Here is a 111,402-nt window from a genome sequence, read left to right on the forward strand (position 1 = left end):
GCCAAAAGGACAATGATCCAAAACAAACATCAAAATTAACACAAAAATGTGTCACTGAGCACAAAACCAAGCTTCATCCCAGCTGACCCGAACCCTATAAAAGATGAGTGGGGTAAACCGAAGAGAAGAAGCACCAACATGGAGCTGGGAATCTGAGGGATCTGTAGAGATTGTGCATGGAGGAATGGTCTCTGATCACCTGTCAGGTGTTCTCCAAACTCATCAGGCATTATAGGAGAAGGTTGAAAAAGTATTGAATAAAAGGGTATGATTAATTGTGAACGATGTGTAGAGAAAAACATTTATTTCATAATGAGATTTTCCCCCCATTTAAAATTCTTATTCTCCAATGATAATTTTTTTTTTAAATAAAAGATCAAAAGGATTAACAGTGCAGATTTATTTTCACAGCCTTCTTTGATCATATTTACCAAAGGTGTGAATAATTTTGAGCACAAATCTGCAAGATGTTTATCATGTTTTATTTAGTACTGCCCAATAAAATTTACCCTCTTCAAAAACAAACATACCATTAGATTTAGTTTAACATACTTGCAGGACTTTTAGGTATCAGACATAAATGTTAAACGAAAAGGAGGACTAAGAATACAGTATCTATATTCACATGACTTACATCTGGCTACGCATTTGTCCAAAATTGTTTTTCTATACGAAAAGGAAATTGATAGCACATATACTGATAGCATCTCATTTGAACTCTGTACCAGCATGATCTTGTGGCCTTGGTTGTTATTCCAGAAAATGGTTGAAAACTGCTAACAAGTGGAAATGTTTGCAACAAAAAACGTCCTGAAAGTAAAGTTAAGTTTATTATAAAAATAGTGGGAGGAGTAAGATGATCTTATGCCTGGTGTTCATGATTTCCATCTGACATATAGCTCTTAAATTTCATTTAGGCAGTTTGAATATGTGCATATTCAAATTTGGCAAGCAGCACTATGGTTACAAAACATAACTATGTTAGGCATAGTTGGTATGCCATATATTTTATTACATTTGAGGGGAAGATTATGAGTAAATATTAATGACTTGTATTACAGTTTTTCCCTCACTGACAGGTACAGTGGGTACGGAAAGTATTCAGACCCCCTTAAATTTTTCACTCTTTGTTATATTGCAGCCATTTGCTAAAATCATTTAAGTTCATTTTTTTCCTCATTAATGTACACACAGCACCCCATATTGACAGAAAAACACAGAATTGTTGACATTTTTGCAGATTTATTAAAAAAGAAAAACTGAAATATCACATGGTCCTAAGTATTCAGACCCTTTGCTGTGACACTCATATATTTAACTCAGGTGCTGTCCATTTCTTCTGATCATCCTTGAGATGGTTCTACACCTTCATTTGAGTCCAGCTGTGTTTGATTATACTGATTGGACTTGATTAGGAAAGCCACACACCTGTCTATATAAGACCTTACAGCTCACAGTGCATGTCAGAGCAAATGAGAATCATGAGGTCAAAGGAACTGCCTGAAGAGCTCAGAGACAGAATTGTGGCAAGGCACAGATCTGGCCAAGGTTACAAAAAAATTCTGCTGCACTTAAGGTTCCTAAGAGCACAGTGGCCTCCATAATCCTTAAATGGAAGACGTTTGGGACGACCAGAACCCTTCCTAGAGCTGGCCGTCCGGCCAAACTGAGCTATCGGGGGAGAAGAGCCTTGGTGAGAGAGGTAAAGAAGAACCCAAAGATCACTGTGGCTGAGCTCCAGAGATGCAGTCGGGAGATGGGAGAAAGTTGTAGAAAGTCAACCATCACTGCAGCCCTCCACCAGTCGAGGCTTTATGGCAGAGTGGCCCGACGGAAGCCTCTCCTCAGTGCAAGACACATGAAAAACACCTGAAGGACTCCAAGATGGTGAGAAATAAGATTCTCTGGTCTGATGAGACCAAGATAGAACTTTTTGGCCTTAATTCTAAGCGGTATGTGTGGAGAAAACCAGGCACTGCTCATCACCTGTCCAATACAGTCCCAACAGTGAAGCATGGTGGTGGCAGCATCATGCTGTGGGGGTGTTTTTCAGCTGCAGGGACAGGACGACTGGTTGCAATCGAGGGAAAGATGAATGCGGCCAAGTACAGGGATATCCTGGACAAAAACCTTCTCCAGAGCGCTCAGGACCTCAGACTGGGCCAAAGGATTACCTTCCAACAAGACAATGACCCTAAGCACACAGCTAAAATAACGAAGGAGTGGCTTCACAACAACTCCATGACTGTTCTTGAATGGCCCAGCCAGAGCCCTGACTTAAACCCAATTGAGCATCTCTGGAGAGACCTAAAAATGGCTGTCCACCAACGTTTACCATCCAACCTGACAGAACTGGAGAGGATCTGCAAGGAGGAATGGCAGAGGATCCCCAAATCCAGGTGTGAAAAACTTGTTGCATCTTTCCCAAAAAGACTCATGGCTGTATTAGATCAAAAGGGTGCTTCTACTAAATACTGAGCAAAGGGTCTTAATACTTAGGACCATGTGATACTTCAGTTTTTCTTTTTTAATAAATCTGCAAAAATGTCAACAATTCTGTGTTTTTCTGTCAATATGGGGTGCTGTGTGTACATTAATGAGGGAAAAAAATGAACTTAAATGATTTTAGCAAATGGCTGCAATATAACAAAGAGTGAAAAATGTAAGGGGGTCTGAATACTTTCCGTACCCACTGTATATAGACACTAAATATCAAGGTCACCAAAGGCTGTCAAATATTACTTTACTTGCATTTTAAGAATGAGTTTGTGCTTAACGTTATGTAAATTGATATATTTAAAGGCTGTGACCACTATTCTTAAAGTACAGTATATTTTGCACTTCTACAATACACACAAACGTGTTTTAATCTGTTTGTCAGCCGCCTCATGGGAGAACGCTTCTGGTATGTCGATTAACGGACTGATTCGGAACGATGTTGCGCAATAAATAACGTTACTGGAAATGGAAATGATGGGAAAGCATATTCATAAAATATCCTCCTGTATCCTGTTTAGCTAACGTGTTACTGTTGTAAAATATTCCTCTTCATTCTAAAACACTGATCAAATTTAGGAAGACTAATCATTATAAATAGTGTCCTTGAATCTGACCTAAGTTCTGGATATAGAAAGCGAAACCTGACGTGTTTTTCGTTGGAAACCGGATATCTGTAGGTGGTTCTTAAATCGCTGGTGTATAGTGAGTTTTCTCAAAGCTCTGTCTATCAGTCTAGACGACACATTACAGTTGCAGGAAAATAAGAACTGGCAGGATGGCTTTCTATCAACAACAGCCATTTTATAACCCGGTAAGTGACTAGTTATGGAAAATAATCAAATTTGCATTTCTTACTTCTCTTTTTTTGAGTTATAACACTATTTCAATTTACTGTTATTTTTCATGCACAAAAACATTTTGGCTGCGAACGCTATGCAACAAAAGAGACCGGGGCAAATTGTAACACTTTTTTTTACTATAGGTCTTAGGCTGGGGTTTACTTCTTCTTCTTTCTTTTTTCGTTTTTGTTTTTGTAAGTCAATTGATGTATACACATACGCTTTAAAATTTTGGCTGGTAAATATATAATTTAACATTTTCACCGTTGTTGCACAGGAAAACGGTTCAGTTTAGCAATAGCGGGGCATGTTGTCACAAGGGGTCCGTGCACTTTTGCGTCCAGATTACTTCCTTTTTCTAATACGGAACATGCGGTTTCTTTTTTTTTAACTGATTCTTACACTAATGAATATTAGCTCATCAGGGCATATCCAGACAGGGTACGTGAGTAACTGCCTACTTACCTGTGCTATTACTATTTACATCGACACAGAGAGTCCCATTCAGTGGTCCAATCCAAGGAGGCTTGCAGGACGGGAAGAGTATTATCTTAAGTGGACGGGTTTTACCAGGGGCTAACAGGTGAGGAAAAATGTTTAATGGTAGATTTCAAGGACTTGAAAGAGCTTATTCCCAGCCTGTAGCAAAGTTTTATTATAGATATTACATACATAAAGCATATGTGTCTGTCTCAATTCTTTATTGTTTTGTAGTGCAGGTTGATCATGATTTCACTTTTTTAACTTTAGTTAGTGTGTAATGTTGCTGTTTGAGCATAAACTACATCTGCAAAGTTACGACGCTCAAAGTTCAATGCAAAGGGAGATATTTTCTTTTAAAGAATTCTCGGTGCAAGAATACTAATATGCATTAATTCATGCAGATAATCATGTGTTTATGTATGACTCATGAAGGACTAAACCATTAATGATTACTGCATCAGCAACTAATAAAGAGTCTATATGAATAATAGATTAAGTAATATATGAATTGTTATTAATTAAATGTTTCATGATGTATTCCTTCCTTAATAACATGTTTTATTAACTAATAGTGTAAGTTACCACAATGGTTTGAAGCCATGTGCTTCAACTTCCAGTTGTCTGCTTAAATTAATCATTAACTAATGATTTGCAGATGTATCATTATGTTATGACTTTACTTGTTGAGGCACATGACTATTACCTAATTGTTGAGTAATATGTCATTATGCTTTTGGCATCTACACTAAGCCATGGATTTCAATTTCCAACCATCTACAACTGTACCAGATGAACTGCTGCATCCTGAACCTTGTTGTTCATGGCACAGGAATGTGTCAGGTTAAGCTTGAGGTCAAGGATTCAAAGGCGGAACACTGAGAACATGTGGCCGGGCACTGCTATTTCGTAACACCGTGTCAAGACCAGACAAAGAGAATAAAACCCATTACAATCAGAGATAGTGATGCTACACTGGATGGGGCATGACACAACACACAACGTCACTTCTGTTATGAAGGACAAATGGACTTGCAATGGTCTGTCATGTCCAGTGTAGACAGCTGTTGTCCCAGTCCCACTTTATATTAAGTGGCCTTAACAACTACGAACTTACATGGCAAATTAAGCATTTGATACAATGCACTAACTCTGTAACTACATGTATTTACATTGTACTTACATTTAAAGTACCGGCATGATCTATCTGTACTTACAGTAGTGTACTTACATTTGTAATGTAAGTACACTACTCTGCAGTTTCTGTGAATTTTTTTTTTTTTTTTTTTTTTGCAGTTTTATGTTTTTACACGTGTAAAGCATTATTGTTCATGCCTACCGCAGTGTGCTTAAATATGAGTATGAGGGTGGATACTTATTATTCAGACTATTTCATAGTCAAGCTATGGATGGAACAAATGTTTGCAAAATACACCAGAATACACCAATGTATATTCAGTCGTCTCGTTTAGCACATTATGGCTCCCCAGGATTCACTAAGTTTGATTTTATTTTATTGTGCAACTCGCATACTGTAAAAGACAACATGCAAATACCATCTTAGAAAAAGGGTTTACACACCTTACAAGGTCTCATTTGTTAGCATTATAGTTAATGCATTAGGTAACACGAACTAACAATGAACAATATATTTGTGTTGATACCCTAGGAACTAATGTGCACTAACACTGAAAATACACAAAATTGTATTACATGAAGAATAAAATTATGGTATTCTTATTTAAACTTGTTAATAATGCAGGTCCATGCAAATAAAAACAACATGTGCAGTTAAGAATCTTTTTTTTTTTTTTTTTTTTTTTTTTTTTTTTTTGTACTGAAAAATTTCAGGTGAACAGGAATAATCTATTTTTGAAAATTTTACAACACAACAAAATTTGACTACTTTAATTTTGAGAAAAATTGTCTTAAAAAAAAAAAAAAAAAGGTCACACAAAATTTCACTTACAACACATATTCCACACTTTATTTTAAGTGGTCAGTTTTTGTGTATTTTCAGTGGAAGTACACATTAGTTCCTGGGTATCAACACATGTTCCAGACCCTTTTCTGGTAACACTTTACAATAAGGTTTCATTTGTTAACTCCTTGGTATTTGCACGTTGTCTTTTACAGTATGCGAGTTGCACAATAAAATAAAATCAAACTTAGTGAATCCTGGGGAGCCATAATGTGCTAAACGAGACGACTGAATATACATTGGTGTATTCTGGTGTATTTTGCAAACATCTGTTCCATCCATAGCTTGACTATGAAATAGTCTGAATAATAAGTATCCACCCTCATACTCATATTTAAGTAATGAACAATAATGCTTTACACGTGTAAAAACATAAAACTGTAGTTACAATATTGCAATTATGGTGTGTACTTACAAACGTGTACTTACAAATGACACTACTGTACAAATGACACTTACAAATACACTACTGTAACTACAGATAGATCATGCCGGTACTTTAAATGTAAGTACAATGTAAATACATGTAGTTACAGAGTTAGTGCATTGTATCAAATGCTTAATTTGCCATGTAAGTTCGTAGTTGTTAAGGCCACTTAATATAAAGTGGGACCATAAAATATGTTATTAAGGAATTAATACATTATGACACATTTAATTAATAACAATTCATATATTACTTAATCTATTAATCATATAGACTCTTTATTACTTGCTGATGCAGTAATCATTAATTAATGGTTTAGTTCTTCATGAGTCATACATTAACACATGATTATCTGTACATTAGTTAAGGATGAATTAATGCATATTAGTGCACCAGTATTGTAAAGTGTTACTGAATTCTCTGTTTAAGGACTACAACAAACAGCTGGTAGGGACTACAACGAGCTTCTTCTTAGGTTGGTGACATCACTAAGCCTAAAATTTACATAAATCCTGCACCCGAGAACACGCAACAAAGGGGGCGGGGCCATGTTGGGCTGCTTTAGAGAAGAGGAAGAGTTGTTGCCGTCATTTTACACCGGACTGCTTCACAAACGAGGGTCAATTCAACGCTGGATTTGCACAAAAGATGAACATGACGGCACATGCTAGTTCATGAGTTGAATCAACTCCACAGCAACTACATAAATGTATCCACTAACCATTCAGAAACGTCTAAAAGTTGTAACTTCTTCCTGAGTCTCTCCATCAGTGTCGACTCCGGTTTGAACAATGTAACGCCCGTTTCACACATACTCCGTCTGCAGTGCGTATTTTCCGTGCCTATGTTAACGGATTAGAGCATTCACACTGCACACGGATGCGGTCCGGCAGTGCATTCCAGTTGCGGTGCGTATACAGCAGCGATTGTTTCCGCACCGAGTCTATTTTTGCTGTGCTGCACCACGCTGAATTAAAGCGACAGCATGTTGTTCGCATTAAAATGAACATGTATTGATGCGAAAATCTAGTAATTTCAGCATTCATGCATATAATTTAAAGTCTACTCTGTTGTCTCGGGTAAAGCAAGTAAAAACGACAACTTACCTCACATTGGAGGTGGAAAAACAAATGTTCTTTATGACAATCTTCATTTTGGCTGCGTGAGATTCTCCAGCTTTGTTGTTGTTGAGCAACCGAAGCGTGAGCTGTTAAAGCTCCGCCCTCTTCTGAAAAGGGGGCGGGAGCAGCAGCTCATTTGCATTTAAAGGGACACACACAAAAACGCCGTGTTTTGGCTCACACCCAAATAGGGGCAAATTTGACAAGCTATAATAAATGATCTGTGGGGTATTTTGAGCTCAAACTTCAGACACATTCTGGAGACACCAGAGACTTTTATTACATCTTGTGAAATGCGCATTATAGGTCCCCTTTAAGTTTAATTTAATTTTAGAGGCAACCGCTGTGACGTGTGAGCAGGGACAAGGCAGAGCGAGAATCCAAATGCATAACGAAAACAAACACAGATAATCCAAAAACAAGAGTAATCCACAGAGAGCAGGCAGGAGAGAAACGGCAGGAACACACATACAGGAGCAACGACCGACAAACAACAAATGAAGCACAGAGGTTTAAATAGACAGGTTAACAAGGGGCTGAGGGACAGGTGTTGGTGATTAGTGTCATGGGAACTAATGATGGTAATGGTAAGAGATACAGACCCTCTCATCTCCCCATAATAATATGATCTCTGATACAAGGCAAAACAGGAACCAAACACAGGAAGTGAACACAGAAATAATGGGGATTAGGAATAACCATCAACATAAAAGTCCTTACAAAACACAAAACCAGGATTGTGACACAACCACAGACAATTAACATGATGTGTGGAAATGATGAGAAGAGTGTTATGCAAGCAAAGCAATATGCTGACAAATTTATATATATATTTTTTGTTGTTGTTGTTTAACTTACACTGCAAAAGTGCACAGTGGCTGGTTGCATAAACTGCTTAGACTAGTCTTAAAATGTAGTCATTGATTTATTTTTTCTTCAAGACTGGTCCTAACTTTTTAAAGTCAGTTGCATAAAAAGGTACATCAGTCTAATTTGATTCAGAAAAGTAAGATTGATTACCTCTTAGCTAACTGTTAGTTGGTCAAACTAGTTTAACCTAATGGCTAAGGTTATGCACTTGGCCCCTGGTGTCATTTCCTTGAAGAAGGGATGTCAAATTCACTGTCCTGCAACAGAGTTTAGCTCCAACCCTAGTTAAACACATCTAAACCAGCTAATCAAGGTCTTCATGATTACTAGAAACTTCCACGCAGGTGTTTTGGAGCTGGTTGGAGCTACACTCTGCAGGACGGTGGCCCTCCAGGAGCGGTGTTTGACACATCTGCCTTGAAGCTATTTTAGAACTTTAAGATGATACAATAAAGTCTTTGCAAACAATTTATGATCACACTTTCCTTGTTAAAGCTCTTATCTCCCCAGTTTCTCTCAATCCTCGTTTTTGTTCGGTGTCCTGCAGATTTCATGTGAACCTTCAGTGTGGTTCTCATTCCGATGCTGATGTTGCTCTGCACTTTAACCCTCGCTGGGAGAGCACTGGGTATGTAGTGAACAACACCTACCAGAACAGGAACTGGGGCTCAGAGGAACGCAAGTATGAATCTCCCTTCCCTCAAGGCCAAACATTCACCCTCCAGATCCTTGTCGCCCACGACAAATACAAGGTACACTATCATTCACTCTCAGATTTGCAGTTTCTGAATAGCATTAGTCCTCATGTCATCTTTCTTTCATTTTTAATTAGCAGAATGATAAATTATTAATTATTAGAGAGGCATTTCACCTCCTTTCCTTTATGACTTTCATGATGGTTCTCTCTAGATATCTACTAATGGGAGACACTTCGTGGACTATAAACACCGTATTCCCTTCACTCGGGTGGACACTATCTCAGTGGAGGGGATGGTGGAGCTGAATTCTGTTGCATTCCAGAATCCAGCGGTGAGAACAAAAGAAAATCCCACGCTGCCATTGCAGAACTTACCCTGAACTAACTTCCCTTTTCTGAGCCATTTTTGCAATTACTTTTAACTGGCATCATTGTGATTTGCAATGGCGTGACCACAAATGTAGGTCATCACATTAACGGAAAAAATAAACTATAGATATAGTTTAGGGACGGTTAGTAAGAGTCATTTTAAAAGAAATTAATACTTTTATTCAGCAAGGATGCATTAAATTGACAATAAAGACATTTATATGTTACAAAAGATTTTATATTTTAACTTTGTAATCAAATCAGCACAGCTGTTTTCAACTGATAATAATAACAAAAAATGTTTCAGCATCTCGTTCAATCCCACAATGCACCACAATAATGAGTGTACACCAATGTACACTCAACAGCTAGACTAGAGAATACCCATAAAGCACTGTGAGAGTCGCGCGCTGAATGAATGAATTGATTATTAAATTGTTTAAAGGGGTCATGAATTGAGAAATCAACTTTTCCTTGAGCTTTTGATATATAAGTGGTCATCGTACTGTAAGAATATCCTGTAAGTTTCAGAACTGAAAACTTCTTTATTAGACAATAAAAGCTTTTATTGACACCAGGCCCGGCAAACGACTGATCTTGGAATGTCATAGATAGGTGAAAAGCCACCTCTGCACAAGAAATCAGCGCCTACTTCATCATTACAATGTTAGCTCCGCCCACTGAGGTATTAGTGAGATGAGGAGAGAAGAGCGATACAGGACTAAAATAACATTACCTTTCAAAGGATCCTAATGCTAGGAAAATGTTTTTTTTCAACAATGTGAATGTCTCAGTTAAGCTTTATTTATTTGTATTTGGTATTTCAATGTGGATTCTTTGGTAAATCAATCACATTTCGGCGCAGGCTTTGCAAACAGACTTTTACGATATGGACTCGACAGTAATGCAGCAACATGTTAATTCTAATGCCTGATCTGATATTAATGATTCATGTACAGTCAGATGCTCTATGTGTCAGTAAATCAAACCAGTGACTAAACGCTCAACTTCATGTTGTTTCTCTTAGTAGGATGAAAATAATCTGTTATTTAAACGGTGATTAAATTATAGAAAGCGATCAAAGAACGCTCCCTTTACAATCGCTGGAGCTGTCAATCAAACAGTTTATCAGTGACTGAGTTCTGGACTCGCCCCAAAACTCCCGTTTTATTCAACAAATCTTAGTTACATCAAGTTGCACTGTTAGTTATGATGAAAGCATTCGTTAGTGTGCAGAAATTGAGTTGCAATGATGAGATCATGCACTCAATAATGCCATAGATTTAAGTGTAATGCTTTATTCAACACTTTTTACGATTAGTTAACCTTGAGAGCTGTAATAATACAAATGTGTTAAAGTTTTCAAGAGAGTAATGCATAGCTATTTCATATTGTAAAGATGTTAGCCAATCACAGCAGTGGGCGTTTACACTGAAGTCTCACAGCAGACACGCCCCTTAAGCGTTTAAATCAGAGGACTAAAATCAGGGTAGGAAAAATGCCTTTTATTTCTAAATTGACAATTTTTTGTAAAAAGCATACTAACATTATAAGTGCACCCCAGGAAACAACACAGTTCATGACCCCTTTAATTAAGGTTTATACATGCTAGTTTCCATGACACAGTTCAAGATAAATCTTTTCATTACTACTGGAGCTGCCAATTCGCTAAGTTTCAAATGATTATTAAACAGAAAGCACAAACTGTACAAAAGCTCAGTGTCCAGGTAAAAACGCTGTATTATGCTGTTTTATGCCAGGCCAGTAGTTGTCACTTTGTAATTGTAACGCGTTGGTGTTGGAGAGAAACGCGGACGACAAAGGAATGGAAAATCAAGATAAACTTTAATCAATCCAGAATAAGATTGCTGTAGCTCACTAGAATAATAACTCAAATGCAACCACATATGCATCGACAATAATGGACAAATGAACTAGGGAAACTCTTAAATACAAGGATCAAACAAAAGGAACTAGACGAACACAGGTGAACAGAATCTATTAATCAATGATTAATCATAGCAATCAAAAGGGAACTAATATGAACAGGCAAATGGGAACAGAGAGAAAACTAAACTAAAACAGAACATACATGTTAAAGTAATATTGCAAATAAAAATTTTTTTTTTCTTTGCAGCCTTATTTACCCCCACAACCAGCCTTTCCAGTAAGTACTATAACCCTGTACCTGTGAAACACAGAAGCTCAGAGAATACTGTATTGTCCCCATGTAGATAAAACACAAACATAGCTTTGCGTTAACCATTAAATGCACTTTGCATATTATCTTTCCAGGGTTATGTACAACCACAAGTAGGATTTCAGGTGGGAGGAAAATGTTTAAACACGTATTTATACATCAAAGTCAGTAAGAAAGACAATACTTTAGTCTTCCTGTCATAAACTATCGTTCCTCTCATTTACAGCCTCAGTATGCTGCACCTCCAGGATCTGCGGTAAGTGGTCATGAAATATGTCATGTGACAACTTTATGGTGGTCAGTAGAGTTCAAAGTTTCTTGCTTTTGAGGGTTATATCGGTGTGTCTTTAATGGTTCATTTGATGCTCTACAAAACCACAAAATGATTTTATAACCATTATAAGACCTGCAACAGAATATAAATGAAAGGTTAAAAGAAAACTGCTACTGAAAAAAACTACTAGAAAGACAATAAACTTGTTTTTCCACATTTGATGTGGCATGTGTTAGGGTTAATCTGTAAACTTTGGCTCCAGAAAGAGATTGTATCTAAATCACCTCTGCTTAATGATAGTTCGTGTTTCTGTTAATTGACCATGTTAGCATTTCTAAAACATAATTTTCAAGATTTATCTGGAGTTTGCAGTGCTTGTATTTGTGATTCTGATAATAATGAATAATAACAATGAATAGTTTTTATTTATTTTAAGTCGTATCGATGATCTGTGTTGTTAGTGCTCACTAAGGTGCTGTTTTGATCAAGCGATGAAATATGAGATCACATGTTTTTTGTTTTTGTTTTTTGTTTGGGTTGTCCTGTATAGGGAAATGATACTAATAAAACACTTTTTATCTCCCCACAGTTTCCTGCATACCCATCTGCACCAGCTTATGTAAGATCAGCTCTCACCTCATTTGGCTTTCACCTCAAAAAACAACAAAAAAAAAACAATAAAAAAAACAACAACTTGCCATCAAATTCTCACATTTTTCTGAATTTCACATCAAAAAGAAGATCTCTGTTTTCAGTGTTTTGAACTTAAATATTTTTTAATTCATAAAAAGTGTTTTGTTTTGCGGCTATCTGCCAAGCTAACAGTTCTTTCTGTGTTTTCACTGTTATACAGTAGGGGTCGCTATTGCGCCTCTTCTGAAAGAGTAGAAAATCTCCAGATCAAACGTTTGTTGTTGTTGTTCTTTAAAAGCAGAGCAGAGGCTCTGAGGCCTGTTGCATGAAGCTAGTTGTACAAACTCTGAGTTTCAGAGTAGGTTTGGAGTTGACAAATCAAATCCAACCTGGTTTAGATCAGGCTCAACGGGCTCACAACGCTCTATAAACATCCTCTGTCAACTCAGGTTTAATCCAAAGTTTGTGATTAACTCTGAAGCGCGTGCACCTGAACATGGAGAGCATCTGTTTGATTCACTTCTCACAAGAAAGCCACACAATTCACTTCTCTTCTGAAGATTAAAGGGTTAGTTCACCCAAAAATGAAAATTCAGTCATTAATTACTCACCCTCATGTCATTTCACACCCGTAAGACCTTCATTCATCAGAACACGAATTAAGATATTTTTGATGAAATCAACACTTTCAAGGTCCAGAAAGGTACTAAAGACATCGTTAAAACAGTCACGTGACTGCAGTGGTTCAACCTTAATTTTATGGAGCACTGAGAATACTTGTGCGCAAAAACAAAACAAAAATAAGGACTTTATTCAGCAATCTCTCTTCCCTGTCATTATCCTTACAAAGGTGACGCAGTAAGTACAGTGAAGGCTTCTGTGTTCACGTCCGAATGCCGACTCAGTATTGGCCAAAGCTGATCACGTGATCAGCACGACGCATGCGTGTGATGCTGAAGCAGGAGCCGGACAATAATGAGTCGTTCTGATGTAGAACCTGGAAGCGCTGGACGTAAACAACGTATGAGAATGACACAGAAGAGAAGAGATTGTTGAATAAAGTCGTTATTTTTATTTTGTTTTTTTGCACAAAAAGTATTCTCGTCTCTTCATAACATTAAGGTTGAACCACTGCAGTCACATGGACTATTTTAACGATGTCTTTAGTACCTTTCTGGATCTTGAAAGTTTTGTTTATATTGCTGTCTATGGACGAGTCATATAGCCTCTTGGATTTCATCAAAAATATCTTAATTTGTGTTCCGAAGATGAACGAAGGTCTTACGGGTGACATGACAGTTTTCATTTTTGGGTGAACTAACCCTTTAATTCTAGTTAATGTTCTATGCTATTTTACACCTATACACATCTCTTTATTTTGACCCACATTTAGACCGTCCCATACAAATCTGTCATCAATGGTGGACTTCACGCTGGAAAAAACATTGTCATCCACGGAGTGGTCAACCATAATGCTCAGAGGTTAGACATCTGATGGCACAGACCGTTATTTTAATAATATTATTATTGTAAGATATTATAAGTCCTCTGATCTTCCTTCCTGCTTCAGAATAGCGTTTAACCTGCGCTACAGAAGTGGGATCGCATTTCACTACAATCCTCGTTTCGATGAGAATGTGGTTGTGCGCAACACCAATCAGATGGAGAGGTGGGGATCGGAGGAACGGTCTGGAGGCATGCCGTTTCAAAGAGGACAACCATTTCAGGTAGGCAAACTTACATCCTTGAGGATTTTGTTATATTATTGCTGTTAGTGTTAAGAGCTTTCATTTTACTCACGAGTTTTGTATGTGTGTTGCAGGTCACCATCTCTTGCAATCCCCACCATTACAATGTGTTTGTCAATGGCAAACAAGTACACACGTACAAACATCGCTACACAAACCTGAGCGACATTGATATTTTGGAGGTTAGCGGAGATCTGCAGCTGACTTTAGTGCAGGCCTAACAGGGACCTGTGCCATTTAGATCATAAATCAAGACAAGACAAGAGAAAGCATTGCTAAATGTTTAAGAGGAGTATTGCAGCTGTGAACAGCACTGTGACTTTGCTATTTTGAATAAATATAAAATGTTTTTTTTTTTATTATTTCTTCTGTATTATGCATGTTATGTAGGCTATATAGAAGACTTATACAGTAATTGCCTGTCTCTATAGAAACTTTCATCGCTCTTACTGCATGTTTAAAATAATAAACTACTAATAAACCACAGATAAACAGCAGATTATATATGAGTATACTTAATGTATCCATCAAAAATTCATCCTAACCTTTTTTATATTTATTCAAAATAGCGTTGTTAGTGTTTCCCCATTAACAAGCTTTTTATTATTATTAAGTAGCCTAAACTTCTTTTTGTTAATTGTGATTTATTACTTAAATTGTCCAGGTATATTCACCCTGGCTCTTTCTAAAGATGTAGGCCCTATGTAGCTTGCTTTGGCTTATATGTGGCTAATGCGTGGCCAAAATTGAATTGTGGGGCCACATTTTGTAATGTCAAAATGCTTAAAAATGAAGTTAATGAAGTTTTTAATCAAACAGGATGTAATAAATACAAATATGTGTCCTGTCTCTGTTAACATTATATCTACATTTAACTCAAGGTGGCAGTAGAGATCCATAAGATGATCACTTTGGCCTTTTACTGTGAACTTTAATATCTATCAACCACTATTTTCATGATTAAAAACAAAGTTGTTTTTCAAATATGTTTTCTTGTCGTCCATATTTTGTTTATATATTTATTTATAGGCCTGTTTTAATTTAACTACCACAGATGTAGGCTACAGTCACATTTTATATTCATTTGTACAAGTGTAGAACTACCAATAGTTCTAGGCAGTTATTTTCTTTTTCTCAGTTAATTTGCTAATTATTATGAGTATGAAAAATCTACACATCGAATAGTAAATAATAGTCCGGGAGTTTCTGTTTTGTGAGATGATGAAGGGTTTTATTTAGTTCACTTTTATTTTAATGACAAATGTTGAGTGCATTATGAGCGCGAGAGCACATCCATGTGATGCAGTGGTTTTCAACCTTTTAGGACATGACTTTCTTCTTTCTGACAAACAGTTTCGGAGATATTTTAATAAATATCCTGACGCATCCGAGCTTTATAATGGCAGTGAACGAGTATGAGTGAAAGAAAGTGTTTCCATCCACATCCATCCATCATAAACATGTACTCCACACGTATTCAACTCCTCCACGCCTTCTGTTTCAAGTTACGAAGAAAGTGTTTACTTTCGTCACGTCAGTTACACTTTTTCCATAAGTTGAATAGGAAAGGCGTAGGACGTAGCGTAAGCTTCTTTTTGAACTGCAAGAGTTTTACACTTTCTTCGTACGTTGAATACGGAAGGCAGTCTGGCGGAAGCTAGATATTTGACTTCATAACTTGTTAAATATGGATATTTTTTTACACAAATGCATCACTTCACTTCAGAAGGCCTTTATTAACCCCTGGAGCCGTGTGGAGTACGTTTATGATGGATGGATGTGGATGGAAGCACTTTCTTCAGCTCATACTCGTTCACTGCCATTATAAAGCTCGGATGATTCAGGATATTTATTAAAATATCTCAGATTGTGTTCATCAGAAAGAATAAAGTCATATACACCTAGGATGGCTTGAGGGTGAGTAAAGCTTGGGCTAATTTTCATTTGAAAGTGAACCAATCCTTTAATATGCTGCATTTAGTGTGCAAAACCCGACGCAACCGCCAGCTTGAGGATACAACAAAGTGACCTCTGCAGATCAATTTGTTCTTTGTGTCAAAAGTAACGCAGGAGTTTTGAAGTATGTCAGAAACAGAACGAAGCATCAGTTTACTGTCGGGGATTTTGCATGTTGCATCGCGCCGCTTGCGTCAGGTGTAGACAGGGTATTAAAAACTGAAACATTAAATATATAAACAGCTTACTGACTTACTGACAGCTGGGCTTGTTTTTATTTTTTTTTCATTTGTTTAACCTTAATTCTTATCATCTATATTATTCTTGATTTTTACAAGCCACAGTCTTGTTTTTACTGGTTTTGCTCTAATCCAGTTGCGCCAAACCTGCTTTAACCATAGCCAATGATTAGCTGGGAGAATATTGCCCCCTCTAGTGGATAACTAAAGATTTGCTAGTAAAATCTCACATTTAAAGCTGTTTCACTGGAGAATTTCACTTTCACTTCTGAATTAACAGGTGCTCGCGCCCCCCTAGAGTTCCTAAAGAGTATATTATATTGAAGAACGAGGGAGTTAAAACAAGTCCTGTTTCAACTTGAATACGCTCCAAAAACGTCTCCACTGAACACCTGTGTTTGGATTTCGAAATCGTTTTTGAAGCGCATCCAAATTTTTTAAATGCATTCTTCAATATTATGCCGTGGCACTATAACAAACTAACAGACTAAAATGACAGAGGACCATGTTTAAAATAAACCCACTCGTTTTAGTTGTACAAATAGGCAATAGAATATGCAAAGCAGCTGCAAATAGGAACGTTTTTTTTATTTTTATTATTATTATTTATTTAACAAACGTTCCCAGAACATTTTTATGTGACAGCCTTATATGTTTTCTAATTGTAGTTCGCAGACAAAGTTTGCAGAATGTTAAAGAGAGGTTTTGGTTTGACAACAATCACTGAAATTAGTGCAGTGCAGCTGTAGGTTTAATGAAATGTGCAAAATAAGGATCACGATGAATGTATTGAGTTTGCTGCCTAAAAGAACTGTAAGGATCAGATAAAAGTTAAAATGGAAAAATGGTGGAGAAAAAGAGCCGTCTCCTCTAAACTCCTCTAAACTCTTGGAAACATAAGATCTGGACAATTTTCAGTGCAGGGATAGATGAATGATCCAGATAATCTAACACGTAATGGATGAAATCAATCTTACAGATTTAGACTGATTATTGATGCAACATTGCAGCTTATTGGTTACAGACATGTTCCTGAAATTTAATGTTACGAGAACATTAGGAGAACATTCTTATACTTGTCATGCACAAACTCTTCAAGGCTTTATTTTGCAAATGCTCTCCAAACCAAAACTAAGAAGATTCCCGAAATCCAATAAACTAAATATTGTTTACTGAGATGACAATTTGTAGTCCTTTTCAGAACATTCAAGACGGCTCTTTTAAGAGTTTTAGACTGAATCTTATTTTCATGGTTCTCGGGTCTACTGTTATATTTAAGGTTCCATAATTTGTCTCTGGACTAAATGCCTTGGTTTGCATTTTAGCTGTTTGGCAGACGATGTGTTTAGGAAATTTCTATCTATTCAGAAACAGATATTCCACTGTATCCTTTAGATATCCACCAATGCCCTGTTTGTGGCTGCATGCTCTGGTCATATATTTCCACAATTTGTTATGTTACAGCCTTATTCCAAAAGGGATTAAATTCATTATTTTCCTCAAAATTCTACAAACAATACCCCATAATGACAACGTGAAAGAAGTTTGTTTGAAATCTTTGCAAATTTATTAAAAATAAAAAATGAAAAAAATCACATGTACATAAGTATTCACAGCTTTTGCCATGACACTCAAAATTGAGCTCAGGTGCTCCTGTTTCCACTGATCATCCTTGGAAGAAGTTTGGAACCACCAGGACTCTTCCTAGAGCGGGTCGCCCAGCCAAACTGAGTGATCGGGGGAGAAGGGCCTTAGTCAGGGAGGTGAGTCACTCTGACAGAGCTCCAGCGTTTCTCTGTGAACAGAGGAGAACCTTCCAGAAGAACAACCATCTCTGCAGCACTCCACCAATCAGGCCTGTATGGTAGAGTGGCCAGACAGAACCCCATGCTGGCTTTTTGCGGGCACAGTGGGCTAGGGCCAGCCCACACCAAACCTAAACAGGCCCAGTGTGGGCTTGTCCAGGCGAGGCCACAGCTTTGGACTCACCGCGGGCTCTCTATGAGCAGTCCACACTAGCGAACTGCCCACATTAAGCCCATGATGGCCCAGTGTGGGCCAGCCTGTTTGGGCCCATGCAGGTTTTGTTTAGGCAGCCCACTTTCGTTTCCCATGCTCTGTTTGGCTGTATTTTTATACACTATTTTCTGTTTTCTTAAATGACATACAAATTGTTTGTCAGTGTGACCATTTATAGTACACCCTAGGATTAGGAAAGTCAAATCTAGTCTAAACCATAAGATACTCACCCGCCAGCAGGTTGAAGTTCTTCAGGAATGACGTAGAAGACTACCTTGTGGTTGTTCTTTGTCGAGGCTCAGTTTGTAGTTATAAGTAAAGTCTCACGGAAGGCAAATGCAACAATAAAATCTCTCTTTTATTGATTACAATACAAAACAGTTAATGCAAAATAAAACTTAAATCAACTTAAGCTAAAAAGCTCTATATCCTAGCTTTACCCAGCAATATTGGAGATGCTGTTAAGCGCCCCTCATTAGGGTATCAGATGTCCTTCTACGCTTAATGCAGGCAGCATCTGAGGAGGCCTTTTACTCCTCAAACTTTTATACTAATTTTTGGGACATTCCAACTTCATATTACTCATCAGTTGATCAATGCCTATGATCCAATCTTCCTGCTGTAGGCGTATCAGTCTCTGTATCTCTTGCTTACTAAGCCGGATGTCCTTCCTTTGTCGCCTATGCTGTCGTCTTCTTCTAGCACTCTTCCTCTTCTTCACTGAAGTCTTCATCTGGCTCACCTCCACTTGAGGTTGCAACACACTCTTTTCATCCTCATGTGCCTTCTTGTTAAACTTTCAGGTTGGTTAATCAGTTCATGAACTTCAACTTTCACAACTTCTACACATTTCATCTTATCTCTATTACACCAGAATGCAACATCATTCTGAGCTGCAGTTTACACAACATTAGCATTTTTTGCAAGCATACACTACCGGTCAAAAGTTTGGAAACATTACTATTCTTAATGTTTTTGAAGGAAGTCTCTTATGCTCATTAAGGCTGCATTTATTTCATAATAAATACAGAAAAAACAATAATATTGTGAAATATTATTACAATTTAAAATTATGGTTTTCTATTTTAATATGCTTTAAAATATAATTTATTTCTGTGATCAAAACTGAATTGTCAGCATCATTACTCCAGTCTTCAGTGTCACACTAGTGCAAGAAAGAAAGAGGTATGGGGCCCTCATCGGCAGCAGTAAGGCCGGGTGACAGCGGTGGAGATGGGGAGCCATTTACCACTGAGCAGTTGAGGCAACAGCAGGTGAACGATCGAGTGCTGGCGGAGGTGAGGGGCTGGCTGGAGGCTCAAGCACGTCCAGACTGGCCAGCCGTGTCTTCCCAGGGGTCTGAGATCAAGACGCTTTATTCAGTGGGGCAGCCTGGAGCTCCACGATGGCGTGATCTACAGGCGGTGGCAGGCCCCGGGCAGGGGAATCGACCGTCTGCAACTCCTGGTTCCCCACGCTTTGCGGACTGAGGTCCTCCATTGGGTTCATGGGGCAGCTGGAGCCGGTCACTTCGGAAACTCGAAGACAGTGCGGCGGCTGCGGCAGCGGTTCTACTGGCCTGGATGTCAGCAGGATGCAGAGCTGCACGTTCACTGCTGCGATGTTTGCACGGAGCAGAAGGGACCCAGCCAACGCTCTCAGGCGCCGTTGCAGCAGTACCTAGTCGGGGCGCCTCCGACACGGTGGACTTGGTGTTCGGGTCACCCCCTGAGCCGGAGATTGTTGGTGGACTTGAACTGGAGTACTTCAGGCGATTGAAGGAGCGCCTGAGCACGGTTCATCAACTGGCCAGGGATGCTCTAGAGGATGCTGGAGCCCGCCAGAAGTGGGCATATGACACTCGGGCTCACGGGCCTACCCTTGGGCCAGGAGATAAGAGTGTGGGTGTTCTGCCCCCAGAGGAAGCGGGGGTTGTCACCCAAACTGACTCATCATTGGCAGGGACCCGGGGAGATTCTGGACAACATTTCTGAGGTAGTCTTCCGGGTCCGAATGCCTGGACGGGGTCGACGGGTGGTGCTACATAAGGATCGGTTGGCACCGTACCACCCGCTGGCCCCAGAGCAAGAGAATGGTGGGAGCCCGAGAGGCTCCCCAGAATCCACTCCCAGTGCCGAAACGGACAATGACGGACTCAGGGCTGAGCCTGGTGCTGGGGTAGAACACCAGGGAGGCCGAAGCGTGTTCGATGTCGGCCAGGACATTTGTTGGATTTTGTTGTGGGGGACTAGGGTTGTGGGGACACTAACCCTCTTGGAGGCTATTGTAATGACCCGGCATTCAACACCAGCAGCTGGTTGCATTATGGGTATTTGTTTGTTTTGAGTTGATTTATGCGTTATTTAAGCAAGATGGTTGGGTTTTTGCTTTAGCAAAGTTATGTGTGTTTGTTTAAGTTAGTTTGGGTGGGTTTGGTTCATTTACCACCTGGTTATATAAAAAGTGTGGCTCTCACCGTCATGGAGAGAGATGTGTACGGGAAGGACTTGGCAATCTGGCCTTGCCTGTGTAGTTTTTATTCTGTGTTCAGAATAAAGTGGAGAAAAGACAGTACTGCCTCCTGCTGTTTTGTTCTGCCTATAGAGACACTCATGGTCATGCAGTGTATGGGACACGAGTGCTCGTACTAGTAATTAGCATAGTACAAGTATACTAGCTTAGTATAGCTCCGGTTAGCCCCACGCTCTACTAAAGAACTGCCAGTTATTACAATATTAATGTTTTAAATCGCCAAATAAACTTGACTGGCTCTGTGACTGGCACTCAGTTGACCCTTCGCAAAGACCTGGCCCCCTTATAGTTACTTTGTCTGACAAGCAGGGGCGCCGCTAAGGGGAGTTAGGACGATTCTAAGGGCCCACGCACTTTTGGGGCCCCCAGAGATCGGTTTTATTAGTAGTAACAGTCGGTGCTCGAAGTGCTTCTCGCGCACCGGCACTTCTCACATGTAGCTGGTACTCTGAGCGCCCACACACCGAAATGTAGAATCAGATGATTAATTAATTGTATCGCGCGTTCGGAGCTTTTATAAGCTGTACGAACTGAACGGATCAATTGTCTGCATAATATGACTGTGACTGAAGCCCAGTTGTCTAATTTTGCATGAGTGGCGCGCGAATCACCGTAAGCGTGTTCACCGTAAGCGTGTTCACCAACGCGCTCCAAAAGTGTTCATATTTGCATGAGCCCTTCCTATGCGACGCTGATGATAAAATGTGCAACCCATTTGAATTCTATTGAGGATAGTAAAACGCTACGGAGAAAGTCGAACATGATGTAAAACAGCCACTAAAATGACTGATGAGAGGAGGGGAAAACATCATCCTGCAAGCTTTTTAAACTTCTCATGATGACCACATTTACTAGAATTTATTCTATTGTATTTATTGTGGCAAATTTTGACTAGTTGTAGAATTTATAATAGATATTAAAGGAATAGATTTTTCACTAAAGATTTATATTACAACTGTGGCATGTTGTAGCTATAGTTTCTAACTGTTGATTTTTTATAACAAATGCTATAAAAAGAAAGAAAGAAAAAATTGTCTTACCTGTAATTATATCCTTATTGTAACAAATGCTATAGTTAACAATTACAAGAACTATGTTACTTTTAAGGCCGAGTACAAGTTAGAAAGAGCTTTAAAATATGGACCTTCTTGAATTTTTGACTAAACAGTTGGTTTTAAGAATGTATGAATATGAATATTTGATTACTGTAGGCTACTGTATTTTTCTATTACATTTCCATTTGCATAATAAATCATCTGCTAGTGCTAGCTACAGCCATGGGAGGTCTCTGACTAAATACTGATACCTAGTGGTCAAAAGCAATAGCAAACACAATAGGTCATTATTATTAAATTGCAGACAAAGATTTTGGATAGCTAGGTTGACTTGTTTGTTTGGTGTGGAATGGGTGTGGTAGGGGCCCCAACCTCATATTCTTTCATAGGGCCCAAAATTGCTAGCGGCGCCCCTGCTGACAAGCCATGGCGCTTTCAAGCCACACATCATGTTCTCACTGGGTTTCCATCCAAACGTAAAGTGAATCTTTTCAAAGTTTGCAAAAAAAAAAAAAAAAAAACACACACAAATGCCCTTCAAGTTGTTCAATCAGATGACTGTGGTATTGGTAACTTAGTAACCAACATTAAATAAAACACAATCAGTGGAAACAGCCGATTAGTCATGTGGGTTTAATGTTCCCTACGTCAGAATTTATTCGGCAAATGCATTTCCAACTCCCATTAGGCCGTGTTTCCACCAAAGCATTTTTTTCCTGCGGCTAGTGTACTTTTTCAATTGTTTTCAATGGGAGCGCCGTGTTTTTTAAATGCCAGGAGTGTAACAAGCCACTGAGCGTCTTTTTCATGCTCAAACGCTGAGCACTCTGTTTTTTTTTTACCGGTCGCCTCGAGTTGAAGAATGTTCAACTTTGAGTAAAACGCTGCGCTCACCACTGTCACTTTTTAGCCAGCTGTCCAATCAGAGTGGAGGAGGAGCGGGACAAATACAACACCAACCAACTGCCATATTCTGCTTGTACAGCGTCAACAGATAACAACAACAAGCAATAATAACGAAACAAAGTAATTTAAAACAAGAAGAAGAGACACGGTCACTTTATATGATGAACTGATTTTATTCACATATAAACACTGATCAGCGAACATAAACATAAGCTAGACTGAACTTGCTTGACGCGCGAGAACAAACCTCTTCCAGAAACTCAAACGTGCTGCGCAACACACGAGAATAAACCCCACTGGTTCTTGCACATCAAGCAAGCATGCTTGAGCTTCCTTTTACCATAACTGATGTGTGCATTAATGAATATTTATATTTGAATAAAAGCCTAAATTAAACTATATGTTAATAAAAGCCTAAATTAAATCTTTTCAGCATACAAAGCAATCATGTTGAAGCGTAAGTTGGAAAGGCAGTCTATGGAAGGACAGGAAATTGATGTTCACCCTTTATACAAATATTAATAAAAATGTGTTAAAGATTTTGTGAGCATATTGTGTAGTTATGCTTTCAATCAATTTTTTTAATTTGTGATAAGGCAATGAAACGTGCCAAATTGTGCGGACATCATTTTTGGCCAGGCTGTCATACAAAGAAATTATGAACACATGTAAAAACAAGAGAGAACAAATGAAATGTTAATAACTGATTATGTTGTAGTCAATGTATGTTTTTTCCTGTGAGCATTTTTTTTTCTTTTTTTGCATAGTAAAATAAAATCTGTAGCTGTAGTGCCTTTTTTTTTTGCCAAATAATTTTGTCATTTAAAAAACTTAACCAAGTTTAGTGTTTTGTTCTTCCCTCATATTTAACATATATATATATCAAATATTTTACTCATTTTTTTGATGGTTTAAGCAAACTTGTAGTGTCATTAAAAACAAATATCCCTGCTTACTGTGCACTGATGAGTCATCACTGGATCGCTGCTGCATTTTTCCAGTTGCCAAAAAATGGCATTAATACTTTAATTTGTGCAGTTAGAAATTTCTTACAATGTCAGTTACAAAAACAATACCTTGAGGATCAAGCCTGTTTTGTTTTATCAACTCCCTGTCATCATACTGTATAATATACATAATATACATTATATCTTCATTGGAATGTGTGGTCTCCTCCTCTCTGCTGTCATCTTGTTTGACTTTCTTCTTTCAGATGAATACAATTGGAGTTATATTAAATAATGTCCAGCTTCCTAGCTTAGCTTTATAATGGCAGTGAATAGAGGATGAGATTTTGAAGCCCAAAAATGTGCATCCATCCAAGTGCAATTTTTGAAGTTATTTAAAGACGCTGGATCTTGACATTAAACAAAGGTTGGGTTTTCACTTTCAACCGAATTTTGACATCTGAGCAACATTTGAGTCCACATCCAGTGCTCAGTGGGAAGCTTCCTGCTAAAAACTTTATGAGAATGTTAGGAGATAATGTTCTAACAATGTTATCACTAAACATTTATAGAATGTATTAGAGAATGTTAACCTACCTTTTAGCATAACATTCTAAGAACAGAATGCCGCTGAAAACATTCTCAGAACATAAAAGATTTTTAGCTGGGCCAGATAGAATAGAATATTGTTTTGCAACAATGCTGTTTTTTGGTTAAGTATGTGTAAAAAGCTGACAGAAGTGACTGACAAACAAACAGAAGAAAACTAGTCAGGCACGTCTGGTTGGAAGTTTGTATTCAGTGCCGCTCATGTGTACCTTGAGCACTATATTTTCATAACCTAATGTTATTTAAAGAATTATTGAAGAGTAAGGCAAAGTTCAAATTCATTCCACTATATGTTGAGACACAAAGAAACGAAGTGTTGTGCCACACAGGATTCCTGTCTCATTCCACCCTGAAGGTCTATGTGGCTGCCATTGCGGTTCCACTGAAACTATTTCAGAGGCTCCCGGGGCATATGGCTTCCGCAGCGGCTGTCATACCGCTCGGGTTTATGAGACCGCTTCAGCACTGGCTTCATGGCCTCGTCCTAAGATGGGCATGGCAACACGGCATGCACCGAATGACCATCACTTTGGCCTGCCGCCAAATCTTCACCCCGTGGTTGGACCTCTCATTTCTATGTTTCCAGGCATGTTGTTGTCTCAACAGACGCCTCTGCCACAGGCTGGGGTGCCATGTGCAACGGACATGCTGCGTCAGAATCCTGGACAGGACCCCGACTTCAGTGGCATGTCAATTGCCTCGAGTTGCTAGCAGTACGGCTTGCTCTGCACCGCTTCAGCTAATTTGGGAACGCTTCGGAGACACTTAGGTCGAACTGTTTGCCTCTCCAGACACTTCCCACTGCCAGTTGTTTTACTCCCTAACCGAGGGCACCCTCGGCACGGATGCTCTGGCACACAGCTGGCCGAGGGGCCTACGCAAGTAGGCATTTCCCCCAGTAAGTCTTCTCCCATAGACATTGTGCAAGATCAGGGAGGATAAAGAGCAGGTCCTCATGGTTGCGCCCTATTGGCCTGGCCAGACCTGATTCTCCGAACTTGTACTCCTTGCAACAGCCCTTCCCTGGCCAATTCCTCTGAGGAAGGACCTCCTTTCTCAGAGAGGGGGCACCCTTTGGCACCTGTGTCCCGATCTTTTGGGGGCAGGGGGGCAGGGGGGCAGGTTGCATGTGTGGGTCCTGGATGGGACACGGAAGGTTTAGGTACCTTGCCACCTCAGGTGGTAGCTACCATCACTTCGGCTAGATCCTCGTCTACCAGGCAGGCCTACGTTTTAAGGTGGAACCTCTTTGTCACTTGGTGTTCTTCTCGTCAGGAAGACCCCTGGAAATGCCTGATCGGGTCGGTGCTCTACTTCCTTCAAGAAGGGTTGGAATGAAGGCTGTCTCCTTCCACCCTGAAGGTCTATGTGGTTGCCATTGCGTCTCACCACAATCCTGTCGACGGTAAGTCTCTTGGGAAGCACAACCTGATCATCAGGTTCCTGAGAGGGGCCAGGAGGCTCAATCCGCTTCACCCTCAACAAGTTCCCTCTTGGGACCTCACAGTTGTGTTATCCTCTGCAGAAAGCTCCCTTCGAGCCTTTGCTCTCAGTTAAGCTAAAATTTTCATCTTTAAAAACTGTGCTCCTGATGGCTTTGGCCTCGGTTAAGAGGGTCAGGGACCTGCAGGCATTTTCAGTTGACGAAGTGTGCCTGGAATTCGGTCCTGCCAACTCTCTCGTTATCTTGAGACCCCGGCCTGGATACGTGCCCAAAGTTCCCACCACTCTCTTTAGAGATCAGGTGGTGAACTTGCAAGCGCTGCCCTTGGAGGAGGCAGACCCAGCCCTGGCTCTGCTCTGTCCAGTACGTGTTCTCCGCACTTACGTAAACAGAACTCAGTGCTTCAGGACCTCAGACTAGAGACCTGTGCGGGACAGATTTTTCAGTACCATGCCAGGATTCTGTCCTGCTCCCGCAAAAAAAATGTTATATTGTCCCGCTCCCACCCACAACATTCATGTTTTGTCCCGCTCCTGCCCACAAAATCCTGCATAAAAGTACTTATATAGATTTTTGTCCGTACATCCATGAAATATTAAGTTATGTGTCGCCCCAACATCCCAGCATAAACCCTTCCGATAAAATATTTGTTATTAAAGGATCAACATTCACAAACCACAATTAGTTTTAACTGAAAAGCAAGCTGCGGTGTGCATGGTTTGGTATGGCAGAATGCGCGCAAAAAGCTGACATCTCAGTTCATCGCGATCTCACAAAGCTGTTATAACAATGAATATATGAACAATGAACCTTTCATAATGTTTACACTTCATGTGTTATAATGATAGGATTTGTGAGCTCGCAAATTTCAGCACTGCATAAAAACTCCGGCGTTATGAGTGGTGAGAGGATTCTAACATAAACATCTGATTGTGTTGCGTCTCCATTGTGTCTCAGAAATCAACAGATATATCTGTGATTGGCTACATTGCTCAACACTGCAAACACGTGTTATAAATAGAATCTCGCAGTTGTTCTTGTTGCTTTTTTGCAATATATGAATAACAATTTATTAGTTTTTAGATATTTTATGTTTAGATATTTCTATTTTGCTGGAGTCCCGCGAATCATTTGATTCTCCCGCAACCCACATACGAGTAGTCTCACCGCCCGCGCCCACACGCACCCATCAAATCTCTACCTCAGACCAGCTCTTTGCCTTTTACGGAAGCCAGCAGAAGTGAAAGGCTGTCTCCAAGCAGAGGTTATCCCACTGGACAGTGGATGCTATTGTCTTGGCTTAAAAGGCTCAAGACCTGTCATTCCCCCTAGGGGTGAGAGCTCACTCAACCAGGAGTGTTGCTTCCTCTTGGGCGCTGGCGCATGGCGCCTCACTAACAGACATTTGTAGAGCTGTGGGCTGGGTGACACCTAACACATTTGCGAAATTCTATAATCTCCGTGTAGAGCCCGTGTCCTCCCGTATACTCGCCTCTTCGGGCCACTAGGCAGGACCTGCTCATGCTGCTCCTTATATACCCACAGAGCGGGGCGGAGATCGCGATGCAAATTCCGCAGACCAAGGTACTCAGCGTACCATTGGCTCGTTTTGTTACCACTCGAATTGGGGTGAGACCCCCCATTCGTCAGTACTGTTCTGACATAATGTCTCTGTTCCCTCCTTCAGGGAACGAGGGTTACATACGTAACCTAGACATTTTTCAACTCACAGTTCATCTAAAACTAATCCTGTCCCAATACGAATGTCTGCTATTGTGATGTTAGTTTTTCCACAATGCTTCTCATTTATTTCTTAAATTTACTTTAAGTGGCTCATTTTGTTGTGGCGTGCACATTGTCTACTCCACATTCATTATGGATAGACCATTATGACATCTGATGACAGAATGTACTAAGCCATAATTATGAAATAGAAAGTCAAAATGACATTAAAAAATTCTACTTTGTCAATATTTTTGTCTCATAATTATTATGAGTATTATTATAAGTATGCCATAATTTTCACTTTATATGTCATAATTGTGATTTATTCAAGGCGTTCTTTATTTTATTTTTTTATAATGTGGCGGAAATGGGCTTCCATAGTTTCCACAAGGGATCTGTTTAAAAGAAATTGGAATTAAATTGGATGTTTGTGTTGTTTTATTGTGCTGTTTTCTGTCTCTTCAAATTAAAACTTAAAGTGACTCCATGCTGACTATTCTATCTTTATATAGCTAGTAGCTTAAATTGTGATATTGTGGAGAGACCTTGAAGTTGTCTTCCATCATTTTGTACATGGGGTTTACTGGTGTCACGCTTGGTTGCAAACAGAAATAAAAAGGTGAGATGAACGGATCTATGCACAGCAGTTCTTTATTAAAACAAAACTCAAATCTTCATAAAACACTCTTGAGTCGTAGGAACACAAACAAAACAACCTCAGTACTGACGATAACAGACCATGAACTGAACAAAACAAAGGGCTTAAATACACAGTGAACTAATAAAATAAACGATAACCAAGGTAACTAACGGAGACAATGGGAATTTGACAATCCCTTACAGCTGATGATTGTAAACTGAGAGCCTTAAAGAAAGCACACACCTGTAGGGCAGGGCTCTCCAAACTCTGTCCTGGAGGGCCACTGTCCTGTAGAGTTAAAGGAACACTCCACTTTTTTTGAAAATAGGCTCATTTTCCGACTCCCCTAGAGTTAAACGGTTTTACCGTTTTCGAATCCATTCAGCCAATCTCCGGGTCTGGCGGTACCACTTTTAGCATAGCTTAGCATAGTTCATTGAATCTGATTAGACCGTTAGCATCTCGCTCAAAAATGACCAAAGAGTTTCGATATTTTTCCTACTTAAAACTTTTCTGTAGTTACATCGTGTACTAAGTCTGATGGAAAATGAACTTTGCTGCCGTACCATGGGTGCAGCAGGCGCAATGATATTGCGCAGCGTCTCTCACAAATGTCTCCATGGTTGCAAGGCACGCTCCCTGTGCAAGCAGGGGTCACAGGCGCTGCGTAATATCATTGCACCTGCTGCACCCATGGTACAGCAGCAAAGTTCCTTGATTATTACGCCGGAATGACAGTATAGTCCCTAGCCATATCGGCCTAGAAAATCGCAACTTTTCATTTTCCGTCAGTCTTAGTACACGATGTAACTACAGAAGAGTCAAGTTTTAAATAGGAAAAATATCAAAACTCTTTGGTCATTTTTGAGCGAGATGCTAACGGTCTAATCAGATTCAATGAACTATGCTAAGCTATGCTAAAAGTGGTACCGCCAGACCTGGAGATCGGCTGAATGGATTCGAAAAAAACTCAACTGTTTAACTCTGGGGGAGTTGGAAAATGAGCCTATTTTCAAAAAAAGTGGAGTGCTCCTTTAAGCTACAACTTGCCTCAACACACCTGCCTGGAAGTTAGTATGCCTAATGTATGCCTAATTAGACCTTGATTAGCTGGTTAAGGTGTGTCTGAAAAAGTTAATATCTGGATCAGGGTGATCCAATCCACTGTTGCTTTGAAAAAATGGCACAAAAGCAAGATGGGTTACCTGATCTTAAATAGCAAAACATGGGATTTCCGAAAACCCAGATTATTGTGATCCAGATTAAAGTTTTTGAACAACTGAGCCCAGATGATTACTGCAATCTCATTCACTTATAAATAGTCTTCAAATATTTATTAGTAGACCTTGTTTAAAAAGATAAAGTGAACAAAATGAAGTACAAAGAAACATATTACATGTAATATAACAAGTGGTAACAGCAGTATAAAGATTTATTAACACAAAACTACAAACAAAACACTTAAGAAACATGAACAAAACAATCAGGTATAGTGCAACGATAATGGACAACCGAACTGAACAGACACATGGCATAAATACACAGAGAAACTAACGATACTCAATGAAAAACCATGGAAACAAACTGAAAGCAAGGAAACAGAACAAAAACACATTACAAACCCAAAACAGAAAAGAAACCCATTATTAACACACCCACCCCCCATCTTTTCTGGACTCTTTGGAGTTTGTGCAGATGTGGTATGTTTTGAAGACACTTGGAGCTTTAGATTTCAGAATTTTCAGAATTAATACATTTTAGTAATTAATATAAATTAAAAAAAAAAAAAAAAAAAAAAGCTAGCTACAGCAGCTGAAGTATGGTAAACTGGAAACAGTTTTTGCAAAATATCTTTTTTTCATTAAAATAAAACAATGAATATGTTAGATGTGTGAATCTTCACTTGCCTCACTATTTGATTTGATTATGATTCAGAGGGTAACGATTCCATTATAAAACGATTCTTCTTTTCATCTTTTCCTCCAATTAATGATAATTACTATATTAATAATCACAGCATAGTTCTTTTTGTTATTATTTGATCTGTTATTAAAATAATAACAATGATGCATTTTTTTTTTCATTTTACATCTATTTAACAGAAGCATTCAAGTAAGAAATAATGCAGAAATTGAATAATCAAATCACTGCATAGTCCGGTGTGTTAATTACAAATAAACTGATTATTATTAAAGCTACAAAAGTTTGACTATTGAACATTAATGACATAGACAGCAGGTTTATTAAATAAGTCGTCTCGGTTACGTATGTAACCCTCGTTCCCTGAAGGAGGGAACGGAGAGGTATGTCAGAAGTGAACCGACGAATTAGGATATCGCCAGAGACCCCTGTCACCTTCGAGTGTAACTAAACAAGCCAATGGAATGGGCGTGCGATATTTGCATAGCGTGCACCGCACCCGCAAGGCGGGTATAAATACAGAAGCGGATGCAGTCGCACTCTGTTTTTCGCTGAGGAGACAACTTGAGTCTGAACTACAGCGAAGGCACAGGAACTGTGGCAACGGGACGTACGTCTCCGTTCCCTCCTTCAGGGAACGAGGGTTACATACGTAACCGAGACGTTCCCTTTCAGTCGGTCACGTTCGACGTACGTCAGAAGTGAACTGACGAATTGGGATCCCAAATAAAACGCCACAGTTACTGACCCCTTCCAGCGCCCAGAGAAGGGGGCGAGCTTACACCAAGAGAGTCTACTGCTATTCCGCAAGACCCATTCAGTAAGACTTAGACAACACTGGGGAAGTGAACCCAAAAGGGTCGCTGCGGAGGCCACAACCTACCCAGAGGGGGAGGTATTACGTGGAAATACACATATGGACTGGCCGTGGGCAGTGCGCATATGGAGTCCCTGGGATGGCTCCAGCCTGACTAGGGGGAGACTCATCTGACAGGTGACAGCAGAGCTGACTCTGCTAAGAGAAAGACACGGGCTCACCGTGGGGAGTTAACCATAGACAATACACATATGGGACCACTCACGTGGAGGGGTCACGACATATAGCACCAAGCCAAACATCAACGTCAGAGACGGACGTTTGGCCTAGCATCAGACACTCCACAATGTCCGAGCCGCAAAGGGAGGCGGAGGAACTCAACAGGGTTCGCCAGCGGGGAACTCACTGGAGCCAACGGATGCACGTATCCACCCCAGGGGGCGGGACTGGCATAGCAAGCCGACACTAGAACGGGTCCTTCACGTTACCGGCTACTGGAAACGAGTACACAGGAAGAGACCAGTTCCACACCGTCACCCAGCCCGCAGCTCTACAGATATCGGTCAGCGAGGTGCCGTGTGCCAGCGCCCAGGAAGAGACAACTCCTCTAGTGGAGTGAGCTCTTAACCCGAGCGGGCAAGGCATGCCTTGGGACTGATAAGCCAAGGCGATGGCATCCACTATCCAGTGGGCCATCCTCTGCTTGGAGACAGCCTTCCCCTTCTGCTGGCCTCCGTAACAGATGAAGAGCTGATCTGAGATCCTAAAGCTTCGCATTCTATCCACGTACAGGCGCAGAGTGAGCCAGTGGGACGGGCTGGGAAGCACGAACCAGGCTTCCAGACTCCGAGCCAGCGGGACCAAAGGCACCACAGACGTACCCAGAGTGCTGGGACCCGACTCGGACGGCATAGCGGCCCGAAATGGGGTCAGACTCTGCGAGGTGACAGTGTGTATGGGAGACGGCACAAGAGAGGCGGCCTCGACACACACACTGGCACCTGCTGGCGAGGTGAGAGGGGGCTGAGAGTGGCGAGGGGTAGCACTGCACACTGCCAGCCACGCCCTCTTGGGACCTGGAGGATTGGGAAACAGCTCTTTCTGTGAAAAGGTGGGTACCGCTGGACTCCGGAGAGCCAGCGGCAGAACAAAACGAAACAGAAAATCCCCCCGAGCTCTCGACCGCATCGCCGAATAGGCCAACCGGGGGAGTCCAGGAACCGATACTTATCGGTCTCCCTCATGTCGGCCAAGGTCAGCCACAGGTGGCTTTGCTGGACCAAAAGAGTAGCCATTGCTTGACCAACGGAGCGTGCCGTCATCTTAGTTGCCTGGAGGGCGAGGTCGGTGGCGGCGCGCAGCTCCCCCAGCAGCTGTTGGTTAAGACCACCCTGGGGCATGTCCATGAGCGCCTTGGCCTGATAGACTTGGAGCAGGGCCATGGCGGCCTGTCCACAGGCTCTGTAAGCCTTCTCGTTGAGACCCGAGGAGAACTTACAGGCCCGGGATGGGAGACGCGGTTCACCACACCAGCCAGCGGCCGACAGACACAGTTGCATCGCGACGGCGCTCTCGACTGGAGGGATGCCAGCGTACCCCTTAGCCTCCCCGCCATCCAGAGTGGTGAAGGCAGAGGAGGGACCAGGTCTGGCTCGAACGCAATACGGCATTCTCCACGACTTTGTCACCTCCTCATGCACCTCCGGGAATAAAGGTACTGGGGCGGGTCGTTGAGGACCAGCACGGGCCGCCTCGAGAAACCAACATCCAGCCGAGAAGGTTCGGGACGCGGTGTAGGATTGCTCGGGCAATGCTACGGTCCCGGAAGGAGGCAGCACAGCCGAGTCTTCATCTCCCGAGGACTCCAGCTCACCTTCCGATGCCGCGATCGACATCTGTTCGTCCGCAGGCGCGCCGAAGCTGGCTGCAGTGATCCTCAAGTCACCCTTCCTACACGCCGACGCACCGCTCCCCTGAACCAAGGAACGAGAGTCTAGACCTCAACACTGAGATAGCCATGTTCCCACAATGAGAACATGAACTATCCACAAAAGCTGCCTCAGTATGCTGAACGCCCAGACATGTGACACAGCGATTGTGACCATCAGCGAGGACCAGGGAACGACCGCACCCAGTAATGCACAGACGAAATGACATGTTGAAAAAGATGCAGTGTTCATCTGTGAAGTACTTTTAGAAGGGGGAAAGCAGTTGAGAGCTCTGTAAACACCTGGCGGCTTCGCTGTAGGGTGCCTTAACGCCAGCACAGTAAACGAGGCTCTTCAAAGGCTTGAGAAGTTTACTCTCAGTCGATAGCAGGAACACACACAAGTTGGCTCCGAACAGAAACACAGAGTGCGACTGCATCCGCTTCTGTATTTATACCCGCCTTGTGGGGGCGGTGCGCGCTATGCAAATTTCGCATGCCAATTCCATTGGCTTGTTTAGTTACACTCGAAGGTGATAGGGCTCTCTGGCGATATCCCAATTTGTCGGTTCACTTCTGACATACGTCGAAAGGGAACTAAAGACGTTATGTTTCGAATGTGAGAATGATATAACAAAAAATGAGGTCTTTGACATATACTAAACCATTCTTTTAAAAAAAAAATATTGTAGTGGAGATTCAAGAACAGTGAAGTCAAACAGTATTTCTCAGTTTTAGACATAACCTGAATTTTTCTCTTGTAATAACAGAACACGAAATTGTCAAGATAATTTAATTTAAGTTCATTTAGGACAAATAAAAGAGAGTAAAATGTCAATCTCATTTTTAATGATGATAGGGCCAGGATGAATGTTCTCGTTGTTGTAGTGACATGCAGTCATTTGCCACACATCTAGAATATAAACTCCAACATCCTGAAAAGCCCAGCGCAGAACTCTGTCCAACTGTAGAGAATACCAGTCACTGCCAAAAATATCCTATTATAAAGACAGAAAAACAATATCATCCACAAACTTGGGTGGCTTCACTGTATTTGAACACTTGGCACTCCTTTATCACAGTCCGCATGTTTATGCCTTAATGACCTTTATCACAGTCCACATGTTGTCACATCCTGTCAGTGGACGGTTGCCAATTTTGTCAAGAAAATTAGACTAACTTAGCTGACTTTGACAATAAACATCAATATTTTAAATGGTTTATTTGGCCTTGACACGATACCCTACCATGTGTGCAATCTTCCATTTTAATGTTCAACATTATGTGAGGCAATTGTCAGCACTGACTATGTTGAAACAGTCAAGAGAAAAATGAGGATTTGCACACTGCTCAAGTTACTGCTAGTGGAATAATTGGAAAACACTACAATATAATGCTCTCCCATCACTGCATTCAATATGACTCGTTTAAGACAATCAAATCAGTTACTTTTGAATAGTTCACACTGGGATGGAAATATTCCTTTATTTGAATGACTTAAATTTGATCTAGTACTTAATGATTATATTGTAAAGTAGAGTGCATGAAATCTATGCAATCAATGTTTTATAGGATGTATAACATTGTTTAATTCTAATGCTCTTTAATGTGATATATGTTGTTTGTATTCTATTCTTGCATTTATTAAAAATAAGGTAATAAGAATCTGAAGTCTTGCACATACACATAGAGTAGGCTTGTGCGCTCCCCTTTAAATCATGACATACTGTATGTGCCGGAATAACATGACACTAATAAATCACAACAATCCTGTGCTACAGGTACTGCCACTGATACAGGCTACAGCAGATTGTTATTTTACACTACTATTTGAAGCTTCCGCTTTTGAAGTGTGATAAAGGCCTATAACATTACCTTATAGCCAGTGTTGACAGTCTTGATTATAACAGTTGTATCAGGTGCCCGCTGTAACAAAGCTAGAACAGCTTTGCGGATCCTCAGCACTCTATGGGTGAAGAAATCCAGAGGGTACGTGGTGAAATGGGGCCCTAGATTGAATATAATGACTGTGTGGGGTCCTCCAGCCAGGTCATCGATCTCATTACTGACGTAGTGCAGACTAGCAACTGCTGTTTTCCGAGTGCGCAGAGGAACCCCATGAGCCCTCCAGTGTAAGTCGATGTTGTTCTCCACATCCACTGCTATAAGCGGCCCTGACTGATATTGGACATGCAGGTTCATCTGCTTCAGAGCTGAAAAACAGACCCACAATTACTGAATTTATATACTGTATATATATTTATAATTAACAAAAAAGCAATTATCTCACTTGGTACTGCTTTCGCAAAGAACTCAAACCACTGTCTCATTGTAGAGTCTCCCATCATGTAGATGTCTTTGTCTTTCAGGCACTCTGTTGTCGTTTGGGCTGTAAAATGGCGGGTGCTACAGACAAATGACGTCCACACATCATTCAGGTAAAAGCCAGCTGGAACTGGAGTGTGCAAACCAGGATGACATTTCTCTGTAACATCTGCAGGACGAGTAAATGTAAGTTCTGTGTAGCATCTTATGCATCCTTGTACCACATTAGTTTGCTGGGTTAAACTATTGACCAACATACCAATAGTTTCATTTCCATCGGAATTCAAAATTTTGATGATCCTTTTATCTCCATTGATATATTTGTTAGTTTGCTTCCTGCCAAAGAGAACATGTTTGTCATACTGCCTTCCATCAATGCATTATATAGTTCAAATAAACAGTCAAGAGTTCTTAAATCTCACATAAACATCTTCTCCGTTTTGGTCAGATGGTTTCTATAACCACCCATAGAGTGGTACACAAGGGCACTGCATGGCAGCGATTTGGGTCTCTGACAGCGCCAAGATTCTCCGGTGCCGGGATCGTTGTATTCACAGCAGCAGTCTCCTGTTCCCATGTGCTCTAGTCCATTCTTGTCCCACTTTACATTACACTTCACAGTTTCACTCAGCCTGGTCTTATTTGGTCCTGGTCCCTCATAATATCCATTAAAGAAGACTCTGTCAGAGTCAGTATCTCTGTGATGCTTCAGGACCTGCACAGCTTCACTGGAGTGAATTAGACGCACAGCCACCTGTGCCTCGCCGACCCACGGCAGGAGGAAACGTACAGAGTAGGAGCCATTGAGCAGGTCCACCACCTCCCCAAAAACACTGGCCTGTGACAGAGAGGAACATTCTCAGTACAACTCTCTCTGACCCAGGGAGATAATATAACAGGCAGTTTTAGTTAATCTAATGTGTACAATAACTGACCTTTGTTTTAGACCAGAATAGCTTGGCTTGAAAAAAGTCCCCTCCATAACACTTGGATTTGTTGTCAAAATCCTTTGCGTGCACCATAACATAAAGCTCCTCACCAATTTGATAGCTCTCTTTCAGGTCCTGAATGATAAATTTGGTGTGGCCTGGACTAGTAGTCATGGACATATTTGTGATTTCTCTGTCAGGCCCAGCCCAGTAAACAGCCTGCTGTAACCTGGAGTAGTCGTCAAAATTGATTTCTAATTCAGAGTAAAATGAGCTTGACTCTTCTGAACTGAGTACTGAAGGAGAAGTGGAGTTTGTATAGAGTCCTGCAAAGTGCACAGACAAAAAGCTGGGTGGAGGGTGTTTCTTCCATTCATTACTTGTAAAAGACCATAAAACCTACAAACACAGAAAATATTGTTATTAATCAAAAGTTTTGTCTTTATACAAATCATGCATTTAGATTGCTAAACTAAAAATGTCTAAGGTTACGAATATAACCCCGACTCCCTGAGAAGAGAATGAGATGCTGATATCGCTGACATTGACGCTATGGGAACGCCATCAGGCATGACCTGTGTCTGAAGTATGTGTGGAACACGCCAATTGATTCGCAGATTGCAGTCCTATAAGAAAAGTGGCTCTAAACAGGACCAAATTAGGTTTCCTTTTTGAGGGAACTCAACGCTGCTTCATAACGTTGACACTAACACCCCTTGCGTGACCGATGTCTGAAGCATGTGTGAAAACACGGCAATTGATTGGCAGACGGCAGCCCTATGACGTCACAAGGAGTGCCCATGAATATAAAAGTGTGCCTGCCTTAGACATCATCAGCTTCATTGTCTGAATGAGACACGCATACATGCCTGAAGCACGGCAATGAGACGCAGCGTCTTTTTCCCTTCTCAGGGAACCGAGTTTATAAACATAACCCTAGACGTTCCCTTTCGAGGGAACTCTACACTATAACGTCGATGTTAAGGAAACAATATGGATCATAAATTCAATATCTCTGTTACTTACTTAGTGGAGAAGAGAAGGAGACATGTTCACAAGTCCCTAAAGACCAAGTCCAAGTCAAGTCTTCAGTATTTGAGGTCCAAGTCTCAAGTCTTTGTTCTATTTTTAGCAATAGTTCTTTCAGCTAATTATTGTAATTATCAGTGTTTTGAAATATCAAAACTGATTTCTACAACAAAAATGTCTAATAAAGCACACAAAGTATTATTTAAATTATTAATTTAATATTTATTCACAATCAAAACCTATTACATTTAAACTATTTATTTTTTTATTTATTTTAGAAACTATTTGAGTTGCCATAGTTTGCTGTAGTCAGGGTTTCTACAGGTTTCATCAAATCTAATTTAATGCTTTTTAATGGCTTTTTAATGCCAATTTTTAATTTTTTTAATGCCATATATATATATATATATATGTCGGTAAATGTCGATAGATGACGTCATATGGCAATTAGAAAATTTATCACGTCATTGTTGTATTTGCATTCTGCCAAGAGTCAGCCCTTTACATTTGTTTGCTTCTCTGCTGCTACCCTTTTGCTCACATAATATATTTTAATACAGCCAAATTCCCAATAAAATTGTTTCATCTATATATTTTTTCTGTTTTTGTTGTCAGACAATATGAAATGATGACTGAAACGCGGCCCATTAAGATTACATACAGGGCTCGACATTAAGCCTTCTCATGTGGACACGCATAAATCGGTCATTCACTTGTACGAGTAAAACAGTTGCTTGTCCGGAAAAAAATTGTATTTTTTTTTTTTTTTGTGGTGGAAATATAAATTTGTATATATTTCAATGTATATATATTACTAAATGTAATAAAATCAGTCACTCGCGTTTTGGTGATTCCCAAGTTGCTGTTTTTTTTTTGTTTGTTTGTTTGTTTTGTTTTTTTGTTTTGTTTTTTGGTATTGACGTTTTAATCAGGTCCTTGTCCGGTCGGGAAAGTAAAGTTCGAGCCCTGACATGTTAAACCAGCACTAAAATCCTGATTTATAATCGAAAGCAAGATCTCGCGCTCGTGCGGTAGTAGCAGGGGGTCTCGGAAGCTAGATCAGGTTAACAAGTCGCTATATTCGTCACAACGCGCTTTCGCAAAAGGGGTCTGAAAAGGCGCTAAGTTGGCAACACTGATGCAGCCTTCTGTCTACAGGTCACAGCCCGCCGCTGTCCAAAACGGCGTTACGGCAATTTTGCACCGGCCGGAGGCAATTACCAAACTGGTTCCGTGTGCGTATCACACCAATGTACATATTTTGCGAAAAGTTATTAATTATTTAGGCTTTATTCAAAATAAACTGGTAGTATTATTTTTCTTCAAAACTATCTAAAAAATGTAATGCCTGTAGAAATAAAATGTTATGCTTTTTAATGCCATTTAAGGCCTTAATTTTCACAAAATCCATTTAATAACTTTTAATGCTTTGTAATGCCCCGCGGATACCCTGTGTAGTACTCAAGCAGTGATGGGTGATGTAACAAAACCAGTGTAAACAGTGTAAACAAGCGTTACAGTAAACAACACAAAGAACAACATTCCCGCCTATCTGTCCTTTGTGATAAGACAATATAATAATGCACCCTGACTCAACAAACTTATCTGTGGAAGTTAGTCAGACAGGGTCATAAGATGCATATGAAAGTGTCCGTCCAGTCCATATGCAAGTTTACTTATTTGGATGTCTTGAGTCAGTTATTCACGAGTCCAAGTCGAGTCGTGATTTTTGCGACTTAAAGTATTAGTTCACTTCTGAATGAAAATTTCTTGATAACTTTCTCACCCCTATGTCACCCAAGATGTTCATGTCTTTCTTTCTTCAGTAGAAAAGAAATTAAGGTTTTTGAGGAAAACATTACAGGATTCTTCTCCATATAGTGGACTTCAGTGGGGTTCACTGGGTTGAAGGTCCAAAATGTAGTTTCAGTGCAGCTTCAAAGGGCTCTACACGATCCCAGACGAGAAATAAGGGTCTTATCTAGTGAAACGATTGGCCATTTAAAAAAAATAATAAATAAAAAATAAAAATAAAAATGTATATACTTTTTAACCACAAATGCTTGTCTTGCACTGCTCTGCGATGCGCCACGCGTTACGTTGAAAGGTAATGCGTGACACTGGCGGAAGTACTGTGATAGGGCGAAAAACTTTAATTTTCTACCTGGGAATAATGGAGCTATCTGGAAAAGCTTGAAAAAGGGAACTACCTTGGCAAACTCGTCTGCCAGATTATTCGCAATTTAAGTCCATATGACTGCCAGTCCATATTACTGCATATCCAGACTAAGTGAGCACTTCGCGGTAAGGGAGAAATAAATATCTTGGTCAATATTTTGGTCAAAATGCACCTGAGTTAACACGAAAGATAACAGATTTCACCATATATAAGTGAGCTGTTCCGTGTTTCAGTCACATTCAGGAAAAAAAAAAAAAAAAAAAATACACAAAAACATATAATTGCAGAGGTTTTTACCCAAAATTCAAAGTCCTGTTTAAATTATTAAAACTAATGCTGTGTGAAAGCACAATTGGCGTATGCTGCCCCCAATCTGCTTGCGCGTCCAGTGTAAAATAATTTTATTTTTAAATTACAATTAGGTTTGCTCTAAAATATTGTTTGCATAAACCTGTGTGTTTGGTCCAGGTAAACTCTACGTTGTAGGATGGCAATGCCAGACATCTTTGATCTTGTAGGGCATTTTTTTACTCCTCGTGAGGAAAACAGCTTATAATACAGAATGTTTTTTTTTAAATAAATTCCATAAAACATAGAAAAACCCAACATGTGTCCGTGTGTCTGTGCATTCGCTCTGAAATGCACTCGTGCTACGTGCGTAAGAATGTAATAGGCTAGGCTAAGTTATAATTCATTTGAAATCATTTTGACATATATACTTTCCCTTGTGAAAAAGAAGTGTACTTTTTGTGTACCTCAAATCTTAAAAGTATACTTTTTAAAAAGTGCACTTGCAGATAATATAATTACAATTAAAGGCCACTTAAGTGTACTTAAAAAGAATATACTTTAATGACAATATTTATTAACACACTTAAGTGCACATTTTAAAAATGCACTTTGTATTAATGTCTAATTAAGTTGTACTTAAAGAAAGTACACTTTAATGACAATATTTATTAACACACTTAAGTGCACTTTTTAAAAATACACTTTGTAATAATGTCTAATTAACTTTACTTAAAGTAAGTACACATTCATGACAATATTTCTAAACATGCTTAAGAGCACTTTTTAAAAATGCACTTAATTTTTACTTAATTATGACTTTATAGTGTTTTAAATAAGTACACTTATTTTGATTTATTGACTAATATACTAAAGCACATAAAAAATAATTTATTTTACATTTGTTAATGTATTTTAAATGTGCTTAGTCTTTAATATACACTGTGTGCATTAATACACTTGAAATGTATTTTTCTTCTGAATTTCAATACACTTGCTTTTACAGTATAATCCAGTACAACTTATTGTTGAAATTTTTATCACCAGCTCCTGCTCTAAACTCAACTAGTGTCAGTTTTCTACATAATATTTGACATAAAATGTCATTTATGGAGTGCTGTATTTGTGATACTTAATGCAATAGTGCTGTACTTTACATATGTGTATAATACTTTTAATATCATTATGTTGTTCTAAGTCGATTAAACATATTTAATTGCATTAATTGCAAGCAAAAGTTTAACAAATCTAAACAAAATTAATTTGAATTCATATTCAGTTAAAATACATTTACAGACTAAACTGTAAAAATGATTGACTTTTAGTTAGGTGAATGAGTCAAGTTCTGTAAACTTACAGTCTAACTACAACAATGAAGTAGAAAAACTTCAACTTGAACAGAAATTAAATCATGCACGTATTATAGCCTATAAACTTTTTGTTTAATGCAGTGGTGTAGTCTACGTGATACGCAGGTATACGCCGTATCCCCATAGGAAAAGTCAAGGATTTCCGTATACCCACTTAAAAAAGCGCGAGGATACGTAACCATCCAATAAACCACAAAATATGATTTGTGGTTTGTTGCTTTTGACATGAAACAAAGTCTCATATTTCTTAAAGTCTCAAGTTTCATATTTTGCCAATTTTACTTTGGAATAAAAAAAAACATAAATACCGTTTTGGCGCTCTTTAATGTGATCGTGACAGATCGCAGCAGTTCAAGAGAGGCGGCGGCCTGACGCGCATGTGAACTGATCCTCTCCTCCGCTTTAAGTTACCAGTTACAGCGCGAAATAAACATGAATGAACATCTCAAGGTATGATCAAAGATACAGTACAACTTAACGAAATCCTTATCATGTCTCGTATAATCGCTTAATCAGTGTTTCAGCCGCGGAAAGACGTTAATAACAGCTTGTAAACAATGTTACGTAACGTCACATTTACCTCAGAACAAACATATTCAGTGACCATAAACTCGTTAGTCAGCTAGAAAAATGAACTCTAGAGAGGAGCATTTAGCTAAATATATACACCATATTACATATTAACTATAATTTTTAATGTTCTTCACTAGCCTATATTATGCATGTTTGAATAAATCCGTCAAGTTGACAGCCACCATTTAAATGTTTATATTTCAAAAAACGAATTGGAGTAGAAATAAATTTAAAGTTAGTAGGCCTATTATAACTTTATTATTATACAAAATTCCTTAAGTGTAATTTAATTTGTATACAAATCAGTTCATTTTAACCTTCAATAACCAACTGATTCCCATGTATATTTTACAGCATTAGTTGAGATTTTTTTTCTTGAGAAAATTTGCCATGTACTGTAACTGATATACAGTATATCCAAAATAACTGATATTGACTCGAATTGCAAGTTAGTGAATTGAAATGCATAACTATGATGACAGACTGGCAGGAAATGGTGCAAAACATTAAACAAAGTCCAAACAGGGTGATATTGTGACATACTGATACGCTTCATCTTTCCATTATTGTCACACTCTAAAAAAATGCTGGGTTAAAGTTGGGTTGAAAATGGACAACCCCAGCGATTGGGTTGTTTTAACCCAGCAGTTGGGTTAAATGTTTGCCCAACCTGCTGGGTAGTTTTATTTAACCCAACTATTGTTTAAAAATGACTATATGGCTGGCTTAAAATGAACCCATAGGTTGGAATTTGAAAATAAGACACATAATAATCAAAAGGTGAACATTTATTAATAAATGATTTAATACATGTTTATTGTTTAACTATTATATTTAATATTAATAAATGTTAATTTCCAACATATTTTGGGTTCATTTTAAGCAAGCAATACAGCAATTTTTACACAATAGTTGAGTTAAATAAAACTACCCAGCAGGTTGGGCAAACATTTAACCCAACCACTGGGTTTGTCCATTTTCAACCCAACTTGGGTTGTTTTTAACCAAACATTTTTTAGAGAGTAATAATAGTTGCAACTTGCACTCTTATATGTGCATTGAAACTTGCCAGCTGATAAAATCTGCTCCAGGGACCATATTCATATAACATCTCAGGCTATCTTAAGTTAGATGGGCTGAGTTAGATGGTGATTGACGCTAAATAGTAGAAAATCAGTCCAGAGTCTCTTCAGCTTTAAATCCCATTGGCTGGTAAAGTCTTTTGTTGATTATAATAAATTGACATGTTGATAAAACACACATAAGCAGTCTTTCAGAATGCTCTCAATTGCATATAGCCTAGATCAGATGCATACTACATGCATTAGTGAGTGTGGCGGTGCTTATGGGGTGTCGCTCTGGGACAGGTGAGTATGAGGCTGGGAGGGAAAAATCACAGTATACTCACTACAAAAATCTAGACTACACCACTGGTTTAATGCGCATCCGCCAAAATACTACGTCGTGACGGCGCACTACTTCACCAGAGTTTGAAAAATGCACTTTCAGCCACCTTTCTGTAATCGCTATGCGTGAGGCAACTTTGCTGATCAAAGAAGAAGAAAACAAAGGAGCGCACGTTTGGATAAAGAGTCAAGTAAGTATCTTGATATATGTTTTCTTTATTTTTATTTTTTTCTCACCGTAACATAACAGTTCTTATTGCCATTAAGAGTGTAACTTATTTAGTTTAATCGCAATATGGAGGTGAATTAATCATGTTTCCTATAATTTATTTATGATTGCATTATAATAATTTCTTATATATGAATGTGATCGCGTGTGGGCGTGTTCAAATAATTTGGCTGCTGAAAATGTAATATTTTAATTGAACTCTGACTTTTTAAATCATTTTAAACTAACTAAATGACTTAAAGTTAAATTTGCTGTACGAAATTCAAAGATCTGATCTTGTAACATTCAAAGACATTTATATACATTTAATCCATCTAATCGCTATTATAACCACCAGTAATGTTCAATATCACCCCCTCTAGAAATACTGCTTATAATCTATTGTAGTTTTTGCATTTGAAAAGTGAGGTGTTCAATTAATGTTTGTGTTTGTAATATGTAATATGTTTGTGCTTATCTGGAGTTATATATTCATTTTGTAGGATCAGTACAGATTTGTTATATATACAGTGCAAGCTGTGTGGAATCAAAGACCCGTATTGATGAGGTGAAGTTTTGCCATTAATTTTCTACCATCTTGCTATTACCACCCACTGCCACTTATACAAACGATGGAAATAAGTGCAGTTACAATAGCAAAATATGTAGGAGAGCATTATGATAGTGAAACAATATTATATTGCAATACATCGCACATCAAAGTTAATACCGAATCAAAACTAGTTAGCACATAATTTATAATTGAAATAGTTTAATAATATTTGGTTTAGGGCTGCACGATATTGGAATAAAATGACATTGTGATATTTTTTTCTGCAATATATATTGCGATATGAAAAAAAAAAAAAAAAAAATCACCAGATGACTTAAATAGCTCTATTTGGAAAGAATTAATAATTCTAGGAGGATTGGGTCGATTTTGTAGGTGAGTGAATGCACATAGAAAATAATGAACAAATCATAAGCACAGATAAACATAGAACAAAGATACAAATGAAATAAATAGTGCTTTATATTTTTCAGCTAAGTCTAACAGTGTTCAGTAGGGCTGGGTATTGACACAATTTTCACGATTCCATTCAATTTCTATTCACAAGCTTACGATTTGATTTCAATTCAATATCAATTATTTTGGATGTATATCAGATACAGTTAATGGCAAATTTTCTTGAGGAAAAAAAAAATCTCTCAAATAATGCTGTAAACTGCCGCGCCCCCATGTATCATGAAAAAATGCCCGTGCCAAAAACCGCTACTGTAGTTCATGTTAACTAAAGTAGTTAACTAATAAAAAGTTATTGTAAAGTGTTACCCAAAGTTTTGAATCTTTTCTTTACATTTTGTTTGTATTAATTCATGGGTGTTATCTTATTTATCATCTTATAGATCATACAGAATGATTTTTTCTGAAAATGTAAAAATGCAGAAAGTTTTGTGATGGGTAGGTTTAGCTTTAGGTACCTTTGTATGTGAGGGAGAAAATGATAGTGCAGATAAGCCTCACTGTCCTCCAGACTCTTTCTAAATGAGAGTTAAAGTGTTGTAATTGTTTGTGATTGTGTATAGTGTTTCTTGGGTTTTTCTTGTGCATCAACAAAAAGGTTTTTGTGTATTTGTTTTAGAGATTGTTGTCAATAAATGTAGAGGGTTTCAATTTGCATTTGTGTTGATTGTAACTTGGTAATTAAGTTTTGAAATATACTAAATTGTAACTTCATTATTATATGTAATTACAAATAATGTAATAACAAATGTATTAAATTAAATAAAAATGTATGTAATTACAAATGTTTTAAATTATTTAACAGTGTACATGTAAATTACATTAAAGTATATTTTAGTTCACATTAATTTCTTGTCAGTATTCGGAAGAACACTTTTACCATATTTCAAAGTACATAAAAAAGTGGTTTAAAAAAAAATCACTCAGAAGTTCAACTAATTGCATTTAATATGAACTTAATCTGTGATATATTTAAAAATAATTACAAATAGAATGCACTTAAGCGGCTGAAAACATTACATTCAATTCACACTTAAGTGTGTATATTATTTGTGCAATAAGTACACTTTATAAAAGTATACTAAAGTGCACTTTTTTTCACAAGGGCTCATATTGTAATAAAAAGTTTTCAACAATATCTGCAAGGAACATAAATGTCAAACTAACATACAAATCTGCAGAATACTGTGAGTAACAGGATTAAAAGCAAACTATTGGTTCTCAAGACAAACAATGAATGCATCTTTCTGACATCTGTCACTAGGAAAATATTATAGCCATAGACAACACGGAGAAGTTCAGAATGATTTATATTACATAACAATAACCTGCTATACCTGTCAGTCTACATACTGGCTACTAGACAATAGCCTATCCTATTTATTTAGCATCATGGAGAATATTGCTGTCAAAATAATTTACACAATTTTACATTATCCGCATGGTAGCTTAAAAATATGCTAGTTAGTTTGATTAAGCATAATTGATTTTTAATTTAAAGAAAGGAGGCTATAAAAATTACTGAAATTTCAAAAGATGCAGTTGTGATAAATGAACTTACCAGAAAACACACGATTACCAGCAGACACAGTCCCGTAAAAAACTTCCGTAATGATCTTTCCCTGTGAACTGTAAAAGCATATTATGAACAAATTGCTTTTTCCATTTTTTATTAGCCTATGCAATACTCTACAGACATTTGTATCAAATATACACGACCCATTTAATGTTAGCCTAATGATTAATATTATTATTAAATAGGATTAATAATAATAAGACTGAACTAATTGTTATTTTGAATTAAACCAACAACGTAAAATGCAAGATATACCTAGGCTATGCCTATCTGTGCCCGCTACGATACAGTTTTAACATTCAACAACCACAAATATTTTTTCCCCAAACAAATAGGCTAATATTTTACATATGGAGGGATAGCCTATAATAAAATATTTTTGTTTACGGTGGTTGCCGGCTAGCAAATTACCACAGGTTCACTGATACTAGCCTATAACAATCTAAATAGTGTCTATGAGTGTCAATTTTTTCTTGTTTTGTTTCTTCTTCTTTTTTCTTTTTTTTTTTAGCTTATGTGCTGATCCAGTGAGAGTTTTACTGCGACTGTGTCCTTATATCTTATTAACATTTAGTGGAACATTGTAACTTTTTGTACTATAAGCCTATTTACACTATAAAGAAAGATGTGCCATTCTGTCATTTGAAATGGATGGTCTTAATTTAATAATTGTTTGCTGACGAGTGGCCAAATTCATTATTAAAATATATTTATACATTATTTAGCATGTAAGCCTATATTATTTTTATATTAGGCTATGTTAATGAAAAAAACAAATGCCAAGAAGTATTCAGAAATAACTTACAGTGTTGTTCCTGAGTTTCAAGCTTCATTTTATTTTTTGAAAGCATACTTTTGAAGATGTAGCCTAATTTTAAAATGGTCGTTTTCCTTGAATGGTTGTGTGTGTGTGTTAAGACTGTGACTGCTTTGCTCATGAATATTAATTAGTTCACATGACCTCCCTGATTTGTTGAAAGATAGACCTGTATGTTGGTATTGATGGGTGGTACTTAGCTGCCATATTAAACGAATATATGTATATTTTATCAACTGTAAATGTCCCTAAACAGAGGAACTTTCTCTTACTCAGATGTATGAAGCTCGTTTCTGCCACGGAATAAAACAATTAAAAAGACAATTGCAACTTTTTAACTCACAATTGGGAGAAAAATGTCAGAATTGCAAGAAATAAACTCGCAATTCTGACTTTATAACTCACAATTACGAGTTTATATCTATGGAGGACCAAACCTGCAAAAACAATATATAAATAAATACGTAAATAAATGTAAGAAGAAATGTAAAAAAAAATAAATAAATAAATAAATATACAAGTTAATGTAAAACAAAAAAAATAAATAAATGAGTATTTATATTTTTATTTACCTTATTTATGTATAATTGTATTTATTTATTTATTTATTTATGCATTTATTTATGTATTTATGTATAAATGTATTTATGTCTACATTTATTTATTTCCACATTTATTTATTTCTACATTTATTTTTTCCACATTTATCTATTTCTACATTTATTTATTTCTACATTTCTTTGTCTGTATGCTAATGAGGAGGGTGTGTTTTACCTCAGACATCAGCAATCGGGCACACAGTAAAACCTCCAGTGTTAAATGAACACTAGGGATGGGCGATACCACTTATTTTGTTTTCAATACAATACCGATACTTTCAAGGCCAATATCGCCGATATCGATACTGATACAATACCTGTAATCTGAACTTGTTATTAAATTATTAATAATTTAAGTCCTTAAATTATTGAATTACTATGAGTAAAATGGGTAATGATACCCACTTAACATTATATTTGAAAGGTATTTTAACATTCAATACGCCTTAATTGCAATTAATTAGATTATATTTTTGTTTACATTTGGTTAAAATGTTTACTTGTAGTGGTAACCATGGAAATCTACAAATACTGTAGGCCTAGCTGAACTAGGGTCACTGTAGTAATGGTTCAGTTTCATAAGGGACTGCCAGTGACAGGCTGTTGCACCCATAAAATCCAAACTTTGTATTCTGACAGTGTAGTTACAGAACAGCACATCAATACGAACCTTTAATGTTCAATTTAAATAAATGTAATTGCAAAAACTATGTAGGCTACTATTTCATTTTGTTTGTTGTGAAATAACTCAAACATAGCCTATTATGTTGTTCTGTCTTAGGTTAAGCATTGTTCTGGGCTGCGTTTCCCAAAAGCATCAATGGTTTTTTACGATACTAAACGCATGCAGTCCTGTTTAAATGTAGTGAATGCTCTCTGTGATTGATTGGTTCTGACTTGCAGCATTTGTGTGTGTTCAGATGAGCAGGAAAATAGTTCTACTACACAATTATTCACTAACGTAGGTTATTTGTCCAATTCAATGCATATTGTACGCATTCAATTTATTGTCAATTAAACAAAATCACTGGTAAAAAAAAAAAAAAAACACCTTAGTATCGATATTTTTATTTGAGTATCGATACTTTCGATACTCAACGTCAGTATCGATATATCGATGCTTCATATCGATCTGCCCATCCCTAATGAACACTGTTAGTGTTAAATTAACATTGCCAGTGTTTATATAATCCACACCAGATTATATAAACACCGGGTGACACTGGAAGTGTTAATTAACACTGGATGTTTTGCTGTGCAGTGCTGAAGCTTTGAGGCCACAGTAACTCCACAAGTAACTCTGTTTCGTTTAGTGTGACTAAACGAAACGCAAGAGGTTTGGACGTGCCTTTGCAAGAAGTCGCACAGGGAATGAATGACTTGGAGATGGACAATAGCGTATATCCACAATCTTACATTGCCCTTTATGTCATTTAATATCACCCTAACTGTATTCCGGACATGAAAAATATCACCCGGTCGGGATTTCTAAAATGTCTTGGCACACATGAACGGAAGCAGCTTCCTTCAACAAATCTGATAAAAGATACTTTGACACAGAAGCGCGTGAAATTATCCACTATTAATCACATTTAATGTAAACGCGCTGGATGGGGCTGATAAGAGCTTGCGTTTATTGGAGAGAAATTCAATTCAATTCACATTTGTGTAGCGCTTTTCACGATACATATCGTTTCAGAGCAGCTTTACAGGGAGTGCATGTCAACATTACAGTTTAGAGAACGTCTCAGGTTACGTATGTAACCATGGTTCCCTGAGAACAGGGAACGAGACTCTGCGTTTGCAAACGCTACGGGGAACGTCACGTGACTCGGTGTCTGAAAGCCAACTATCCAATAACTCCAATGCCTATTGGCCGGCGACAGCCTATGACGTCATACGGCGCGACCCAGAAGTATAAAAGGCGCGCCTGGGGAAGCAGTCATTATCCGTCGTCTTGAGGGACTGTTCAGCAGGCAGCCCGAAGCATGGCAAGGAAACGCAGAGTCTCGTTCCCTGTTCTCAGGGAACCATGGTTACATACGTAACCTGAGACGTTCCCTTTCGAAAGGGAACTTCTACTCTGCGTTTGCAAACGCTATGGGGAACGATATACCCACGCCGCCATGCTTGAGGAGAGTGCCTGCCAAGAAATATGGCTGAGACAAAGGCTCCAGAGCAGTTAGAGAACTGCTTGGCAACTCCCCCTCGGGTCACACCAAGCTGTCAGTGACAGCATTCCCTTTGGCCAACAGCCCAAGCTGAACTTCAAGAAGGCCTTCCTTAGAGGTCCTACAGAAGCTGCTAAGGCATCTGGAACCAGCTTTTCCGAAGATAAAGCGATCCCTTTAAGGGAATGTGGCCACCAAAGGGAACCTCGGCCAGTCACTAGAGGGGAACGAAGTCACCCCCAATGCCACCAGGGTGGCCGACCTGGTCTGTCACGAGACAAACTTAGTCTTGGCCAATCCTGTCTGAATACAGAGCCTCTAAAAACACATTCTTCATAGAAGATAGTAAGTAAGAGTGACTGCAAAGAGGCAGAAACAAACTCAAACCCACGCGTAGAGACGGGCATCCTGGAGAGCGGAACTCAGCTAAGTGCTATGAACCCTCGTATTGAGAGGAGTACAATCCACTCATCCTAGGATCTACTCAGTGCTTAATTAATGCACTGAGGAGGCTGTGCGCTAGAGAACCCTGATCCAGGGGAGCACAAACCAGCCTGAGGCTGAATCTTAGAAGGAGGCCTAATTAAGGCCTACCACTATGATCAGCTTAGGGAGCTAAGCACTATTACAAACATAAGCCTAAAAGGGAAGTACGAAGCTCACCTAACAGGTAGACCATGCAATGGGCACATACTCATGGAGGCCGGGGAGGGGCCTACAGCATGATAGTAGTTATGTGGAAACAGAAGTCTTATACAGAAAGTGGCCTGGTTTTAAGGGCCACCCTGAACACCTGTCTTGTTTTTCTGGGGTAGACAGATGACTTCAATGGCAGCATAAGAGGCTGCAAAGTGCCCGCATGACAATCCACCTAACACAACCCAACGAGCAGTGCACTCAGTAAAAGCACCTTTTACTCTTTAAAGCAAGAGGAGTGCAGCGTACGCCAACACGTATTAAGGAAGGCCTGGAGGGGCCTATAACCTTAACAGACATGTGGCATTAGCTTGTGGCAGTGTTTAGGCCCCAAGGACGATAAACAACCAGACAAAAAGGAGGTTGGATTTATCACTTAGGCCTCTGGCCAACGAAAGTGTATACAGATAATTCTCAAAGAGAAATACACCCAAACATACTCCAGTGTGTTCAAAAAAGGCGGCCCATAGGCCTCGCAACCTCTAATACACACGGCGTAAGTCTCGTGGCCGTTTCCAGGAGCACAAAAGATCCACCCTAGGAGCTAGGTGGCTCTTAGCTCAACTAGATTAGAATCAGACTCAGGGAGGCAGATGTAGGTTAAACCGACCTTCCGTAAGGTTTCACTACCATAATCAACCTGAGGGGCTAGCCACAGGGAATACTCGGTAAAAGCACCTTGTTACTCTCACAGCGAGAGGAGTACATGACTGAACTCCACATATTACACCGGAGGCCGCATTAGGCCTGCCTTAGTAAACACGTGGCATCAGCAAGTGGCTACCATAACTATACCACCCAAAGGCCATGTATTAGAAGTTTCCAAGATGATTGATACATGAAAAACGTTGCCGAACATCGTGAACAGGCCTGTTAGGGCCTATCCGTCAGCGATGGGGCGTGGCCGATGGTGGCATGGTTTCCCAGGCATCCTGCCAACAAGTCGACTAGAAAAGGAGGCCTTAAGGGGCCTCCATTCTAGCATCAAGTGGCGATCAGCCTGCTCACAGATTAAAAAACACAAACTGTGCCATCATGTAAACTAAAAAAGGAGGCCTGAAGGGGCCTGCCAATTCAATAACACGTGGCTTAAGCTTGTGAATATAAGGGAACCAAGCTACAGGGAACCAGCTCTAACCCAAATAGCTATGGGAAGCTAACTGCGACCTGCGCCAGGCTATACATTCCAACAGGCAATGTACCCTAAATATTTGTTGTTAAAGGTAACCAAACAAAACCAACATGGTCTAAGGACGCTAATACAAGCCTACTACCTCAAACAGACATGTGGCAGGGCCTGTGGCAGCGTAAATCTGTGAGAATATGTGAGCATATTATGATCAGTTAAACAGCATTGTAAAACAACTGCTAACTAGAAGGAGGCCGAATATCATAAGGCCTACAATCCGAGTTATATGCAATATGGCTGTTAACAAGATCACTAAAAAGGGAGCTACTAGATACCAACTTTCCTCAAAAAAGTGGCTCTAACTACCCTGAGTATGCAATCCAACGGGTGATGCACTCAGTGACACAAAAAACCTCTTAACTGGGGAATATAAGTCACCATGTACTCAAATAGAGGCCACTTTACAGCAAAAGGGCCTGCTATTATGAGAGCAGGTGCTAACCTGTGGCAGCATAAATAAGCTCACATACAAATGTAGGGCAAAAGTCTAGAACTCAAAGTAACACAAACTTTGATATACATGCTGTCTTTGAAAGGAAAAACAGTCTCTGTACAGATTCTCAGATCTGATCTAAGCCCTAGAGGACAGGAGCTAAAAACTAGCAACGTCAACTCAAACTTGATAAATACAAAACATCAAGTGGCTCAGAAGAAAATCATTTCCTTTAGCATGAAAGTTCTAGAAAGTGGGGCCTAGCACACCCCTGCATAACTTATCTACGCGAAGATAAGGGCCTACCACCTGAGAAACAGCATCAGGGGGACAAAAACAGTCTACAACCTAGCTGTTAAACTCACAATTGCACCTACACAAGCAAGGGGATAATTGGGCATACGGCCTAAACAACTCCCTCGGGAGGAAGCCAGAACTAGGAACTACACATCCTGAAAGGATAGTAAATACATAAGGGGTTACTTCATATACCACACATCACCTAGCTCTAGCCTGGCCGCTAAGCTATAGGCCTATACACTACAACAGGCCCATAACAAAGCCTGATCTTCACTTCCAAGTCTCATGATGAGAGAAATAAAGCAAAGCTCAAAGCTAAAATGTCAGGCGGCCGGTTAAGGCCGCTGTAGACATATAAACTGAAGTAATGAGTGCCAACTCAAACTATACTGAAAAATAGCCGAGAGGCTACTCATACATAGAAAAACTAAGCGGCAGCCATTTTGTGGCCTGCTCAGTCAGTCTCAACACTCCAGTTTTGCCCAAAAACCCCTAAATAGTTCACATTTTTACTGTTACATGTTCAGGAAATTATACAGGAACAACACAAGGTCAAACATTTAAATAATTAAATCAGACCTTGTCTTACCTTCCTGTGGCTCGAAGACCAAAGACTCCTCCTTCACTTATTTGAAATGGGAAGGATGAAATCCATGGTTCTAGAAGCCCAAAGAACCCTTTCACTATCAAGCCAGAAGGCGGGCCTTCAGAAAAATTTCATCATGGGCCCAGCCGTCAGCCTGACTGTTCAAAGGTGTTGTCCTGAACATGCACAGTGATTAAAAACGCCCGGGAGGCCGAGGAAGAGGGGCGAAGACAGATGTAGAATTACCTTCGCCAAGAGAGGGGATCGATCAGCGGCGTTGCTGGCGCCGGTGATCAATCACCTCCCTTAAGTCCATCTTCCTCTTCCTCATATCCCGCCGCTTCTGTGACTTGCTCCGAGGTGGAGGAGGTGCTCGAGCGGCGACACTAGACTTCTGGCCCTGCCTCTGAGCCTCGGCTCGAGACGGGCCAGGGCCTCCCGGCTGTCTGGGCCCAGGATCGGACCTGAGCGGTATGCAATTTTTGTATGCTGCTGAGCGCGCCTTCGCCTCCCTGAACTTTCCGACAACCGTTTCAACGGAGCCGCCGAAAAGTTCAGTTGGCGAAACCGGGGCATCGAGGAGAGAGCCCTTCTCTTTTTCCCCGATGTCCGCCATGTTCAGCCACAGATGCCCTTCCGTGGCCACCATGGCCGCCATCGATCTCCCAATCGAGGCGGCCGTCTGCTTGGTGGCCCGGAGAGCGAGATCTGTGGTGCGGCGCAGCTCAGCCACCGCATCAGGGGACAAACCCTGCCCCTGATCCAGGTCCTTCAGCAAGTCAGCCTGGTAGGCTTGCAACACCGCCATAGTGTGCAAAGCCGCGTCAGCCTGACCTGCAGCAGCATATGCTCTGCCGTTAAGTCAAGTCAAGTCACCTTTATTTATATAGCGCTTTTTACAATGTAGATTGTGTCAAAGCAGCTTTATATTGATAACTGGTACATTGTTAGGCTGCACAGCAGCTCTTAAAGAATAGTGTCAATGCAGGCAGATCAAAGCACTGTTGAATATCCAATGTCAAGTCAAGTGTCCCCAACTAAGCAAGCCAGAGGCGAAAGCGGCAAGGAACCCAAACTCCATCAGGTGACATCAGGTGGCAGACAAGTGGCAAATTGGTGTTAAAATGGAGAAAAAAAACCTTGAGAGAAACCAGGCTTAGTCGGGGTGCCAGTTCTCCTCTGGCCAACAGTGCTTTGTTACAATTCAGGTTGCTATCATAAGTCCAATAGGATCGCAACGTTAAAAGTATTTATTTCAGTTCCATCCAATTGAGGATCGTATTCATCACGGCGGTATGGACGGTTGTTGAGGAACTGTGTCGTGGCTGTCGTGTCGATGAGGCCCTCACAGTGGATGATCTAGTTGACTCAATCTCTGCTGATACGTCAGGGCTGCATTGTGGTTATTTCAAGGCGCAGGTCCTCAATCTCACCTGAATACGGCCCGGATCCGGTTGACTACGGTGAACCTCGGGATAAACAGAAAGACTAATATTAGCGTAGATGCCATTCTTCTTCTGATGTAACGAGTACATCAGGTGTTATAGGAAGTGTTCCCGGTTCCGGCTGACCTAATTTATGCAGCCTAATAATCCTTTAACGGATTTGAAAATATAAATTGGTAATGTGTTATGTGTATGCCAGGTTAAAAAGATGTGTTTTTAGACTAGATTTAAACTGACAGAGTGTGTCTGCTTCCCGAACAATGCTAGGAAGATTGTTCCAGAGTTTAGGTGCCAAATAGGAGAAGGATCTACCACCTGCAGTTGATTTTGATATTCTAGGTATTACCAGCTGGCCTGAATTCTGAGATCGCAATAGACGTGAAGGACTATAATGAATTAAGAGCTCGCTCAGGTACTGGGGAGCTAAACCATTTAGTGCTTTGTAAGTAATTAGCAAGATTTTAAAATCTATACGATGTTTAACAGGAAGCCAATGCAGTGTTGACAGAACTGGGCTAATATGGTCATACTTCCTGGTTCTAGTAAGAACTCTAGCTGCTGCATTTTGTACGAGCTGTAGTTTATTTATCAGGCGAGCAGAACAACCACCCAGTAGAGCATTACAGTAATCTAGCCTTGAGGTCATGAACGCATGAACTAACTGTTCTGCATTTGTCATTGAGAGCATATGTCGTAGTTTAGATATATTTTTAAGATGGAAGAATGCGGTTTTACAGATGCTAGTAACATGGCCTTCAAATGAGAGATTGGTATCAAAGAGCACACCCAGGTTCCTAACTGACGACGGAGACTTAACAGAGCAGCCATCAAGTGTTAGACAGTATTCTAGGTTATTACGTGAAGAAGTTTTTGGTCCAAAAATTAGAATCTCTGTTTTTTCTGAATTTAGTAGTAGGAAATTACTGGTCATCCCATTTTTTATATCAGTTATGCATTCCGTTAATTTTGTGAATTGGTAAGTTTCGTCAGGGCGCGAAGAAATATAGAGCTGAGTATCATCAGCGTAACAGTGAAAACTAAGGCCATGCTTCCTAATGATATCTCCCAAGGGTAGCATGTACAGAGTGAACAGCAACGGTCCTAGTACTGAGCCTTGTGGTACTCCATATTGAACTTGTGATCGATATGCCATGTCTTCGTTTACTACTACAAACTGATAACGGTCAGATAAGTATGATTTGAACCATGACAATGCAATTCCACTAATGCCAACATAATTTTTGAGTCTATTTAAAAGAATATCGTGATCAATAGTGTCAAATGCTGCACTAAGATCCAGTAACACTAATAGAGAGATACAACCACAATCTGATGATAAGAGCAAATCATTAGTAACTCTAATGAGAGCAGTCTCAGTACTATGGTACGGTCTAAATCCTGACTGGAAATCCTCACAGATACCATTTCTTTCCAAAAAGGAACATAGTTGTGATGATACTGCCTTTTCTAGTATTTTTGACAGAAAAGTGAGATTTGAGATCGGCCTGTAATTGACTAATTCTCTAGGATCAAGTTGTGGTTTTTTAATAAGAGGTTTAATAATAGCCAGCTTAAAAGTTTTTGGTACGTATCCTAATGATAAAGATGAATTGACGATATTGAGAAGAGGATCTATGACCTCTGGAAGCATTTCTTTCAATAGCTTAGTCGGTATAGGGTCTAACATACATGTTGTTGATTTTGATGATTTAACAAGTTTAGACAATTCTTCCTCTCCTAAAGCAGTAAATGAATTGAATTTTTCCTCAGGGACACTACAATGCACTATCTGACACGATACTGTAGTAGACGGTTGCATGGTTATTATTTTTTCTCTAATATTATCAATCTTGCAAGTAAAGAAGTTCATAAAGTCATTACTGCTGTGCTGTTTGGAAACATCAGAAGTTGAAGCTTTATTTCTTGTTAATTTAGCCACTGTATCAAATAAATACCTAGGGTTGTGTTTATTTTCTTCTAAGAGTTTTGAAAAATAGGCAGATCTAGCAGATTTTACGGCCTTTCTGTACTCAATCATTCTCTCTCTCCACAAAATACGAAATACTTCTAGTTTTGATTTCTTCCAGCTGCGCTCCATTTTTCTGGCTGCTAACTTTAGGGCCCGAGTGTGCTCATTGTACCATGCCGTTCAGACGAGATGTCAGTTTAAGGGGTCTGGACGGCAGAACCGGAGCTTTCAGTGTCGGTGCCCTGCCCGTGACGAGATAGTTGGCAAACGTCTCGTTAATGGGCGGCAGCGACACATACCCATGCTGGCCTAATCCCTCCACATCAGCGAAATTCCCCCGCTGATGTGGATGAATTCTGGCCGAGTATGGGTTCTTCCATGCCTTTTTGATCTCTACGTGAAGATCTGGAAGGAATGGAAGGCTCACTGGAGTTACGGGGTTGTGGTCAGAAAGAAACTGTTCGTCTAACCTGCCGCGAACGGGCTCTTTCCTTGCGCGCTCCCACGGCAGCTGCAGCCTGCCGGCGGCGCGCTCCACAACCTCCAATAATTCGGCATATGCTGGGCAAGGAGGCTTGGAGAAAGAAGAAGTCGCAACTTCTTCCTCCTCCATTGCCATCTCTTGCTCACGGGGGCTAGCAGCCAGAAGAACACTCGCTCCTGGATCCGATGATGTCAGAGATAAGACATCATCGTCATCCAGGAGCTCATCCCCGCCAGCTGCCGTCAGAGGTTGAGAGACTGTGACACCTCTCTCAAACTTGGCAGCGAGCTCCACCTGCGAGCCCCATGAGTGCAGCCGCCGCTCTGCCTCGGCACGAGCAGGGCCGGACCCACCAGGCGCAGATGTTGACGCCTCTTCCCTTGAGAAGAGGGCCAGGCGGGAACGGAGCGTTCTCATGGGAAAACGCTCACAACTCTCACAGACAGCGCCCTCAAGCACTGTCCGTGCGTGTTCTTCTCCCAGACAGTGTACACACAAAGTGTGCGAATCATCCGGAGTCAAAAATCTCGGCCATGGATCCGCACACTTCCTAAAACGTTTCTGTTTGTCCTCAGACATAACCAGAGATGTACTCACAAGTATAGCAGAGTTATACACGACAGTGACAAGACACAAACAGTCCCGAAAGATGATGGATAATGACTGCTTCCCCAGGTGCGCCTTTTATACTTCTGGGTCGCGCCGTATGACGTCATAGGCTGTCGCCGGCCAATAGGCATTGGAGTTATTGGATAGTTGGCTTTCAGACACCGAGTCACATGATGTTCCCCATAGTGTTTGCAAACGCAGAGTAGAAGTTCCCTTTCGAAAGGGAATCTGGTATTGGAGGTGACTGTCCAATATATGTGGTTTCAGAAATGTACATATAATCATGCAGTTAGCTAACAAAGTAATAATTTAGGCAATTTAATTTTCAATCACTGTTAGCAATTTAATTGAAGGTAGAAGCAATGAGCTCCTGGAAATAATGAATTACATATTAACAATAATTAGGATATATAGAAATTTGTGAATGTGCGTGTTGATCCAGATGTTGTGTCTTCTGAAGTCCTCACAGGAGTTGGCGCCGTCTCTTCAAAGGTGTTGGTCATCTGAGGTCTTCTTAAAAGAGCCAAACTGAAGCTGATGTACTCTCTAGTCACCTCGGGACAGGTGTCCCGAGATAAAGCAGAAAAGCAAATGGAGAATAATTAGCGTAGCTGCTGTTCATAACATTAAGCAAAGATAGTCATGTGCAATTGATCTGATATGAGATGCATTATGTGAATGTTTGACTAAAGAGATGCGTCTTTAATCTAGATTTAAACTGGGTGAGCGAGTCTGAGCCCCGAACATTATCAGGAAGGCTATTCCAGAGTTTAGGAGCCAAATGTGAAAACGCTCTCCCTCCTTTAGAGGACTTAGCTATCCTAGGTACAACCAGAAGTCCAGAGTTTTGTGATCTTAAAGAGCGTGAGGGATTGCAGGGCAATAAAAGATCAGTTAAGTAAACAGCAGCTAAACCATTTAGGACCTTATAGGTCAGTAGCAATACTTTATTATCGATATGGAACTTAATAGGTAACCAGTGTAGAGATGATAAAATTGTTATATGATTATATTTTCTTGACCTAGTAAAAACTCTAGCAGCTGCAAAGGGGAACCAGAGACTTATATTACATCTTGTGAAATGCACATTATAGGTCCCCTTTAAGTTTAATTTAATTTTAGAGGCAACCGCTGTGACGTGTGAGCAGGGACAAGGCAGAGCGAGAATCCAAATGCATAACGAAAACAAACACAGATAATCCAAAAACAAGAGTAATCCACAGAGAGCAGGCAGGAGAGAAACGGCAGGAACACACATACAGGAGCAACGACCAACAAAACACATGACACAAAACCAGGATTGTGACACAACCACAGACATTTAACATGATGTGTGGAAATGATGAGAAGAGTGTTATGCAAGCAAAGCAATATGCTGACAAATTTATATATATAATTTGTTTTGTTGTTGTTTAACGTACACTGCAAAAGTGCACAGTGGCCGGTTGCATAAACTGCTTAGACTAGTCTTAAAATGTAGTCATTTATTTTTTCTTCAAGACTGGTCCTAACTTTTTAAAGTCAGTTGCATAAAAAGGTACATCAGTCTAATTTGATTCAGAAAAGTAAGATTGATTACCTCTTAGCTAACTGTTAGTTGGTCAAACTAGTTTAACCTAATGGCTAAGGTTATGCACTTGGCCCCTGGTGTCATTTCCATCAAGGTCTTCATGATTACTAGAAACTTCCACGCAGGTGTTTTGGAGCTGGTTGGAGCTACACTCTGCAGGACGGTGGCCCTCCAGGAGCGGTGTTTGACACATCTGCCTTGAAGCTATTTTAGAACTTTAAGATGATACAATAAAGTCTTTGCAAACAATTTATGATCACACTTTCCTTGTTAAAGCTCTTATCTCCCCAGTTTCTCTCAATCCTCGTTTTTGTTCGGTGTCCTGCAGATTTCATGTGAACCTTCAGTGTGGTTCTCATTCCGATGCTGATGTTGCTCTGCACTTTAACCCTCGCTGGGAGAGCACTGGGTATGTAGTGAACAACACCTACCAGAACAGGAACTGGGGCTCAGAGGAACGCAAGTATGAATCTCCCTTCCCTCAAGGCCAAACATTCACCCTCCAGATCCTTGTCGCCCACGACAAATACAAGGTACACTATCATTCACTCTCAGATTTGCAGTTTCTGAATAGCATTAGTCCTCATGTCATCTTTCTTTCATTTTTAATTAGCAGAATGATAAATTATTAATTATTAGAGAGGCATTTCACCTCCTTTCCTTTATGACTTTCATGATGGTTCTCTCTAGATATCTACTAATGGGAGACACTTCGCGGACTATAAACACCGTATTCCCTTCACTCGGGTGGACACTATCTCAGTGGAGGGGATGGTGGAGCTGAATTCTGTTGCATTCCAGAATCCAGCGGTGAGAACAAAAGAAATCCCACGCTGCCATTGCAGAACTTACCCTGAACTAACTTCCCTTTTCTGAGCCATTTTTGCAATTACTTTTAACTGGCATCATTGTGATTTGCAATGGCGTGACCACAAATGTAGGTCATCACATTAACGGAAAAAATAAACTATAGATATAGTTTAGGGACGGTTAGTAAGAGTCATTTTAAAAGAAATTAATACTTTTATTCAGCAAGGATGCATTAAATTGACAATAAAGACATTTATATGTTACAAAAGATTTTATATTTTAACTTTGTAATCAAATCAGCACAGCTGTTTTCAACTGATAATAATAACAAAAAATGTTTCAGCATCTCATTCAATCCCACAATGCACCACAATAATGAGTGTACACCAATGTACACTCAACAGCTAGACTAGAGGATACCCATAAAGCACTGTGAGAGTCGCGCACTGAATGAATGAATTGATTATTAAATTGTTTAAAGGGGTCATGAATTGAGAAATCAACTTTTCCTTGAGCTTTTGACATATAAGTGGTCATCGTACTGTAAGAATATCCTGTAAGTTTCAGAACTGAAAACTTCTTTATTAGACAATAAAAGCTTTTATTGACACCAGGCCCGGCAAACGACTGATCTTGGAATGTCATAGATAGGTGAAAAGCCACCTCTGCACAAGAAATCAACGCCTACTTCATCATTACAATGTTAGCTCCGCCCACTGAGGTATTAGTGAGATGAGGAGAGAAGAGCGATACAGGACTAAAATAACATTACCTTTCAAAGGATCCTAATGCTAGGAAAATGTTTTTTTTTCAACAATGTGAATGTCTCAGTTAAGCTTTATTTATTTGTATTTGGTATTTCAATGTGGATTCTTTGGTAAATCAATCACATTTCGGCGCAGGCTTTGCAAACAGACTTTTACGATATGGACTCGACAGTAATGCAGCAACATGTTAATTCTAATGCCTGATCTGATATTAATGATTCATGTACAGTCAGATGCTCTATGTGTCAGTAAATCAAACCAGTGACTAAACGCTCAACTTCACATTGTTTCTCTTAGTAGGACAAAAATAATCTGTTATTTAAACGGTGATTAAATTATATATAGAAAGCGATCAAAGAACGCTCCCTTTACAATCGCTGGAGCTGTCAATCAAACAGTTTATCAGTGACTGAGTTCTGGACTCGCCCCAAAACTCCTGTTTTATTCAACAAATCTTAGTTACATCGAGTTGCACTGTTAGTTATGATGAAAGCATTCGTTAGTGTGCAGAAATTGAGTTGCAATGATGAGATCATGCACTCAATAATGCCATAGATTTAAGTGTAATGCTTTATTCAACACTTTTTACGATTAGTTAACCTTGAGAGCTGTAATAATACAAATGTGTTAAAGTTTTCAAGAGAGTAATGCATAGCTATTTCATATTGTAAAGATGTTAGCCAATCACAGCAGTGGGCGTTTACACTGAAGTCTCACAGCAGACACGCCCCTTAAGCGTTTAAATCAGAGGACTAAAATCAGGGTAGGAAAAATGCCTTTTATTTCTAAATTGACAATTTTTTGTAAAAAGCATACTAACATTATAAGTGCACCCCAGGAAACAACACAGTTCATGACCCCTTTAATTAAGGTTTATACATGCTAGTTTCCATGACACAGTTCAAGATAAATCTTTTCATTACTACTGGAGCTGCCAATTCGCTAAGTTTCAAATGATTATTAAACAGAAAGCACAAACTGTACAAAAGCTCAGTGTCCAGGTAAAAACGCTGTATTATGCTGTTTTATGCCAGGCCAGTAGTTGTCACTTTGTAATTGTAACGCGTTGGTGTTGGAGAGAAACGCGGACGACAAAGGAATGGAAAATCAAGATAAACTTTAATCAATCCAGAATAAGATTGCTGTAGCTCACTAGAATAATAACTCAAATGCAACCACATATGCACCGACAATAATGGACAAATGAACTAGGGAAACTCTTAAATACAAGGATCAAACAAAAGGAACTAGACGAACACAGGTGAACAGAATCTATTAATCACTGATTAATCATAGCAATCAAAAGGGAACTAATATGAACAGGCAAATGGGAACAGAGAGAAAACTAAACTAAAACAGAACATACATGTTAAAGTAATATTGCAAATAAACTTTTTTTTTTTCTTTGCAGCCCTATTTACCCCCACAACCAGCCTTTCCAGTAAGTACTATAACCCTGTACCTGTGAAACACAGAAGCTCAGAGAATACTGTATTGTCCCCATGTAGATAAAACACAAACATAGCTTTGCGTTAACCATTAAATGCACTTTGCATATTATCTTTCCAGGGTTATGTACAACCACAAGTAGGATTTCAGGTGGGAGGAAAATGTTTAAACACGTATTTATACATCAAAGTCAGTAAGAAAGACAATACTTTAGTCTTCCTGTCATAAACTATCGTTCCTCTCATTTACAGCCTCAGTATGCTGCACCTCCAGGATCTGCGGTAAGTGGTCATGAAATATGTCATGTGACAACTTTATGGTGGTCAGTAGAGTTCAAAGTTTCTTGCTTTTGATGATGATTTTATAACCATTATAAAACTTCTTTATTAGACAATAAAAGCTTTTATTGACACCAGGCCCGGCAAACGACTGATCTTGGAATGTCATAGATAGGTGAAAAGCCACCTCTGCACAAGAAATCAACGCCTACTTCATCATTACAATGTTAGCTCCGCCCACTGAGGTATTAGTGAGATGAGGAGAGAAGAGCGATACAGGACTAAAATAACATTACCTTTCAAAGGATCCTAATGCTAGGAAAATGTTTTTTTTCAACAATGTGAATGTCTCAGTTAAGCTTTATTTATTTGTATTTGGTATTTCAATGTGGATTCTTTGGTAAATCAATCACATTTCGGCGCAGGCTTTGCAAACAGACTTTTACGATATGGACTCGACAGTAATGCAGCAACATGTTAATTCTAATGCCTGATCTGATATTAATGATTCATGTACAGTCAGATGCTCTATGTGTCAGTAAATCAAACCAGTGACTAAACGCTCAACTTCACATTGTTTCTCTTAGTAGGACAAAAATAATCTGTTATTTAAACGGTGATTAAATTATAGAAAGCGATCAAAGAACGCTCCCTTTACAATCGCTGGAGCTGTCAATCAAACAGTTTATCAGTGACTGAGTTCTGGACTCGCCCCAAAACTCCCGTTTTATTCAACAAATCTTAGTTACATCAAGTTGCACTGTTAGTTATGATGAAAGCATTCGTTAGTGTGCAGAAATTGAGTTGCAATGATGAGATCATGCACTCAATAATGCCATAGATTTAAGTGTAATGCTTTATTCAACACTTTTTACGATTAGTTAACCTTGAGAGCTGTAATAATACAAATGTGTTAAAGTTTTCAAGAGAATAATGCTTAGCTATTTCATATTGTAAAGATGTTAGCCAATCACAGCAGTGGGCGTTTACACTGAAGTCTCACAGCAGACACGCCCCTTAAGCGTTTAAATCAGAGGACTAAAATCAGGGTAGGAAAAATGCCTTTTATTTCTAAATTGACAATTTTTTGTAAAAAGCATACTAACACTATAAGTGCACCCCAGGAAACAACACAGTTCATGACCCCTTTAATTAAGGTTTATACATGCTAGTTTCCATGACACAGTTCAAGATAAATCTTTTCATTACTACTGGAGCTGCCAATTCGCTAAGTTTCAAATGATTATTAAACAGAAAGCACAAACTGTACAAAAGCTCAGTGTCCAGGTAAAAACGCTGTATTATGCTGTTTTATGCCAGGCCAGTAGTTGTCACTTTGTAATTGTAACGCGTTGGTGTTGGAGAGAAACGCGGACGACAAAGGAATGGAAAATCAAGATAAACTTTAATCAATCCAGAATAAGATTGCTGTAGCTCACTAGAATAATAACTCAAATGCAACCACATATGCATCGACAATAATGGACAAATGAACTAGGGAAACTCTTAAATACAAGGGTCAAACAAAAGGAACTAGACGAACACAGGTGAACAGAATCTATTAATCACTGATTAATCATAGCAATCAAAAGGGAACTAATATGAACAGGCAAATGGGAACAGAGAGAAAACTAAACTAAAACAGAACATACATGTTAAAGTAATATTGCAAATAAACTTTTTTTTTTTCTTTGCAGCCCTATTTACCCCCACAACCAGCCTTTCCAGTAAGTACTATAACCCTGTACCTGTGAAACACAGAAGCTCAGAGAATACTGTATTGTCCCCATGTAGATAAAACACAAACATAGCTTTGCGTTAACCATTAAATGCACTTTGCATATTATCTTTCCAGGGTTATGTACAACCACAAGTAGGATTTCAGGTGGGAGGAAAATGTTTAAACACGTATTTATACATCAAAGTCAGTAAGAAAGACAATACTTTAGTCTTCCTGTCATAAACTATCGTTCCTCTCATTTACAGCCTCAGTATGCTGCACCTCCAGGATCTGCGGTAAGTGGTCATGAAATATGTCATGTGACAACTTTATGGTGGTCAGTGGAGTTCAAAGTTTCTTGCTTTTGAGGGTTATATCGGTGTGTCTTTTATGGTTCATTTGATGCTCTACAAAACCACAAAATGATTTTATAACCATTATAAGACCTGCAACAGAATATAAATGAAAGGTTAAAAGAAAACTGCTACTGAAAAAAACTACTAGAAAGACAATAAACTTGTTTTTCCACATTTGATGTGGCATGTGTTAGGGTTAATCTGTAAAGTTTGGCTCCAGAAAGAGATTGTATCTAAATCACCTCTGCTTAATGATAGTTCGTGGTTCTGTAAATTGACCATGTTAGCATTTCTAAAACATCATTTTCAAGATTTATCTGGAGTTTGCAGTGCTTGTATTTGTGATTCTGATAATAATGAATAATAACAATGAATAGTTTTTATTTATTTTAAGTCGTATCGATGATCTGTGTTGTTAGTGCTCACTAAGGTGCTGTTTTGATCAAGCGATGAAATATGAGATCACATGTTTTTTGTTTTTTGTTTGGGTTGTCCTGTATAGGGAAATGATACTAATAAAACACTTTTTATCTCCCCACAGTTTCCTGCATACCCATCTGCACCAGCTTATGTAAGATCAGCTCTCACCTCATTTGGCTTTCACCTCAAAAAACAACAAAAAAAAAACAATAAAAAAAAACAACAACTTGCCATCAAATTCTCACATTTTTCTGAATTTCACATCAAAAAGAAGATCTCTGTTTTCAGTGTTTTGAACTTAAATATTTTTTAATTCATAAAAAGTGTTTTGTTTTGCGGCTATCTGCCAAGCTAACAGTTCTTTCTGTGTTTTCACTGTTATACAGTAGGGGTCGCTATTGCGCCTCTTCTGAAAGAGTAGAAAATCTCCAGATCAAACGTTTGTTGTTGTTGTTCTTTAAAAGCAGAGCAGAGGCTCTGAGGCCTGTTGCATGAAGCTAGTTGTACAAACTCTGAGTTTCAGAGTAGGTTTGGAGTTGACAAATCAAATCCAACCTGGTTTAGATCAGGCTCAACGGGCTCACAACGCTCTATAAACATCCTCTGTCAACTCAGGTTTAATCCAAAGTTTGTGATTAACTCTGAAGCGCGTGCACCTGAACATGGAGAGCATCTGTTTGATTCACTTCTCACAAGAAAGCCACACAATTCACTTCTCTTCTGAAGATTAAAGGGTTAGTTCACCCAAAAATGAAAATTCAGTCATTAATTACTCACCCTCATGTCATTTCACACCCGTAAGACCTTCATTCATCAGAACACGAATTAAGATATTTTTGATGAAATCAACACTTTCAAGGTCCAGAAAGGTACTAAAGACATCGTTAAAACAGTCACGTGACTGCAGTGGTTCAACCTTAATTTTATGGAGCACTGAGAATACTTGTGCGCAAAAACAAAACAAAAATAAGGACTTTATTCAGCAATCTCTTCTCTTCCCTGTCATTATCCTTACAAAGGTGATGCAGTAAGTACAGTGAAGGCTTCTGTGTTCACGTCCGAATGCCGACTCAGTATTGGCCAAAGCTGATCACGTGATCAGCACGATGCATGCGTGTGATGCTGAAGCAGGAGCCGGACAATAATGAGTCGTTCTGATGTAGAACCAGGAAGCGCTGGACGTAAACAACGTATGAGAATGACACAGAAGAGAAGAGATTGTTGAATAAAGTCGTTATTTTTATTTTGTTTTTTTGCACAAAAAGTATTCTCGTCTCTTCATAACATTAAGGTTGAACCACTGCAGTCACGTGACTGTTTTAACGATGTCTTTAGTACCTTTCTGGACCTTGAAAGTGTTGATTATATTGCTGTCTATGGACGAGTCATATACCTCTTGGATTTCATCAAAAATATCTTAAGTTGTGTTCCGAAGATGAACGAAGGTCTTACGGGTGACATGACAGTTTTCATTTTTGGGTGAACTAACCCTTTAATTCTAGTTAATGTACTATGCTATTTTACACCTATACATATCTCTTTATTTTGACCCACATTTAGACCGTCCCATACAAATCTGTCATCAATGGTGGACTTCACGCTGGAAAAAACATTGTCATCCACGGAGTGGTCAACCATAATGCTCAGAGGTTAGACATCTGATGGCACAGACCGTTATTTTAATAATATTATTATTGTAAGATATTATAAGTCCTCTGATCTTCCTTCCTGCTTCAGAATAGCGTTTAACCTGCGCTACAGAAGTGGGATCGCATTTCACTACAATCCTCGTTTCGATGAGAATGTGGTTGTGCGCAACACCAATCAGATGGAGAGGTGGGGATCGGAGGAACGGTCTGGAGGCATGCCGTTTCAAAGAGGACAACCATTTCAGGTAGGCAAACTTACATCCTTGAGTATCTTGTTATATTATTGCTGTTAGTGTTAAGAGCTTTCATTTTACTCACGAGTTTTGTATGTGTGTTGCAGGTCACCATCTCTTGCAATCCCCACCATTACAACGTGTTTGTCAATGGCAAACAAGTACACACGTACAAACATCGCTATACAAACCTGAGCGACATTGATATTTTGGAGGTTAGCGGAGATCTGCAGCTGACTTTAGTGCAGGCCTAACAGGGACCTGTGCCATTTAGATCATAAATCAAGACAAGACAAGAGAAAGCATTGCTAAATGTTTAAGAGGAGTATTGCAGCTGTGAACAGCACTGTGACTTTGCTATTTTGAATAAATATAAAATGTTTTTTTTTTTTTATTATTTCTTCTGTATTATGCATGTTATGTAGGCTATATAGAAGACTTATACAGTAATTGCCCGTCTCTATAGAAACTTTCATCGCTCTTACTGCATGTTTAAAATAATAAACTAGTAATAAACCACAGATAAACAGCAGATTATATATAAGTATACTTTATGTATCCATCAAAAATTCATCCTAACCTTTTTTATATTTATTCAAAATAGCGTTGTTAGTGTTTCCCCATTAACAAGCTTTTTATTATTATTAAGTAGCCTAAACTTCTTTTTGTTAATTGTGATTTATTACTTAAATTGTCCAGGTATATTCACCCTGGCTCTTTCTAAAGATGTAGGCCCTTTGTAGCTTGCTTTGGCTTATATGTGGCTAATGCGTGGCCAAAATTGAATTGTGGGGCCACATTTTGTAATGTCAAAATGCTTAAAAATGAAGTTAATGAAGTTTTTAATCAAACAGGATGTAATAAATACAAATATGTGTCCTGTCTCTGTTAACATTATATCTACATTTAACTCAAGGTGGCAGTAGAGATCCATAAGATGATCACTTTGGCCTTTTACTGTGAACTTTAATATCTATCAACCACTATTTTCATGATTAAAAACAAAGTTGTTTTTCAAATATGTTTTCTTGTCGTCCATATTTTGTTTATATATTTATTTATAGGCCTGTTTTAATTTAACTACCACAGATGTAGGCTACAGTCACATTTTATATTCATTTGTACAAGTGTAGAACTACCAATAGTTCTAGGCAGTTATTTTCTTTTTCTCAGTTAATTTGCTAATTATTATGAGTATGAAAAATCTACACATCGAATAGTAAATAATAGTCCGGGAGTTTCTGTTTTGTGAGATGATGAAGGGTTTTATTTAGTTCACTTTTATTTTAATGACAAATGTTGAGTGCATTATGAGCGCGAGAGCACATCCATGTGATGCAGTGGTTTTCAACCTTTTAGGACATGACTTTCTTCTTTCTGACAAACAGTTTCGGAGATATTTTAATAAATATCCTGACGCATCCGAGCTTTATAATGGCAGTGAACGAGTATGAGTGAAAGAAAGTGTTTCCATCCACATCCATCCATCATAAACATGTACTCCACACGTATTCAACTCCTCCACGCCTTCCGTTTCAAGTTACGAAGAAAGTGTTTACTTTCGTCACGTCAGTTACACTTTTTCCATAAGTTGAATAGGAAAGGCGTAGGACGTAGCGTAAGCTTCTTTTTGAACTGCAAGAGTTTTACACTTTCTTCGTACGTTGAATACGGAAGGCGGTCTGGCGGAAGCTAGATATTTGACTTCATAACTTGTTAAATATGGATATTTTTTTACACAAATGCATCACTTCACTTCAGAAGGCCTTTATTAACCCCTGGAGCCGTGTGGAGTACGTTTATGATGGATGGATGTGGATGGAAGCACTTTCTTCAGCTCATACTCGTTCACTGCCATTATAAAGCTCGGATGATTCAGGATATTTATTAAAATATCTCAGATTGTGTTCATCAGAAAGAATAAAGTCATATACACCTAGGATGGCTTGAGGGTGAGTAAAGCTTGGGCTAATTTTCATTTGAAAGTGAACCAATCCTTTAATATGCTGCATTTAGTGTGCAAAACCCGACGCAACCGCCAGCTTGAGGATACAACAAAGTGACCTCTGCAGATCAATTTGTTCTTTGTGTCAAAAGTAACGCAGGAGTTTTGAAGTATGTCAGAAACAGAACGAAGCATCAGTTTACTGTCAGGGATTTTGCGTGTTGCATCGCGCCGCTTGCGTCAGGTGTAGACAGGGTATTAAAAACTGAAACATTAAATATATAAACAGCTTACTGACTTACTGACAGCTGGGCTTGTTTTTATTTTTTTTTCATTTGTTTAACCTTAATTCTTATCATCTATATTATTCTTGATTTTTACAAGCCACAGTCTTGTTTTTACTGGTTTTGCTCTAATCCAGTTGCGCCAAACCTGCTTTAACCATAGCCAATGATTAGCTGGGAGAATATTGCCCCCTCTAGTGGATAACTAAAGATTTGCTAGTAAAATCTCACATTTAAAGCTGTTTCACTGGAGAATTTCACTTTCACTTCTGAATTAACAGGTGCTCGCGCCCCCCTAGAGTTTGCTAAAGAGTATATTATATTGAAGAACGAGGGAGTTAAAACAAGTCCTGTTTCAACTTGAATACGCTCCAAAAACGTCTCCGCTGAACACCTGTGTTTGGATTTCGAAATCGTTTTTGAAGCGCATCCAAATTTTTTAAATGCATTCTTCAATATTATGCCGTGGCACTATAACAAACTAACAGACTAAAATGACAGAGAACCATGTTTAAAATAAACCCACTCGTTTTAGTTGTACAAATAGGCAATAGAATATGCAAAGCAGCTGCAAATAGGAACGTTTTTTTTATTTTTATTATTATTATTTATTTAACAAACGTTCCCAGAACATTTTTATGTGACAGCCTTATATGTTTTCTAATTGTAGTTCGCAGACAAAGTTTGCAGAATGTTAAAGAGAGGTTTTGGTTTGACAACAATCACTGAAATTAGTGCAGTGCAGCTGTAGGTTTAATGAAATGTGCAAAATAAGGATCACGATGAATGTATTGAGTTTGCTGCCTGAAAGAACTGTAAGGATCAGATAAAAGTTCAAATGGAAAAATGGTGGAGAAAAAGAGCCGTCTCCTCTAAACTCCTCTAAACTCTTGGAAACATAAGATCTGGACAATTTTCAGTGCAGGGATAGATGAATGATCCAGATAATCTAACACGTAATGGATGAAATCAATCTTACAGATTTAGACTGATTATTGATGCAACATTGCAGCTTATTGGTTACAGACATGTTCCTGAAATTTAGATGTTACGAGAACATTAGGAGAACATTCTTATACTTGTCATGCACAAACTCTTCAAGGCTTTATTTTGCAAATGCTCTCCAAACCGAAACTAAGAAGATTCCCGAAATCCAATAAACTAAATATTGTTTACTGAGATGACAATTTGTAGTCCTTTTCAGAACATTCAAGACGGCTCTTTTAAGAGTTTTAGACTGAATCTTATTTTCATGGTTCTCGGGTCTACTGTTATATTTAAGGTTCCATAATTTGTCTCTGGACTAAATGCCTTGGTTTGCATTTTAGCTGTTTGGCAGACGATGTGTTTAGGAAATTTCTATCTATTCAGAAACAGATATTCCACTGTATCCTTTAGATATCCACCAATGCCCTGTTTGTGGCTGCATGCTCTGGTCATATATTTCCACAATTTGTTATGTTACAGCCTTATTCCAAAAGGGATTAAATTCATTATTTTCCTCAAAATTCTACAAACAATACCCCATAATGACAACGTGAAAGAAGTTTGTTTGAAATCTTTGCAAATTTATTAAAAATAAAAAATGAAAAAAATCACATGTACATAAGTATTCACAGCATTTGCCATGACACTCAAAATTGAGCTCAGGTGCTCCTGTTTCCACTGATCATCCTTGGAAGAAGTTTGGAACCACCAGGACTCTTCCTAGAGCGGGTCGCCCAGCCAAACTGAGTGATCGGGGGAGAAGGGCCTTAGTCAGGGAGGTGAGTCACTCTGACAGAGCTCCAGCGTTTCTCTGTGAATAGAGGAGAACCTTCCAGAAGAACAACCATCTCTGCAGCACTCCACCAATCAGGCCTGTATGGTAGAGTGGCCAGACAGAACCCCATACTGGCTTTTTGCGGGCACAGTGGGCTAGGGCCAGCCCACACCAAACCTAAACAGGCCCAGTGTGGGCTTGTCCAGGCGAGGCCACAGCTTTGGACTCACCGCGGGCTCTCTATGAGCAGTCCGCACTAGCGAACTGCCCACATTAAGCCCATGATGGCCCAGTGTGGGCCAGCCCGTTTGGGCCCATGCAGGTTTTGTTTAGGCAGCCCATTTTCGTTTCGCATGCTCTGTTTGGCTGTATTTTTATACAGCATTTTCTGTTTTCTTAAATTACATACAAATTGTTTGTCAGTGTGACCATTTATAGTACACCCTAGGATTAGGAAAGTCAAATCTAGTCTAAACCATAAGATACTCACCTGCCGGCAGGTTGAAGTTCTTCAGGAATGACGTAGAAGACTACCTTGTGGTTGTTCTTTGTCGAGGCTCAGTTTGTAGTTATAAGTAAAGTCTCACGGAAGGCAAATGCAACAATAAAATCTCTCTTTTATTGATTACAATACAAAGCAGTTAATGCAAAATAAAACTTAAATCAGCTTAAGCTAAAAAGCTCTATATCCTAGCTTTACCCAGCAATATTGGAGATGCTGTTAAGCGGCCCTCATTAGGGTATCAGATGTCCTTCTACGCTTAATGCAGGCAGCATCTGAGGAGGCCTTTTACTCCTCAAACTTTTATACTAATTTTTGGGACATTCCAACTTCATATTACTCATCAGTTGATCAATGCCTATGATCCAATCTTCCTGCTGTAGGCGTATCAGTCTTTGTATCTCTTGCTTACTAAGCCGGATGTCCTTCCTTTGTCGCCTATGCTGTCGTCTTCTTCTAGCACTCTTCCTCTTCTTCACTGAAGTCTTCGTCTGGCTCACCTCCACTTGAGGTTGCAACACACTCTCTTCATCCTCATGTGCCTTCTTGTTAAACTTTCAGGTTGGTTAATCAGTTCATGAACTTCAACTTTCACAACTTCTACACATTTCATCTTATCTCTATTACACCAGAATGCAACATCATTCTGAGCTGCAGTTTACACAACATTAGCATTTTTTGCAAGCATACACTACCGGTCAAAAGTTTGGAAACATTACTATTCTTAATGTTTTTGAAGTCTCTTATGCTCATTAAGGCTGCATTTATTTCATAATAAATACAGAAAAAACAATAATATTGTGAAATATTATTACAATTTAAAATTATGGTTTTCTATTTTAATATACTTTAAAATATAATTTATTTCTGTGATCAAAGCTGAATTTTCAGCATCATTACTCCAGTCTTCAGTGTCACATGATCCTTCAGAAATCATTGTAATATGATGATTTGATACTCAGTTATTATCAATGTTGGAAACAGTTGTGTTGCTTAATATTTTTTTGGAACCTGTGGTACTTTTTTCAGGATTCATTGATGAATAAAGATTTAAATATAAATCTTTTCTAACAATATAAATCTTTACTATCACTTTTTATCAATTTAACACATCCATGCTGAATAAAAAGTATTAATTTCTTTCAGAAAAAAGAAAGAAAAAAAATGACTGACCCCAAACTTTTGAACGGTAGTGTATATTGTTACAAAAGATTTCTATTTTAAATAAATGCTGATATTTTTTAACTTTTTATTCATCAAAGAATCCTGAAAAAGTATCACAGGTTATAAAAGAATATTAAGCAGCACAACTGTTTCCAACATTGATAATAAATCAGCATATTACAATGATTTCTGAAGGATCATGTGACACTGAAGACTGGAGTAATGATGCTGAAAAATCAGCTTTGATCACAGGAATAAATTATATTTTAAAGTATATTAAAATAGAAAACCATAATTTTAAATTGTAATAATATTTCACAATATTATTGTTTTTTCTGTATTTATTATGAAATAAATGCAGCCTTGATGAGCATAAGAGACTTAATTCAAAAACATTAAAAATAGTAATGTTTCCAAACTTTTGACCGGTAGTGTATATTACTCAAAAATAGATAACACATCATAGCAATCATTAATATATGGCAATAAATCAAAAACAAGCAAATATCCTATTTGAACAGGTAAATAGCAATATCAACATCAAAATCCTAAACAAAATGTATGTAAAATTACAAAAATAATCTGTAATTAATACAAAAACAAAACAGTTAAATGATAAAACAGTCAAATGACTGGCAGTAAAGTAAAATCTCCCTATTTAAATAAGCTGAAAACACTGTCACATGACCAGCAGCAACAGAACATTAAACTCTAACAGATCTGTCTAGATCTCAGCATCTTTACTTATTACAATCCAGTTTGACTATTACTTTCATGCAAAACTTTTAGATGTTGATGTTTTATTGAAAGTAGTACATTTTGAAGTCACCGTTATGGAGGTGAGCGTTTGCTTTAGTTGGGCTCTTGACCCTTGACTCTTCAGCAACAGTTATTCTTTGGCGGCTATGACTATAACATATTTGTTTTAGGAAAAATTGCAAGAGAAATTCTAATTAGATGAAGTTGATTACTTATTGATAATTCAATCATCATGTAGTGGTCAGAATCAAAGCGATTTATTTTTTACAGAGTATGATTTAGGAAATATTTGATTGGCAGACGCCCCTGCCAGTCATTGACCATTTCTTTTTTTTAGTGATCATTAACTATTATTTTCAGTAATGGTAAATGTGTGGCACCCTGTGCTGCCAGATTTATTGTTGTAGATTAATAGTGTGGTCCCTATGAGGGATTCCTGGGGGCTTTGTGAGGGATGCCCGTGCAGGGCCAGAGCTAAGGGGCCAACGTTTTGCCAATAGCCGCGTTTCCACTGTCGGGCCTAAAGCGGGCGTGCTAGTGCGTGCCAGGGCCAGTCGCGTTTCCACTGTCACTTCCGGGGCTTGATCGTGCCTCGTCAGGGCTTCCTCGGGGCCAACGGCCAGGGTTTTTCGACCCGCTGAATACCTTGGTCCAAAGCAGGCCAGCTCGGGCTTGAGGGAGTGGTTACGAACAAAGGCGGAGTTTATCTGTGTGTGGAGACGGAGGCGCCATGGATGATTACATGTAGGTGAACAGCTAACATCAGCATTAAAGACTTTTAAAAACATTTTAGCTCAAAACTCACTTTCAGACAGCAGCAAGTGTTTGAAATAACTTCTGTTTGTGATCCGATGTGGATCCTGATCACCAGACTATGCGCGCTATTACCGTAGCAAACATGGTAAATATGACGGCTTGAAGAAATCAGACAAATCATATACGTAGGCTATCACAATCATGTATTTATTTTATCTGTCAGCACGTCTCGTCTCTTAACGGACTGTCTGATATCCATATTTAGCTCCACATATTTCACAAAATAAAGCAACTCCAGTTTTTCAGGATTCCTCTGTTTCTCAGACTGAAAATACAACTGTTGGGACTCACTAGAGAGAGTGCTAAAGCTCCTCAGGTCGTATTTTTGGTGGAAAATTTGTAGAAATTATCATTCTTTGTAAATGTGATGTAATCATACTGTCCTATGACTATAAATAAACCGAAACAGACACAACTGAATAAATGTGTGTGTCCTCTTTCTTTTGTGAAATAACAGTAAATACCACTTTATTTCTGTGACTAATGTTTAATCTTGACACAAATTAATTCATTACGATCAATTTGTTTGGTAAAACATCGATGCTTGGGTTTTTAAATCTTTAAGTAAACAACAAAATGCCAACAAACACCTGCTTTTATCATGTTCACTTTACGATCTGGCTAGTTTCCAGTGATTTCTTTCTGATTAGGTTAATCTTCCAACAGGACAACGACCCTAAGCACACAGCCAAGATAACAAAGGAGGGCTATGGGACAACTCTGTGAATGTCCTCGAGTGGCCCAGCCAGAGCCCAGACTTGAACCCGACTGAACATCTCTGGAGAGATCTGAAAATGGCTGTGCACCGACACTCCCCATCCAACCTGATGGAGCTTGAGAGGTCCTGCAAAGAAGAATGGGAGAAACTGCCCAAAAATAGGTGTGCCAAGCTTGTAGCATCATACTTAAAAAAACTTGAGGCTGTAATTAGTGCCAAAGGTGCTTTAACAAAGTATCGAGCAAAGGCTGTGATTAACTTATTTACATCTAATTTTTTTCGTTTTTTATTTTTAATAAATTTGCAAAGATTTCAAGCAAACTTCTTTCACATTGTCATGTCAATTGTGAGCAAAATAATGAATTTAATCCCTTTTGGAATAAGGCTGTAACATAAAAAGTGGAAAAAGTGAAGCGCTGTGAATACTTTCCGGATGCACTGTACATTTAGCGTTGTTGAAGTTAGCAGAATGGCTGAAATTGCTTTCAGCACCTTTAACATCGTTCCTGTTGTTGGGTTAAAAGAAAAAAAGTTGCTTGGCTGTCATGTTGTATAATGATTATATTCACTTCTGCAATTAAATAAAAAATTAAAACCACAAAAATAACCACAAAAAAAGTTAATGGTGTGATTTTTTTTTAAGAGCAAGAGAACAATATGATAATTTACTTGTATCTATCAACTTTATCCTTCTTTAACCCTCATATTCTCCTCATTTCCAACCTACACTTATTGTACACACATTTACAGAGCGATTGAAAAAAACTATACTTTTTTTTTTAATATGAATGATATATATTTTTTAGTTTAGTTCTCAACTATACATTTTGTTTTGCAGGATATATGGTACTTTTTTTTTACCTATTTATTACTCAACTACACCATTAGTGTGAATATGAAATATGACATTTTTCTTAAAAAAAAAAAAAAAAAAACTTTAATAATGACCCAAATAAAATAAACGTTGTTTCTGGATATTGATCTAGGTGTTGCAGGCAGAATTCTGCCATCTGTTGGTTAGATTTTTTTTTATATATATATAAATACATTTTAGAACTAAAGTGTTTTGGCAATATACAGGTGCATCTCAACAAATTAGAATATCATGAAAAAGTTTTTTTTTTTTTCTGTAATTTAATTCAACAAGTAAAGCTTAAATATATTCTAGATTTATTAGACATAAAGTAAAATATTTCCAGACTTGTTGATGATTACAGCTTGCTGCTCATCAAAATTAAAAAAAAATCAGTATCTCAAATTATTAGAATATTTAATTTCAAGTTCTATTAAATGACCGTTCTCAGGGTATAAATACTGGGTTTAGGTCAGTAATCCCAACAGCAGTCATGGGGAAGTCTGCTGACTTGACAGTTGTCCAGAAGACGATCATCAAGACCCTCTACAATGAGGGTAAGCCACAGAGGGTCACTGCTGAAAGAGCTGGCTGTTCACAGAGTGCTGTGCCAAACCATATTCATGGAAAGATGACCGGAAGGAAAAAGTGTGGTAGGAAAAGGTGTATAAGTGAAAGGAATGACCGCAGGCTTGAGAAGATTGTCAGGCGAAGCCGATTTAAGAAGTTAAGAGAGCTTCAAAAGGAGTGGACTGAAGCTGGAGTCAGTGCATCAAGAGCCACCACACACAGACGTCTTCAGGAAATGAGCTACAACTGTCACAACAAGCCACTTCTGAACCAACGACTACGTCAGAAGCGTCTTACCTGGGCTAAGGAGAAGAAGAACTGGACTGTTGCTCAGTGGTCCAAAGTCCTCTTTTCAGATGAAAGTAAATTTTACATTTCATTTGGAAATCAAGGTCCCAGAGTCTGGAGGAAGAGTGGAGAGGCACAGAAACCATGTTGTTTGAAGTCCAGTGTGAAGTTTCCACAGTCAGTGATGATTTGGGCTGCCATGTCATCTGCTGGTGTTGGTCCACTGTGTTTTCTGAAGTCCACAGTCAACGCAGCCATCTACCAGGAGATTTTAGAGCACTTCATGCTTCCTGCTGCTGACAAGCTTTATGGAGATGCTGATTTCATTTTCCAGCAGGACTTGGCACCTGTCCACACTGCCAAAGGTACCAAAAGCTGGTTCAATGACCATGGTGTTACTGTGCTTGATTGGCCATCAAACTCGCCTGACCTGAACCCCATAGAGAATCTATAGTCAAGAGGAAGATGAGAGACACCAGACCCAACAATGCAGATGAGCTGAAGGCCGCTATCAAAGCAACCTGGGCTTCATTACACCTGAGCAGTGCCACAGGCTGATCGCCTCCATGCCACGCCGCATTGATGCAGCAATTCATGCAAAAGGAGGCCCAACTAAGTATTGAGTGCATAGAAATGAACATACTTTTCAGAAGCCTGACATTTCTGTTTAAAATATCCTTTTTTTTTTATTGATCTTATGAAGTATTCTAATTTATTGAGATCGTGAATTGGTGGGTTTTTGTTAAATGTGAGCCAAAATCATCACAATTAAAAGAACAAAAGACTTAAAGTACATCAGTCTGTGTGCATTGAATTTATTTAATACACGAGTTCCACAATTTGAGTTGAATTACTGAAATGAACTTTTCCATGACATTCTAATTTATTGAGATGCACCTGTATATCCAACAGAGGGCCATAGAGACCAATTCATTTGTTTTTACAGATTGGGGACTTCTGGAATGTGTGTCTTTGCAATAAAGGCACATAAATTTGCAAAAATATAATTAAAATGACAAATTAAAAAAAAATTCAGACTTCTGCCAGATTTATTTTATTAAAAAATGAATAATAGAAAAACTCTTAAGTTTTCACCTTTCCCATTCATTTTCAATGTGGGGTCCGTTCAGACCACAAAGAGAATATGAGGGTCAATATTGTTAAGGAATACAGACTCAGAGACAGTAACAGGTTCTTTATTTTGCAGAAATGAGCGTTACGGAGGAAACCAGTGAGTAGACAGCGAGATGTTAGTTTTCATTGACTTGAGATGGATGATAATGAAATGTCTTTTCCTTACAGATATTGGAGATAATGGGAGGCTGGACAGACGGATGGTAGGAGCACACACCTCACTGACTGGTAATAATGGAGAACACACAGAGGAATGGAAAGTAGACACAAAGGGAACAGATGCTGGAGATAAGCAATAATCCAGCAAAGTCTTAACAAAACTGGACAATATGGGGAGATTAGTGTGTGCTTTTATGTGGTCCTGCTGACGAGATGAGTAACAGGTGTGGGTGATGGCTGAAAGAGTGCAGGTGAGATCAAGGAGAGATTATGGGAAATGTAATGCTGAGAAATGGTGACAGAGCTGGTGACCGTGACAAATATCTATCAACCACTATTTTGATGTTGAAAAACAATTAAGTTATTGTTTTTCAAATATGTTTTGTTGTCGCTTACATTAGTAATAATAATAATAATAGTAAACTTTATTTTCTATAGCGCCTTTAAAAAGAAGCATCTCAAAGCGCTTCACAGGAGAAAAAAAGAAAACATACAATTATACAGGTGCTGGTCATATAATTAGAATATCATCAAAAAGTTCATTTTTTTTATTATAAATTATTTTTAAAAATGAAACTTTCATATATTCTAGATTCCCTACATGTAAAGTAAAACATTTCAAAAGTTTTTTTTTAAATTTTGATGATTAGAGCGTACAGCTCATGAAAGTCCAAAATCCAGTATTTCAAAATATTAGAATATTTCCTAAGATCAATCAAAAAATGGATTTGCAAAACAGAAAAGTTCAAGTTCTTTAAAGTATGTTCTTTTGTGCACTCAATACTTGATCGGCAGGACATATTACAGCAAATGACTTGCTCCTAGCACAAATTACTGCATCAGTGAAGTGTGGCATGGAAGTGATCAGCCTGTGGCACTGCTGAGGCACTATTGAGCCTTCAGATCATCTGTATATTGTTGGATCGACTGTTTCTCATCTTTCTCTTGAAAATATCCCATAGATTCAGGTCAGGCATGTTGGCTGGCCAATAAAGCACAGTAATATCATGGTCAGCAAACCACTTGGAAGTGGTTTTTGCACTGTGGGCAGGTGCTAAAGTCCTGCTGGAAAAGGAAATCAGCATCTCCATAAAGCTTGTCAGCAGATGGAAGCATAAAGTGCTCCAAAATCTCCTGGAAGATGGCTGCATTGACTTTGCACTTGATAAAACACAATGGACCAACACCAGCAGACGTCACGGCCCCCCCAAATCATTATTGACTTCAGAAACTTCACACTAGACTTCAAGCAGCTTGGATTCTGTGCCTCTCCAGTCTTCCTGGTGACTCTTGATGCGCTGACTCCGGCTTCATTCTACTCATTGTGAAGCTCTCCCAAGTGTTTGAATCTGCTTTACTTGACAGTATTCTCAAGCTTGCGGTCATCCCTGTTGCTTGTGCACCTTTGCCTACCCAATTTCTTCCTTCCAGTCAACTTTGCATTTAATATGCTTTGATACATCACTCCGTAAACAGCCACCCCATTCAGTAATGACCTTCTGTGACTTACTCTCTTTGTGGAGGGTGTCAATGATTGTCTCCTGGACCATTGCCAAGTCAGCAGTCTTCCCCATTAGTGTGGTTTCAAAGAACAAAAGATACCCAGAATTTATACTGTAGGGATGGTCATTTAATGAAACTCAAATGTAAATATTCTAATATTTTGAGATACTGGATTTTGGACTTTCATTAGCTGTACGCTCTAATCAACAAATTTTTAAAAAAAAAAACTTTTGAAATGTTTTACTTTACATGTAGGGAATCTAGAATATATGAAAGTTTCATTTTTTTAAATAATTTACAATAAAAAAATGAACTTTTTCACGATATTCTAATTATATGACCAGCACCTGTACAAACAATACTTTAAAATAAGTGAGATATAAAAAACACACCAAATAAGAACATACTATCAAAAACAAGTAAATAAAAATTTCAATTTCAATATAATCAAGTAAAAGCTACCCTAAAGAAATAAGCTTTAAGGGAAGTCTTGGAGCGACTGAAGAAAACGCCCTATCACCCATAGATTTTAAACGGGTATGTGGAAGGATTAAAAGACCAGCTTCCGAAGAGCGGAGAGCATGCACAGGTGTGTAGGGGGCTAAAATCTCAGAGAGATAGTGAGGAGCCAAACCATTCAAAGCTTTATAAGTAAGCATGAGAACTTTAAAATCCACATGAAATCTGACAGGGAGCCAATGTAAAGACTCCAAAACTGGAGTGATGCGATCCCTTTTCCTGGTTCCAGACAGGATTCGGGCGGCTGAATTTTCAACCAGCAAAGCATTACAATAATCAATGCGAGAAAACACAAAGATATTGATCAACTTTTCAGCCACCGGAAGTGACAGCATAGAACGCAATCTGGCAATATTTTTTAGATGAAAGAATGATGTCTTTACAGTGTTCTGAACATGGGGATCAAATGTTAAATGTGCATTAAATATCACCCCTAAATTTTTTAATTTTGTTTGAAATCCCAGTGTAGAGCCATCCACACTTAAAATTAAAGACCCAGCCTTACGTATCTGGTAGGGTGAACCAATGAGCATTACCTCCGTCTTGTCACTGTTCAGACACAAGAAATTTCCAGACATCCATTTTTTTTTTTTATCTCAGAAATACATTGAGAAAGAAAAGACACAGCCACATTAACATCAGATTTTGAATGTACATAAACCTGAGTGTCATCTGCATAAAAGTGAAAGTTGACCCACTGGATAAATGTAAATGCTAAAAAGTAAAGGGCCCAAAACTGATCTATAAGTAGTCTATAATTTGTTTATATATTTATTTATAGGCCTATGTTAACTATCACAACAGATAAAAAAAAAAAAGAAGTAAAATAGGCTACAGTAACATTTTATGCAACATATTCATTTGTACAAGCATTTTTTTCTCAGTTAATTTGCTAATTGAGATGTTTTTTATGATTATGAAAAATCTACACATCAAATAGTAAATAATAGTCTAGTAGCTTCTGTTTTGTGATGCGATCAAGGGTTTTGCAATCGGGTCACTGAAACCACATTCTGAGGTAGCATAATTTTTCAACGGTATGACGAAATCCGAAGTCTTCAGAGGAGGCATTTTTAAAGCGTTCAGTTGAAATACTCAGCTGAAACAGGACTGCCTTTGTTTTTAACTCTCTCACTCTTTAATATACTATACTCTTTTGCAAACTCTATGCTGCTCTATAACAAAAACTAACAGACTAAAATGACGGGAACTTCTTTAAATAAACCCACTTGGTTTTTTTTTTTTTCAAATACAGAATATGCAAAGCAGCTGCAAAAAGGAACGTTTTTTTATTTTCATTATTTATTTAACAAACGTTCCCAGAACAACCTAATACGTTTTCTAATAGTTCTGTTGTAGTTTTTATTTTTCATTAAAGAGAGGTTTTGGTTTGACAACAATCACTGAAATTAGTGCAGTGCAGCTGTAGGTTTAATGAAATGTGCAAAATAAGGATCACGATGAATGTATTGAGTTTGCTGCCAGAAAGAACTGTAAGGATCAGATAAAAGTTAAAATGGAAAAATGGTGGAGAAAAAGAGCCGTCTCCTCTAAACTCTTCTAAACTCTTGGAAACGTAAAAACTGGACAATTTTCAGTGCAGGGATAGATGAATGATCCAGATAATCTAACACGTAATGGATGAAATCAATCTTACAGATTTAGACTGATTATTGATGCAACATTGCAGCTTATTGGTTACAGACATGTTCCTGAAATTTAATGTTACGAGAACATTAGGAGAACATTCTTATACTTGTCATGCACAAACTCTTCAAGGCTTTATTTTGCAAATGCTCTCCAAACTGAAACTAAGAAGATTCCCGAAATCCAATAAACTAAATATTGTTTACTGAGATGACAATTTGTAGTCCTTTTCAGAACATTCAAGACGGCTCTTTTAAGAGTTTTTATATAGACTGAATCTTATTTTCATGGTTCTCAGATCTACTGTTATGTTTAAGTTTCCATAATTTGTTTTTGGACTAAATGATATCTCCTCTGGTTTGCATTTTAGCTGTTTGGCAGACGATGTTTTCATATAATTTCTAGGTAGGTCTAACTATCTATTCAGAAACACAAATATTCCACTGTATCCTTTAGATATCCATCAGTGCCCCGTTTGTGGCTCTGGTCATATTATCAGTCATGTTCTTCATTATCACCATTAATCCAACAGCACTCAAATTTAATTAGCACACTTGATCGCCTCTGTACTCTTGCCTTTATCCTTGTTTGCATTTTAGTTTTCTGGCAGACAATATTCCAGGTAGGTCTATCTATCCAGAAATGTATATATAAATTATATGGGCTGGCTTAAAATCACAGGTATATTTAGGCTACTCAACATGCTTTCTCATCCTTGGTGCTTCAGCCTCAGTCTTAAATACACAACCGAAGATTCACTTTGAGACGGAAGAAAAGTAAGAATTGGCAGAATGGAAGATTCTCAGCTATTTAGCAAACCAGTAAGTGACATTTTTAATATAAAATGATGTACACACACACACACACAAAATGGCATAGGGATTACTTTGAAACACTTTTCACTCAGAAATTGCTATTTTAGAAATTGAGATATGCAATAATGTTTAGGGTCATCTTGTCAAAGCAAACACTTTTAATAATCTGCCAATTATTTATAATTTTTATCATAAATTTTCAATACAAAAATGCATAAATATTCTTACTGTGTGCACATCTCCAACACAGAAAACCCCATTCACTGGTCCACTCCAGGGGGGCTTGCAGGAAGGGAAGAGCATCATCGTGATTGGAACGGTTTTGCCAAATGCCAACAGGTGAGTCATTTTATGTTAATCTTAAAGGACAAATTAATCTTAAACTTCTATCATATTTACAGGAGTATTATAGTGGCATGGCTAGTTTTGTGTACAGTTTTCATTCTGTGTTGTACAGAGTTCATGTGAACCTTGAGTGTGGTGATGATATTGCTCTGCACTTTAACCCACGCTATGATGGTGGCCCTGCATATGTGGTGTTAAACACTCTTCAAAAGGGTAACTGGGGCACAGAGGAACACAAGTATGAATCTCCCATTCTTCAAGGCAAACCACTCATCCTGCAGATACTTGTGACCAAACAGACATACAAGGTATACTGTACATACATCTTGTATTCACCACTTGATCAGCCAGTTTTTCTCAATTGCTTTGGCTTTTGGGGTTTTGTGGGACATCACAACTCTATTGCATGTCTTTAAAATGTAGTAACTCACTCAAAACATTAATTTCATGCTTCAAAACCTGGTTATTGTGTTGGTTCATTTGCCATTACCACCGAAATGAACGTTTTTTGTTTCGTTTTTTAATCATCATCTGAGCCGAACGAGTCAAAATGTTTACCATGGCAGTCAACCCTGGAAATGTTCTTTATATACAAATTAATTTTTGTTGTTGTTGTTGACACTGACTGTTTGCTATACTGTACAAGGATATCATTTTTGTCTAGCTGAATACTATTGTGAATCACACTGAGCTTTTTAGATGCAGATTTCAACAGCAGATAAAAGTTTACTGGCAGAAGTCAATACTGTAGTACACAGAAAAATAATATGCAGTTACGCACATTTTTATGTATGCAGTACATTTATTTTTCTTAGCAATGTGTTACATGTAAACAGAAAACTTTTTTGCATGTCCATATGTCCATTTGCAAGAGAAAACTGACATAAAATGACAGTCAGACAAGCTCCATTTATATGGAAACTTGATTTGTTGACAGGTAAGATTGTAATTCCTATGTCAGCTCATTTGCCAATTTAGTAGACACAAATAAACATTCAATGTTACAGATATTTATGGATTAAATGTGTATTTCAGACACATTTTGACAATTGAATGGATCATTTCAGACTCAAGACTCATGAAAGAATGTTTAGAAGTTGGGAAGAGTATGACAGTTTCACTGAGAATCAGTTTTGATCAGCAAGCCAAGCACAGTTAGTTATTGTGAAAATTGTAGAAACTGTACTTACTTTTTTTTCTCCTCGTTCCAGAATGTGTGCATTTTGATAAAATGAATAAGAATTTTAAATCTGGTGTGAACAAGAAACTAATTGTTCAGAGAACTGTACTGAAACTATTGTTTTGAGAAAAAAATCTCATTTAAAGTGTTTAAGAAAAGCTGCAAATGAATAAGTCTTTTTACCAACAAAAAGTTAAATTAATAGCCATAAATGGCAGGCAAGAGAATCTTTATCTAGTCCACCACCTTTCTACCATTTTGCTTATTATACAATGGTTCTCCATAGATAAGTGTCAACGGGAAACACTTCATGGACTACAAACACCGTATTCCTATCACTGGGGTGAAAAGTATGTTTGTGAATGATATGGTGAATCTGGATTTCATTGCCTACCAGAAGCCTGAGGTGAGAACAAAAATATACTACCGCTATTAAGCATATAACACTACTGACCTGCCAATTTTATTGTTGACACCTTTACTTTTCTATATTAAACAATTTTTTTTTTTTTGCCATCAGGTGGTCCCATACAAAACCTTGTTCAAAAATGGACTACAGCCTGGCAAAGACATTGTCATTTATGGACTTCCTAACCCTGACTGTAAAAGGTTACATAACATCCTTTGTTTCAAGAGAACACACTTATTGCATAAACATACATAAACTCATTTACATAAACATTTTTTTGTAAACATACATTTTATGTTACTCTTCTGTTCCATTCTTCTTTAGGATCGAGATGAATTTCCGTCACAAATATGGGATTGCATTTCACTACCTATCCTATTTTGATGCGAATGTGGTTGTCCGCAACACCTTTGAGAACGGGGCGTGGGGAAAAGAAGAAAGGAGTGGAGGTGTGCCTTTTAAAAAAGATGAACTCTTTAAGGTACGCATACTCACATTCTTATAGTACTTATGTTTTCAATTCAAATGGACAGTGTATGATAGCAAGAGATTTTTGCATTGACTCTTGATACAAATCTGAAGTGTCTCTCTCTTTCTATAAAGAAAAAGTTCTATAGAACTTTAAAGGGTTCTGTCAGGCGCTTTATATATGGAACCTTTAAGGAGTTCCCATCATGGGAACTACTATATATTAGCTAGCTACCATATAGGCCATGGATTTAGTTTTAATTAAAAGTATACAATGGCTGTGTCCGAAATCCTACACCCTTAAATAGGGCACTATTTGATGAAAAGGCCATTTGTAATGGTGTCCGAAACCATAGTGGACGATATTGAGTGCACTCATTCAATCCCACAATGATGAGTGTACAACTGATGAACGCTCAGCGGCTAGAGAATACCCATAATGCACTGTGAGAGTCACGTGCCAAATGAATTCCTGCGTTTCGCAAGAAGATGGCTTCATCCATGGATTCATCCATCCATCCATTTTCGAAACCATGCGGGTCCAATGTGGCTACAGCGTAATATCATGCAGGTATAAATTCATTTTTAAGCGCTATTAAATTAATTAACGTTTATACATAGTTTCCAAGACAGAGTTCAAGATAAATATTTTCATCTTACTACTGGAGCTGCTAGTTTGCTAAGTTTCAAATGATTATTAAACAGCAACAATAACTGTAAAAGCAGCAGCACTTCTGGCACACTCAGTGTCCAAATCCACTCACTCTTTTTCATTCACTTCTTCAAGTGGACTATATTAGTGGGGTAATGTGGGGAATAGTAAATGAGGGTATGGGGGCGATTTGTAAATACAAATGTAACTTTTGTCACTCTAGTGGTTAAAAAACAAAACTGCATTCATTCAGCTAGTGATCTGACATTCGGCACTGAGGCCTCGAAGCTTGTATCAGAAAAAAAAAAAAAACATTTTAGAGTAGGCTCGTTTGAGATTAGCATAATTTACATTTACATTTAGTCATTTAGCAGACGCTTTTCTCCAAAGCGACTTACAAATGAGAATAGTAGAAGCAATCAAATCAACACGAGTGCAACAGTATGCAAGTGCCGTGTTAAGTCCCAGTTTAACCAGCAAAGTGCTCGTAGCAGGATTTTTTTTTAAAAAATTTTATAAATACAGATAGATGGAGAAATCGAAAAAAGAAGAGTAAAGATATAAATAAAGAGTAAGTGCTAATATTCCTGGGTCAAGTGTTGACAAAAAAGATATGTCTTTAGCATTTTTTTGAAAATGGCTAAAGACTCAGCTGCTCAGATAGAGCGTGGTAGGTCATTCCACCAGCAGGAGCAGACCAGGAGAAGGTCTGTGAGAGTGATTTTGTGCCCCTTTGGGATGGCACCACAAGGCGCCGTTCACTTGCAGAGCGCAAGCTTCTGGAGTGTGCATAAATCTGAAGTAGTGAGTTTAGGTATAGTGGTGCAGAACCAGTGGTTGTTCTGTAGGCAAACATTAGAGCCTCGAATTGGATGCGAGCTGCTATTGGCAGCCAATGCAAACTGATGAAGAGAGGTGTGACATGCGCTCTCTTCGGCTCGTTAAAGACCAGTCTTGCTGCAACATTCTGGATCAGTTGTAGAGGCTTGACAGTGCATGCTGAAAGGCCTGCCAAGAGAGCATTACAATAGTCCAGTCTGGATAGAACAAGAGCTTGGACAAGAATTTGTGTGGAATGCTCCGATAGGAAGGGTCTAATTTTCCTAATGTTGTACAAGGCAAATCTGCAGGACCTGGCTGTTGTAGCAATATGATCTGTGAAGCTTAAACAATCATCCATCACCACTCCAAGGTTCCTGGCTGTCCTGGAAGGAGTTATGGTTGACGAACCAAGTTGAATGGAGAGATTATGATGAAGTGTTGGGTTGGCACCGACCACGAGCAGTTCCGTTTTTGCAAGGTTGAGCTGAAGGTGGTGGTCCTTCATCCAGTCAGAAATGGCTGTCAGGTAGGCTGTGATGCAAGCAGCAAATGTCGGATCATCTGGTTGGAATGAGCTGTGTGTCATCAGCATAACAGTGATAGGACAAACCATGTTCCTGAATGACAGATCCTTGTGATGACATGTAGATGGAGAAGAGAAGTGGTCCAAGCACTGAGCCCTGAGGTACCCCAGTAGCAAGATGATGCAACATAGAAACCTCACCTCTCCAAGATACCCTGAAGGACCTACCTGAGAGATAAGACTTGAACCACTGGAGTGCGGTTCCTGAGATGCCCTTTGACATGAAGGTTGACAGGAGGATCTGGTGGTTAACTGTGTCAAAAGCAGCAGACAGATCCAGCAAGATGAGTACTGATGATTTTGAAGTTGCTCGTGCCAATCTCTGGGCTTCAGTAACTGAGAGCAGGGCAGTCTCAGTTGAGTGGCCACTCTTGAAGCCAGACTGGTTGTTGTCAAGGAGGTTGTTCTGTGTGAGATAAGTAGACAGTTGGTTGAACACAACTCTCTCAAGAGTCTTTGCAATGAATGGAAGAAGGGATACCGGTCTATAGTTTTCTAAAAGTGCTGGATTCAGAGTGGGTTTCTTAAGCAGTGGGGTAATCCTAGCCTACTTAAAAGCTGTGGGAAATGTACCAGTGTGAAGAGAAGAATTGATAATGTGAGTGAGTGCAGGTACAATTGAGGAGGAGATGGCCTGAAGAAGAGTGCGGACAGGTAGTAGGGTGATTGGAAAGGATGAGTTTGGAAATATCTGCCTCAGAGAGCATAGAGAAGGAGGGGAGAACTTGTGTTTTTTTCCATTAAGATGTTATTGTCAGTGTGTGGTGTGGAGAATTGGCTGCTGATGGTTGTTATTTTATGTGTGAAGAATGTGGCAAAGTCGTCAGCTGTAAGAGCTGATGTAGGAGGGAGGGGAGGAGGGCAAATAAGAGAAGAGAAGGTTTTGAAAAGTGTGTGGGAATCAGTAGAGTTGTTAATTTTATTGTGATAGTATGTGGTTTTAGCATTGGAGACATTTGTAGAGAATGAAGAAAAGAGTGACTGATAGAAGCTAAGATCAGTAGGATCTTTAGATTTGCGCCACCTCCTTTCTGCAGCCCTGAGTCAAGACCGATGCTCACGGAGAACATCAGATAGCCAGGGGGCAGAGGGGGTGGCACAGGCTGGTCTGGATGAAAGGGGGCAGAAGTCATCTAAGCACGATGTTAGAGTGGTGCAAAGAGTGTCAGTAGCATTGTTAGTGTCCAATGATGAGAACTGATTAGGGGGAGGAAGTGTGGATGAGACCAAAGAGGATAGGTGGGAGGGTGAGAGCGAGCGTAAGTTTCACCCAAAAGTGACATATGGTGGAGTGTGTGTTGAGTTAGGGGTCAGGTTGAGATTAAAAGTGATGAGGAAATGGTCAGAGGTGTGTAGTGGAGTAACCAGTGTATTATCGGTGGAGCAACAGCGTGTGTAGATGAGGTCCAATTGGTTACTTGATTTGTGGGTAGCTGTAGTAGACACTCGCTTGAGATCAAATGAGGCAAGCAGAGTGTGGAAGTCAGCAGCCTGAGGTTTGTCTAGATGGATGTTGAAATCTCCAAGTACTACCAGAGTACCACCATCCTCAGGGAAGGATGAGAGTAACACATCTAACTCCTCCAAGAAGTTACCTAGCTGACCTGGGGGACGATAAAGCACTACAACATGGATTTTAGCAGGGTAGGTGATGGTAATTGTATGCGATTCAAATGAGCTATTGTCACAGAGAGCTGGTAAAGGATTGAACTTCCATTCATTGGGCATAAGCAGACCAGTACCACCACCCCTCCCAGTGTGGCATGGGGTGTGAGAGAAAGTGAAATTAGAGGAGAGGGCTGCCGGTGTGGCAGTGTCCTCTGGTTTGATCCAGGTCTCAGTCAGAGCCATGAGCTGGAGACCCGAATGAGTAGCAATAGATGTAATGAAGTCTGCTTTATTTACAGCAGATTGACAATTCCAGAGACCAATAGGAATAGAAAGTAATGTACTAGATGACATGGGTAAAATACGCAGGTTGTTATGATTGCACTGCCTCCAACGTGTGGCACGTGATTTACGAGTGTTAGTAATAGCGGGAATTTGGAAGCACATATCTAGAACAGGTCGCAAGATAGACAGACAAGAACAAACTGTATACAAGAGGAAGGAAAGAATGAAAAAGCAAAGAGCAATACTCAAGTGCCTTGTCGGTGGCCTTGCTCGGTGCAAAATTTGTGCAGGACCGATTACCGCGAGATGCATGCCGGTTAGAAATGTGTCTAAAGTGGTCTGACTTGCTCTCATGTCGTGCTGACGTATGTCAAAAAACTCTTGCGATGGCGAGGCAGCTGTGTCAGGTTCTGCAATCTGCAGTCAGGCAAAGTATGGTGTCTGGATTGGGTCTTTAATGTGACTTTATAGGAACGCCATAGATGCAAAGTAAAAAATATCCTTTCTCAACTATGACGCAGCCACCTTGAGCGCAGCTCCAACATGTGACCGTGATGTCTAACGTCTAATATCTTACATCTGACACCTGAATACTATGGGATTTCGAGCATATACACTTTAGTTCTCCTCTCAGTTTGCTTAGCAAGAAGTGCACAAAGAACACTTCGAAAATCTTCGTTGACAACACAGCTTAATGCTTAAACAATCGTGATGTATTGTTCTCATTTAAAATTAATTTACCCTCATGTCACTCCAAATCTAAAAGACCTTTGTTTATCTTCAGAACATAAAAGAAACGTGTTGTTGGATAGAACAAAAATGATGAGATAATATAAAAATATCTTAATTTACATTCCAAAGATGAACAAAATCTTATGGGTTTGGGACGACATTAGGGTGAGCAAAATATGACAGAATTTTCATTTTTGGATGAACTATCCCTTTAAGATTTTAGAGGAGAAGTTTGTGACATGAGTACAAACACAACATCTCACTGTCAGTTTTGTGTGTGTGTTACAGGTCACCATCTCCTGCGATAAAGACCAGTTCACTGTGTTTGTGAATGACCAGCAAGCACATACTTACAAGCATCGCTTTGCTAAACTGGAGGACATTGACGTCTTTGAAATTTATGGAGACTTGCAACTGATTTTTGTGAAACCCTTATAAGGATCCAGGTTTATAGGAAGTGCATATTTAAAACTTCCCCTAATGAGTTATCATTATGCTTAAAAAATATAACAAAGTGCTAGATTATTTACAAATTGTAGTCGATTAGTGATTCCACATTACCTAACAAAAATTGTACATTTAAGGTAATGTAATTGGACTACTTTTGGATACTTGGATACATTTTTTAAATTAAAATAAATCATTTTAAAATTAAAACAATCAAAATAAAACGCTTTCTAAAAAGATTAAATATTTTGTTTTGCTGCATGTCATGTGATCATTAACCGACATCAGAGAACCAAAAGGCTTGTTCAAGATGAACTACACTAGCCTTCCACCAGCTGGCGAGATCTGCCCATTGCAGGCGGGGGAGGAGTACAGAGATGGCTTTCAGGTCCAAGTAGCACTTTGTGCCTTCCATAATGTGCTGAACTAACATCATTCATGGCAGACCACACAATTTTTGCATTGATTGCAGCCGAAGAAGTGGATGCAACTGAAATAAGAATGCATACTTGCTAGATAGCTTAATCTTAATTTATGTTAATGTTTTGTGTGTTTTGTTTGAATATCAGATATTCAGTATCAACATTGGTTAAAGGAAAAAAAGGGGGGAAAATAAAGTATTAAGGTATTCATTCTGAGTCCTGATCATTACTTTGTGCAATATACTTGGAGATCTTCTCAGCAGCTATAGACCAGATCTTTAATGTAGAGATTTGTGCCGAGTTCACCCGAGCCGTGGATAATTCCAACATTATAATGTCCCGAAGTTGAAACAACCACTTGTATACATCTAGGGAATGAGGTGGAAGCCAGTGTTGTGCTAGCAGTTTTTTCGCAGATGTTAAACTGGCCTGCCAGACAATTTTTTGCAACTTAGAGAAATTCAATTGAGAGTCATCATTCAGTAATAATACAGAGGGGTTCATCGGTATAGGACATTCAAGCATTTTTGATAAAATGGCACATACCTCCTTTAAAAATGTTTTAACTTTTTCACATTCCCACATCATAAGGAAAAAGGATCCAAGTTGTTGGTCAGGACAAGGGATTAAAAGTGGAGTCAATACGATATCTTTTGAGTGGGGTCTAATAAGTTCTGTGACAGAAGTTATAATGGATCATTTGGTGATTGGGATTTCTAGATGAAGTAAAAATGTTCTTCCACACTCTTTCCCAGTCCGTAATACCTTCCTCTTGTTCACAGTCTCTTTCCCATGTATGCTGTAAAGCTAAACGATTTGCTGTAGTCTCTAAGGCCTTCCCGTACATCCATGAAGTGAAGTGACTAGAAGAGGACAAATCAAACCAAGGGATGATCGGATGTTTGGGAAGCGTTTCCCCCCAGGGCACCCCATAGGCCTTCATGGCTGACCTTAAGCGCAAATATAAAAACAGAGAAGAGGGTTCTGTTCCATACCGCTCACACAGTTCTTGAAAGCTTAACATGCATTTAGGACCTGAAATATCTTTCAGTGTATAAATGCCTTTCTGCATCCAGTCTCTGGAGAAAAATGGTGCACCTCCAGAACAAATTTTATTATTATACCAAACGGGTGTGTAAGTGTGCCAATTATGTGAATAATTAATACATTTTTCCATCAGTTTAAAATTGACTATCGTGTTGGCGATGATTAGACCAAAAGCTTGCATACATTGCTTGTCATTTAGCCCAGAGAACAGTATATCTTGTAACCTGTATTTGCCCGCTAGGCTCTCTTCTATCTCTTGCCAAGAAACCCTAGAGAGCGGGTTAAGCCAAACCTTAATGCATTTTATTTGAAAGGCCCTATATTACAATTCAAAATTCAGAAGCGCTAATCCCCCATTATGTTTTGCACGCTGCAGTGTTTCAAATTTCAATCTGGGTTGTTTACCGTTCCAAATAAATTTACGAATTGTAGAATTGAGTTTGTGTCAAAAATTTTTAGGGGCAGGCAGTGGAATCATGGAGCTAAGAAAATTGATTCGCGGCAAAACATTCATTTTAACACTCGCTATTCTGGCATGTAATGAGAGTGGCATCAAGGTCCATTTTCTGAGATCTTGTTCGACCCTGGCTTGAATTTGTAGATAGTTGGCATCAGGTATAACATTGAGGGATGAATGAACAACAATGCCTAAGTAATTGATTGAAATTTGTACAGGAATATTACATGGCAGTTTAACTTTCTTGGCCATACTATTAAGTGAAAGCAAAGAGGATTTACCCCAATTGATTTTGTACCCGGAGAACGTACTGAACTTTCCCAATACCTTCAGTATCTGGGGGAATGAAACTTGAAGATCCAAAATAAACAGTAAAATATCATCCGCATATAGCGATATATGTTGTTTGTAAGAGTTAAACTGAAATTGAACAGACATTTTCCTGTCTTATCCAGTTGGGCTAGGGGCTCGAGTGACATCGCAAACAGCATTGAGGATAAAGGACACCCCTGTCTTGTACCTCATTGTAAGTTAAAGGGTAGAGAGTGCACTCCATTAGTTACAACAGAAGCAGTGGGGTTTTTATATAGAGCCCTTATCATATTCACAAAGCCTTTGCCAAAGCCATGTGCATCCAAAACAGACCAGAGGTAGTCCCACTCCAGCCTGTCAAATGCTTTCTCCGCGTCCAAGGAAAGAACTGCAGCTGGAGTGGGACAAGCCTGGGATTCATGTATGACATGCAGTAGTCTCTGAATATTATCAGCTGCTAATCTACCTGACATGAACCCTGTCTGATGCACTAATTTATTCATATACTGCTGCAATCATAGGGCCATAATTCTGGCATACATTTTTATATCTGTATTTAACAAACTAATGGGTCTGTAATTTGCACAGTCCGAATGATCTTTCCCTTTTTTGGGTATCAATGATATAAGTGCTGTATTCATCTGTGGGTGAAAGGCACCAACCTCTACTGCCGCGTGGATGGCTGTCAGGAAGACAGGACCGAGTAAATCAAAATATTTAAGAAATAGTTCTGCCAGGATCCCGTCTAAGCCTGGCGCCTTACCTTTCTTAGCACCTTGTAATGCCCTTTTTAGTCCCTCCAAGGTAACTGGTTGTCCCAAAAGTTCAGCTTCTTCATGACTAAGACGAGGTAAAGAGATTGCAAAAAAGTAGTACAGCTTGGACTTGTGGGATTGAGTTTGGAGGTATAGAGTTTAGAAAAGAAGTCGGAAAATGCAAAGTTAATTTCTTTGCTGTCCCTTACCAGTCCTTTAGATGGGTGCTTAATTATGTCAATGTAGGCTTTTGCTTGACTTTGCTAACTACTACACTCGCTGGGGTGGATAGGCCTACTTTATATTCAACAAAATAAAATGCACATAAAACGTGATGGAAACAAATTTAGAGAAGAAACTTCTAGTAAATTTATTATAAAACATGTGCATTAAAAAAGTATGTAACGGAATAATTAATTCATAACTGGAATAATCTTCGGACTCATCGCATCTAAAATGATGCTATGGTCATTCTGAAATTCCAAAGTCAGAGTCTAATCGGTCGAATTCAAAAGTAGAATGTTTAAGAGCCGTTTTTTTCATATTTTTTGAAATACATCCGCAATGCAAAGTCAAAATGATGGAGGAGCGCATATAGTACTGTAGTGCTGTTGTCGTTCCTAGAAATGTTTTTTACCATTTTTGTCTGCATATTAGTGATAATATCTTATTCATATTAAAGTCCTGGGACTCATTCACATAAGACGCATATCCCCTCCACCCTCCGCGAAACCGAGGGGGGCCTGTAAAAATTTTTTTGCATATGGGCCCGGGGCTGACTTGCTACGCCACTGACTCCTGGTCACGAATTGGTTCAGTTTCCATCACTTCCCTGGCTCCCTGAAGAATCGCCTGCCGATCTTGGTAACGTAGCATGTGAAAGATTACCATGCGGGATTTACCGGAGCCGTAAATTCTGTGCGCTCGGTCAATCTCGATCGGCCCCTTATTTTTCAGCGCGGGTATCCAGACGGGGAGCATCTTTTGAAGGAGGAAGCCTATTGGGTCATCCCCTTCTCGGCCCTGCGGCAGTCCCACCAAATGCACATTATTACGGCGAGACCTGTCCTCCAACTCCGCGATTTTCAAGGTGAGGCTTTGCTGCTCTGTTGTACACATATTTAGATCTTTCTTCATCTGTCGCGTCTCACCCTGAATCTTATCTTCTTTTGATACCAAGCCTCGTACCGTATTCGTTTGAGATTGCACTTCTTGGCGGAGCTCGATCAGAGAGGTTTTAACATCATCCATAGCCATCCGTATTGCATTCTGAACCAGCGAAATTTGTTGTTTTGAAAGTGCCTGATGCAACGCCAGTTCCGTTTTTTCCGTACTTTGAATACGGAAGGCGGTCTGGCGGAAGCTATTTTACTTCATAATTTGTTAAATATTGATATTTTTTTACACAAACGCATCGCAGCTCATACTCGTTTGGTAACGTATACTGCCATTATAAAGCTCAGATGCATCAGGATATTTATTAATATAACTCCGATTGTGTTCCTCAGAAAGAAGAAAGTCATATACACCTAAAATGGCTTGAGGGTGAGTAAAGCTTGGGGTCATTTTCATTTGAAAGTGAACTAATCCTTTAAATACAGGAACTTGTCTAAGAAAAAAACATGCAACACAAGTAATCCTTGTCATCACAGAATCTGACCAATGAGAATAAAGTTTGTTGTCATCAAGGCTTTTGCAACCGATTTTGAGCAAGTGCCTGACCTATGCGGCTGGTCTAGTTTTGCTCTCGCAGTACTTTGATGGCAAATTTTCTAACCAAAATGCATTGCTTTTGTCAGGCGGCAGCCGATCTTTGCAGCGCCGCATTAAAGGGTTAGTTTACCAAAAAATGAAAATTCTGTCATTAATTACCCACCCTCATGTCGTTCCACACATGTTGTTGAGTTAACCCTTTAAGTTGAACAAGCCTATTAACTATTATCTGTCACACTCTCACACCACATGATGCTGGACTCTTGTTTTCAGTCAGTACCGTTTTTCCTTAAGCCTGGGATACACTGCACGATTTTTGGCTGTCCTAGATGAAAGATTGCCATCGTGTAACAATCGTGGTGATTTCTGTGATCATGGCTCCTGATCGGTGGTCCTATATCGTAAAGTGAGAGAGGTTCAAAGACGGACGTTGTCACAGTCTTGTGACCAAAGATAGCCTGCGATAGTTTTCTGACACTGTCAGAAATTCAGCATGATCATCTCACAGTGTGTTTGCTACTACGACCTGCGTCTACTCACCAGCCAATGAAATTGCAACATGAAATGACGTATTGATCAACGCGACGTGTTGAATTGTAGGCTGTGACATGTCTGTCACAGACATGAAGATGCGTCTTTAATTTCATCAAGCTGATTGCTCACTAAAACCCCCGCAGTCATCATGTTTTCAGGTCTTTTCACGTTTGAATTTGATGTGACATAAAGCAGTAATATACAGGTGCTGGTCATATAATTAGAATATCGTGAAAAAGTTTTTTTTTATTGTAAATTATTTAAAAAAATGAAACTTTCATATATTCTAGATTCCCTACATGTAAAGTAAAACATTTCAAAAGTTTTTTTTTTTAATTTGTTGATTAGAGCGTACAGCTCATGAAAGTCCAAAATCCAGTATCTCAAAATATTAGAATATTTACATTTGAGTTTCATTAAATGACCATCCCTACAGTATAAATTCCGGGTATCTTTTGTTTTTTGAAACCACACTAATGGGGAAGACTGCTGACTTGGCAATGGTCCAGGAGACAATCATTGACACCCTCCACAAAGAGAGTAAGTCACAGAAGGTCATTACTGAATGGGGTGGCTGTTTACGGAGTGTATATCAAAGCATATTAAATGCAAAGTTGACTGGAAGGAAGAAATTGGGTAGGCAAAGGTGCACAAGCAACAGGGATGACCGCAAGCTTGAGAATACTGTCAAGTAAAGCCAATTCAAACACTTGGGAGAGCTTCACAATGAGTAGAATGAAGCCGGAGTCAGCGCATCAAGAGTCACCACACTCAGACATCTTCAGGAAAAGGACTACCAAGCCACTTCTGAACCAGAGACAATGTCAGAAGCATCTTACCTGGGCTAAGGAGAAAAAGAACTGGACAGTGAACAGTGGTCGAAAGTCCTCTTTTCAGATAAAAGTAAATTTTGCATTTCATGTTGAAATCATGGTCCCAGAGTCTGAAGGAAGACTGGAGAGGCACAGAATCCAAGCTGCTTGAAGTCTAGTGTGAAGTTTCTGAAGTCAATAATGATTTGGGGGGCCGTGACATCTGCTGGTGTTGGTCCATTGTGTTTTATCAAGTGCAAAGTCAATGCAGCCATCTTCCAGGAGATTTTGGAGCACTTTATGCTTCCATCTGCTGACAAGCTTTATGGAGATGCTAATTTCCTTTTCCAGCAGGACTTTAGCACCTGCCCACAGTGCAAAAACCACTTCCAAGTGGTTTGCTGACCATGATATTACTGTGCTTTATTGGCCAGCCAATATGCCTGACCTGAATCTATGGGATATTTTCAAGAGAAAGATGAGAAACAGTCGATCCAACAATATACAGATGATCTGAAGGCTCAATAGTGCCTCAGCTGTGCCACAGGCTGATCACTTCCATGCCACACTTCACTGATGCTGTAATTTGTGCTAGGAGCAAGTCATTTGCTGTAATATGTCCTGCCGATCAAGTATTGAGTGCACAAAAGAACATACTTTAAAGAACTTGAACTTTTCTGTTTTGCAAATCCATTTTTTGATTGATCTTAGGAAATATTCTAATATTTTGAAATACTGGATTTTGGACTTTCATGAGCTGTACGCTCTAATCATCAAAATTAAAAAAAAAAACTTTTGAAATGTTTTACTTTACATGTAGGGAATCTAGAATATATGAAAGTTTCATTTTTAAAAATAATTTATAATAAAAAAATGAACTTTTTGATGATATTCTAATTATATGACCAGCACCTGTATATAAGTGGGTGAGCTGTTTACTTACTTTTTAATTAGTCTTCCCATTGATGCCGTCATTTTGTTCATTCAGACTGACACGTGGAACACACACCTAAACAAGAGTCAGGATTTATCTCACAAACCAATCATATCCAATCATAACCGATCATATCCAATCATATCGCGATGGAGGCACTGCCTCCTCTCACGTGACTTTCCCCCATTCATTCTCTGTTACCCCCCACAAAACCCACTGCATGCTTTAGGGGGTCTATTGATTTTCTATGAGTGGAAAGGGAGGCATGACTCCTGCTGTAACTTTACCTGCGGGTGTCGCTGTTGGACAGTGTTCCTTTAGAAAAACGAGTGACTTTTACACTTTTTATTGTCACATTCTGTAATATTCGCATTGTTTTATTTTTGTAATATGGATTATTTTCTCATCCTAACTTTTTGAGGAGGCATTTGCCTTAGAACATTAAAATATGCGGGTCAGTTGTTTCCGACAAAATGGGTCAAAATGACCCGCAACAGTAGGCTACATGAGGGTTAACCTGAAACACAACAATGCATAACTCAAATATGTAAAACACCTTTGAAAAATCAATATGGAAAATTCCTTTATATCAACATAGTGTCACAGTCACCGTCTGTCTCACCTTCCCCGGACTCCATTTCCCAGCATCCCTCTGGTTCCTCACCTGCACTCAGTCACCAATCACCTGCACCTGCAAGCCATCCACTCATCAGACACACACTATAAAGACTCTCACTCCCTGCACCACGGTGTCTGGTCTCGTCAATGGAAAGCACTATGTCCAGGGTTGGGGAGTAACGGAATACATGTGACGGCGTTACGTAATCAGGATACAAAAATCCAGTAACTGTAACTCATTACAGTTACGTCCAAAAACGTAGTAATCAGATTACAGTTACATTTTGAAAAAAAGGGGGAATACTATCAGGATTACAATCGTTTCATTTAAAACTAAATACATTATTATTTTGCCATAATAACACCATATTAAGCGCTGCTTGATTATTTCCTGGTTCTGTTGCCAGTGATGGAAATTTCGCTGCTATTTTGTTTTCAAAGAAGAAAATGCAGTCGACATGGTTGTACAGTGCAAACTCTGCCTTCCAGCTACGAAAACACTTTCTTTATCAAAGGACTAAAACAATAATCTGTAATAACACACTGTAGCCACTAGATGTCTGAATAGCCCTTTACACACACACACACACACACACACATATATATATATATATATATATATATATATAGATATATATATAAATATATATATGTGTGTGTATGTACAGGTGCTGGTCATATAATTAGAATATCGTAAAAAAGTTCATTTTTTTATTGTAAATTATTTTAAAAAATGAAACTTTCATATATTCTAGATTCCCTACATGTAAAGTAAAACATTTCAAAAGGTTTTTTTTTTTTTTTAAATTTGTTGATTAGAGCGTACAGCTAATGAAAGTCCAAAATCCAGTATCTCAAAATATTAGAATATTTACATTTGAGTTTCATTAAATGACCATCCCTACAGTATAAATTCTGGGTATCTTTTGTTTTTTGAAACCACACTAATGGGGAAGACTGCTGACTTGGCAATGGTCAAGGAGACAATCATTGACACCCTCCACAAAGAGAGTAAGTCACAGAAGGTCATTACTGAATGGGGTGGCTGTTTACAGAGTGATGTATCAAAGCATATTAAATGCAAAGTTGACTGGAAGGAAGAAATTGGGTAGGCAAAGGTGCACAAGCAACAGGGATGACCGCAAGCTTGAGAATACTGTCAAGTAAAGCCGATTCAAACACTTGGGAGAGCTTCACAATGAGTAGAATGAAGCCGGAGTCAGCGCATCAAGAGTCACCACACTCAGACATCTTCAGGAAAAGGACTACCAAGCCACTTCTGAACCAGAGACAACGTCAGAAGCATCTTACCTGGGCTAAGGAGAAAAAGAACTGGACAGTGAACAGTGGTCGAAAGTCCTCTTTTCAGATAAAAGTAAATTTTGCATTTCATGTTGAAATCATGGTCCCAGAGTCTGAAGGAAGACTGGAGAGGCACAGAATCCAAGCTGCTTGAAGTCTAGTGTGAAGTTTCTGAAGTCAATAATGATTTGGGGGGCCCGTGACGTCTGCTGGTGTTGGTCCATTGTGTTTTATCAAGTGCAAAGTCAATGCAGCCATCTTCCAGGAGATTTTGGAGCACTTTATGCTTCCATCTGCTGACAAGCTTTATGGAGATGCTAATTTCCTTTTCCAGCAGGACTTTAGCACCTGCCCACAGTGCAAAAACCACTTCCAAGTGGTTTGCTGACCATGATATTACTGTGCTTTATTGGCCAGCCAATATGCCTGACCTGAATCTATGGGATATTTTCAAGAGAAAGATGAGAAACAGTCGATCCAACAATATACAGATGATCTGAAGGCTCAATAGTGCCTCAGCAGTGCCACAGGCTGATCACTTCCAGGCCACACTTCACTGATGCAGTAATTTGTGCTAGGAGCAAGTCATTTGCTGTAATATGTCCTGCCGATCAAGTATTGAGTGCACAAAAGAACATACTTTAAAGAACTTGAACTTTTCTGTTTTGCAAATCCATTTTTTGATTGATCTTAGGAAATATTCTAATATTTTGAAATACTGGATTTTGGACTTTCATGAGCTGTACGCTCTAATCATCAAATTTAAAAAAAAAAAACTTTTGAAATGTTTTACTTTACATGTAGGGAATCTAGAATATATGAAAGTTTCATTTTTAAAAATAATTTATAATAAAAAAATGAACTTTTTGATGATATTCTAATTATATGACCAGCACCTGTATGTACATTATATATATATATATATATATATATTCAGGGCTGTGTATTCCCAAGTTGTGGAAATGAGACATGAGTGCTTAGTTTTAACAGTTTTTAAAAGTAACCAAAATGCTAAACATTAAAATTAAAGTAGAACAAACATAAACAGAAATAACAGTAACAGGTTCTTTATTTTGCAGCAATGAGTGTTACGGCAGGAAACCGGTGAGAAGACAGTGAGATGACTTGAGATGGATGATAATGAAATATCATTTCCTATATTGGAGATCATGGATGGCTGGACAGACGGATGGTAGGAGCACACACCTCACTGACTGGTAATGATGAATAACACAGAGGAACAGAAGGTAGACACAAAGGGGAACAGATGATTTGGGGAGACGAGTGTGTGCTTTTATGTGATCCTGTTGACGAGGGAGATGAGTAACTGGTGCGGGTGATGGCTGAAAGAGTGCAGGTGAGATCAAGGAGAGGGGAAAATGAAAATATATGGGAAATGTAGTGCAGAAATGGTGACAGAGCTGGTGACCGTGACAAATATCTATCAACCACTATATTGATCTTGAAAAACAAGGTTATTGTTTTTTAAATGTGTTTTGTTGTCGTTTACATTAGTCTATATTTTGTTTATATATTTAATTTTTTTTAGGTCTATATTTAAATCATCGATGCGATCAAGGGTTTTGCAGTCGGGTCACTGAAACCACATTCTGAGGTACTTTTTCAGTTGTTCAGAGGAGAGGATTTTGAAGCACATCATACCAAGTTGAAACAGGACTGCCTTTGTTTTTAACTACCTCACTCCTCAATATAATATAATCTTAATCAAACTCTATGCTGTGACTCTATAGCAAAGACTAACAGACTAAAATGACAGGGAAACTTCTTTAAAATAAACCCACTCATTTTAGTTATTCAAATACAGAATATGCAAAGCAGCAGCAAAAAGGGACTTTTTCTTTTAAACAAACATCTCCAGAACATTGTGGGGAGTTTTTTATGTGGCAACCTAATGATAATTTTTCTAAAAGGCTTGTTATATTGTAGTTTTTATTTTTCATAACAAAGTTTGCAGAATGTTAAAAAGAGGTTTTGGTTTGACAACAATCACTGAAATTAGTGCAGTGCAGCTGTAGGTTTAATGAAATGTGCAAAATGAAGATCACGATGAATGTATTGAGTTTGCTGCCAGAAAGAACTGTAAGGATCAGATAAAAATTATAATGGAAAAATGATGGAGAAACAGAGCTAAACTTCTCTAAACTCTTGGAAACATAAGATCTGGACAATTTTCAGTGCAGGGATAGATGAATGATCCAGATAATATAACACGTAATCAATCTTACAGATTTAGACTGATTATTGATGCAACATTGCAGCTTATTGGTTACAGACATGTTCCTGAAATTTATATGTTACGAGAACATTAGGAGAACATTCTTATAATTGTCATGCACAAACTCTTCAAGGCTTTATTTTGCAAATGCTCTCCAAACCAAAACTAAGAAGATTCCCGAAATCCAATAAACTAAATATTGTTTACTGAGATGACAATTTGTAGTCCTTTTCAGAACATTCAAGACGGCTCTTTTAAGAGTTTTTATATAGACTGAATCTTATTTTCATGGTTCTCAGGTCTACTGTTATATTTAAGGTTCCATAATTTGTTTTTGGACTAAATGATATCTCCTCTGGTTTGCATTTTAGCTGTTTGGCAGACGATGTTTTCATATAATTTCTAGGTAGGTCTAACTATCTATTCAGAAACACAAATATTCCACTGTATCCTGTAGATATCCACCAATGTCCTGTTTGTGGCTGTCTTGGTCATATTATCAGACATTTTCTTCATTATTACCGTTAATCCAACAGCACTCAAATTTAATTTATTACCTGTAACCTACTTGATCGTCTCTGTACTAGTGTTATCGGCCTTTATCCTTGTTTGCATTTTAGTTTTCTGGCAGACAATATTCCAGGTAGGTCTATCTATCCAGAAATGTGTATATATAAATTATATGGGCTGGCTTAAAATCACAGGTATATTTAGGCTACTCAACATGCTTTCTCATCCTTGGTGCTTCAGCCTCGGTCTTAAATACACAACCGAAGATTCACTTTGAGACGGAAGAAAAGTAAGAATTGGCAGAATGGAAGATTCTCAGCAACAGCTTTTTTGCAAACCAGTAAGTGACATTTTTAATATAAAACGATTCATATGTGTACACATAAAAAAATGACATAGGGATTACTTTGAAACACTTTTCACTCAGAAATTGCCATTCTTACTCCAACACAGAAAACCCCATTCACTGGTCCACTCCAGGGGGGCTTGCAGGAAGGGAAGAGCATCATCGTGAGTGGAACGGTTTTGCCAAATGCCAACAGGTGAGTCATTTTATGTTAATCTTAAAGGACAAATTAATCTTAACGTTTTATCATATTTTCAAGAATATTATAGGGGCATCACTAGTTTTGTATACAGTTTTCATTCTGTGTTGTACAGAGTTCATGTGAACCTTGAGTGTGGTGATGATATTGCTCTGCACTTTAACCCACGCTATGATGATGGCCCTGCATATGTGGTGTTAAACACTCTTCAAAAGGGTAACTGGGGCCCAGAACGCACGGGTGACTCTTTCTTACTCCAAGGCGAACCATTCATGCTCCAGATCCTTGTCACCAACCAGACTTACAAGGTATACTGTACATACATCTTTTTCTCAATTGCTTTACCTTTGGGGTGAAATTGTTTTGTGGGACATCACAACTCTATTGCATGTTTTTAAAATATAGTAACTCACTCAAAACATTAATTTCATGCTTCAAAACCTAGTTATTGTGGCGGTTAATTTGCCATTACCACCGAGAAAAAGAAAAAAAAAATTCATGATCTGCCATACCAGTCAAAATATTTAGTTCAAATAGTTTTTCACCATGGCAGTCAACCCTGGAAATGTTTTTTCATATACAAATTAATTTTTTGTTGTTGTTGTTGACACTGACTGTTTGCTATACTGTACAAGGATATCTTTTTTGTCTAGCTGAATACTATTGTGAATCACACTGAGCTTTTTAGATGCAGATTTCAACAGCAGATAAAAGTTTACTGGCAGAAGTCAATACTGTAGTACACAGAAAAATAATATGCACATTTTTGATGTATACAGAACGTTTGTTTTTCTAAACAATGTGTTATGTGCAAACAGAAAACTCACATTTGCATGTCCATTTTTACACATTTCTTACATGTAAAGTCATATATAGGGAAGAGAAGACTGCTATAAAATGACATTCAGACAAGATCCATGTATATGGAAACTTAACCTTCTGGTGTGGTTTATTTTAGACTGAAAAAAGTTTTGAAATTTTAAAAATGGCTACTTCGTCCGAATAGTATGAAACTCTGTGACTTTTGCGGCAGTTGCTGTATGACCACATACACACAAAAAAGGATTTGATTATAAAAAGGTAAATGGTTGTAAAAAAAAAAAAAAAAAAAAGGTCACACTTTTGTTATTCGCAGTCAAAAATGACCGCCACAGAAAAAGAATGGGAAATACGCAAAAATAGACAAAATGGCAAAAATACGAAAATACAGAGAATTTTTTGTGCGTACAATCTACAAACCAGCCATGATGCAAGAAAAAAAGCACACAGCAGTGAAGGGGTGAAACCCCCACAAACACACATATATGAACTGGTGTGACTGTAACACTATTCATATTTATACCGGTGGTGTTTTAAAATGAGGAGGAAAGGTCTGTATATCAAAAGTTTATACTATATATTTTATATACTGTATATCAAATTCTTAATTTTCCTGGTTAAATAAAAATTAGCCTACATAAAAAAGAGAGACCAAATACAATTCTATTTTATATTTTTTGCAACAAGTATGAAATGTTCTATTTATTAACCCCAGTATAAATTTCAAGTTAGTGTTTTTATGCAGTTTTATTCTTATTTATTTATGTATTTATTTATTTTTACAAAATAATAACTAAAAGCAGTAACCATTTAATCAATATATATTGTTTGTGAACTAATTTTCAGCTTTTCTTTTTAAAGGGGACCTATAATGCCCCTTTTACAAGATGTAATAAAAGTCTCTGGTGTCCCCAGAATGTGTCTGTGAAGTTTAAGCTCAAAATACCCCACAGATCATTTATTATAGCTTGTCAAATTTGCCCCTATTTCGGTATGAGCAAAAACACGCGTGTCCCTTTACATGCAAATGAGCTGCTGCTCCCGCCCCCTTTCCAGAAGAGGGCGGAGCTTTACCAGCTCACGCTTCGGTCGCTCAACAACAACAAAGCTGGAGAATCTCACGCAGCCAAAATGAGGATTGTCAGTAACGGTGTTCAACCTTACATTGTTCAAACCGGAGTCGACACTGATGGAGAGACTCAGGAAGAAGTTACAACTTTCAGAATGAAACTGGACGTTTCTGAATGGTTAGTGGATAAATTTAAATAGTTGCAGTGGAGTTGATTTAACTAGCATGTGCCGTCATGTTAATCTTTTGTGCAAATCCAGCGTTGAATTGACCCTTGTTTGTGAAGCAGTCCGGCGTAAAATGACGGCATGTCAACAACACTCTACTACAACAACTCTTCCTCTTCTCTAAAGCAGCCCAACATGGCCTCACCCCCTTTGTTGCGTGTTCTCGGGAGATGGGGTTTATGTACATTTTAGAGTTAGTGATGTCATGACAAAGTGGTGAAATGGCTGATATGTTTACTTCCCTCTATTCATTCTCAAATACCTCCCACTAAACATACCGCATGCTTTAGGGTTTCTGTTTTAACTCAATAAGGACACAAGAGGAAAGCCTCTCGCTGTAACTTCACCTGCGGGTGTAGCAATTGGACACTGTTACTTTATAAAAACGAGTGACTTTTATACTTTTTAATGTCACATTTTGTAATATTTGCATTATTTTCTTTTTTGTGATATCAATTTTTTTCTCATCCAGTTTTTTTTTTTTTTTTTTGAGACACTGCCTCCCTTGCCTGCTCGGAGGAAACGCCGCTGATTTGTACCACATTTGAACTTCTCACAAAAACTTTCCGCTTAATTCACAACATGTGCATACGCACATGAATTTGTTCTTAACCTCGCTCCAGTGCCCTCTGTGTCTCCTGTGTTGCAAGTATCTCCTGCGCCCTTTGTGTTTTCAGATTGCCCGCCCAGCCTCCCTCTCCCACCTCCTCTGCTTAACCAGCATATTCCTTCAGCTCCTACTCCTCTGGTTCCTGTCTGCCCCTCATTTCATCCTTAGCTACCTCCGTGCAGTACTGCAGATTTGCCGCAGTGCTTTCAGTCCCCAGCATCGCCTTGGCGTGAGGATCCCCTGTCTCCGCCTCCAGCCACTAAGCCCCCGACTCCACCTCGGTCCTTTGACTCCGACTTGGCTCAATGCGCCCTCAGCTCCACTGTGCTTCGTCATCCTACCCACTCCACCAGGCTCCCTCGTCCCACCGGCTTCGCCTTGGTCAGGCATCACCCTGGTTCCACCTCAGAATTTCTGGCTGCCTGTTGCACCTCTGCCTTCCATCCCTCCTGCTCCACCGGGCTCCGCCTTCCCTCCGGCTCCACCATTATCCTCGGTTGCACTGACTCCTTGGCAGTCTTCCGGATCCCTCGGTCCCATGAGCCGTCAGCTCCGCCTTGGCTCTCCGGTTCTTCTGTGTCACCCAGGCTCTGTCTCTCTTCAGCTCCATCTGGTTCTCCATCACGGCTGGCTGCATCGCAGGAGAAAGCACTCCTGATTTAATCGACCAAGCCTCCACCATGTCTCCTCCCTCCTGCGCCGCCACCATGGAACATCATGCTGACTGTGGCCTGGGTCATCAGGCCCCTTCTGCTCCTGGCTGTACCCTGGCTCCTCCCACCCTCCACTCCCCCATGGACTAATTCTTTTCACTTTTCTTCTTGTTTTGCCCTTCCTCTAATTCTTGCCCTCCTCCAGAGCCCCTGCCCTCCCTCCTCGGTTGTTCCATTAATATGGCGCGAAGACGCGCCTTACCGGGAGGAGGCGAACTGTCACATGCATCCTCTGTCTTGTGTGTTTTTGGTTCAGTCCTGGTGACCTATGCCGTGTTCCAGGCAACCCGTAACTCTTGTTTTTCCAACCTTCTACCCGTGAAAGTGCACTGGAACGGCAGTCAAACTCGTGACTTCCCACCCGTGAACTTGTACTAGATCGATGTACTCCCAGTTCTGTACTCTGACGTCACATAGCCCGTGAAACAACAATGGCAGCCCCTATGGATGCGGTGTTTATACAAGTGCACGGTAAAATAACGTAAAATAAAAGGTATAACAGCTTCTCTTGCCTTATGCACCATTTTTCCTCCTCCGTTTCCCTCAAATGAGCAAGGAGTAAGCACCTTTGGCGATAGAAATAATTGTAAATGAGCATAAGCCCCGTATGGTCCGCCATGCTGGTTTGTTTACACTCAGGCAGTTTGGCGTGACTTGCCTGGAAAGCTACAAAGTTGTGAGTCGTGGTTTGAAGTCATGACTTACGGGCTCAAAAACCTGCCTGGAACGCAGCATAAGTTTCTCCCCAGTCTGTCTAATTAGTAATGTCATTCACCTGTGCCCTGTGAATCATTTGTTCTAGTATATATGCTCCCTGTGTCTTTCAGTTCTTTATCCGATCTCATCTAATTGTCAACCATTTTGACAATTGAATTGATAATTTCACAGGTGATGACTCAATAATGAAGAATGTTTAGAAGTTGTGAAAAGTATGGCAGTCTCACTGAGAATCACACATCAGTTTTGATCAGCAAGCCAAGTGCATTTAGTTATTGTGAAAATTGGAGAAATTGTACTTAACTTATTGTTTTGAGAAAAAAAAATGCAAATGAATAAGTCTTTTTACCAACAAAAAAGGTTAACCTAAATGTGATAAATGACAGGCAAGAGAATACTTATCTATCCTTATCTTATCTATTCTACATTTCTCCATAGATAAGTGTCAATGGGAAACACTTCATGGACTACAAACACCGTATTCCTATCACTGGGGTGAAAAGTATGTTTGTGAATGAAATGGTGAATCTGGATTTCATTGCCTACCAGAAGCCTGAGGTGAGAACAAAAATATACTACCACTATTAAGCATATAACACTACTGGCCTGACAATTTTATTGCTGACCCCTTATTTTTCTATATTACACAATTTTATAAAAAGCCTTTTACCCTTTTATGATTTTTTTGTGCAATCAGGTGGTCCCATACAAAACCTTGTTCAAAAATGGACTACAGCCTGGCAAAGACATTGTCATTTATGGACTTCCTAACCCTGACTGTAAAAGGTTACATAACATCCTTTGTTTCAAGAGAACACACTTACTGAATAAACAAACATAAACTCATTTACATAAACATTTTTTTGTAAACATACATTTTATGTTACTCTTCTGTTCCATTCTTCATTAGGATCGAGATGAATTTCCGTCACAGATTTGGGATTGCATTTCACTACCTATCCTATTTTGATGCGAATGTGGTTATCCGCAACACCTTTGAGAATGGGGCGTGGGGAAAAGAAGAAAGGAGTGGAGGTGTGCCTTTTAAAAAAGATGAACTCTTTAAGGTACGCATACTCACATTCTTATAGTACTTATGTTTTCAATTCAAATGGACAGTGTATGATAGCAAGAGATTTTTGCATTGACTCTTGATACAAATCTGAAGTGTCTCTCTCTTTCTATATAGAAAAAGTTCTATATAACATTAAAGGGTTCTGTCAGGCGCTTTATATATGGAACCTTTAAGGGGTTCCCATCATGGGATCATTAGCTAGCTACCATATAGGCTATGGATTTAGTTTTAATTAAAGGTTCACAATGGCTGTGTCCGAAATCGCCCCCAAAAGAAAATTAATTTACCCTCATGTCACTCCAAATCTTTAAGACTTCTGTTTATCTTTGGAACATAAAAGAAGCATGCGTTGTTGGATAGAACAAAAATTATAAGATAATATATAAAGTTATGTTCCAAAAGGCTTATGGGTTTGGGACGACGTTAGAGTGAGCTAATTATGACAGAATTTTCATTTTTGTATGAACTATCCCTTTAAGATTTTAGAGGAGAAGTTTGTGACATGAGTACAAACACAACATCTCACTGTCAGTTTTGTGTGTGTGTTACAGGTCACCATCTCCTGCGATAAAGACCAGTTCACTGTGTTTGTGAATGACCAGCAAGCACATACTTACAAGCATCGCTTTGCTAAACTGGAGGACATTGACGTCTTTGAAATTTATGGAGACTTGCAACTGATTTTTTGAAACCCTTTTAAGGATTCAGGTTTATAGGAAGTGCATATTTAAAACTTCCCCTAATGACTGATGATTTATCATATCATATGCTTAAAAATACACACATAAAGTGCTGGGCAGATTATTTACAAATTGTAGTCGGTTTAAGCAGTATGCTTTTTTAGAAAGGAAAATTTAAAAGATAAAAAAGTAGTAGTATAGGGACAAACAAATAAATTATGAATAATTTACTGCAATTGTGAGATTAACATGTAATCATGTAATCAATAAAAAATAACTGTACTCTGATTATGAGTATTTTAATAAATCTAAGTACTTAATTTTTGGGATCTGATTGCATAATCCAGATTACATGTAATCAGTTACTACTCAGCACTGCACACATACTTTCTAACTACATATACCAATCTAATACTCTGCTGAATATATATTTACATTTATATCAAGGTGAAAATAGAGATCTACTCAGTCTCAGCAGCATTCATATCAGAGGATCAATGTGACTTTTTAATTATTGTGAAATTTATGGGTGCAGTAAGTGATTTTTACAGACGCAGATGTCTGAACTTCCAGACAGATTTCACTGAAATAGGCGTCATAAATCACAGCTGTTTGGAATAACATGCTACTATACTTCTCATATTATCACTGAAGTATATAAGTATAAAGTAAACTGTAAGAAAAAATCTGTAAATAAATGGAAAAGATACTGGTAATCTTCTGCCAGGACATTATCCTTTAAGTTTACAGACATTTCCTTTTAACCCTGAAACACAACAATGCATAATTCAAAATACAGGTAAAACACCTCTGAAAAATCAATATGGATAATTATATTAACATTGGGCCCTATTTTTACTTCACTACTTTACAGGTATACTGTATACACATGTTCTGCATGTATGCAGATAGACCTACTGGCAAAACGTGTCCCAATCAACCTGAATTCCCTCTACATACAAACATTCCCTCTACATACTTTTAACATCGTTCCTCTAATGTTGGTGGGTTAAAAGAAAAAAAAAAAAGTCATGTTGATTCACATCTATGCAAATACAAAATAATTAAAATAACCACAAAAAGTTCATGGTGTGATTTTTTTTTTTTTTTTTTTTTTTTAAGAGCAAGTGAACAGTATGATAATTTACTTCAAGTGCAGGAATAAGTAGGGATTTCTAATCAGAAACTGAAAAGAGTTGCAATTAAAAGTTCTTTTCAGCCAATAGAAAGTCTGTGGGGTACAAGGGACATTTAAAAAATAGAATTAAAAAGAGAAATGCAGTAAATTGTATTAAAATCATGTTATTCCTTAAAATTAATTCATGATCAAGTAATTTGCACCACAGAGCACATGGAGTCTGGTGAGACCTGAGTCTTAAAAAGTAAATATATTGATCAAAAAACATTTCAACCAGTCTTTATAACGCATACGCCCTCTGGTGATTAGAAGTATAGGCTAACTACAGGTGCTGGTCATATAATTAGAATATCATCAAAAAGTTGATTTATTTCACTAATTCCATTCAAAAAGTGAAACTTGTATATTATATTCATTCATTACACACAGACTGATATATTTCAAATGTTTATTTCTTTTAATTTTGATGATTATAACTGACAACTAAGGAAAATCCCAAATTCAGTATCTCAGAAAATTAGAATATTGTGAAAAGGTTCAATATTGAAGACACCTGGTGCCACACTCTAATCAGCTAATTAACTCAAAACACCTGCAAAGGCCTTTAAATGGTCTCTCAGTCTAGTTCTGTAGGCTACACAATCATGGGGAAGACTGCTGACTTGACAGTTGTCCAAAAGACGACCATTGACACCTTGCACAAGGAGGGCAAGACACAAAAGGTCATTGCAAAAGAGGCTGGCTGTTCACAGAGCTCTGTGTCCAAGCACATTAATAGAGAGGCGAAGGGAAGGAAAAGATGTGGTAGAAAAAAGTGTACAAGCAATAGGGATAACCGCACCCTGGAGAGGACTGTGAAACAAAACCCATTCAAAAATGTGGGGTAGATTCACAAAGAGTGGACTGCAGCTGGAGTCAGTGCTTCAAGAACCACTACGCACAGACGTATGCAAGACATGGGTTTCAGCTGTCGCATTCCTTGTGTCAAGCCACTCTTGAACAACAGACAAGCGTCTCGCCCGGGCTAAAGACAAAAAGGACTGGACTGCTGCTGAGTGGTCCAAAGTTATGTTCTCTGATCAAAGTAAATTTTGCATTTCCTTTGGAAATCAGGGTCCCAGAGTCTGGAGGAAGAGAGGAGAGGCACACAATCCACGTTGCTTGAGGTCCAGTGTAAAGTTTCCACAGTCAGTGATGGTTTGGGGTGCCATGTCATCTGCTGGTGTTGATCCACTGTGTTTTCTGAGGTCCAAGGTCAACGCAGCCGTATACCAGGAAGTTTTAGAGCACTTCATGCTTCCTGCTGCTGACCAACTTTATGGAGATGCAGATTTCATTTTCCAACAGGACTTGGCACCTGCACACAGTGCCAAAGCTACCAGTACCTGGTTTAAGGACCATGGTATCCCTGTTCTTAATTGGCCAGCAAACCCGCCTGACCTTAACCCCATAGAAAATCTATGGGGTATTGTGAAGAGGAAGATGCGATATGCCAGACCCAACAATGCAGAAGAGCTGAAGGCCACTATCAGAGCAACCTGGGCTCTTATAACACCTGAGCAGTGCCACAGACTGATCGACTCCATGCCACGCCGCATTGCTGCAGTAATTCAGGCAAAAGGAGCCCCAACTAAGTATTGAGTGCTGTACATGCTCATACTTTTCATGTTCATACTTTTCAGTTGGCCAAGATTTCTAAAAATCCTTTCTTTGTATTGGTCTTAAGTAATATTCTAATTTTCTGAGATACTGAATTTGGGATTTTCCTTAGTTGTCAGTTATAATCATCAAAATTAAAAGAAATAAACATTTGAAATATATCAGTCTGTGTGTAATGAATGAATATAATATACAAGTTTCACTTTTTGAATGGAATTAGTGAAATAAATCAACTTTTTGATGATATTCTAATTATATGACCAGCACCTGTATATTAATACTGCTCTCTGCTGACCTTCTATTTATTCATCTCAAGGTGGCAGTAGAGCTCTGCTTAACTTTCTCATTAACGCCTTCTGTGGTCTTTTATCATTAAAACACTGTAGTTTTAGGCTATTTAAGAAATTTTTTTCTGGTTTTCATTTACACAATTAAACTTTTTCTTATTCATTTAGCACACTTTTATCCAAAGCGACTTGCATTTGAGGAATACAACAAGAGATTCATCTTAAAGAGGCAAAAACCACGAGAAGTGCTAGCAACAAAGTTTCAGCCATCGTTTAGAATAATAAAAACTTGAACAGTGGGGGATTAAAGGGTTAGTTCACCAAAAAATGAAAATAATGTAATTTATTACTCACCCTCGTTCCACACCCGTAAGACCTTCATTCATCTTCAGAACACAAATTAAGATATTTTTGATGAAATCCGATGGCTCAGTGAGGCCTGCATAGCCAGCAATGACATTTCCTCTCTCAAGATCCATTAATGTACTAAAAACATATTTAAATCAGTTCATGTGAGTACAGTGGTTCAATATTAATATTATAAAGCCACGAGAATATTTTTGGTGTGCCAAAAAAACAAAATAACGACTTATATAGTGATGGCCGATTTCAAAACACATGAAGCTTCGGAGCGTTATGAATCTTTTGTGTCGAATCAGCGGTTCAGAGCGCCAAAGTCACGTGATTTCATCAGTTTGACACGTGATCCGAATCATGATTCGACACAAAAGATTCATAACGCTCCGAAGCTTCATGAAGCAGTGTTTTGAAATCGGCCATCACTAAATAAGTCGTTATTTTGTTTTTTTGGCGCACCAAAAATATTCTTGCCACTTTATAATATTAATATTGAACCACTGTACTCACATGAACTGATTTAAATATGTTTTTAGTACATTAATGGATTCACA

General features: G+C 38.7%; 4 protein-coding genes and 2 long non-coding RNA genes across 27 annotated transcripts; 4 read left to right on the forward strand and 2 right to left on the reverse strand.

Moving 5' to 3' along the window:
* Positions 1-3,097: 3,097 nt before the first annotated feature.
* On the forward strand, positions 3,098-67,350 carry LOC127495045 (galectin-9-like). Of its 22 annotated transcripts, none has more exons than XM_051861453.1 (11): positions 3,098-3,310; positions 3,833-3,921; positions 8,765-8,969; positions 9,127-9,246; positions 11,421-11,450; positions 11,579-11,608; positions 11,710-11,739; positions 12,347-12,376; positions 13,784-13,872; positions 13,961-14,117; positions 66,439-67,350. In XM_051861453.1, the coding sequence occupies exons 1-11, from the start codon at positions 3,275-3,277 to the stop codon at positions 66,583-66,585; spliced, it is 963 nt and encodes a 320-aa protein (XP_051717413.1). In that variant the 5' UTR covers positions 3,098-3,274; the 3' UTR covers positions 66,586-67,350. The 22 variants fall into 22 exon arrangements, with proteins under 22 accessions (XP_051717413.1, XP_051717408.1, XP_051717393.1 ...); XM_051861448.1 differs by lacking the exon at positions 13,961-14,117 and adding an exon at positions 66,187-66,343; XM_051861433.1 differs by lacking the exons at positions 13,784-13,872; positions 13,961-14,117 and adding exons at positions 66,010-66,098; positions 66,187-66,343.
* Positions 17,878-71,841, reverse strand: LOC127495076 (uncharacterized). Its single transcript, XR_007925048.1, has 3 exons — positions 71,325-71,841; positions 18,583-19,094; positions 17,878-18,128 (listed from the first exon to the last, which is right to left on the reverse strand). It is a non-coding gene; the product is annotated as an uncharacterized LOC127495076 (long non-coding RNA).
* On the reverse strand, positions 35,615-46,734 carry LOC127495043 (NXPE family member 3-like). The gene is made up of 4 exons (XM_051861428.1): positions 46,587-46,734; positions 45,767-45,834; positions 36,135-36,527; positions 35,615-36,037 (listed from the first exon to the last, which is right to left on the reverse strand). The coding sequence occupies exons 1-4, from the start codon at positions 46,717-46,719 to the stop codon at positions 35,618-35,620; spliced, it is 1,014 nt and encodes a 337-aa protein (XP_051717388.1). The 5' UTR covers positions 46,720-46,734; the 3' UTR covers positions 35,615-35,617.
* Positions 71,842-72,452: 611 nt separating the features above from the next.
* On the forward strand, positions 72,453-89,932 carry LOC127495058 (galectin-9-like). The gene is made up of 11 exons (XM_051861469.1): positions 72,453-74,443; positions 77,295-77,354; positions 81,325-81,359; positions 81,554-81,576; positions 81,682-81,775; positions 82,020-82,108; positions 82,227-82,422; positions 83,581-83,700; positions 83,815-83,903; positions 84,028-84,184; positions 89,142-89,932. The coding sequence occupies exons 5-11, from the start codon at positions 81,746-81,748 to the stop codon at positions 89,289-89,291; spliced, it is 831 nt and encodes a 276-aa protein (XP_051717429.1). The 5' UTR covers positions 72,453-74,443; positions 77,295-77,354; positions 81,325-81,359; positions 81,554-81,576; positions 81,682-81,745; the 3' UTR covers positions 89,292-89,932.
* Positions 89,933-94,815: 4,883 nt separating this feature from the next.
* Positions 94,816-98,937, forward strand: LOC127495077 (uncharacterized). Its single transcript, XR_007925049.1, has 2 exons — positions 94,816-95,094; positions 97,930-98,937. It is a non-coding gene; the product is annotated as an uncharacterized LOC127495077 (long non-coding RNA).
* A 2,207-nt stretch (positions 98,938-101,144) lies between these two features.
* On the forward strand, positions 101,145-107,695 carry LOC127495059 (galectin-9-like). Its single transcript, XM_051861470.1, has 7 exons — positions 101,145-101,292; positions 101,406-101,494; positions 101,613-101,805; positions 106,091-106,210; positions 106,350-106,438; positions 106,563-106,719; positions 107,279-107,695. Exons 1-7 carry the CDS (start codon positions 101,257-101,259, stop codon positions 107,414-107,416), a joined length of 822 nt encoding a protein of 273 aa, XP_051717430.1. The 5' UTR covers positions 101,145-101,256; the 3' UTR covers positions 107,417-107,695.
* Positions 107,696-111,402: the final 3,707 nt, after the last annotated feature.

Source organism: Ctenopharyngodon idella, chromosome 15 (genome assembly GCF_019924925.1).
Source record: "Ctenopharyngodon idella isolate HZGC_01 chromosome 15, HZGC01, whole genome shotgun sequence".
In the NCBI taxonomy this organism is placed as follows: Eukaryota; Metazoa; Chordata; class Actinopteri; order Cypriniformes; family Xenocyprididae; genus Ctenopharyngodon; species Ctenopharyngodon idella.

Excerpts from the sequence above, each read along its gene's own strand:
- LOC127495045 (XM_051861453.1), top strand. The coding sequence starts at position 3,275 with ATGGCTTTCTATCAACAACAGCCATTTTATAACCCG. Across the intron at positions 3,922-8,764 it reads GTTTTACCAGGGGCTAACAG|ATTTCATGTGAACCTTCAGT; the intron begins GTGAGGAAAAAT and ends GGTGTCCTGCAG. Across the intron at positions 11,451-11,578 it reads CCCCACAACCAGCCTTTCCA|GGTTATGTACAACCACAAGT; the intron begins GTAAGTACTATA and ends TTATCTTTCCAG.
- LOC127495043 (XM_051861428.1), bottom strand. The coding sequence starts at position 46,719 with ATGAGCAAAGCAGTCACAGTCTTAACACACACACACAACCATTCAAGG. Across the intron at positions 45,835-46,586 it reads TGAAACTCAGGAACAACACT|TTCACAGGGAAAGATCATTA; the intron begins GTAAGTTATTTC and ends ATGCTTTTACAG. Across the intron at positions 36,038-36,134 it reads TATTCTGGTCTAAAACAAAG|GCCAGTGTTTTTGGGGAGGT; the intron begins GTCAGTTATTGT and ends TCTCTGTCACAG.
- LOC127495058 (XM_051861469.1), top strand. The coding sequence starts at position 81,746 with ATGGAAGATTCTCAGCTATTTAGCAAACCA. Across the intron at positions 81,776-82,019 it reads CTCAGCTATTTAGCAAACCA|AAAACCCCATTCACTGGTCC; the intron begins GTAAGTGACATT and ends TCTCCAACACAG. Across the intron at positions 83,701-83,814 it reads TTGCCTACCAGAAGCCTGAG|GTGGTCCCATACAAAACCTT; the intron begins GTGAGAACAAAA and ends TTTTGCCATCAG.
- LOC127495059 (XM_051861470.1), top strand. The coding sequence starts at position 101,257 with ATGGAAGATTCTCAGCAACAGCTTTTTTGCAAACCA. Across the intron at positions 101,495-101,612 it reads GTTTTGCCAAATGCCAACAG|AGTTCATGTGAACCTTGAGT; the intron begins GTGAGTCATTTT and ends TGTGTTGTACAG. Across the intron at positions 106,720-107,278 it reads AAAAAGATGAACTCTTTAAG|GTCACCATCTCCTGCGATAA; the intron begins GTACGCATACTC and ends TGTGTGTTACAG.